The sequence below is a fragment of the Arvicanthis niloticus genome, chromosome 7 (genome assembly GCF_011762505.2).
Source record: "Arvicanthis niloticus isolate mArvNil1 chromosome 7, mArvNil1.pat.X, whole genome shotgun sequence".
NCBI classification, from domain to species: domain Eukaryota; kingdom Metazoa; phylum Chordata; class Mammalia; order Rodentia; family Muridae; genus Arvicanthis; species Arvicanthis niloticus.
In genome coordinates, this window is record NC_047664.1 from 2,142,940 (window position 1) to 2,287,118 (window position 144,179).

At 43.1% G+C, this 144,179-nt stretch overlaps 4 protein-coding genes, 2 long non-coding RNA genes and 1 pseudogene across 17 annotated transcripts in view; 4 read left to right on the forward strand and 3 right to left on the reverse strand.

Moving 5' to 3' along the window:
• Positions 1–9,958: 9,958 nt before the first annotated feature.
• Positions 9,959–20,836, reverse strand: LOC117712930 (uncharacterized). 9 transcript variants are annotated; one of them, XR_013111633.1, is made up of 5 exons: positions 20,677–20,836; positions 18,548–20,335; positions 17,991–18,103; positions 15,767–17,830; positions 9,960–11,486 (listed from the first exon to the last, which is right to left on the reverse strand). It is a non-coding gene; the product is annotated as an uncharacterized LOC117712930 (long non-coding RNA). The 9 variants fall into 9 exon arrangements; XR_013111628.1 differs by having other exon boundaries at positions 9,959–11,486; positions 15,767–18,750; positions 19,093–20,335; XR_013111629.1 differs by having other exon boundaries at positions 15,767–18,103.
• A 44-nt stretch (positions 20,837–20,880) lies between these two features.
• Tmem271 (transmembrane protein 271) lies at positions 20,881–22,544 on the forward strand. Its single transcript, XM_034509164.2, has one exon. The coding sequence runs from the start codon at positions 20,910–20,912 to the stop codon at positions 22,032–22,034; it is 1,125 nt and encodes a 374-aa protein (XP_034365055.1). The 5' UTR covers positions 20,881–20,909; the 3' UTR covers positions 22,035–22,544.
• Positions 22,545–39,169: 16,625 nt separating this feature from the next.
• On the reverse strand, positions 39,170–70,939 carry Pigg (phosphatidylinositol glycan anchor biosynthesis class G (EMM blood group)). Of its 4 annotated transcripts, none has more exons than XM_034508715.2 (13): positions 70,658–70,939; positions 69,575–69,780; positions 66,553–66,762; positions 65,064–65,252; positions 64,026–64,167; positions 57,517–57,729; positions 56,216–56,433; positions 55,443–55,724; positions 53,119–53,576; positions 50,920–51,111; positions 47,760–48,069; positions 45,651–45,814; positions 39,170–41,640 (listed from the first exon to the last, which is right to left on the reverse strand). In XM_034508715.2, exons 1-13 carry the CDS (start codon positions 70,809–70,811, stop codon positions 41,400–41,402), a joined length of 2,979 nt encoding a protein of 992 aa, XP_034364606.1. In that variant the 5' UTR covers positions 70,812–70,939; the 3' UTR covers positions 39,170–41,399. The 4 variants fall into 4 exon arrangements, 3 of the variants coding, with proteins under 3 accessions (XP_034364606.1, XP_076793886.1, XP_034364607.1); XM_034508716.2 differs by having other exon boundaries at positions 41,503–41,640; positions 45,646–45,814; XM_076937771.1 differs by lacking the exons at positions 66,553–66,762; positions 69,575–69,780; positions 70,658–70,939 and adding an exon at positions 66,371–66,539.
• Positions 70,940–70,971: 32 nt separating this feature from the next.
• On the forward strand, positions 70,972–78,503 carry LOC143442994 (uncharacterized). The gene is made up of 3 exons (XR_013111635.1): positions 70,972–71,667; positions 73,075–73,152; positions 73,825–78,503. It is a non-coding gene; the product is annotated as an uncharacterized LOC143442994 (long non-coding RNA).
• A 2,329-nt stretch (positions 78,504–80,832) lies between these two features.
• Positions 80,833–81,503, forward strand: LOC117712713 (large ribosomal subunit protein uL5 pseudogene; annotated as a pseudogene).
• Positions 81,504–97,392: 15,889 nt separating this feature from the next.
• Positions 97,393–108,193, reverse strand: Dr1 (down-regulator of transcription 1). Its single transcript, XM_034508939.2, has 3 exons — positions 107,280–108,193; positions 102,171–102,334; positions 97,393–99,416 (listed from the first exon to the last, which is right to left on the reverse strand). The coding sequence occupies exons 1-3, from the start codon at positions 107,497–107,499 to the stop codon at positions 99,270–99,272; spliced, it is 531 nt and encodes a 176-aa protein (XP_034364830.1). The 5' UTR covers positions 107,500–108,193; the 3' UTR covers positions 97,393–99,269.
• Positions 108,194–113,570: 5,377 nt separating this feature from the next.
• The window catches only part of LOC117712714 (coiled-coil domain-containing protein 18-like), a 186,493-nt gene continuing 155,884 nt past the window's right edge, over positions 113,571–144,179 (forward strand). Inside the window, 1 exon segment of the mRNA XM_034508817.2 lies at positions 113,571–113,663. Within this exon segment, the coding sequence (XP_034364708.1) occupies positions 113,571–113,663 (93 nt within the window).

Here is a 144,179-nt window from a genome sequence, read left to right on the forward strand (position 1 = left end):
AAGGAAACCCAGGGATAAAGAAATCTGTCCATTGTGTGAGCTGACGCAGAGTGCCCAGCTTGATCTCGGAGAGGAGAGCCGATGCATTAATTGGAAGGATTTCTGGGCCTTACTCCAGGTGAGACCAGAAATCAAACCCTGAACCTCCAGGGACAACCTGGGAGTTTCCTCATTTGCCTTTTCTGTGTGTACTTTCCATCAGGGTCTAGTATTTAGATGTAATTTTGGCTTTTTTGCATCAGCTGGCAAGGTGTATGTCTGGTGTACACATGTTTAGTGACTTCTCAGCATAAAAGTAGGGAAATTTCTCTCTGTCTTTGTGCTGGCACCTGCAAGTTTCCAAGCAGGGGAGGCTGAGTAACCGCACAGCTGTGTGTATGCATTGGGCCTAGCTGCGTGTAACAGAGCCCTGTACCCACAAATTCTTGTCTCTGCTGAGTCACATACAGCTTCCTTTCAGGAATCTGCTTGCAGGTCTCTCTCTTTCCCTAAAAATAGCAAATCCTGACTGGGGAATCAGGGGAGGGACTTTGGGACAGGGGCAGGTGTGTGGGCAGACACTGCAGTGTGGGGGTTTGGGCTCAGAGCAGCAGGCCACCTGCTTGACATTCAGTCCTGGAATGGCTTGGAACAGGCCTGGTGTGTTATCTCTGTTGGATGAAGGGGCTCATCCGATGCCCACAAGTTCACCTTGTTCCACTTTGAGACCCACCATTCTGCTCCAGTGGCACAGGATAGCTGTGCAGTCGTGGGAACCATGGAGGAAACCACATGCACAGGGAATAAATGGTCACAGGATAAATTTAGCTTGGAGTTCACTTACTTTAACCATAACCCATCCAACATCCACCTGTGGTACTGCCGTGGAGCCCATAGATATGCTGGTTTAGGGGCATTAGGAACTCTAAAATCCCCAGAGGTACCCTAGGCCCATGTGGTTGGGAGCTCTGCATAAATGTCACAAGGTAATGGCACTGACTGTCCGTCCCTACTTCAAGTTTCTTAAACATCTACCATTGATGCCTTGGGGTCTCTGATTGGAATGAACTCAGCAAAGCCATAAACACATACCTGTGGGGCACACCTGTGATGCATACCTGTCAGGTGCATCCTGTGGGGCACACCTGTGATGCATACCTGTCAGGTGCATCCTGTGGGGCACACCTGTGATGCATACCTGTCAGGTGCATCCTGTGAGGTACACCTGTGAGCTGCACCTGTAAGATGCAGGCATGCTCAAGGGACCACTGGACTTACCAGATGACTTCTCTACAGATGCAGCTGGGGGGGTGTTTAAGGAGAAGGGGGACTGCTCCATTTACCAGCCTCCTATTAATTTTGCCTCATCATAATGTGGAATTTTAAAATGAGTCACACATCCTGGGAGTCATTTAGAACAGGAATGTGTCATCACCAGCTGTTACGGGAAGAGAATCTGGCTTCTTGTACCAAATTGTGGAAAGGATACAATTAGACAAGGAGCAGTATGTTCTGGAATTAAAATTAACCAGGCAGAAAAAAAATGGCAAGAGATAGAAGTGGGGAGAATTTAGAGCTCACAACCAGAACCCAATCATGTCTGCAAGCAGAGGAACAGATATGTGCATCTCAGGATGAGATCCTGAGAGCAAGGTAAGAAAGACGGTAGGCACCAACCAGCACCCAAGGAACACAGGTCACTATCAGAGATATGTGATGGATCTGTAGAAGGTGTTTCCCTAACAAACAGGTTTGGGCAGAAGATAATGTTAGATCAAATAGAGAAAGCAGGCCCTGTGCTTGCTGTTTGGGGAACAGTGTCCTGAAGCTGAAAAAGACACTTTAGCTGCCGAAATGTAGTGCCCACCCATAGGCCTGCCTCTTATGAAGAGGGAGCCCAGGATCAACGTCATACTTCTGGTGACACAGAAGGCCAGCCATGTCTGCATAGCAACATCCAGGGCTGGCTTTCTCTGTCACTAGTAGAAGTAGGAAGGGTTGTGGAACTAGGAAGGTCCCTCTGATGAAATCTCCCTCCTGAGCCTGGCCAGGATGTGCTTCCTAGTGAGGAGACATCACCCAAGGCAAGAAGCATAATGCATGTTTACTGCTAGTCTTGGGCCCTTTGTCCACCCAAGTACCAAGGGAAGCTTAGGAGCCATGCTGGGGTCCTTGGCATCTGGCAGTGTGAGTCCATGTCAGCATATGGAGGTGCTCTGTTCACATACACTTATACACCCCCCTTTAGAGAGCTTCTCAAGGTTTCCCCAGGAGGAACCCTTCATCCATTGTTTTGTTTTATCTGAAGCTCTGGGCCAAGGTGTTGGAGTTTCCTACTTAACATTCACAAACTGCCCCTGGTCTGATGTGACCCAGTATCTAATGGGTCAACATGTGTGGATTATAGGATTCCACAGACGTGTTCACAACTGCTCACTCGGCCAATGGCTAAGGTAGAGTGGAGATGCCTGGTGGGTGGCTCATGAGAATTCATCTTATTCTGAACGACAGAAGTCCTAGAGGTGTCAGGAGAGCAGAGAGCATCACCCCTAAGGATAGGTGGCCCTCCTATGGCTTCTTAATTGCCTAGGGAGGAGGTGTAGATGCTGGTAAGATGGCATTAAAAGTGAGCTGGTGGGGTGGATCCTCATATAAGTAATGGACATGTTGCTGGCCCTGTGTAGCCATGGGCCATCTGTGAGTTTATCTTGCTTTGTGGCTTCCTCAGTTTTGACCCAGTGCTTTGTAGAGCAACCTGTCTGGTCTCAGTCTTGGTGTCAAGTACCGCACTGACTAGTACTCACTGGAGTAGGGGCGGCATCTGATTCGCTAGGCTACGCCCTACCTCTTCACATAGTTCCTGAAGAAAGTTCCCAAATAATCATGTCTCTTACTTCCTGGATTGAGCTTTGGGGGGATCTCTGTAAATATCTTAGGGGCTTATGGATTCTCCTTATGGACTGGACAGCATGGCTGAGACCTGTGCAGCCACCAGGATTCCTCATGAATGCCACAGAGATCTCATCCTGGGATATGGAGCAGAACTTTTTGTAGTGACGACCTTGAAAGTACAGCAAGGACTCTGAGCTCAGTAGAGATACCCTGGGAACACAAGAGGACCTGGAAGGACACCTATAAGCTTCCCATAGCATGGATAGGCTATTTATGACTGTAGTAAGCGGGAGAGACAGGCAGGTCAAAATGAAGGTCTCAGTTTGGATGGGCACAGAACAAGACACAGATGCTCCAGGAACCAAGAGACCTCAGCGCTGTGATCTGTGCAGATGATGACATACACCACTAAGTATGGTTTGGAAGGACGGACCCAAGGCCTGGGGATAGATGGGAGGTTTCAAGCTTACACACAATTCATGGTCCCATGCGTGTTGGAGTGAGGCCTTGTAGCATCAGCATCCAGAAGGAACATGGAACTGAGCAACAGAAAGAGTTGTTTCAATTTTGCAATTATTAAGTGGTTTTGCAGTTACACCATTACTATACATTTAGAGGCTTTAAATACAGTGGGATTTTTATTGTTTGTTGTTGTTTGGCTTTTTGGTTTCTAAAGAAGATACATGGTCATTTAAACTTGAATCCAAAAATAAGTCCATTTCAAATGTCAAAGACTGTTAATGAGCTTGGCATTAGAGAGAACCCAGCTCCAGTAGCTATGATGCAGACAGCTGTCTAGAGCTCCCTTGTAGTGTGAACTCACAAATGAGCACAAAGTGCAGTTTGTCCATCTGTAGTGGAGTCTCCTTGTGGGGCATGGTTAAGAGTATTGGGGACTATCACTACCATCTATCTGCAGCAGAACCTCACCTTCCAGACCAAAACTCAGTTCCCATTAAACACTAATTCCCATCCTGTCCAAAATGACATTTTACTGTTATCTCTGTGACTTTGATAACTCTAGGTCCTTCAGTTCAGTATAGCATCACAAAATACTTGTCCTTTTGTGTCTAGCTTAGTTTCTGCTGCATTATATCCTCACATGCATGCTGTGTGTACCACACAGCAATCTGTGTCAGAATCTCATTCTGTTTCAAGACTAATATTCCAAGACATGGCTGGGCCACACTTTTCCCCTTCAACACAGATCTGGGCTACCTCCATACTGTAGCTGCTGTGAACACTTCTGTATGAACTTACGTTTACAGATATACCCTTGAAGAACTGTAGGAACTGTTTATCAACACAGAATTTTATTCCTTTTCTGTCGATTGTAAGACAGTATTTTCCCTCCTTTATTTTGACAAGATTTATGTTCCATTAAGTTAGGAGAACTGGCAGGTTTAAGATTAGTGCTGGAGTCTCAAACAAACTAACAAACAAAAACAAAAAAGTAGAGAGAGAAAACAGTGCTGGAATCCCAGTAGTTAACATCAACTTGGGGAGAATATTGACTTGGGAAGATTCAAGTTAATGAAACAAAAGAAAGAAAGTAGGAAATTGTTACTATAGGATGTGCTCAATGGCTTTGGTCTAGTAGGTCCACCAAGGAGACAACACAAAACAGAGCAGAGGAGTCCTCAGGCACAACATGGCCATGTGTGTGCACATGTGTGTGACAGTGATAACTGATAAGAGAGTAAGAGCTGTGATGTGTCCAGGAACTCGATGCTTCTCGAGACACTGACTTGGGAGAGCACATCTGAGCAGTCTGTTGTGTCAATGATTGTGGTGGTTTGAAGGAGAATGGGCCTCCTAAGCTCATGCTTGGTCACCAGTTGGTGGAACTGTTAGGGAAGGATAAGGAGGCGTGGCCTTCACCAGTTGGTGGAACTGTTAGGGAAGGATAAGGAGGCGTGGCCTTGTTGGAGGAGGTGTGCTGCTGTTGTGACAGTTCAAGAGCTCACCCCCCTTTACCAGTTAGCTCGCTCTGCCTGTGCTCGTGGATCAGGTGTGCAGTTCTCAGCTACCGCTCCAGCGCCATGCCTGTCTACTTACTGTCACGCTTCCCACCACGATGACCGTGACCTCTAATCCCCCGGAACCATAAGCCCTCAAATTAAATGCTCTCATTTATAAATTGCCTTTATAAATTTTATATGTTGGTCATGTTGTCTCTTCACAGCAATAGAAAAGTAACTTAAACAATGATCCACAAAGAAAGGGCTATCGACTCCATAAAGTCCTTGAGTGGCCGATAGGATGGCTAGGCATGAGCCACAGTGGACAGAGGTGGAGCGGGGAGAAATGCAGGGGAAGGTGCTGACGACTGACTGAGTCAGTCAGCTGAAACCAATGCTGACTTGACGGGGGTCAGAGCTGCTCTTGATGGAAGCTGCAGTGGGTTTGGTGGGTCCTTAGCTTTTCCAGTTGCACTGCTGTAACACAGAGAGGTCTTTGCAAATAGCTGTGATCAGCTTCTACCAAGTTCCTGAGTGGGAACAAGTGTCTTGCTGACTATCTTAGTTTTATTTCTGTTGTTGTGATGAATATATTGACAAAAAGAAACTTAGGAGAGAAATGACTTATTTTTAGCTTACAATTCCAAGTTACGGTCCATCATTTGGGAGAAATCAAGACAGGAACTGGAGAAGCTAGTCACATCACATCCACAGTTAAGATAGAGAGAATAAATATGCATACAGCCTGTTTGCTAGCTTTCTTAAGTCTTATATAGTTCAGGGCCCAGCCTAGAGGATGGTGCTGCCCACGGTGGACTGGGTCTTATGTATCATTTAAAGTCAAGACAACCCTCCACAGACTCGAAGTGCTCGAAGGCCCATCTAAACAATTCCTCAATTGAGATTCTTTTCTGAGATGAGTTCAGGATATGACAAGCTGAAAATTGAAAATTGCAATTAAGTGGTACACTGACCCTGTGAAGTATAAGTCTATACACTAACCTCCTCATCATGGCCAGGTGGATGACACTTTGCTTTGTTTAGAAATAGCCATTTCTTCCTGAGCTTGTGTTCCTGGGTGGTATCTAATCCCTCAAGATGAGCCACTCTGTGGTGGTTTCAATACGTTTGGCCTAGGGAGTGACACTATTAGGAGGTGTGGCCTTGTTGAAGGAAGTGTGTCACTATGGGCATGGCCTTTAAGAGACCCTCCTCCTAGTCATGTGGGAGCCAGTCTTCTCCTAGCAGCCTTCAGATGAAGATGTAGAACTCTCAGCTTCTCCTGCACCATGCCTGCCTGGACACTGCCATGCTGCCGCTTTGATAATAATGCACTGAACCTCTGAACCTGTAAGTCAACCCCAATTAAATGTTGTCCTTATAAGTGATGCTTGCTCATGATGTCTGTTCACAGCAGTAAAACCCTAGCTAAGACACACTCAGTGGGCTCAGCCTCAGGTAGTTGGCTTGTGGACTGCAGATGCAGGAGATACAGGTTGGTTTTGGTTTTTTTGTTTGTTTGTTTGTTTTTTGTTTTGTTTTTGTAGTCCTGCTGCCACCACCTTACCACCAGCAGGAAATCTGGTCAGTGCTAGGCAACTCTCTGATGCTCTGAGCAGGACCCATATGGGTTATGTGTGCCTTGGTGGCCAGACGTTGACTCTGAACCCACTCCAAGATGACCCCAAAGCTGTCAGCTCATTGCCTCTCTCAGGGTGAACATGAGTCTGGCGTCTGTCTCTTGTTGAGAAAACATTGCTCAGAGCCAGGTTGTTACTGTGAGCACCTGGAAGTGGATGGTTGTCTACAGCTTGTTCAGTAGGAAAGCAGAATATGGCTCCAGTTCAGTGTAGGTTCAGCTACACACAACCTGTATCCAAAGAGATGTGGCCAGTGTGCCTGGGGCCTCTGTTGACCTGGGGGACAGAGTCTTGTCTCTAAGGTTGAAGGCTGGGAGCCTTCCTGGCTTTGAGGGCAAAACTGGTGGGTTATGTTAGAACTCAACAGTATATGCTGATGCAGGGTCTGGGTGAAGCATTAAAGGGAGGTAACTAGAGTCTCCTCCTCAAAGTACAGCTGTCCCAGGCCATGATGAAGCCCAGAGGCCATGTGGATGTCCATGATCTATATTCTGTAGCCAGGGATTGTGTTGACATCCAAGGCCCATGCTGCTACAGAGGCCATTCAGTTGTCTGTGGTCTGTTTCACTGCCTGAGGCCACATTAGTATCTGAAGTCCATACTGCCTTCAAGGGCCGTGTCTGGGTTCATGGTGGTCCTGATGTGGCTGTTAATGCCCATGGTCTGTGTTGCCACCTAAGGCCATGCAGATGTTTATGGTCTATGCTGACACCTGAAGCCATTTTGTTGTCTGTGGGCTGTGCTGTCACATGGGGTCATGTTGATGTGGGTGACCTGTACAATCACCTGGGGCCATACTGATGTCCGCAGCCCATCTGTGCTGCTTCTTGAAGCCATATTGGTGTCTATTTTCCGGGCTAGCTTGGACACCATGTTGGTGTCCCTGGCCCATGGTGCCCTGGAGGCCATGTTGATGTCTGTGGTCCATGCTGCCACTAGAAGTCCCACAGAGGTCCTTGGTGTCTGCTGATGTTGGAGACCACGTGGATGTTTGTGGTCCATGCTGTTGCCAAAAGCCATGTAGAGGCCTAGGATTGATGCTCCCTGACTGGAAGCTACTTTTGCAGTAACTGCACATGTACACTTGAGATGGAGGGATAGAGAAGGCTTCTGTGACAACCCCTAACCTCCCCCAAGCCCTCCAAAGTAACAGCCTAAAAAGGAAGCCATCAGGGGCCTGGAGAGATGGCTCAGTGGTTAAGAGCACTGGCTGCTCTTACAGAGGTCCTGAGTTCAATTTCCAGTGACCACATGGTGGCTCACAACCATCTGTAATGGGATCTGATGCCCTCTTCTGATGTTTCTGAAAACAGTGACAGCCTACTTATACTAAATAGATAAATCTTAAAAAAAAAAAACAAAAAAAAACCTTACAGCTTCTGGCAGAAGTGTGGGTGGAGAAAGACTTAGTTTTCTTTAGGGGACTGGCCACTGGGAAGGTGATCAATGCTCTAGTGAGTATTTGGACAACACAAAATTGGACTTTTTTCCCTTTCCTTTCCTTCCCCCTCTCTTCCTTTCTTCTTTTCCTCCTCCTCCTCCTTCTCCCTCTCCTCTCTCTCTCTCTCTCTCTCTCTCTCTCTCTCTCTCTCTCTCTCTCTCTCTCTCTCTCTCTTCCGGGGGCGTGGAGGTCACAAGGGTGGGGTGGGGCAGACATGGAAAGACCAAGAAGTGAGTATGATCAGGTGCATGATGTAAAATCCCAAATAATCAATAAAAATATTATGTCACGGAGAAAAAGAAAAAAATTAGAGGACCCAGAGTAACACTGAGCACTGACACAGAAAAGTAGAGTAGTCACAGTAACCAAGAGCTTTCTGAGAACTGGGATGCTCTGATTCTATCTCCTGTGAGGAAAACCAAGGTTGGGGTTGAGGAGAACTCGGGCTCTGGGGTTGGATAAAATGCTTATCCCTAAGGTGTGTTAGAAGCAGTGCTGACATTTCAGTGAGGACTCAGTTCTACCCTGCAATTGTCCTTAAGCTACTGACCTGTGGCATTGTTACAAGAATTTAGGGGGAAGCCAAAAGCATCTTTTAAATTGTCATGACATGGGGCCACCTTGTCCTTAATCCTTGTCCACAGAGATATCACACCTGCAAAAGAATTTTTCTACACATGTAGTTCCAGAATGAAGAATCTGGACATATCACAACCATTCTATAATTACAAAACATAAAGAAAACCAAAGGGAGACAGAATAATGGTTGTTATAAGCCAAACTCATTTGAGGTTACAACCTCTGCACAAGGCAAACTATTAACTTCCAATTTCTATTCTACTTCTTGTGATATCATGTTTGGCCTAGGGCCCCTTTCATATGTAATTATGTAATCTTATCTATCTGTCTGTCTATCTATCTATCTTCCTATCTATCTATCTATCTATCTATCTATCTATCTATCTATCTATCTATCTATCTATTATCTATCAGCATCCATTTATCAGCTATCTATCGATCTACCAATCTATCAGCTATCTATCAATCAGCTATCAATCAATCGATCCCTCGGTTATCTAGGCAATCATTTACTCACTCCTTCATCTGTTTCGGCCCGAGCTGCCTCACACTTGGGGGCCAAAATGTCTTGGACTGCTCTGTCAATGTTGGGACCTGAACTGCCAAAAGCCTTGGGGGCTAAACTGTTAGAGCCTGCACTGCCCCAAGCTGCTCCAGTCAGTGGGTCGGGGTTCAGCAAGACAGAGAGTGAGGATGGACTCGAAGAATGGAGACCAGATACAGTGTGATTCAATCCCATTTATTCTTCAGTCTCTCTTCTTCTCTTCAAGTCCCAAGTCTTGAGTTCCTAGTCCCTAGTTTCTAGTCCCTAGTGCCTCCAAGTTCCAAGTTACTTCTTCCAAGTGCTAAGTGCCTAATGTCTAATTCCAAGTTCTTCCTCCAAGTGCCAAGTGCCAAGTGCCGAATACCTAATAATGATTGTTCCAAGTTCTCTAGCCCAAGTGTATTCTTTCTCAATGCCTAATTCCTACTCCAAGTTGTACTCTAAGTTGTACTCTCTAACCTAATTCCTAGTTCCAAGTTGTACTTCCCAAGTGCCTAATAATCTGTTGCCTTCTTCTGTCTGCCTCTCGCCTTTTACATGTCTTACTTCTAAGCCACGCCCTTAAGTCACGCCCTTAAGTCACGCCCTTAAGTCATGCCCTTAGGCCTTGTCTCTAAATCCGATCTCTAAGTCATGCCCTTAAGTCTGGGCTCTAAATCACAGCTTTAAGTCTCACACACCCAAGGGAAGATCCTGGGTATCTAAAGCAAGATGTTATCAGAGTGTGCTCAGCTGTTGTAGGCTATCGTAATCAAATCTCTTATCAGGGTATATGGCTCAAGATGGCTGCAAGGATGATAGCCGCCTTCTGTCAATCTATCAATCTATCAGCTATCTATCAATCAGCTATCAATCAATCACTCTACCAGTTATCTATGCAATCATTTACTCACTCCTTCATCCATCTATCTATCCATCATTATCAATTCATTCACCTGTATATGAGTAAACACATATATATAGTTGAATAATATTGCTTCTTTATTCACTTAGAGATATATATTAGATACAGCTTTGTTACTTCTGATTGGTAATTAATATTTTTCACTGTTCCTTTACCACAGTTTTTACAGTTATTGAAGCATAATTGACAAAATCAAGCCTGTATTCATTCAGTTTGGTCCCCTGAGTGCAACTATGTCTCTTAAACCCTGGAAAGTCTTTCGATTCTGCCTGGGCTCCTCAGCTGGCACCATTGTTGGCAACTCTGGAGCTGTTACATGAAGCATTGGAGGCTTTATTTGATTCTCAGTCAATGTCTTGCCTTGTTTCATGACTAGCATTTGAAAACCATGCTTGCTGTCCTCTGTCCAGCATTTGAGTCATTTCAAGGGAGGGGAGACCCTGCTGCTACCTTTGCTCTTATATGGTTTTCCATATAAGAGCAGGAGTTCTTCTTTCCATTGCAACAATAATTGTTCTCTGCTTGCTTGTGACTTCCTGCCTCAGATGAAACTTCAGTGAGTACCCCTGAGCATCTTTGTGAGGGTGTGTTTGAAAATTTGCTCTGATTGTCCAGCCACTGCACTCTTGTTCACCCTACAGGGTGGTTGTGTCTACTTATGTCTGCTAAGGAAGAAAGCCTCCACCAGGACTGTCCAACCCTGGTTTTGGAAGTCTAGGAATACAAGAAGACAGTGTGGCAGGCAGCAGCAGCAGCAGGATTTCAGATGAGGAAATGAACACAGGAAACACAAGAACTCTGCTTAATGTGTTCCACAGGTAGAAGGAAAGCCCACCCCAGCTGGATAACTGGGAGGCTGGACGATGTGGGAGGTAGAGCCAGGACCAAAGCAGAGAAGGATCTTTGTTCTTTGTAGTATAGCATCAGTGCAAGCTCCTGCAGAGGTGGTCCAGCAGTGTCCTCATGACGGAGATGCAGGGTAGCAATTCTCTCTTGGGAGCTATGCCCCAATCATTCTGGATCTCACTAAGACATGGACAGCTGACAACACTGTGTACCCCTCACATGGCTTACCTGGGCCCTTTACTATCATAAACAGAGGTCAGAGGAGACTTAAAGGATTCCCATCAAGTGCTAGGCTCCGAAGGAGACCCTGAAAGACATGTGAACAGTCTTTGAGGTCCATTCAAGAGGGGGTTTTCATGCTTCTCAGGACAATTTCTCCTTCCATGTTGGCATGTGACTCATTCTACTGACTTATTGCCTGGGTCTGGGGCCTAGGATAGCATCCGAAGCTGTACAGGTCTCTGTGTCCCTGGGCTGGCAACAGCACTGGCTAGACATAATATTTTGTTTTCCAAATTCCACCTGTGCTTGGTGAAGCAGTGACATCAAAGGTTTCTGTCCTGGTCTCTCTCATATATAGGATTTTGTTGTGGGTTGAGGGTCGGTGCTTGGATAAAGCCTTGCATCCCATGGCTCCACCTTGGGGAATGAGGGTTTAGTTAAGCAGGTGTGGTAAACATGGCTGCCTTCCAGGAGAAGCCTGGATCAGGAGACAGAAAGATAGTGGTCCATATTAGTTTAAGGACAACAGAGGATCCTGATCTGTCATCCCGTTGACCCAGGACAGCCAACAGATGGCTATGCCTGCATCTGCATGACTCTGGGAGACCATTCTGGTGCATTTGGGCAGAACAACTGACTGGTCTAAGAGGAAACCTTTAAAAGGCAACCATGAACTTGTTTGGTAGGCAGGACCTACAGTCAGCTGAGCATCCCCTTCAGCATCCATCACAGTTGGATTCCTTCGTTGGACCCCTGCCAAGGTACCTATCCACGTAACTCTTGGCAACGTGTAGCTATTAGAGCTCAAGGATGGGAAGTAATAAGCCGAGGGGGTTTTAGAGGGTTCCTGGGCGTGTGGCCCCCCGAGGACAGTCCTTGGTGGGAAAGGTCTCGGAGTGTACTCAGCTAGGGCAGGAGTTATGTGACTAGACTGTAGGAGTTCATTTTCTGAGACATTGCAGGAATGCTTTCTCGGGAGAGAAAGAATACCAACAGCACTGATATGTTCCTCTTAAATTCCAGCATTCAACTCCTAGCTAAAAGGACTAAGCCCCAAAAGACGGAGGATTTGTGGGAGAACAGCAGGGATTCACTAGCTGGTCTGAGATCAGACCAAGAATACCCTAGGGATCTAGGCAGGGGCTATGTAGTGATTTGAGTAAGAACGGCCCCCCATGGCCTCATATTTTTGAATGCTTAGTTATCAGGGAATGGCACTGTTTGAGAAGGATTAGGAGGTGTGGCCTTGTTAGGCGTGGCATTGTTAGAGGAAATATGTCACTGGGTGTGGGCTTTAAAGTTTCAAAAGCCCAACCCAAGCCCCTGAATGTTCTCTCACACTTGAGAAGGAAATCTAGCATGCTAGGCCCAGACTCGAGTGCAGCAAGTCTCCTGAGAACATGCCAAGCTATAACACAATGGTTCTCAACCTTTTTAATGCTGTGACCCTTTAATACAGTTCCTCATGATGCAGCAACCCCCAGCCATAAAATTATCTTATTACTACCTTATTACTGTAATTTTTCTACTGTAATGAATTATAATATAAATATCTCATATGCAGGATATGATAGGTGACCCCCAAAGGGGTCGTAACACACAGGTTGAGAATCACAACTATAGACCATTATGGCAATTAATTCATAGTTTACATTCTTTAAACTTTAATTGAGTAAAATTTTAAAACTAGCTATACAAATAATCACAGACCATCTACCATGTGACAGATGCTATTCTTGGTACTGAGATCAATAAATGAATAAACAGGTCTCTGTCTTTGGATCCCTGAGACTCAATAGTCAAATAGCTAAGTTTACTTGGTGAGTTCCAGGCTATTGATGGACACTGTCTCATTTTCTTAAATCAACTTTTTATGCAAAAACAGACTTGAGAAAAGACAGGAAGCTCAGGTTCTTGCAGGTACCCTGAACATAGGCAGTGAGACAGAGCAAGCCAGGGAGTAAGTGAGATAAGTGAGTAACCACACAAAATTGCTTTTGTTCACTCAGAATGGGACCAAAACCATTCCGAGTAGCAGCTGCTGTAAGTGACTCTCACGTCAAAGGTTGTCTGTTCCCTGAGGGCTGGAAGGAGGACAATAGGCATAGAGAGAAAACGTAGGTGCCAGGAGCAGTTGCTTCCCATCAGCCACTGGGTAGGGCCTGGAGTGGACAGTGGGGACAGCTCTACAATTTTATCAAAGCAGCTGCAAGAATGAGTTTCTGTCAACTGAGTGCAAGGGTCGGGACGAGTTCTGTCTTCATCTGAAGTTGAGATACAAAGAAAATCTCAACCTGCTAAAAGGAGGCCTTGATATCATTGAACACAGGAGGCTAGAATCTAACCTGGGGTTCTGGGGAAAGACTTGAACCATAAGCTTGGGAGCTGTCAGTAAGTAGCTTGTTTCTTACAACTATGAGGCTGGGTGGTAAATCCCAGAGGAGAGGATGGTGAAGACGAGGGTCAAGGCTGAGCCCTGTCCACATCTGCTTGACCCCATTTAATGCCACATCCCTTCCCACAAAGCAGTGCTTGCTGTGTTAGACCTTAGCCTGTAGTGAGGCATGTCCTTAGCTACCTGAAGGATGCTCTTTTTCTCTCCTGCAAAGCTGTTTTAAGAAGCAGGAGCTGTGCCTTCCCTGCTAACTCTCCCCCAGACATTCGGAGTGTCTCGGCGGTCTGCTGAACCGATAGAAAAAGAGAAGCCTCAGGACCGAAGGCCACACAGTTCTTTCCTGTATCTGTTTTCACTTGTCTCGAATGTAAAATAATGTGAGACAGTATTGTTTTGGTGCATCAAAATATAAAAAGCAGTTCTATAATCTTATTAAATCCGTGCTGTTACTTGGGCTAACTTAAATTTTTATTAGCAGTTTAATGAGTCAGTGAAATGGCTCGTCAGGGAAAGGCACTTGCTACCAGGACTGAGGACCTTAATCTGGTCCTTTGGACCCACGAGGTGGAAGGAGAGAATCAAGTGTTCCAAGCTGTCTTCTGACCTCTACGACTCCCTCATTGTATTTACATCCCCACATGCAAATGCACCGCACAGCGAGCAAATAAATGCAATTTTAAAAGTTGAAACTATTTCATTAGCATTTTCTTATACAAGTTTGGAAATAACATTTTAAACGAGAGCACTTATCTGCTTTTTATTTTATAACTTCAACGTGACTTGCTATTTCTTGCAAAATCCACTGTTTTTGTAACTCTATCACTGACAACAGTATTGCAAAATTAGGACATGAATAAACCCTGATTACATCTGACTCAGCAGAATGCTTGCTCCCGTCGCTGACAAGAGGGTGCTGCTCTGATTTGGATGGTGTGTGCTGTTTTCACATAAGTTGATGAGTTCCAGAGAGGACAAGAGGGAATCATGTTGCAATGCCTTTCATTAGAGATGTACAATGTGCATACTATTACTGCACAGGTGATGGCTCCCAAAACACCAGAATGAATGCGTTTGGAATTTAAAATGATGGCTAGAAGCATAGTCTGGTGACCATCCAGTCTGCATCTCTCGCGTCGCCCTTCACTTTATAAGTAAGCTAAGTAAGCAGCCTTAGCTAGATTTTCATCATTTGCTCATTTGTGTGGTATAAGTTCTCCTGCTATGCAAGTCACAAGCCATCACGCCCAGAGCCACTGAGACAGAATATACATTTTTGCTTAACTTGATGTAATTTCAGAAAGCAGGTAAGAGAAAAATATGGTAAAGATAGAAAACGGTTGCTTTAAGTATTTATTATCCATATTTTAATATATTTAATTGTATCATTTATTTTTACCTGGGCATGGCCAGCTTCACCAAGATTACAACCTCTGAAGACCCCTTTCAGATGATGCTTCTGAGTCAGATTCCCTATCCGTTTCAAACTAGCTAGAACCTGAGTTCCAAATCCCACAATAGGATGCCCAGAACCACTACAATGCAGATCTTTATTAGAGGCTGTCCAGTGTACACTTTTTTTTTTAAAGTCCCCTAAGATCTTTCCCAAGGCAGCTGCTTATTTGGCAGAACTCTCTGGAGCTACCAACATTATGAGGCTGTGAGGCCCTTCTGCGGCACAAATCTAGACCCACACCAGAGAAGTTATGGTTGTCTAGCTGAACTTACAGGTTCAGCAGTGATGAGTTTTTAAGGGATCAGGCTGAATGAAGTATATGTGCTTGGGATATTACAAGAGAACCCACTGGGCAAATGTAAGTCACATTTCCAGTCAAGCTTCTATTCACTGTCCATAAAATGACAATTAGATAGAGACCACATAGTTCTTAAAAAGCTAACCAAGGTGTGTGTGTGTGTGCTTTACTGAAGATAAGTGAAATTGTTGATAGCATTAATAACCGAGCAGTGTAAACTGAGACGCCACCTATGGATGCCGGGCTGGCCAACACTACGGAAGCTGACAGCACCCTGTGTTGCTGAGAACACAACCTAGGATTGTACACATATGGCATGAGGGAATAAAAAATTATTCTAGTTAACAATCTTCTGTTTTCTTGAAAGATAACTGTAACTGTATGGTGAGCCCCACGATCTCACTCCTACTGCACTCCCAAGGAGTTGGAAACACACTCCTAATGACTCAAACCTGCATGATACCATGTCTGAGTAGTAGCTCAGTCACCCCGCAGAAAAAGCCAGAATGCCCACTGTGCCCTCCCCCATCCCCACCCCCTGCCTTGAGCAGGCTTGAAAGACCTTGTTTACCACAATAGACCAAATAATAGGACCTAGGTGGAGTTACCCACCTTGGCTGCAGGTACAGGAACTTAGAAGAATAACTGCCCACTGAGCTTGCCTTGAGACATCTCTGGCTGTGACAAACAATGGGTTCCCTTACCCATCTCAGGCTGGAGCAAGAAGGGGTTCGGTGGTGGGGTTTTCCCTTTAAATTGAGAGCTGAGCATTAAACTTCGAGCCTTGATCAGAGAACTTTGTCTTGGCTTCATTTCCTCTCGCCCTCCCTCCCTTTCTTCATTTCCAGCCCCCGTTTCAGGTGAACCCATGATCCGTGGCCGCAGGCAACTACAGCCCAACATGTCATGAATGGAAAACACTTTTTACTAGAATTCTATTCATCAATAAGTACAATCAATTGATCCATGGAAGAGTTTGGACAAATCTGAAAGGCACTGAAACCAGGAAGAAGAGACCATCCATGCATAGGAAATATTGTGATAAAAACTATAGCACACAGACCTGGTGTGGGGGAAACCTGAGCTTAGCATTCGCAGAAGCTGGAACAGCAGAGTCATGAGGTGGTCACTTGTATAAATGTATGCAACTGTCCAAACTTACAGAACTGTACAGTTACAATCAATGGATCTTATAGTACATAAATTGCACCTCAATGCGAAAAGGGCAAAAAATAAAATAAAATAAAGATAGTGTTAATCAGACAGGGCAATTTCATCCCCAGGTTACTCAACTGTGTGTCTCCATGATTCAGGACATACTATTCCCAAACAAGAAGCAATAAGTTGTTTATTGCAGTGAAATGGGTAAGCTGCAGGGCTTCATTACCAGCAATGAGTGGACACACTTCACAAACATATGGAACAAAAGAAGCCAGGTATGGAGAATCATGCTCTCTGATTCTCTGCAAAAAAATTTTTTTAAAAAATGAACAAACAAAACAGACTAAGCCAACCAAAACAGCTAGGAATGGATTCCTTCTAACAAATATCTAAGCAAGTGTAGGAAGACAGCTCTGGTGAGCTGACAGGTTCTGAGCTGCATCCTCAGGCACTTCTGTCTTCCATGACTATGATAGATAAATGCTTATTTCTATATCATGAAGATATCACACCTATATTTAATATTTTCTGTGATTACATTCTATAAGGCGAAAGCTTTTAACACAATAAGAAACCCTGTTGTGTCTCCGAGAACTCATAGCCATGGTTTCATGAATCCTTTGAAAGACTCACAGTTGGGTGTTTGCACAGAGATGCCTGCACTGCCTGTGTGAAGCGACAGATTAACATGGCTATTCCTGGAAAAACGGGGGTGAGGATTAACAATGAAAATTTTAACTATTTGGCCAGTTATAATGTGTGAGTGCTGGTCCCCAGAATTCATGGGCTAGAAATGTTATCCCCAAAGTCATATGCTTATGGTGTTTGGTGGGACCTTAGGATATAATTATTTGAGTAGTTGTGTCATGGAAGGAGCTCTTTGCTTGCTCTGTCTTGCCAGGTGATACCCTACACCATACCGTACACAGCACAAGGACTTCACAGTGGCAAGAACTTCTGAACTGTGAGCTAAATAAACCATTGTTCTTTGTAAATGTTATGGTTATAGTAAAAGAAGGTAGACTAAGACATACGTTATAAAATAAAAAACAAAAATACTTTAAAATGTGTGGAGTAGAAAAAAATTAAAAGCTCAGTTGATTGAATCACTATTCTAGGCGATGCAGTTTTGAATGTAAATATTAAAATAAGACTTGAAAGTGAGAATATTTCCCAATCCATAACTGCTGTTGCATTCCCACGTGTCTTTTCTGGGTTTACAGCCTCTTCCTTGTTTTCAGTGTGAAGACTGATTCCTACCCCAGAAGACTGCCAGACCTGCCCAGGCTCTGTAGGAACTTGGTCAGTAGCTGATGATGTGATTTTCCTGGAGAAGTAGCAAAGTTATTCCTTGCTGGTGTGGTTCTTTCTGGAGTTGCTCTCCTTCCTGCCTCTGACCCCTCCAGGTCACCTGACCAGACCGCAGCTACCCTTGGTCCCCTCCTTGGCTCTGCAAGTGGATGTTGAGGAAGGCTCACAACAGAACATGGGGAGCCCTTCCTTGGTGACAGGATCCTGAAATAAAGCAATACAGTCTGCTCTAAAATCCTACATGTGTTAGCTTCAATGTCATCCCTGGTTTCCTTGTTATGGGACCACAGATTGCCCCTCCCACTTTCTGCTGACTCCTCCTCCTTTTAGAAAGACCAGGAAACAGCAGGGTGAGTCCCAGTACCTGTGATTTTACACTGCAAGTAGGGAGGGAGCTCCAGCTCCCCTAGATTCCAAGCAGCTGAGCCCCTTCTCATTACACACCAGGATGCTCTCCTGAAATCTCTGTGTTCCTGCCTTCGGGATAAAACTGAATTGGTTCAGCTTAAAGATCCTTCTCAGTGAGTTCCCCTCTCCCTGTTACTGCCTAAGTAAATCCTCTCTGAGCTCCTTCCCTATCCCCAACACCAAAGAGACCGCTCCCCTGTTTGTGGGCTACTGCCACTATGCTCCCCAAAGAACTAGGTAGACGTTTGTTGCATCACAGACACATGTACAAACTCAGCTATCCCCAGAAATAGTTGGACTGCCCTTACCTAGCCATTTCCAGTCCCACCTGATAGGAAAGTCATATTTGTATTACAGGGAAAGCCTGCACCGTGGGGATCCTCTGCAGGGGCAGGAATTAGGAAGGCAGCTGGGGAAGCATAGCCTGTGCACAGAGCCTGGGTTTCTGTTCCAGTTCCAGTCACTCACTAATTTACTAATGGAAAGTCCTACCGGGGATAACAGGGGACCTACCTCACTGGTTGTCCTGAGAAGTGAGTAAAAGAATGTTCCTGAAAGCTTTCAGTTACTGAGAGCATCGGATCAGACAAGCTTCAAACAAAACTGAGGCAATGAAGAAATATGACAAAATTTGAGAAACGAGGAGGCAATGCCAGGTGAGGATCATTATGGAGTGCAAATATACTCTAAAAGGGGAAACGTCATGTTCGTGCGCCCTGTGGTGAGTATAGAAATGGAAAGATTGTTAGAGGTTGGCAGTGCCCTTCTAGAGAAGCAACCCAGAACAGCACTTCTAGAGTGCTCTGAGGGTAGAAGATATCCCCAGAGCCCTGCTCAATTCTTCAGTCTTAAGATCGGACCTCATCCTTCATGGATGAGATGGCTTCAATTCCTTCCTCCCCAAGACTAGCCAGCCACAAAGGTCCCATGTGGGGAGCAGAGAAGCAGCTCTGCAAGGCGCAGCAGCTCCAAATCTCGTTTCCCTGGAAACTGGAAGAACTGTTGGAAGTTTGCACTGAGCTCTGCTCTCAAGCGTGGGCGCCGCGATCCTTACGTACAAGGGCTCGCGGAGCCTCCTGGGCCACACGCCAAGCTCGCGGAGGTAGGGCTGCGCCTTTGCTTTCTGGCGAGTCATCCTTCACCAGGCGCAGGACCGGGATGCTGCTGTTTCAAATTCTGCTCCTCCTGCTAAAAATACAGAGAGGCAGCCTCGCTCTTTCTGAAGCTATGGCCCGAAGTGAAACCCACGCAAACGTCCGGGAGTCTTTGGAAGGCCTCCATACACCCACTCCATACACCACCCATCAAGTGGCTTCCCGGAAGGGTGGGCAAGAGCCCCCCGAGCTGCCTCGGCCACATGGGCGCGGCTTCCCCAGGCAATACAGCGCTTGGTTTTGGGAGGATCCCTGACCTTAAGGAGCAAAATATAGGAAAGTCCCTAGGCCTTTTCCTGACTTGAACCTGCTGTTGGAAATGCCGGCGCGCAGGCGCGTTCTCTCCACCGCTCCCTCTTCCCGGCGCTCGGACCCGGCTTCTCCCTGCTCCAGCTTAAGGCGCAGCCAAGGCAACCGGCGGTTCGGAGGCTGCTGCGCAGGCGGCCTGAATCACCCACACCGGGACTGCGGGCTAGGGAGGGGTTGCCGGAGGGAGGCCTCCAGTGGTCCGAGTGCGGATTTGGGCTACTACAGCATTCTCCCTTCTCGCACACTCTAGCGCAGGCCGAATTTATTCACTTGAGTGTGAGGAATTTTTCTGCCAGATCTGAAAACAGAACTGGATTCAAAGCAGAACTCACCTGAGGTTCTCCCCAAGACTTCATCCTGGTCTTGCTCCATGACTGCTCCTCTGAGAAATCTCTAGCCAGTTCTCCCGCATATCCTATTCACGACCTCCGAGCACCTACAATACTCTACCCACAGCTCAAGTCAACACCTTTTCCTGCACATCCACCACATAACACACACACACACACACACACACACAGCACCCCTGGACAGTGCACATGCACTGTGTTAACCCTACGCATATCTCGGAATGCACACCGCTCGCCGCCACACAATACAGTCTACGCATTCCCTTCATACATGTACACAACACACGCCCCTACATGCCAGCACTTCCCAAAGAAACACACTTGGTCCTCCATCCCCGAATACCCTGCTCACTCTCCTCCATTCTTTCGGAACATTTCCCCCTTCCCCATTTCTTCATCCAGGCTCTCCCTCATACCTGTTCGTATTGCTGAACCCCCACTTAACTTCTTCGGGTTTCCGGGTCCAGTCAGGTGGGCGTGGAGACGAACTGCCCAGTGAATTGGGAAAAGCAAACTCAGGGCATGCAGAGGTGGGAGGTACTGGGGGTGGGGCCCAGGGGGTCCCAGGAGAAGGAGGCCCCTAGGGTGTAGTGGCGTTCCTGAGGCTGTGAGCTCTGGACATCCGGCATTGACAGGGGGAGGGTAGGAAGGCGGAGACTTGGCGAGGGCCCCCTCTCCTAGGGGAGGGCCGGAGGGGCGTCCTGGGGGCCAGAGGGTCGGGAGGGGGCCGCGGAGGGTGGTGTCAGGGAGAGAGGCGCGCGGGGCCGCGGGTGGGGGGGGCCGCGCGTCCGGGGATCGGCGCCGCGGTCTGGGGAGGGGGCGCGCGCACCTTGCGGTTTTCCGCGCCGGCTTGGTTCCCGGTGCGGGGTCGCGGCGGCGGCGGCGGCGGCGGGAGGCGGAGGATGCGGGCTCCAGTGGCAGCGGCGCGAGCCCGGGAGGACGCGGGAGGATGAAGAGGAGGCCGGCGGTCCGGCCGCGCGGCGCCGGGAGGAGGCGCAGGCGGCGGGGGCGGCGGCGGGCGGCGGCGGGCGCGCCGGGTGCGGGCCGGCTCCGGCGCGGAGGATGAAGTGGAGCGTCCGCGGGGCCTGCGCCGCGCTTTCCTCCTGCCTGCTGCTCGCCTGCGCGCTCAGCGCCGCCGCCGTCGGCCTCAAGTGCTTCTCACTGGGCTCTGAGCTGCGCGGGGAGCCGTTCCGGCTAGGGGCGGCCGCCGGAGCCTTTTACTCGGGGTTGCTGTTGGCCGCCGGCCTCTCTCTGCTCGGCGCCGCCCTGCTGTGCTGCGGGCCCCGGGAGGCGCCCCTCGCCGGGTCAGGGGCCGGGCAGGGCCCGGGACTCGGGGTCCCCGCATCTCCAGCGGGCGCTCCGGAGCCCTCTCCTGGAGAAACGCGGGCGGCTGCCGGGCCCTCGGGACCGGTGAACAGCCAAAACCTGCTGCTCCTAGGCGTCCTGGTCTTCATGCTCGGGGTTCTCAGCGCTTTTGCGGGAGCAGTGATCGACGGCGACACCGTGTCCCTGGTGGAACGCAAGTACTCCCACTATTGCGTGCCCCCGCGCACGCCGGCCGCTGGCCCTGGCCCGGCCACTGGCTCTGTAGCCCCAGGCACTAGCACGCAGCGCTCCCGCGGCAACCTGGACAGCACCACGACCGCCAAATGCCGCAAGTTGAAGGACTACCAGCGCGGCCTGGTGCTCTCCACTGTATTCAACTCGCTCGAGTGCCTGCTGGGCCTGCTCAGCCTCCTGCTGGTCAAAAACTACAAGTCGTCGCAGGCCCGGCGCGGACGCCGGGGCCGGCGGAGGGCAAGCCGATCTTTGGCGCGACCGCGGGGCGGACCCGGGCTCCGCTCTCAGCCGCTAGCCTCCCGGACCCGGCGCGGCCGCCGGGGCAAAAGGGGGCGGCGGCTGCAGCCTCGGCCCAGCGAGGCCTCTATCCTATCCCCGGAGGAGTCCGACTTCATCACCCCAGGAGATTGCGCGAGCTTCGCGGCGCACCACGCTGTGTCCTACATCAACGTGGGCGTCTTCCACGCGTTCGACGAGGCGGGTGTGGAGGTGTGCTGTGGCGGGCACCCGTCGGTGGAACTGCCAGGGTATGCGCCCTCGGACCCCGACCTCAACGCCTCCTACCCTTATTGCTGCCGGCCGCCTTGTGAGGTGGCGCGCCCTTGGGAGCCTAGCCGAGCCTGCTGAGTTCGGGCCCAATTCCCCCACGAGACGCCCAAAAGGGCAGCAGTCAGGCTTTGCTTGGTGTTGTGCCTGCGTGAGGCTTGGCACCTATTCCGGCCCGGCCTTGTGTTATCTGCGAGACTCTAGGACACTATATGGTATTCTCCTTTCTGTGTGAGGAGGTGTCTCCCTTCTGTGTCACTCATATCCGGACTCCATTTAAAGTTTACAATAAATGTTTGGGGTGGGCTCGCCGATCACTCTTCTCTTAGGCAAGTCCATACCCCAGGACTGTGCTCAGAGGAGAAGGAGGAGGTCCTGGGTCGAATGGGCAAGAACAGAACGCCTAGCAAAGGTGATTTCCTGTAGAGGACCTCGGCTGAGAGCGCAAAGCAGTTGGAACTGTAGGAACAGAAGTAAAGAGCAACCAACAGCAACACTTTGTACCCGGATGTGCCTGCTTCTGTCGCCACTTTCTTACTGTAAAGCTCTCCATAAACAGTGAAAATGTTTGGTAAATTTATTGCAATTTGACATTGGTGAGTTCCTTTATTAAATTGATTGCTATGTTACTGGAGAATGTCCGTCAACTTGGAATTGGAGGATGTCTACATGCAAATCAGCATGGGGGGAGAGTGGCTGAATTGGGACAGACAAATGCTGAGTTCGAACATCTGTGCTCCGCTAGCTGGTTGACTAGGTCCAACCTATCTCTGAGCTACCAGCTGTGTGGAGAGACACTGATGCCAGACCCCTGCATTTCAGTTTTTGGAAACTGGTTGTGTGGTTTCTACTGCAAAGCAGTAGGTTTTATTTTTGGTTAATACATATGAACAGTTTGATTCTATTTTAAAAAATCGAAGTCTTAGTTTTTCTGCAAAATAATTTTCCTTTTAACTCAATAATCTGATGAGTTTAACTATATAGCATTTCATTTAAATACACCACTCTAATAGCCTTAATGAATGTGAAGGACATACCTTTAAGTGAGTAGAATATTCGTGTAACCATTTACACACAATATGAAATGAGTTCGACATGACTGGAGTGTTTCCATCCTTCTGGTGGGCTGGCTGGGAACCAAGCAGGCTTTGGGGAAAGGTGATCTGACCTTCATGTGCCTGGACTAGTGAGACCAGGCAGGTAGTGACTCAGTCTACCTGGGAGCAGAGCTCTGACCCAAAAGGTGCTCCTTTTATGTGGAGGAGGGGAACAGTCCTCTGGATGTGCAAATACCCATGTATCAAGCTCCACAGGCTAAAAGAGTGATGGAGATCCTGGGTAGGGTCTTCAGTGTGCAAAAGGCTACTTCTATGAAGAAACCTGCTGTTTAAGGAGGCACAGTTCCCAGTCACAGGCTGTGATAAGGCCTTTCCTCAATTCCCAAATGCCCTGCCCAGAGCTCCCCCCTCCCCCCTCCCCTGTATCCCCGGTGACTGTAAGCATCCTACCTTAGTTAAAACCAGGCTAGTTGCCCTGTACACTAGGACACTAGAGGAGGAGGGTGTCCAAATCCATTTCCATGAAGAACAGTGAGGTCTGACAGCAGCCATGGGCCAAGCTCTGGCGGTGAGGACTGGTCTTACCTCTGCTAAGACATTTCCTCTGACACTTGAGGATGTGATCAAAGCATCGACAAGTTCAGTCCTGGCAGCTGTATGTAAAGCTGCCCAAAAGGAAGCCATCACTCATGGCTATCTCACCTATCTCAGACCTTTGATCTCCTGGGGCAAGCAGAGAGAAGAGGCTAAACCTCCTGCTGTTGTCTGTTCAGTCCTGCTTAAGCAGAAATGTCACAAACGGAGGCAGCATAAACTGACTTAAGATACTTCTCTTATCTACGCCAATCCAAACATGTGATGTTGATGGATGCTTACAACTGAGAGCAGAGAACTCACAGGTGGCTGCTGGCCATTCTACTGGGTCCATTCAAAGCCCTGTGGATGAGAGCAAGCAGCCTAGGTGGAGTGGGTCTATAGGCTGCGTACTTGCAGCAAGATCCACATTGGACCTTTGGTGGTTTTTCCCCGAGACATTTAGTCATGTACATTTCATGTAGCTCTAAATCTTAGATGCCTCATGAGTCTTTTAAATTGTCTATCAAGGTGAGTAGCCTCTCTACATTTCAGATTTTATTTATTTATTTATTTATTTATTTATTTATGGAACAGAAGTTTTGTAGAGAGGACTTAGGTGGGCAAACCCAGATACCAGGGAAGGCAGATCATTGTGATATTTGTGTATATTGTCTGATTCAGGGCAACAGGGGGAGCCTGGGGTGTGGGAGGTGAGGGCTTTCTCCTAGACTTGGGCAAGTAAGTCTCTTAAGACAAATGAATTAGATGAATGTTTCAAGATTTGATGTTCTAACTCCCAAATACATACATATTGCCAGCTCCACTTCTCCTTCCAAGGTGTCTGTGAGATAGGTGGGGTAGCAAAGTTTCACTTTCAAAGTTTACTGGAGAAAAAGAATCCCACTATTGTTTAAAAGTCAGTTTCCTATAAAGAGCAGTCCTCGGGACCTGGTGTGCAGATAGGATCTTGAGGCTTTACCACCTCACTTTGCATTCCAACGCACAGCAGTTTTACTCATGTCCACTCTGCTTTAATGAAGTTATAGGTAGCTGTCCAAAGCTAATTCTTTGTGTTACTTGGAAAATAAGTCACTTCTTGGCCTTTCTTCCAAAATTAGACACAAACATATCTTAGTGTTTTTACATGCTAAGTAAGCAAGCTAGGTGTAAGGTATTGTTTGTTCAGCAAGAGAGCCTCACAGTCCTTAGGGATGGGGGTTTAGTTTTAAGAGGCTAAGACACAGCATGGACTTGCACAGATGTCAAAAAAGCCATGCTTTATTACAGAATCAGTGGACCCTAATAACTGGGTTTTTATGCATTGCCTCAGAAGGATGTTCTGTTCTGGGTGACATGACAGCTGAGCCTTTGGATGAAAATTCAGTCAAATAATCATTTAACAACTATTTAACCAGCCAAATGATTGGTTGTGAGTTTCAACGTGCTGATGCCTGGCGAGGGGATGCCGTAAAGGAAGAAGCCTTGAACCCATATGCAGACATGCATATGTGTATGCATGTACACACCAGGATGCACATACCACACAACAGAACACAAGCAAGTTTACATACAGTAACATGTACATATGTGCTTATGCTCACTAATGAATGCACATACACATATGCATATCTGCATGGACATACACATATAGCTTCTTGTATGTATGAGGGCCAGGCCAAATAAGTGAAGTCTGGGGCATCAGAAACAGAGTGGAATCCATTTGTGGCTTTGTGGGCTGGCTGTGGGTCCCTGAGCTTGTATTTCTCTCTCTGCTGCAGTATTATGTCATAGGATGAACATGCAGGAACCTCTGAGGCCACAGCTAAGTGGGAACAGACAAACAGAGAAGACCATCTCGTGTCAAGGCATCTCAATGGGTTCATGGTGGGAAGTTCTGAGACCTGGGCAAGGGTTAGGCTGTCAGGCTGAATTCCCAGGCTCGGAGCCTGCTACATGCAACTCCAGTGATGGTCACTTGGCACGTCCTTGTGAAGATAGGCTCATCCTACAGTATCCCCCAAACTCATCATCACCCAAAGTATTTCTTCTCACTATGATCTCAGAGAAGAGTCATAAATGCCAGAGTTATGAACAATAAGTATATGTAGTTAAGAACTAGGAGCGTATATACCTGTTCCACCTGAGAATCTGTTGCAGTCTCATGTCAACAGGTATAATTTCCAAGGGCCCAGTGTCCCTGCTTGGTTTACTGCCTAATCAAAGGGGGAAATCCCCAAAGGAAGAAAGAAATGAATTTAGGATCACAGCAAGGAACTAGCCTTATATTTTCAAAATTGAATTCTGAGCAACTCCTGGGATAAGAGGAGAAGCCTGGTGATTTCTGCTGCTAAACTTCCTTCCCAGAAGGAGACATAAACCAATGCATCCTCCTCCCCCTAAGGTCCCAACAACAAATTGAGGTATGATTTGCTAGAGCTCACTCTGAGGAACCAATGAGTTTATTGAGCTGATAACGCATAGGTAAAAGGTATGGATGTCCCCCACCAAAAGGCCCTGTTGGAAAGTGTTGACTCAGCAGGGAGAAAAGTGCTGGCTCAGCAGGGATGCCGGCTGTCTCACAATCACATCAATGGACCTCCCCCTGCCAGTCTTCCCTGGCCTGTGTAGTCTAGCCCCTCCCTGAGGCCATGTGCAGTTAGGGTAGAATTACATACAGCAGGCAGTATGGAGTAACTAGACAGGGTGAACAAACTTCCAAAGATGCAAGCCATTTGGCTAGGAGGACAGTCAAGGACAGTCGTCCTGTGGCAGATATGTTCAACACATATTCTTAGTCGCTGTGCTTTATATCTTATACTTGTGGTTTTTCTCTCAGAAAATTTCTGATCTTGTAATTTCACTTTATCAGCCATTGATCTTCAATGGAATGCCACTGTTGGATCAATAAAATCTCTTTTAAAACACAGGATACTTCACAAAATTTATGCTTTTTTTGGCCACTTTCTTGTTCATGGCCAACTATGGTGAGGGAACAAGCCGGATAAGAAGGCAGAAGGCCACAGGCTCTTCTGAGCCTTCACTGGATCTTCTTACAGCAATGAGCAGGGCACATAGGCCTCCTGCTTTTCAGTCCTCTTCCTTCTCCAGTCCTCCAGGTTCCAGGAAACCTCTCTGATAATCCTACTGTTCTTGCTGGGGCCCCATCCAGGTTGAAATCTTCCTTTGAAGTAGTATCTGAGTTACCTATGGAGCTCTTCCTGTATCTCTTCCTTCCTTTCTTCCTTCCTTCCTTTCTCTCTTTCTTTTCTGGTGTTTTGAGACATGGTTTCTCTGTGTAGCTTTGGCTGTCCTGGAACTTGGTCTGTAGAACAGGTTGATCTTAAACTCACAGAGATCTGCCTGGCTCTGCCTTCCAAGTGTTGAGATGAAAGGTGTGTGCCACCAACTGCCCAGCCTTCATCTTTGCCCTTGATGCAACGTTTTCCTGTTATGTTGCTTTACTCAGAAAAAGTCCAGAAGGAAAGAAACATCTTGACTATGGTTTGCCCAGGGGTGGGGAAGAGCTGATGCAGGTTTTCACTGGGGAATCCAGTGACTCAATAGCTGTGAGGACCTACAATGATATTCCTGGCAAATAAAGGCCTGTAGTGTATATGAGGGAAGGCCATGTCTGTTATCAGATGTGGGCATCTGGGACAAAGGAAGAGTCACAGTATCTGGGCGCTGAGGAATACATAGAGAGAGTGGGTTGCTGCTAAGGCCGAGGCTGAGCCCTGATGGCATTTCAAGAGGTCCATTTTTATTTTTCTCTATGAGGGGCATGTGTTAGGGAGGAGGGAGGCTACATGTGAGAGCAGAAATGTGGAAAGGAGGAAGGAAGGGCCTCGTGAATCATGCAGGAGTAACAGCAGTGTGCAGACCGCACTGCTTCTGGTGCTTCAGGCCATTTATACCGCATCCTCTCAAGGCCCTGATGCTGTTAACATCTGGTTTGTAGAAAGAAGACACGCCTGGCCCTGAAGGAAGCAAAGATGAGAGCCCTGTTCCAGCAGGACTACCATGACCCCACCTTCCTTGGCTCCCTTACCTAAGTCACACTTCTATAGCTGGATCTAAGCCATCCATGTCCAGCTCCTCCTCCACTGCGCCTTGGTCAACGCAGAGTACTCTTTCATGCTCTTCAGCTAGGAGACATGAGCATCTGCTCAGTCAGCCTAAGCCTCCTGGAGAGCCGGCTGTGCTCATGTTCACCTGCACCCCAGCCTAGAGTGGTCACAGAAGTTAGCACCTCATAGGTAGAAATGGAGGAGCAATATTTGCCTCATATTTGATCAGCTCTGCCAGAGGTGGGCCTGGCCTCTGCTCTGTATGAGCTGAACTGGCCATGTATCTAGAAGATTGCCAATAACTGGCATACGGTAGAATCCACACAATAGCATGCCTATAATAACATCTAGGAGGTATACCATGCAATAGGATGTTGGGGTTGGTTGATGGAATGGGCGGGGCTAATGGGTAGAGCCAGTGGACACACTGACAAGGAATGGACCTCCTGATGCTCTCAAGTGCTTAATGGACTTGGGAACTCTTACTGCTGTCAGCATCCACTTTTATTAATTCATGGAGGGCACCTGTGGGGTACTTACTGTGTGCAGATTCAGTGTTGTTGTGGGAGTATAGAGATGACCAAGGTCAATACAGGAAACAGACATCTACTTTCATCTCTGTGGAACTGGGCCTCCATAGGAAGCATCCTTTCCCTCTGGTAGCAGAACCAGCCAGCTTCTGAGATCTCAGGTACAGACAGGAAGGAAATTATCCCAGCCTTGAACAACAAGGCCAAGTGCACAGCAGCCTGCGTGTGCTCACAGGTCTGAAAAGTCACGCCATGTGAGTAGCCTGAAGAAGAAAAATGATTTTATGGTTATAAAATAACTGCAGAAGAGGACGTTTTCTGAACACTTCTTATATTTGTCTTATTTGCAACTTTGTTTGAGAGAACCACACATAACTGAGTACTTTTACAGCGTGGGCTGTCATGTATCAGTCCTCTTTCTAGAGGGGCTGTCCTACACAGCCTTCAAAGGGCCCTGTCTGGATAAGAAACTTGTTTCCAGTAGCCACAGGCCTGGGCTCCTAGAGCATCTACAGAAGAGGTGATACATAAATACCTTAGCTCTCTTGGCTTGCTCTATCAGGACCTTCAGAACACGGCCTCCCAAACTGTTCTTCTTAGGACCTTGAAAGGTCTTCCCTCCTGCTTACCCCAAGTCTCTGCCCAGCAGAGGTCGTCTCTGAATTCCAACATCCTCAGTTTCCCTTTTGCTGAAGCACTCCCACAATGCACACCCCCCCCCCCAGCCCATCCTTCCATAGGAACAGGAACTACCCCGGAGGAGGGTCTGCGGGGGCCTGCCCATGACAGCCCCTCCTGCTTTTTAAAGTGTAATTCAGGTTATTTTTTCCTTAAATGCGTGACTTTGCCTCTCCCACACTGAAGCTCAGCTGCCACTGTGCAGCCACCTACTCACGCTGCTGCAGGATGGCGGCAAGCTCAGAGCTCTTGTGTTCCACCTTGAACCACCTCAAGGCTCCCTGGAGACAAAAGCAAGTCTGGGCTGAAATGGTCACACCTGTAATACTCATCTCGGTGTAGATCTATCTGGGGGCCTGGCAGTAGGTCAAGGCTGACTGGCCTTACACACATATATAGGTGGTGGTGGTGTGTGAACAGGTCTTCATCCTAAAAACAGCCACTTCCAGGTGGGAAGAAGACTTCTGAACTCAGATTAGAGCTGTCTGCTCCCTCCAGAAACACAGTGGGGAGTCAGTAGACTTCCTGGGGCCTGGGTCAAGGTCGGACTCAAGCTTGTCTTTGTATGGCACGCGTGGGAGTTTTACAGCCCCACTGCAGGACAGCCTCCGCTATTCGTGGAGACAGACGTTCAGCTGTCTTCGTAGCACCTGTTCAAGGTCCTGCAAGCCTCTATATATACCAAACCACATACCTACCCTCTTCCAATGAAGGGCTCGCCTATCCTCAAATCCCCCTCCAGGAAGCTTGACACCCCTGTGGCACACTTCTGATTGAGCTCATCCATGTCCGCAGCAGCTGTCAGCCAGCCCTAGCACAGCTCAGTGTAGATGGCCCCTCGAGGCCTGGGTAGTAGTGTTGATAGTCGGCCTCTGAGATTAGAACAACCCCTTCCTACACGCTTCTTGTACTGACAATTAGGACAAATTTGGAGCATATTACACCACAGATATACCTATTGAGTCCTATTTACACGGATATCAAAATTACAACACAAAGCTTTAAACTAAAAATATTGGAGAATAAAAATGTTAAATTTTGGTTTTAAATTACTCCCTCCAACTCAGCCCACCTTTCCTTTTGTAGAGTGAAAAATTATAAAGGCCATTTTATGAAATATGTAGACTTTTTCTTTGCCCTTAGACCTGGGCAGAAAAATGCAAGTTTCAGAAAGCAGAACTGAATGTAAGATTTTCACTACCCCAGGACACATTCCAGGTGACGGACACTGCCCCTGAATCAAGCCTCAAGCAGTAGGCCCACCTATGGGTGGGAGAGGCCCAAGGCAGGAAGACACATTCCTGACTACAGATAAAGATGCTGCCACCTAGGTGGGGCTATAGCCGGAAGATAGTTAATCTGAAATAGTTGGTAATGGCAGGATAGGACACAATGACATGATAAAAACCACATTTTTGAGAAGAATGCAGGGTGATTTCCACATGACACTAACCATTCAGGGTGGGTTTCTCTGGAATGTTTCGCTATTCTTATGTTATGTATCCTTGGCAACCCCTCACCCCCTCCCCACTCCCCTGGTTTGTGGTTTTTCCTTTTAAAGCCCTCCACGGACTAGATGTTGGGATCGAACCCCACTCCTGTGCGAGTGCGTGGTGAGACCGCTGGCTGCCAGGTTTCTTCCCTAATAAACCTCTGCTGATTGCATCCAGGTATGGTTTCTTGTGATCTTTGGGTGGTCGTGATCTCCTGAGACTTGAGGAAGGGTCTCCCGAGTATGGGGGTCTTCACTTTTTTATTTCTTTCATTGCTGCATAAACTTACAGGGACACCCAGAGCTCTTCTGTAAGTCTTCCTTCTGATCCTTTGAGATACCAATTACCTGAACCTGGTGGGTCATCGCTGTCTTAGTTACCCTTTCATTGCTATGAAGATACAGCATGACCAAGGCAACTTAAAGAAGAAAGAGTTACTGGGGCTTTACAGTTTCAGAGGGTGAGTCCATAACTCATGGTGGGGAGCATGGCAGTAGGTGGCAGGCAGCCAAGGCACTCACATCACATCTTCAAGTGTGAGGCAGAGAGAGCGAACGGGGAATGGTGAAGGCTTTTGTAACCTCAAAGCCCACCCCAATGATACACCTTTTCCAATGAGGCCACAGCTCCTAATCCTTCCCAAACAGTTCCACCAACTGGTGACAAAGTACTCAAACTTATGAGCCTACCATTGTGGTGGTTTGGATAAGAATGGCCCTCATTGGCTCATATATTTGAATGCTTAGTTACCAGGGAGTGGAACTCTTTGATGGGTTTCAAAAGCCCATACCAGGCCCAGGTTCTTGCTTTGCCTGCAGATCAGGATGTGGCATGCCTGTCATGCCTGCTGGCATGCTTCCTGCCATAATACTGGGTTAATCCTCTAAAACTTTTAAGCCAGTCCCCAATCAAATGCTTCCTTTTATAAGAGTCGCTTCATAGTGTCTCTTCACAGCAATGGAACAGTGATTAAGCATGTTTTTGGGTAGTAAAAGCTTGTACATGTTCCCATATGCAGTACATTGTATTCTTTTGCACACTTAAAAGTTTTATATAAACATACTGTATTTAGGTGTTTGTGAATATGCTTTTTTGTCATCATATTTCTGAGATTCATGTGTGACAATATTAAACCTGGCTTTTCCTGACATTCTATCCCATTGTATAGGTAAGCACTAGCCCACTGACGAGTCTTCCACTGAAGTGTTTCTATCTCTCTTCACTATAGTCAGTCGTGTAGGAAAAGTTCTTTCACCTGCTGCTGTGGGTTGGATATAGCTTGAGTGTGTCCTCTGAAGGTTCATATGTCAGAAGCTTTTTTCCCAAAATAGTGGCATTAAAATGGTGCTGAGACTTTTTAAGACGCAGGTCTGTTGCAGGATAAAGAAGTCAATGGGATTTGCCCTTGGAAAGGATTAATGCTGGTCTCCCAGAATAAATTAGTTTCCAAGAGTGAAGTATCTATCATTAAAGAGCAGAAGTGGTTCCTCTCTGCTATCTGCTTCCTGTCTCACTGTATGTCCATCCTTGCACCCCACTATCTGAAGGCCATCTGCAAGGAGCCTCACAGAGATGAGAAGCTGGCACCGTGCCCTTGAACTTCTATAGCAAGGCTAAATAACCGCCTTTTCTTTTGTAAACTGCTTAGCCTCAGGTTTTAAATTGTACATGTATATGCATGTGCCTGCATAAACCACATGCATACAAGTGCCCGTGGAGGCCAGAAGAGGGTGCCAGATGTCCTGGAATTGAGTTATAGGCAGTTATGAGCCGACTAATGTGGGTGTTGGGAATGGAACATCGCTCCTTACCAGAGCTGTAAATGCTCTCATTGAGTCCTCGCTTGAGGCCTGCTATTTTGTCATAGCAGCTGAAAATAGACTAGTACGCTTGCCCTACAGTTGGTCTGTCAGAAACCCTGGTAAAATAGACTAGGGCTTGACATTTGTACAAGTGGGACAATGTTTGGGACTGAGCTGTCAACCTGTGGAATCTGATGGCCTCTAAGCAGAGAGTGTCAGAGTTAAGCTGAATCAGGGGACACTCTGCTGATGTCTGCGGCACAAGTGATTGCTCGCTTGGCAGTGTGGGTAAAATCTTCCATACAGCTGGGGCTCACAGTAGCATAGTGTATTATGAGAGAAACCAAGTTTGATTTTCTTCTGCATCTCAGAATGGGGAACACTACCCAGAATGAGGCTAGCACTACCTGCATAGCAAAGCATGAAAAATACATCACGAGAAAGAAAAACTTTGCACCTGTACAACTCAACACAAAACTTCTTTTCTAAAAAGATGTGTATAAAAATATGTGTATTTGTATGATGTCTGTGTGCAAATGCGTGTATGTGAACACATACATGTGGAAATCTGAAGTTGATGCTGGGAATCCTCAATCTTCTTTTTTTGAGGTAGGGTCTTGCAAGACAGTTTGCTTTAGAGATGTCTTGTCTCCTTACGAGAATGGAGTAGAAGGAGGGCTGCCATGCCCACCTGGCATTTACATGGGTCCTGGGATCTGAACTCAGGTTTTCTTGCTTTTTTTTTTTTTTTTTTTTGGCAAGAGCGTTTACCGATGAGCCATCTTCCTAGCTCCAATTCAAAAATTCTTAAAGAGAATATGGGCTGACCCTTGAAAGAAATGCATTAATTCTTGGGTAATTGATGCCAAATAAATGGAAATTAAATTGCTTCAAAGGGCATTCAAGATAATCTTTTTTTTTTAATCTTTTTTTAAAATTTCGAGACAGGGTTTCTCTGTGAAGCCCTGGCTGTCCAGGAACTCACTCTGTAGACCAGGCTGGCCTCGAACTCAGAAATCCACCTGCCTCTGCCTCCCAAGCGCTGGGATTAAAGGCATGTGCCACCACTGCCAGGCAAGATAATCTTAAATAACTAAGAAAGAAGGTATAAAAGCTGTAGATAATCACTGCAATTTGGATGTGGTTTGTGTCTCTCTCAGTTTTATGTGTTAGAAGTGTGGTCTTGATGGTGTGACTTTTAAGAGGTGAGGCTAGTGTACAGTCAATAGGAGCTGTCCTATGCTTGGGAGGGATTAATGTTAGTCTTGTGTAGTGGTCTATCAAGACTGGCTTTTTGCTTTGCCATGGGACCTCTTCCTTTTGTATCCCCACTCACTGAGAAGCCATCTGCCACATTGTGTTGAGCCACGGAGTCCTTATCAGATGCTGTACCATGCTCCTGGGTCTGCAAATAAACCATTTTTCTGCATATCTAGTCTTAGGTATTTTGTCATAGCAACAGGAAACACTAAGATACCTGTTCATGGTCTTGCTTACAGTCAAGCTTTCCTCCGAGTCACAACTGAGTTGAGGGTTAGGGTGTGTATGGTTTGGCTCCTGGATTGCTGTGCACAGTGAAACTTTCTACATAGAGGCACAGGAAAAGTTATTCCCTACCTCTCTCAGAAGTTGGTGTTCCTGGTCTCAGCAACTTTGTCATTTTGCTGGGTTCTGTGAAGTGGTGTCTTCTTCTCCTCCTTTCATTGTAAGTGTTTTGAAACGCCTTTTCTGAGCATTTGATGTCTTTTATGCTCTTTTCCTGGCTTTCTAAAAGCTGATTCTCTTTCCACTTAATAAATAAGACTTCTGAATTAGTTATAAAACTTGCTGTATTCATTACACCTTTTTTTTTTGCTATGATTTAAAAAAGTATCATGAACCAAAACAAAACAAAACAAAAACAAAAACAAAACCCAAAACAACCCCCAAAACAACCCCCAAACCAACCAACCAACCAAACAAACAAAAACAGCTTAAGGAAGAGGTCATTTAGGCTTACAATACTAAAGGGCTAGAGTCCATGACAGGGAGGCATGGTGTGGTAGACAGCTGGCTGATCACATTGTATTGTGCATACAGGAAGAAGACAGGGGAAAAGGCAAGGGGGAGAGGGAGAGAAGGGAAGGGGGAGGGGGAAAGGTAGGGAGGGAGAGAAAGAGAAAGAGACCCTCAAAGCCTGTCTTCATTGACATGCTTCTTCTAGAAAGGCTCCACCTTCTCAGGGTTCCACAGCCTTCCATGTATTAAATACATGAGCCCATGAGAGCGTTTTATCACCCAAACCACCACTGGTTGACTTATACACCTTAGAACGCCAGAAGTATGTTCTGTATACCACTTGTCTTAGTCTATTTTCTATGACTTTGATAGAATACTTGGGGTGGATGCTTTCTAAAGAATAGATTAGGGCTGGAGAAACGGCTCAGTGGTTAAGAGCACTGACTGCTCTTCCAAAGGTCCTGAGTTCAATTCCTAGAAACCACATGGTGGCTCACAACCATCTGTAATGGGATCCAATGCCCTCTTCTGGTATGTCTAAAGCCAGCTACAGTGTACTTGTCATATACATAAAATAATAAGAGCTTTAAAAAAAAAAAGAATAGATCAACCGGTTCTGCAGACTAGAAAACCCCAGATCAAGGTACCAGCTACTGAAGAGGACCTTCAACCCATGTTCAACCCATGATAAAGAAGAAAGGCAGGCTAGCAAATGGCCAAGTTGCTGTTATCAGGAACTCAGTCCTGTAATGAGTAACCCACCAACTAACATACACTGTAATAATCCATGCTCTGTGATAATTAACTCACATCCTATAAGCAAAACCCATACCTTATGACAATTAACTTGCCTATGTGAAATAACCCATGCTGTGATAATCCATCTCAACAATCACTCACTCCAATAACTCACTCCTGTAATGAAGTCTTACAGTTAGGATTAGCCCCCATGACCGTATCTCCTGTTAACATTCTCCACCATGTCCGCACTGGGACACCCAGCACTGGCCTGGGGTTGGCAGATGCCTTCTCTCAATCCACCATGTCCACACTGGGACACCCAGCACTGGCCTGAGGTTGGCACATACCTTCTCTCAATCCACCATGTCCACTGAGCCACTTCTCCAGCCATGAGTTTGAGTTCTATCATTTTTTTTTTTTCATTTTGTTTCGTTTGTCCTTGTTTTGTTGTTTGAGACAGGGTTTCAATGTGTATCCCTGGCTGTCCTGAAACTCACTCTGTAGACCAGGCTGGCCCTCACAGACATCTGCCTGCTTGCAGCACCATTGTCCAGCTCAGTGGTGTTTGTGTATGTATGTTCCTGTGGCCCATGTGCATATGGACATGTTACACGCATGTGGAGACAAAGATCAATCCTGAATGCCATCCTCAGGTAGGCTGTCCACTTCCTTTGAGACAGAGTCTCACATTGGCCTAAGCTCACCAAGCAGGATAGACTGATTAGCTAGCGAGCCACAGAGAGCCTGTTTGCCTCTCACCAGTGGGATTTACAAACGTGCACTACCATGCCTGGTCACACGCATTATGAGGCTCAAACTTAGGCCTCATGCTTGTAGAGCAAGCACTTTACTGACTTAGCCATCCCTCCACTCATTTATTTAATGAATTTGGATATTAGTTTTGTATTTACAATAGAGTAATGAAAAAGTACAATTTAGTCTCCAGTGGTGACATTCATGATAAAATTGTCTAAGGCCTGATTTTTTTAAAGTAATATTTTATGCGACGCACTGCCTTGCCGATAAGGAGAACGCCACACTCAGGATTCTTCTGACAGCATTTATTGAACAGCTCTTCAAGATGGAGAAAAGGGGAAGGACGCCGAGCTCAGAAAGCCCGCTGCTTAAATAGAGCTTTGGGAGACGTGCAGATCCCTCATTGGCTCAAATCTTTCATCCAATTGTCATACTCGGTTTTCGCGCCATGCGCAGGCGCATTCTCAAGTAAAGCTTCCATGAAGAACCAGGAAGCAGAAGCCGGCGCCATCTTATAATGGCGAATGCGGCTCCTCACAATTTTAAGTATTTGCAAATTTATTTTATTTATTTTTATTTTATGTGTATGAAAGTTTTGCCTGCAAATATGTCTGTGTACCATATGTGTGCTGTGCTCACAAAGGCCAGAAGAAAGTGTTAGTTCTACTAAAACTGGAATAACAAACAGTTATAAACTTCCATGTAGGTGAACCTGGGTCTTCTGGAAGAGCAGCCAATGCTATTAACCACTGAGCCGTCTCTCCAGCCCCAAATTCCATTCCAGTATTTTGATTACAGTCACCCCTGCTCCTCCCAGATCCATACTTACCCCCTTCCCACCCAACTTCATGTTTTTGTTTGTTTCCCCTACTTTCTTTTAAAAAAAAAAACCCATTGAGTCTAATAATTTATATTGCCTAATTTATATTGCCTAATATATTCTTGGGAGTGTGTCCTGCTTTGGGGTCCGATTGACCCAAGGTGATACCATTAAAGTAAGTTGGCTCTCCCACTCCTAGCAGTTATCAAATACCAATAGCCCCTCAACACTCAGCCCACCTTGAGTCCTTCACGTCTGTATTTCATCTGACTTGAGCTAACAAGGGTCGCCCAACCCCTATTTCAGGAAGATCCCGGCCCTTTGGGGAGAGGGGTGCGATGCTGATGTTCCGTTTAAGGCTGAGCACTCTGGAGTCTTATTCTCTGCATGCTGACCAGTTGTGGGTTTCTGTGTTCATTGTTATCTACCACAAGCACTTTCTCCACTGAGTGTTGAGAGATGTACTGATCTACGGGTGTAGCATAAGTTATCGGGGATTGTTTGAACACTAAGTCCATTTAACAAAATAATCATAGTAAATTCTTCCTTAAAGACCAAAACCTGCCTAGCCACAGTTCTTGGCTTCATCAATTGTGCCAGGGATGGGTTTCATCTTGAGGAGCTGGCCTCAGATGCAGTCAGAACTTGGTTGGTTACTCCTGTAATGTTCATACACTATTCCACCAGGGGGCCAAACTAGTCATTTTTGTAGCTAGGTGAGAGTGATAATTACTTTCCTCCTTTGGTAGCGTCCAGCACTATGGAAGCTAGCTAGTAAGGACGAAGCTCTCCGGTCACTACACACTTGATTTTCCCATGCTTATGACTCAAATATGTATCATCAGTAATGGGATCTTACTATCAAGTTCTGAGGGATAAACAAAAGCGATGCAATAGCCTGCTGTGTCGGGGGAGGTCTGTGGAACCCCATTGTTAATGCCTTTATTTTAAAGTTATTTTAGTGGGAATGAAAGAAGGAGATTACTTTGGGGTAAGGATATGGGCCAGCAGGAGAGGAGAGCAGAGGAAAGTGATGGGGATGGATATGGAAGAAGCACATTTTGACATTTATAGAAATGTCAAAATGGAAACCATTTTATATGCTAAGAAAGTAATTAAAAATAAACTGTATTATGGAAGCAAAGTTTAAAGATTAAATATTGAATTTTCTATAAATTTTGTATTTTATCTGTTTGGATTCACCTTTAGCTCAGTTTTAGCTAATTTTACGTTAGCAAATTTAAACTTTAGCAAATTTTGTGACAAATGGACTTAACAATTCTGGATTCCTTCTCCACCCCAACCCAGCCTCACCACCTCTCCGCACCACAAACTGTTAACAACAGCTGATTTCCAGGATTGTGAAGTAACGAAGAGTTTCTGATTAGGATCTGTACAATTTTGAGGCTAGCCTGGTCTACACATGAACCAAGGCTACATAGTGAGACCTTGTCTCAAAAAAGAAAAGAGCTTTTGATCAGGGTAACAAGATGACTCAGAAGACCCAAGTTCAATTCTCAGCAGCCACATGAGGTGGTTCACACTCTTCTTTAGTCCAGCTCCAAGGGATCCAACACTGTCTGGTCTAGGGCCTGAGGCCTGTTCCTTGTGACTGTTGGCCGTAGATCTCTGTGTGGAATGCTTGTGGAGGGCTGAAGCTAAATGAAAGAACCAGGGCTTGGGAGCAGAGGGAACTCCTGCCGTCCAATAATGGTCCCGGGTTCCAAGCTCATGCTCTAGCAAGCACCCAGCTGCTTCTCACAGCGCTGCCCTACACTCTGGTCTCCACAGGCACCTGCACTCACATGCACAAACTCACAAACAGATATTTTTTTGTTGTTTTTGTTTTTTGAGACAGGGTTTCTCTGTGTAGTCCTGGCTGTCCTGGAACTCACTCTGTAGACCAGGCTGGCCTCAAACTCAGAAATCCGCCTGCCTCTGCCTCCCAAGTGCTGGGATTAAAAGCGTGCGCCACCACCGCCTGGCTGATAATTTTTAAAGTAATAAAAATAAAATGTCTTTAGAAGCAAACCAACTCTGATTACTGTACTCCAGTCTTTCAAGTGCTGGTATTACAGGCGTGCAGCATACACCCGGCTTTACTATTATTCTATGCACCACTGCTCACAAGAATAAAAATTCAGAGTTGTATCTGTGATGAATGTGAAAGGACAATAGAGATATGTGCTTATGTTTCATTTCACCACACCGAAAGAATCAGGAACAAAACAAAGCTATTGGTACTTTAGTGAACTTCCTTCCCTGCCATTATCCCCAAAGGCCTTGAGTTAGGTAAAGTGATGATGTAAGAGGCAGAAATAAGAGGGAAATGCAACACTGCAAAGTATCAAAGGAGGAGGGGGAAGCCAACCAGGAGGAGATGCCCATGCTCTATCCTTGCTAAAACACCAGCATAGAGAAACACTTGAAGTTAGCTGAACACATGGATCCTTTAGGAAGGCTAATCCTAAAGTTCCTGACAAATAAGAGGAAGTGGGTTTAGACACCAAGCATGTCAGAATAGCTATGCTTGATGAGGCACCCAAGCCTTCTCCAACTTCCTAGTTACCCCACTGTCCCTGGAGGCCCTGGTGATGAGGGCCTGGCTTTAGGTCTGGCTGTTCACTTAGCATGGCCAAGGTCTTAAGTTTGACCCCCTAGCATTTGCCAAAAAAAAACAGACAAAAGTTAATGTCATGAGGTTATACAATTCGTTTTTATTAAATTTAAATGTCTAAACAACAAAGAAATCATATTATTTATTTCCTTTAGAAAATAAGATAGATAATAAAACTATAATTTTTTATGAAACCAAATACACTGTGGATTTTTCTTTCCCTTTTTAAACTCAGGAGCTATAGTATATATACACATAGACTTAACATAACTTACCCTTTTAAAATATAGTATTTAATCTTCGATAATTTTATACATCTATATAATACACTTTGATCATTTTTACCCCATCCTCCTCTCTTAAACCCCTTTCATTCCCTCTGGAACTCTTCTTCCTAACACATCTTCCTCCTTTTATGCCTTTCTCCCCTAGTCAACAGAGTTTAATTAGGGTTACTTATATGTGTATGTGGTTATTTACTAGATCATAGGCAACTTATTAGTGGCTATATGTCTGAAAAAAAAATGACTCCTTCTCCAGGAGCCATTAACTAACGATAGCTCTTCAGCTAGGGGTGGTGCCCCAGGTGCCCCTTCCCTATTCATGTTAAAATGGAACTAAATGGTCTTAGATAACCACAGAGTTTCACAGCACCTTTCCTCATTCGCTAGCCCTTGCATTCTGTTTCTTCTACAATGTTACTTGATTCTTGGTGTGTGTGTGTGTGTGTGTGTGTGTGTGTGTGTGAGAGAGAGAGAGAGAGAGACAGAGAGACAGAGAGACAGAGAGACAGGGAGAGACAGACAGAGACACAGAAAGAAATAGAAACAGAGAGACAAATGGTCCATTTAGGACAGAAGATTCAATAGTCAATTATTCTCCACACACTGACAAGTTATAAGTCTTTGTATTACACTGTCAGCTTTCCTGACCAAGGTTAAGAGCAGCCCTAATCTTCGGATGGTAAACATAAACATGTCGAAGACAGTGTGACAAAATCCATTTTGAAAAACACTAGTAGGCTTTCTTTTAGAGCCTATGACGTCTCTGGCCATGAGCTTTTGACCAGGTTCACAGCAGGATGCGGAGAAGGCTTCAAATCCAAGCATAAAATGGCTAGTTACTCCCGTAATCTTCATGTCTCTATCATATGAGGGCAGATCAGTCCTGTGTCAGCAGAGTCATGATGATCGACACAGTTCCACTGGCTCCAGGGCAGGCCTCGTTAATATGACATGACTGAGATACATTAAAACTGCACATAAGATCCTAACCAGATCACTAGCTTAACCTGCACGCATTGACTGCCTCCCTCATTTCATTCCTACTAACTTGGAAGAGCTAGCATCTGAAACCAGGCACACTGATGTATACCTGTAATCCTAACACTTGGGAGAGTGAGGCAGGATCAAAAATTTGAGAGATCTTGTCTCAACAACAATAAGACCCTATATACTACTGCCAATTTTTGTTCTGGTATCAAAGCACAATGTTTAAGCTGACAGAGAAGAGGTGGCATTAAAATATTTCACACTTTTCTAACCACAGATTTGAGTGAGGCTGGATTGCTTATTTTTCAACCATAAACTACAGTAGATCAAATGTGGATTCCAACTGTCTTCAATTGAGTGAGTCGTTTAAGACATTTGTAAAAACATAACAAATATTATTTTTCTCATTAAATATTTGTTTTGAAAAATATAATTATTTTGTTATATTAATATAGAGTAGTTTTTATTGATGTGGGGAGGAGTTGAGACATGGTTATCTTATGCAACCTAAGCAGTCTGGAAATCATAATATTCTCGGTTCTGCCTTCTTGAGTACTGGGATTATGCAAGTGTATTCTAATTTGTCCACCAATACATTATTTTTTAAATGAATAATTTTCTGAAATGATTTAGTTTTCATTTCAAATGCTACTTACTCTGCTTTGAAGAGTTCTTAGGATTGTGGGGTCTTTGATGTAGCTCTTGTAGCCCACACACCTCCTCTTACAGGACTCCTGGGCTCTCTGAGGTAAATATAATGACTAAGTCCAGAACTTTTTCTTCCATCAATTTAAGCATATATAGTTACAACATACTCAGAGGAAATTAAAATTTCTGAAATTTCAGAAGAGTGATTATCAATAGGAAAATTTTAATATATAAGTATTTAAGGTGGTCTTCTATTAATCTGCTATTTAATTTAAATCTAAGTAAGATTATGTTATCCATTCATTTCACAGGCATCACATCCTTTTTCTCCACCTCAGAATAATCTTGCGTGTAAGCAGTTCAATACTCAAACCCATGGTGCCGAACTACATCAGCTCCAAGTATCTGTCTTCACCTCAGCCCTCATGTGGTGAGTCTGGTTTGTGGCAGTGAACACTGCACAAATGGCGGCCGTGATGAGCAGGCGCATTCCTTCATAGAGAAGCTTTGGAGAAAATACACTCCATATGAATAAGTGATAGCGCAGAGATGTCACCAGGACAATGTATGTGGCAACTGGAACAGAGCAAATCAGTGCATAGCAGAAGCAAGCTCGGCTCAGTGCTGAACCACTATTAACAAAATAGAAAACACATGTCAGAGCATGTCACAAGAACACTTCATCCATACCTCTACTTTAAAAATAACAATAAACACTTGCTTCTGGACTAGAGGGCATTCCAATCACTCTTCTGTACACTTGTTGGGTCATTGGACATGATGATACTGTCCTAATGGTGTACATGGAAAGACAAAACTAGGCTGATAAGATGGCTCAGTGGGGAGAAAGGCACTTGCTGTTAAGCCTGACAAAGTTCAATTCCTAGGACCCATATGGTAGAAGAACACTGACTTTTACAAGTTGTCTTCTAACCTATATGTGTGTCACATACCACACATACACACCAAATATATAAATGTGGGGAGCCGACAGAAGGCGGCTATCATCCTTGCAGCCATCTTGAGCCATATACCCTGACAAGAGACTTGTTTACAATAGTCTACAACAGCTGAGCACACTCTGATAACATCTTGTTTTAGATACCCAGGATTTTCCCTTGGGTGTGTGAGACTTAAAGGTGTGTGACTTAAGGGCATGACTTAGAGATCAGATTTAGAGACAAGACCTAAGGGCATGACTTAAAGGTATGACTTAAAAGTGAGACATATAAAAGTCGAGAGGCAGACAGAAGAAATGATTATTATTAGGCCCAGGGAGTAGGCACTTGAGACTCAAGACAGGCAATTATTATTAGGTATTAGGCACTTGGAGGAAAAACTTGAGATTAGACAGTAGACACTTGTAGTACTCGAGATAGGTACTTGGAAGGGAGCTTGGAAAGAAGCTTGGAACTTGGAGGAACTAGGGACTAGGAACTCAAGAGTTGGAACTTGGACTAGGAAGAGAGTCTGAAGAATAAACAGGATTGAATCACTCTGTCTGGTCTCCATTCTTCGCATCCGTCCTCACTCTCTTGCTGAACCCCGACCCACAGACCTGAGCAGCTGGGGGCAGTGTGGGCTCTAACAGTTCAGCCCCCAAGGCTTTTGGCAGTGCGGGTTCCAACGTTGATAGAGCGGTCTTTGACATTTTTGGCCCCCAGACGTGGGGTAGCTCGGGCCGCAACATACAAATGTAATAAAAATTTAACACTAGAAATTATTTCTTTAGAAAGGAGAGGTAAAACCTAATAAATTCATAAAATACAGAAAGCAACAAGAACAAAATGTAGCAAATGTAACGAGAAGGGCAACACCTGCCCTCGAGCTCCTACAAACAGCTCCAAACACTTGTGGACCACAGAAGCTCCATTTCCTGTGGAGGAATGTTAGTCTAAAAGGCCACTGCCTTACGTCAGAAGCTCTCATCTCCATCTCTGATCAGAGGCTATGGATAGAATGTATGAGCTATGGCTATGGAACTTACAAATCTAGGATTACTGCAGACTTGTAAGAATAAAATGTATTTTATATAATGCTTGTATTATGCCTTAAAAGCACAAGGAAAGGTTCGAATGGCAGAAATTATGTGTCAGAATGTAGCACACATGAGTGGCAAGACATGCCTCGCTAGGGTGTGCGTTCAGAGACTGAGCAACAAGTGTGTGCAACATGGCTGTTTGTGCACTGTGTGCACCTGGGTGAGCACGTTCTGTAAAGCGTGTTCAGTCCTCTTGATCAGGTAACTCCACTATTTTAGGACATCCCCCAAACATCTCCTATCTCTATGCTCATTATACAATGTTGAGCACCAACAACTACTCATGGCCAAAAGACAGTTCTGAGCACCAAGCCCCCTATTTTTTCAACGGGTGTCACTGGTGGGCTGTTTTAGCTAACCTCTCTTCCATAACACTACCTCAGTCTTCACTGGCTTCCCATCTTGCTCTTGACACATTTCCTCCTGTTTAGTTCTCCAACTGTGAGATCACACTTGACCCCTTCCATAGATGGCTCCAGTACTTCTGGTGTTTTACTCCTCATGCGTAAACTGCTAGTCCCTACTTGGTACCTGGCCCAAGGGGGAAGCATCATCTTGTCAGAGCCCAGTGTTCCAAAAAGTAAGTACTTAGTTCAAGCCTTGTGAATAAAGAGCTTTGGCTCCCCTCTCTAGTGATTATAAACTGAACATCTGTGCTGAGCCAGTGACCTACCAAATGAAGCTTCTTCCTTACCTGACAGCACATGGTTCTGGGTTTCCACATGGCACTGACTTGTGTGACAGTTTTTAGCATTATCCATGTGAAATATTGTGCATATTGCTCATATAATATCAGCACAGTATTTCTGCATTGTTGCGAGCAGGCAGTTTACATCAAGCACAACTTCCAGATTCTGTCCCCAACAGCCTCATAGAATGTACATTATATTGTAAACCACATTTAGGTTGTATAATTTAAGAGGGACTGTCTGTAGACTGCCTCAAAGTACAGGCATGAACAGTTACAAGTAGGTAAAGTTCAAGCATTCCTGTTCTCAAGTCTACAGCCTCCCCTTTATAGCAAAGTAGCACGTGTGGGAAGTTATCTGTTTCTCTACAATCCAAATGTGGTTTACCAAGGAGGATGCTTTTCTTCCTGGCTGAGGCCACTACAGTTTCTTGTCTAGCTTGAGAGATTTCTGTGGTTAATGCTTGAATATCTTTACCTGAGGGAAATGCAGAACCAGTGAATTAGTATGTCATTCTAGTCTTGGGCTTCCTGAGTTCAATGCTATCTGGTCCCTTCATGGAGATACCAACAGGAGATTAGATATTAAGTCTGGAGCTAAGAAGAGACCCCAGGCCAAAGACATGAACGACTGAGAACAAATCCATCAAAGAAACTAAAAAATAAGTCAAGAGGAGAAGTAGAACCACAGTGACACTGGCAGGAACAAGGGTATGCAGCTGCAGGTCTCTGCAGTCAGCAGCAGAAGCCTGGAGACATCCCAGGAGGGGTTATGACAGTCACCACAGCAAGAGTCACTCTTCTAATCACAAGTAGGCAGAGGGGAGGAAACTGGGGAGCCCCAACTTCACTTGTGCACCTGGGACATGGTACATGAAAGGTCTGGAACCTCTAGTCAGAGTAAGGCTCTGGGCTGAGAGCTGTGCCCACCCAATGCATGAGAGGCAGGTCCAGTGTCACAGGAGGGCAGGTCCAGTGTCACAGGAGGGCACCTTCCCATGACTCAGGCATATTAACAAGTAAATGGGCACAGCTGGGTCAGGACTATAGGCTACTGCACGAGTAGTGAAGGTCTAGATAGCTCTGAACCTCTCGTGCAGCCTTCCTTCAGAGAAGAACAACACATAAATCAACAACTAGAAGCAAAAATGAGATAGATAAAACAGGCAGGGACAGATCAGAACATGCTGACCAAGCCCAGAGAGCTATCTGCACCCCAACAGTGGGAACCTTCAGCACGCTAGACCCTGGGAAGTACCTCCGTGCTAGTTGAGGGCACAAGAGCCTAGACTGGCTTAGGCAAAGAATGCCATTCAGCTGTACCTGAATTTGTGTCCCACCTTGTACTTCTCTTCAGCTGTCATTTCTGTCACGTAGCAGCACTCTTAGCTGCTCACTGACTCAGAATCTGTTCAGTCAGCAGCTCCTCCTAACACATTCTTTCTGCACCATCAAAAGGGTTTCTGGAGGGCCAGAGCCCATGTCTTTTGTCTCCTTGCCCTCAGAATAGAAGAATGAGCAGAAGAACATGAAGTGGCTCAGAGCTGAGCTTGGAGTTTCCCAATCCCCATTCCCACTTCGTGACTGAGATCAGAAGAGTGTCTCTTGCTAGGGAATATCTCCAGGTTTCCTCTGCTGACCCCAGTGACATCAAGACTGCACATTCTTGCTTTATTGTTTTTTTTTTTTTTTTTTTTTTTTTTTCTTGTTGTGTTGTTTGAACTGAAAAACCTAAACTTTGTCAACAGAGTCCCTCAGACCTGACTCGGGCCTTTGATCTATAAAAGAAAATCAGTAAAAAGATTCTCTAACTTTTGGAATCCAGATGCCTTATATATAAAATAATGCTATTACTCTTAAAAACAGACAAACTGCAATCACATTTGTTCTGAAAGACAAAGTAAGCACCTTACTTGTTTCCTTCTGAGCTCAGGAAGTACACAAGGTGGCTGGCCCAGACCACAGGCCCTACATATGTTCCAAGTACTGTGAGGACTGTGGCTGGAACTTCCATGTAGGTATCTAAGCCCACAAAGCCTGCTGAAATGTCGATGGTAGCAATGTTGTTGGAATTACCCTGGAACACAGAAGAAAAATAAGGATGCTCTTTCTGCATGGATAGATAATCAGAGGTGGGGGAGGCATTGAGCACTCAGTCATCTGGCTGCTCCTTAGTCACTGAGCTGGCTCTGGATCAGTCATATTTCTCTGTGCCATCTTACTACAGACCAGGAAGTGGTAGAAAAATACTTATACATAACGAGTCTTTTGAAGAATTCTGCATCCTTCAATCTTCTCACTGAACACAGCAATTTCACACCTTCCCCCAGACATATTGGCTGCTCAAGACAAGCGCACAGACCTTTCCTTGAAGACCTCCACTTGAGGGTGGTGCATGTGGTCCTAGGAGGCCCACATCATAGAGCATATCTCCTGGATGCTGTTAGATTGCATTCCAGCCTCTCTACTGCAGCCAAGGGTCAGCCAGCACTGCTGAAATGCACACGGTACATGAGGGTCCATGACACACAGCACACAAACCGGTGGCTCCCTGCATTCTATTATTTATACCCATGTGCCCAAGCTATTCACAAGTCTTGAACCTACTATGGGAGAGCTTTGCTGGTCTATGGGGAGACCAGGAAAGACAGATTAAGGAAAGTCAGATCACCACAGCAAACTGAGCCCAAGGCTGGTCTTAGTCTGGTCACAGTACTTAACTATAGATTCTTATAATTTAATCCAATTATTCTTGGCCTTTGGAGTCAAAAGGACAAACATACAGCCTTGAGTTGCTTCATGGGTGAGGCTGGGAGACATATGAAACCAAAGAAAGAAGAGCACAGGTAGAGACTGACAGATAAAGAGGAAAGGGTAGCACACAGAGAAGAGGTGCAGTGGAACTGTAAAGGAATCTATGTATTATACACCCTCACTGGGATTGCTGGGAAGAACTAGGTCCTTCTAAGGTCTACTGCCTGTCCAGGCATCCTTCTACACACCAAAACTAAGGGAGGTCTGGGTCTTTAAATACTAGGGAAAAGTCCTATGATCCTCCAGTCTTCAGGGACTAATAATTTTAGAGACACCCAATAGTTCCCAGCATGGACAGCCTCAATACCAGAGGCAAAGGTACACAGAGGTATAATTACTACATTCCAAAAAACAAAACACATTAAAAAAACCCTTAATGTGTTTTCTCTGCAGTTCGTAATAAATCAGTTCCTACCTGATCCTTCCTGTAAAGCAACAACCAATTGTCTTATGGATATCTAGATGAATCCACAGTGAGAATGTCTGTTTTTGACACAGGGTCTCACTATGTACCTATGGCTGGCCTGGAACTCATTGTGTAGACCAGTTTGGCCTCCAACTTACAGAGATCCACCTGCCCAGTGCTAGGAGTAAAGGCATGCACCACTAAACCTGGTCAAGCATGCCTTTTAAAAATGACAAACTGTAATTTATCTAGTAAAATCCACATAAGAGTTAAGTATATTTTTCAGTGCATTATAAGTTCTTTCACCGAACATAATAACCTTCCATCTTACAACATTTTTGCAAAAAAAAAAAAAAAAAGAAAGAAAAAAAAATGAAAAAAAAACCCAAAAGTTAGGTGACATAAAAAGTTACTAGCTATCTTAGGGTTTTACTGCTGTGAACAGACACCATGACCAAGGCATCTCTTATAAGGACAACATTTAATTGGGGCTGGCTTACAGGTTCAGAGGTTTAGTCCATTATCATGAAGGTGGGAGCATGGCAGCATCTAGGCAGGCATGGTGCAGGAGAAGCTGAGAGTTCTACATCTCCATCTGAAAGCTACTAGGAGAAATCTGACTTCCAGGCAGCTAGGATGAGGGTCTTAAAGCTCAAACCCACAGTGACACACCTACTCCAACAAGGCCACACCTACTCCAACAAGGCTACACCTACTCCAACAGGGCCACACCTCCAAATAGTGCCAAGCATATACAAACCATCACACTAGCCTTCTATCCATAATAACAATAAAAACCTACCTGGAAATAGAAAAATGCTTGACCGAACCAATAATGCATTACAGTGACCTCAGCTGCATCATGTCTCAGGGGCTTCCAGATGAACTTGGTCATTACAGTCTGAATTAAGAGGCTAAATGCTAACACTGGAAGATTGTGTGGTCTCAAGAGCAGAGCTGCCAGAAGAACTAATCCACTATGTATTTCCCACAAGCCTACAGTCTTGGTTTTGAAGTCTGTTCCAATGACTTGTGCTTTGAGTAAATCTTTGGTACCAGTGAACAGAATACCAAGGACAAAGACATAAACAAAACGAGCTTCAGTAATTCCCCTAAAAGAAAAAAAGCAAAACATGTTACATTCATTTGTACCATCTAGAAAAGTTCAAGTAAATATTTTTTTCCATTTAAAACATGTATCTAATTAGAGAATACCTAAATGTGACAGTATAGCTGAACAAGTTGTGACTAATTAAAAAAAAAAAAAAGCATGTCTACTTTGACACACATGCCCTTGAGGAGCAGCCAGCAAGGACACCAGGCATTTGCTGGAATGTTCCGTCCTAATGGACCTGACTTTGTGGAAAACTTGCTTATGTGATCCAAGGATCATTTGATAGCATGAGCTATCAATAATAACCAGTGCTATGTTCTTGCAACACTTTGCACAGTTAAGGGAAAAAATGTTTGTGCTAGTTGATGACCTGAGTATCTGAAATTTCTTAAGTTCAGGAATGCTAACTGCAATTGAGCATATTCATAGTTAAGTGGATTTAATACAAACTTGAATGTTGACATGTCTAAAATGTACAATGTCAGTGTGCAGAGGTCCACACTGTTCAAGTCTGGGCTCTGCTGCTCACTAGCTCTGGTGTTAGAACAATTTAATGAACACTCTGACAATCAACTTCATTAAGTTAAGAACAGAAAGTGGTTTCTACACATCACATGGTTATCCTAGGAATTATGTATGTATAAAAAATAGACATGAAGTATTTTTACACAGTACATGCTTCATAAATATTAAGTACTGTTATGGACTAAGTATCTGCACTCAATTTAAGTATATAAAGGATGTAAGTTATGAGACTATGCCTAATAACTTCTTCTTTTTAAATATATTTTTCTAAAATATAGTATTTTAAGTAATTTTATAAATAAGGTATTTATATACTTTAAGATTGTCACTTAATGGTGGAGTGTAGTGGTGTACACTTTTAAGCCCAGCACTCATAGGTAGAGGCAGAGGCCCTACCCATTTAGTATGACTGCTTTAATGCAGTGTTGATACTGTGGGTTACATGTGGAAGAGTGTGGCCCTGGTTGGGGAGCTGGAGTCAAATACCTAGAACACCTCTGATTGTACAAGTCCTAACAGAAAAGCTAAAGACAGGTCCATGTGGATTCCAATAAAGAAGAATCCAGCAAATGTGAAAGCTATCGGAATGTTTTAAGGAAGAAGCTAGTCTGAGTAGATGATACCAGGGCCACTAGATAGGAAAGGGCAGTAGGAAGAACATCTAGACAGGTCCCCTGTATTGATCAGTCACTACTTCTCATTCTGTATGACTTTCAATCCTAGACATGCTTGGATTTCTGAGTAGTGAATACAGAACCAGATAGGTCAGGGTGACTTCGGAATTTGGGTACCTTTGAAGCCAGGTGGATCTAGAAGCAGTGTATTTTTAAAAATCAAGACAGACAAGGTGAGGGATGGCTGGATTGTATAGGAAGAAGAATGCTTAGAGAAAAAGCATGCTGGCTATCTGAACATCTACAGAGAACAAGCTGTTACCAGCAGAGAAGGCAAAGCAAGGGGATCATAGTCTTGAGATTATAATGCAGAAATCAAGTGCATAGATCTGGGTGGAAATGAAAAATGCATCCACACACTGCACTTGGGGATTAAACAAAAACCTCGCCGGGAGGTGGTGGCGTACGCCTTTAATCCCAGCACTTGGGAGGCAGAGGCAGGCGGATTTCTGAGTTCGAGGCCAGCCTGGTCTACAGAGTGAGTTCCAGAACGGCCAGGGCTACACAGAGAAACTCTGTCTCAAAAAAACCAAAACCAAAACAAAACAAAAACAAAAACCTCACTTGTAACATCTAACCTTGCTATCTGCCCAAAGTTCCAGGCTCCAAAGCCAAAAAGAGCCTTTGCCTCTGCAAAACGTCCCCAGTCTCAATCACCATCTTCATGTTTCCTCTGGCTTCTTGCCTCAGGTGAAGGCAACTGCCCTGCTGTTACCAGCTACAGAAACCTAGGACCACCTCACACCTATCCACAGCTGTTTTCTAGTAAGCCTTTAAGCTTCTGGATATAGCCCTTGGCTTTCAATATTTGTTCAGTCTAGATATCTGTATAAGGTACCCAAATGAGTAAAAAGTAAGGCCTCAAGCTATATATGATTGTGGGTCCTAAATATGACAATTACTATTTATCAAGTTAAGTCATATAAAACAATGTGTTTGGTAAGCTGGCACCATGTAAGAGTTTTATAGCATATTGCTTCGTAGTGCCCTTCTGTATTCTATGAAAACAGAGATATATCTGTGAGGGTTGTCCCACTACTGATGAACAACTACAAGTTATCTATTTATTTTAAACTGTAAATGATGTTCCAAAGGACAGGAAGGTGCTTTATTTTCAGCTGCCTGTCTGTATTCTTGAGGTACTTTTGAGAAGGCTAGCCACCCTTTGCAGCTCTGACTAGGCATTCCAGCAGTTCTATCACAAACACCAGACTTAGGGTTGAGCCCTCTTGATTTGCATGACAGGAATTCTTGGGCCTTACAAGCATAATATAGGGAGCTCACTTCCTTTCCTAACTGCTGGGAGTATCCACTTACTATTGTATCCTTGGGAGTATCCTTGTTTTTAAAGTCACATCGTAACTTAGCAAAACCAAGTCCTGGTAAATGCAGGTCTCTCTTAACTCATTTTAAAATTATTTATTAATTAAAAAAATAAATACAATAATCTTACTTCTACATTATTTATCTCCCAAAAGAGTGCTAACAAGTGGCTCATTAAGGTTTTCTTGACCAGGATATAATAGCTACAAATGAAATTATCATGCATAAAACCTAAACTCAAGTATTGTAAGGACTGACATGGTATTTTTAGTACAGAAAACACTGAAACACATAAAAGTAAGCCATCATATCTCTAGTTCACTTACTTTGAAATGACTTTGTTGTCTGGTTGCCATGGGAACAGAACAATCCCAATGGCTGCCCTGTAGCAGAAGACACCCAGCAGCCCTAGTGCTAGGGCCACCTTGGATACAAGAGAGCACCCCCTTTGAACTAACATGAAGATTACAACCAGGGAGAGGGCAGCCAGGCCTGAGAGCTGTACTTTGTGGTCAGAGCTGAAATAAGATAGAAAATGTCCAAATTACTACCAAATGGAATTGGCGATTTACAATTATATTGAAGACTTTTAAAAGAATCGTATAAAATCAAATGATTGTTCCTAGAAAGGCAGAAAACAAAATAAAACAAAAAAACAGGAATCTTAAAATGTCACAAATACTACTATGCTGAGATCTCATTCAGACCTTACTCTTAAAATAGTCTGAGATGCTGGTATTAGGTACAGTCTGCCCCCAGCATCCTGGTTTACTTCATTCTCACCCTGGCTCTGTTGCTGTCTCACACAGCTCAACTCTCTTGCCAGGTGGCTAAGGCACTGTTACATATACTAGAACTTTGGCAAGGCCATCTCCCTTTTATTATTTACATAGTCTGTGTGCATAAAGCCTAGATAGTAATTTTAAATATATATTCTGGAAAGATACACAGTAAAATGGAAAAAGACCTCAGAAAATGTGAATAAAACTGGTCGTGGTGATATATATCTGCAATCTTGACAAACAGGAGGCTTAGGTATAAGATCTTAAGTTTGAGGTCAGCCTAGAATACAGAGCAAGACCTTGTCTCAAAACACACACACACAGAGAGAGAGAGAGAGAGAGAGAGAGAGAGAGAGAGAGAGAGAGAAAGAGAGAGAAAGACAGAGAGAAAAAAAAAAACCCACGAAGAAAGATTTGGCTATATTAGGATGGAAAGAGATAATTTATGCTATGCTTGTATATCCTAGGCATCCCTCTGGAATGCTGTACACCACCGTAGCAAAGTGATATTTGACTAAGACAGCTTTGGAATGGGTGACTAATGGAAGTTACAAAACGCCCTTTTACAGCTGATAGGAATGGCCCAGCAATTCAAGAAGAAAATATCGCAGTATACACATGTACCAAATGCTTCAAATTTTCAAAGAAATAACAAGTGCCCGCTATGTTTCTCTAGAGCCTGGAACTCCTTAACATATCAAACATTTCATATGCCTGGGCTGAGGACATATGGTCCATCAGCGAGCCCTGTTCCCTCTTTGTTTCCTGAACTCCAAAATGAGGAGCACATAGAGATGTTTTTCCAGAGCTGTTGTACAAGCACATGGCAGAAACTTTAAAGATGCCAGTTGTAATTGTGGGATTATGAAAGTTTGATAAGCTAGTTAAAACTTGGTGGGATTCTTCACGAAACCCTCTTAGTTAGAGAAACCAGAATCTTTCTTTGATGCCCACTTCTGGGTTATGCACACTTGTAAGGTCTGAGCAATATCATTTGCTTTTGTTTCTCCACTCTACAGGTATAAATTCACAACACTCTATCAACTTGAAGTTTCCCAAGCACTAGCAGGTGGTCTCCTCCCCCTCTGCACTGCAACTGTATACAGCTCAGCAACTGTCTGCTTCTCTGAACAGTCTTACTTCGTTTACTTTAGCTTGAGTCTTTGTTGTCAGACAGTTCAAACAGCATGGTCTTGACTTTGTCAGACGTAGTTTCTTCCTTCCATTTACTTCAAGCCCCTCTTAAAACCCTTCCCATCTACCCAATTCTACATCCCTTCTGGCTCTGTAACGTCAGTAGAAGGCTCAGGAGATGTTGAGAGATCTACGATGCATCTTGCCCTCTAAGGATGGAGAGAGACATGCTTCAAAAGAAAGAAGAGTCAGACGGCAAAGGTGCCCCAGAGACTAAAACCTTTTGCCTACTGATCCTGTCCTCTTGTCTACAGGCAGCAGTGTGCAAAGGACCACCATGGACTCTATCCCAGAGTTCCAACTTCACAATGATCGTTTTAAAACTCATAGGTTCTCAATCATTAAAAACTAGTCTAATGCATTAATAAATAAAACATATTAAGTTAATTTCTATTTACCTTTATTGGGTATATTTTCTATTTTTTTTTAGATCTCAAGTATTATCTTAGTCTTAATATATATTTTTTAAAGGAAAAAAAAAATGTAGAAAAAGAGGACTAAGTAAGGCTATTCAGTTGCAAAGGGTTCCAGCCCATGGGTCATGCTCACCTGGTAAGCCAGTGGCTAAGGTCAGGACGATGGGCTCCCTGTACTCCTGTCTGGTTCAAGGACCGCAGTAGCCGACAGCAGACCAGCACCAGCCATGGACTTGCCAGCACTGTCCACCATTTGCAGTTCCCTCGTGTTTCCAGCGGGGAGACCCGTTTACCTGCTGTGTCAGACTCTGAGCTGCTGTAGCTTGTGCTGTCCTGCAGAGTACAGGCAAGGGGATTCACACATTTGTGTTCCACATGGAAGTGATGCTGGGGTTCACATTCATCTCCCAGAAAGTAACTCCTACAGGTTTCCTGGCTCAGAGCCAGGCACAGAGTATTAATAAGGAAATACCACGTCTGGTGCTCTTCCTCCACGAAGCTGCTGGCTCCCAGGCTCAGAACATGGCCTAGTGTGCCCAGAAGAAGTAGGAGGTTCACCTCTGACCACCCTGAGCTGGCATCAGCTGCACTCTGTTAGAAGGAAATGCAGTATGTTAGTAATAGCCTGAAAGTCATGTATATCACCCTACATGAATGATGCCCTCATTCTGTTAGAAGGAAATGCAGTATGTTAGTAATTGCCTGAAAGTCATGTATATCACCCTACATGAATGATGCCCTTGCTCACAGTGAAGAGGCCTCCTGACAGACACCTGCTGTCTTCCCATCCAACTCAAACTGCCCACTGTGGAGGGAACCCCTTGCATCTCAGAAGCATGGCACCTCTTCCTGCAGCACAGCCTAGAGGAGGTCAAGATGCTAACCAGGAGGACCCAGACATAGCATGTCAGTCAGCTGTCCTCACCCAGAAATCTAAGTCCCAAGCTCAGTGTCAGAGACTGAAAGCAGGTCCTTAATGAAGTGATTGAGCCCAAAGAATTAATCAGAAGATCCTAGCCCACCTGTCACATTCCCAGCATGACATCAATTTCCCCAGGACTACACAGTTGCCACTACAAAGTGATGGCAACAGAATACTGTCTCTTAAATCATGTTATGATTTAGATACAAAATACTTCTCTCACAAGGGGGGAAAAATCTGTATATTATGAGCTTGGCCCCTACTGCTGAAAGACGATTAGAATTGGAAGGTGCAATTCTCCCATTCTCTCTTCTTTCCTCTCACTAATTTTTAGCTGGCTGAGTCAGCAGCTTTTTTCAGCTAAGTCTTTTTTTCCACCGTGATGCTGCCTTAACACAGGCCCATAGTAGTGGAGCAAACCAGACTTGGACTGACACTTTTGAAGCTGTCAGTTAAAGTAAATCTTTCCTCCCTTAAATTATTGATATCGTATATTTTGTCACAGGGATGAAGAAATGAGTAACACAAATTAGTAACTTAAAAGCAGCTCGAGGGCTGATGAGACGGCATGGCAGGTATGGGCACTGGCTGCTGAGCTTAATGACCTGAGTCCTGTTCTCAGGACACATAAGGTAGAAGAAGAGAACTGAGTCTCATAAGTTATCCTTTGACCTCCACATGTGTACTACGAGTTACACACACACACACACACACACACACACACACACACACCAGTTCAATGAGAAAAAGTTCTTGTTACTTATTATTCTGATAACTGTTAACTATGTATAGCAATGTACACTGACAAACACTATGAACCCAGAAAGTTCCTAAAGAGACAAACAGACAGAGACTATACCTGGACCCAGACATACAACAGGGGATCTTGAAAGGCCCTGTGACAGAAAAGGGGACAGAAGGAATTCTGGGTGGGAGCTAGAGCCACTGCTCAGGCTTTCTCAGTCCCAGGGTCTAGATACTGTGGCCTCTAATACAACCATACACCTTTTTCACACTGCTCCATCATTATCACCTACCTAGTAAACAAAGGTTAACAGAGACCAAGAATTACACAGAAAAATGTAAACCTTGAAAAGAAAGCTCTGTGAAGCAAAACAGACCAATAGGGGAATCAAGCTTCCTAGGAACCTCCTGAGTGGACACCTGTTCCCTGCCCATCATTTGCAGCCCAGAGATTCTTTCTGAGACTGAGGCACACACGCTCCCTGCCTTCCACATTCAGAAGCCCTGCTATCACCTCTGTTCCAGTCCAGCTCTTTCCAGCTGAGGATAAGAGCATACAACCTACTACACAGAAGAATATCACAAACAACGATGCCCAGAAGCCTGGGAGGATATGCTTAGGTCTTTCCCCTGCAGTCTAACTGACGTGTGGTCTTTCAAGGCACCTCCAACACTGCAATGCTGGTATATACAAGACTTTCAACCAATTTATACTTATGAAAGATCGGCTAGCAAAACAAAACAGAAGCCTACCCACAGGACCACATTATATATGCAGGGACTAGCCATACCTTCCTCAGCAGAGTGCCGTCAGTGACCATCCTGATAAGAGCAGACAAAATAGCACAGAACAGCGAAGAAACAAGTACCATAACAGCCCCTGCTGCCAGCCACGGGAGGCTACAGAGGTAGCACGAGCTCTCAGATGAGGTGCACACCAGGACATGAATGGCCGAAAGAACCAAAAATATCAGGTAAAAGAGCAGAGAAAACACAGGAGACAACAGAGGAACATCCAGCTCAGCCTTTCTGCACAGCACATGTGGAGTGCTAAGGAGGAACAAGGTGAGAACCTGAAAAAGAAGATCAAGGGTGAATATGGAGCCAAGGTATAGGAAAGTCCAATCAAACGAGCCCAGCCCATCCTAATCTGTTGCTCATATAAGAACAGTAACAAAACAGAAAGACCCAAGGGAAAATTAATTTTAATTGCTTGCCAAAACTGCATAGCTTGATTTATATTTTTATCTTTTATATCAATGCTGAATGAAGACATTTGCCACATGCAAATACTTCATGTAATCTCTTAAATCTGAACGCACAATGGAAAAATAAAGAACATTTCCTATTTTCTGTGTTACACCAATATTCTTTTCAGATACAGAGTCTTATTGTAACCCAGGCTGGCATGATGTAGCCATCCTCCTATCTTAGCAAACTGAATTTGGGAATTACAGACATATACCATCATGCCCAGCAGTAATGATATATAAATTTAAATCAATCATGTTTTGGCTGCATAATCAATTTAACACCTGAACCATGATAATTCAAGCATATGTACCTCCAAAACTATGAGTGTCCCCACTGCCATTGAGTAGATGTCATAGTGAGCCACTTGTGTGCTCAGGGACAGACTCAGGGTCTTCAGGGCACCCAGGTACTGCCTCAGTACTTTGGTCCCCAGACCAAGCAGAATATCTGAATGGTTTTCTTCCAAGTGCAGTTTGACCCAGTTTCCATGCAACCTTTCTGCCATTTTAAACTGCTCAAATCCAGGATCTATCAGACAAAAAGAAATTATAAATGCATATTTATAATGTTAGCACATTCACTTACTCCTGGGACATCCTTTAGAACCAATACCTAATGAAAGCAATCTGTTCCTAGGCAGGAAGGGTCAGCAACACCAAAGTAATACTGTAGCAGCTGATGATGTAATATCCATCTACTGCCAACACAGCCAGAGCCTGAGTGTGGAGCAGGGGTGGGACGCTGGTCTGGAGCCAGGCATGTCCAAACCCCAGAAATCTCATCTTGAGATTGTCAGGAGTAGGATCACTCCCCTGCTGCTCCGGGCCTGCATGTTCTGGCACAAGTATCTACCCCCTACCAGGAGGTTGCAAAGCCCAGTAGCCAGGTTAAACTTCCTCTCCCCTTATAAGGTCGTGTCCAGCAGCACTTGGAATTCCTCCTTATGCTAATGAGGCATTTCCAGTGCCCTGGCCAATGACGTACATTCACCACGAAAGCCCTACCCACTGTGCAAAGGGTTAAGTAACTTTTGTCCCTGCTCCTACCCCCACCCGAGACTACACTAGCCACTGATAATATTGGCATTTAACCAGCAGGGTAATGAGAGGTGGGGGAGGTGGGGCAGGAAGCTATGAAAAGAGAAGTTCAATAGGAGAAAGTAAGCCACTATGTTGATGCTGTAATCGAGAGCTAACTTGGTAAATAATTGTTGAATTGAGAAATATATGGAAGATTTCAAATAGCTTAATTATATTCATGGGTGTTGCTAATAATGACAGTTAAGGAGATTAGAAAACTGGAACATAATATTAATCATTAGAGTAACAACTACAAAGTATCCCATTACAAATTGCACACCAAGCTGGGCAGTGGTAGCACACGCCTTTAATCCCAGCGCTTGGGAGGCAGAGGCAGGCGGATTTCTGAGTTCGAGGCCAGCCTGGTCTACAGAGTGAGTTCTAGGACAGCCAGGGCTACACAGAGAAATCCTGTCTCAAAAAACAAAAACAAAACAAAACAAAAAAACACCAACAAAATTGCACACCAGAAAACATAAAGCCCATGGAATCATGAAGACCTTATAGAAGTTGGAACTATTAATTATCTTACCTTTTTCATAGGATGGTACATTTTCTTGCAATAGTTTGCTAAGCTGTAATGTGTTTAAATGTAAAAATCTCAGTTGTTCTCTCATTGGTTTTCCCTCGATAACTGGGAATAAGAGGCTTCCTACACTGTCTTTAGGAATTGGCAAACCAAGTCCTATTGCTAGTGTTGCAGCCAAGTCAGTCTGCTGGACATGCTTTGGGTGTCGAATATCCCCTAGAAAAAAGCAAAACATTCTAAGCAATAGATTTCTACAAAGTAGAAAATGGTAGTTATTCTTGAACTTGAACAATAACTGCTAATGTTAAGTCAAATTACCATGATTTCAAGCCACTCAAACATAGTCACACAGAAACCACCTCCTTGATTTTTATGTCAGTAAACATATTAAGTGCCACTTTCCCCTAAGTGGCTTATAATACACTGGACAGAGAGTCTGATTTTTAAACATACAGTTATTGTGATTGCAGCATTGGGCATGGAAGTGACAAGTAGCCAGACAGAGGCCAAGAGATGGTCACTTAGGTGATGTCAAGTCAACGTGAGTTAGTGTTAACAGTGGTTCCTAAACGATAGCAGGATCTTTTCTTTAAAAAGCAGGATGAGGCTGGGTTTAGCTGGGCAGGTATGACCAGGATAAGGCCCTTGTCACCCACATCTCTTCAAGCCTTCCATAGCAGTCTGCCCTACCAGCTCCTAGAAGAATGGCTGTGTTGTTCAAGATCCAGGGCCCTAGTATACAAAACAACCTTTGATAAAAAGTAACCTAGGAGAACTTTTTCATCCATAAAGAATATGACGCTCCAACCCCAGAAGCATCACACCGGGTTTACAGAGCTGCCTGGGTCTCCAGGGAAGTCTTCTCGGATTGCTCTGCTCAAACTTCTTAAATACACAAGTGTGAGTCTGTGGAGATTTTTACTATAATTGCAGTAAGTTTTGGTTGTACAGACATTTCATTTGGTCAAATTTATTTTCTAGACAAATTTTCTAGTTCAGTATTATTGCTATCATCTCCCAGTACTCTCTGCTGCTATTCTCTACTTCAGTATTATTGCTATCATCTCCCAGTACTCTCTGCTGCTATTTTCTTACATTGTTTTGAGCTGGAAAAAAAAAAAAAAAACAAACATAAAACAAAAGCAAACACAACACACATCTAGTTTCATTTCATCAGATCCTCTTCTAAGACTGATTGTGTCTACTGTGAGACAACATAAGTATAGTCCACGCGATGTTCTACCACATGCTGATTTTAACCAGGATTCTGATTAAAGCTCGGGCAGAAGAGAGCAGAGGCCAGCTCTAAGGAGGTGGGTTCACAGTTCTTCATGAGAGCTGGAAGTATCAGTGCAAATTCAAGATTAACTTACTTTAAAAGATTTCTTTGTTTTGTCCAGAACCCTAATGAAATCCAGCATAGGTTTACACTTCTGGCTGTGAAACAGTATATTCTACCAATTCTACTTGAAGGATCAGGGTACCCTAAGGAGCCAAGTGGGCCCTGAGAAGGACACAAGCATGGCAGCTAGGAATAATGTTCAGAGGGCAAGAGACGGATCAGAGACCACTGAGGTCTTGCCTCAAGGAGCTGGGAATAAAGATGTTCCCATTAGCCAAAGATATGTTAAAAAAAAAAATAGTAGCTATAAATGAACAGAAACTAGTCCATATGCTTAAAACCGTGATCTCACACTTTTACTAAAAAATGAACAAGTTGGCCATTTATTGAAAGATAATAATAAATTCATTAGTTGATTTGAAACTGGTGGTACATGGGAAGAACAATTTTTTCCTCTCTTATATAAATACTATCACTGGGAAATCCAGGTTATACAGGGGCATTTTCTTTATAAAATTATTCTTGTTGATCTAGTTTTAATAGTCTCCCAAAATTTATGAGAGAAACTTAATCTCCAATGTATTGGTGTTGGGAGTTGGTGCCTTTTGTCAGGTCTCAGCTCATGAACCTTAGTACCCACTATAAAATGGCCTCCATTTTATAATTTAATAAAATCTCAAACATTTTCTCTTCTATCTTCTGTCACATGGAGATGCACTATTCCCTCCCTTCAGGGTGCAATAATAAGGCATCATCTTGGAAGAAAGGAATAAACCTTACTAGATTCTGATACCTTGATCTTATACCTCCCAGCCTGCAGAACAGCAAGAAATCAATTCCTTTTCTTTAAAAATTATCAAATCTCTGGAAGTCTGTTATAATAGCATAAATGGACTGAAATAATAGCTGAGTAGTATTAAAAACTTAGAAAATTAAAACACTACTCTTTGCAAACTCCTAGCTGAACAAACTCCTAGTGTTACAGTTTGGATAAAACTCTCCCACTTAAAGGCTTGTGCATTTACACCCTTGGTACCCAGCAGGCAGGGTATATATACTTTGTACCATCTGCTTTGATGTGAGGAGCTATATTCAACCGTACAGCCCTGCCACCACAATGTCTTCCAAAGCCAACTATGGGCTGAGTGCTCTGAAACTGAAGGTGTTTGAGCAGAGCAATGCAAAAACAACTAACACAGCTAAACAGTACATCTTTTCTGCTACAAACAGCTATGCACAGATCAAACCAAACCAGATCAGACCAAACCAACCCAGATTAAACTTTGTGCTCAGACTGCTTGAATGTTTGGGTTAGAGGAGCTTCAGGTGGTGACAGAAAAACTGCAACATTAGGAAGCTGAGGCAGACTCAGAGTTAGCATAGAGGCCAGGTATGTTACAAGCTGGGAGACTTGAGATCACTGGGGACTCAACAGACAATTTATTTCAGCAAATAAATGGGTAAATTAAAAGAATTGGGAGCCTACAAGTTAACAGAGACCTAAGAACACACACACTGGCATATCACAATGTACAGATTTTATTTGCACCTAACAAACAAAAGACAACTAAAAAAGCTGGACACTGGAAATCTGAACATTATTGGGTGATACTAAGGAATTAATGGCAGTTTTGAAATGTAGTAGCAGATCCAGGATCATGCGTAAAAAATGCCTGTGGTTCTAAAGTCTGATCCTAGATAATGAGGAAAATGAGTGTGTGCACAGATGGGATAAGACAAGCTATAGTAACTACTATAAGACAAGCTGGATAGTAACTACTGCAGTCTAGTGCTACACCTAGGGACTTAAACCGTTTGGTTACATTTAATAGATCTGAAAGTTTCCCGTTTAATAGATCTGAAAGTTTCCACAATAAAGAATCCTTTGAAGAGGTTAGGGCGCTTGGGTCTGAGATATGTATTAGTGAGAAAGTAAGATCGGTAGGCAGCACCACTGCTTACCAGGTTACCTGGGCACACTAACTATACTAACATCATAAACTGAGTGTCCTGTCTTTTTCTCATTAACGTGAGAACCACTATTATCAACAAATCTTGTGTGCTGGGATCTATTTTTAACCTCTTTATTTTCCTCCATCGATGAGCCTGACCAGTCCTGCCAGCACAAACTGTTTTAGTAACTATAGCTTTGTAGTGTGAACACAGGATACAAAGGGCTTTAATCTACAGACATTTCAGAGAACTACTCTCAGTTCTTCTTCCACTGCTCATACATTTCCATTAGGCCCACAATACCTCTACTTCAGCAACCTTTTAAACCTTTAATAAACAAATATTAATAAAAAAATAAGCTGTCAGGTACCATTTTAGGTTTGGAAGGCAGAACAACAAGTTTATGAAACAGGCCAAGTCCTATTTAGTGATGAGTCAGCCAAGCAACGCACCTGCTCTCCTTAATGGAGGTCCAGGAGGAGCATTATTCTTCCCTTGCCTTTGGAGTGACCCATACCTACGGTTCCCACTGGGGCCTAAGGACTCAGGACAGGTAGCAGCTGGTTGAACGCCAGTCCATGAAATCACAAGGCAAATAATCCAAACTTCACAAAAAACAACAGCCACCATTTACTGTCTGGAATTATCTAAGTTTATTTATCAAATGAAGAAACACTCATTGACAAAAACCTACTGAACTTTTGTAAGAACTTTAAGAGTCTATATCACATGAATTTCTTCACCCCACTCCCAAGTTACTCCAGGAGATAGTAACTCTAAGGGGTGTCAACCCAGAATGTAGCCCCATCACTCACCCCATCTACAGTGGAGTGTCTACCCACTCCAAGGTGGAAACAGGCCATTTCTCATCTGTTTTTGTCTCAGAAACAAAAGAATATTCAGGTGTCAAGACTGGAGCTTCCCGGTTTGGTGAGAGCAAAGAGGCAGTTATATACAAGGACATCAAAAGGAAGCAACCAATAGTCCTGCCCAGCTGTGCTGCCTATGAGCTACTATGACAACCTATGAGAACCACTGTGGCCTCATATCCCAGTGGTTACCAACAGCTTTCTAACTGGACTTATGGCTATTCCACTAAATAAGATGAAAATCATACCTGGTACTGGAAAACTAACCAATTCCCCAGGTCAGTGGGGCCATGGATTTTAGAGAATGTAACACCTCCATTTTACTAAACCAGCATAATTCCTAATTGCATTCTAAATACTTATCCTTAAACCCACAAATAAGTATAGCTTTTACCACTCATCAAAGAAACTTCTCTTTGTAACAGATGGAGACCATTTCAGAAAACCGTGTGGTCAAAATATAGAGAGCAAGCAATCACAAGTGTCCACCCTCAACTGATACAGCCACAGCTTCACAGTGTCCACAGGCAAAGCACTACTGGAAGTTAAGGAGTGCTCAGAAGGAGAACCAGTCCTCTCCAGGGAGGAGCCCTCTAGTTGGCTACCTAATACCAAGTGGTCAGTCTTCAAATTATATAGAAATATATAACACTAAACAAACTGAGCAGGTTGTAGTTACACATTTAAGGACACATAAAATTTGTGTGTGTGTGTAGTGTAAAACGATAACAAAGAAAAAGAGACCATGATTTCAAGGGGGAACATGAAAGGGACTGGGGGCAGAAAACAGATTGGGGGGGGGGAAGAAGGATTGTGTAATTTTAAGTTTAAACATCTTATTAAAAAAAAAAAAAAAAACCTGGCCAGGCAGTGGTGGCGCACGCCTTTAATCCCAGCACTTGGGAGGCAGAGGCAGGCGGATTTCTGAGTTCGAGGCCAGCCTGGTCTACAGAGTGAGTTCCAGGACAGCCAGAACTACACAGAGAAACCCTGTCTCGAAAAACCAAAAAAAACAACCAACCAAACAAAAACAAACAGATAAAAAAAACCTTATGAAGCTGGGTGTGCTGGCACACACCTTTAGTCCCAACACTTGGGAGGCAGGTGGATCTCTGTGAGTTTGAGACAGCCTGATCTACAAATCAAGTCCAGGATAGCAAGGGTTATTACACAGAGAAACCCTGTCTCAAAAGAAAACACCCCCTTCCCTAAAAAAAAAAAAATGAAAACAAAACCTTCTGGTGCAAGCTGTGCATGGCCAGTGACCTTTCTGCCCATCACCTTAATCTTTTACAAACTGTTACATGACTTGCATAGTCTAAAATGTGTCTATCGTCTTTTCTTTTTAAATTGTGGCATTAAACTAAACATGGTCAGGAATGTGCTCTTTAACTGAGGATGATTAGAAAGAAGCCATCCTCTCTTTATGACTATGTAGAGGTTCCCTAACTAAACCCCTGCTTCTGTCCAAGAGAGCACGGCTTGGGACATGACTCTCTCCACACTTTCATGTCCAGGCTGTACTTAGTTTGGCTTTGCACTCACCAAGATGCTAACCCAATGCATTAGGTTACAGGATCAGAACCACAGAGTATCCATAGGCTTCAGCTGTACTGCAGAAATAACTATGGTACCCACTGTGTGCATGATTTGGTCTTGTGGAGGCAGAGGGGCTTGTAGCTTCGAGGGGGATAAACCAGGCCAGGTGAATCAGGTACAGATGAAAGACAGGATTATGTTTGACTGAGAAACATGGCCTTAGCCAGTCCATGGCGCTCTCTCTGAATCCCTGACTCTGGCTATCAACCTAGGGTTTTAAATAATGAGTACTTTAAAAAATATTTAAATATTAGCTGCTGCCAATTTTTCATTTAAAAATATTTAAAGCTGGACAGAGGTGGTACATTCTTTAATCCCAGCACTCGGGAGGCAGAGGCCAGCCTGGTCTATGGAGGGTGTTCCAGGACAGCCAGAGCTTTGTATGTATGTGTACATGTATGGGCACATGCATTCCTTCCAGGTCAGAGGACAACTTGTGAGAGTGACTTCTCTCCTTCCACCTGAAGGTCCCAGAGATGGAATTCAAGTAGTCATACTTGGCCATAGGTGCCCCTACCCACTGGGCCATCTCACCAGCCCAAGGCCAATTTTTAGTAGTTCCATGACTATCTAGTAATATATCTGCAACAGAATTTTTACAAAAAAGTATTTATAATTTTGAGAATCAGAGCAAAGAAAATAAATTATAAGTCCTGACTGCCCATCACCCCTTCAATTTTTATTTTACATTGTTTACAATCACTTATAATAGATTGTAGTTTAGAATGTTAATCATTCCTAATTCTCACCAGGTTTCCTTTCAAATGCAGAGCTGACTAGAAGCAGAGGTGTGCTCACTTCCTCTGTGGACGAGGCCCCATGGCTCCCTGTCTCAGACATTCCATGGTCACCACAAAGAACCAGCAAACTAGGTAAGAGAGTCTCTCTGTCCTGTAAGGTAAAGAGGAATCTGTCAGCTGTATTTGTCTACAAGAACATATGTGGTCCTGCAAAGGAAACAACTGCAGAGCTTCACTTTAGCTCATAAATAGGACCTTCGCCTTAAAGCCTTAAATCTCTTCCAGTGAAGTTACAGTCCTATCAATGGGTCAACGTGAATCACGTTACAGTTGCATGTGACAGGTGAATCGAGAGCAGTGCATAGCTCACAGAGTACATAAGGGTTGTGTTTATGACCACTAACAGCAGGGTATCTGTCAGTTCCAAACTGTGGGCACGTGACTCCTCCTGCCTCAATTTCCTGTCAAGAGAGAAACTAAAGGCATTTATTTTACAGGACTGTTTAAAGGTAACAGACGGCAGCCAGCGAGGGCACTAGGCAGGTCATGGGGCTTCTCTGCCCAGAGTTGCAGCCATTTGATCTTATCTGTTCTAGTGGTTCTGGGCAGGCTCTTGACCCTCAGTGCTTCTGTGCAAGACACGCATTCACACAGACAGTGTGTATCTATCTCTCCCTCCCTTCAAGTCTCTATTCACATGGAATACTTTTTCAGGAAGATGGTCCCGAATATACCATTTAAAATCATAGCTCCCTTCCCCCCAAAAAACCAGGGGTGCTGGTTCCTCCTGCCCATGTTTTCCCTCGACAGCAACTACTTTTTGGCACATTTATATTGTTTACTATGTTTCTCATGTTTCTTTCCTGGCCAGAATGTAACTCTACTCACAGTAGCATCCTGGGAACAGTGATCTGGAAGGTACCTATGGCAAAAGCACAACTAGCCCGCTGATAATCGGCGGAGCCGTCTGCATCATTTCTATTCATTCTAGGAAGCACTGGTCACATGGGATTCCATCACCATGCAATGCACCATAGTAAGCCTTACCTTGGACAAGAGTGAAGTGTAAATCTTCATCAGCACATTGTCCATTTCGCTGAGCTTATGACCAATCAGGGGGCTGTTGGGCCCAGAAATGTGGCCAATGTGATCCAGCCCTAGATAGTGAAGGATTAACACATCCCAATCTCCTCTTTTTAATACTTTGTCCAAATGTCTTGTGACATTATTATCCACCTTCAAAGGGAGGAGGAAGTACATATAAACAGTGCATCCGATTTTTCCTGGGTCATCAGGAATTAATCTCAAGCAACTCATGGAAATTGAAAAAACAAAAACAAAATTAAAGCAAAAGCCCTGAAGTTATTTAAAAAATTAAATGAATATTAGCATTAGATTCAGTTCTTATGCTTATTCTTTTTAATGTTTCTAGCTTGTGAACAAACATATTATACAGATAATTTAAATTAGCCAAGACCATTGCTGGTCTTAACTAAAGTTGAATAAAAAAAACTAAACAAGCACCAAGAAGCCACAGGATAATAAAGGGTGAAAGGCAGCCAACTAAGACAGTACAGCGTAGTTAGGAATAAGTAGCAGTCTTACATAAAGGCTATTCTTGGAAAGAACAGACAACATTTATAACATCTCCAGTTTCTGAAGCAAACACCATGGCACTGTGAGCAGGTAAATAGCTCCTAACAGAGCTAGGATCCTGCATAGCCCTGAGTCTTCAGTAAGCCCACTTTCTCCCCACTAAATCATGTACCACAAAGAAAAGTATTTCCACCTGATATCATAGTGTGAAAACTTGTCACTACTGAAAAGTCTCACTGTGCCTGCCCTGGTGAATTGTAGAAAGGGTTTATCACTCTAGAAAAGGTATCAGTGAGACTACATATACTCAAAGACTGGCTCCAACCCCCAAACTAAACTGAGACTCTTATGTAGTGCTACATAGACAATACCTGTATCACTTCCTCTGCTGCAGGTACAGCCTTCTCATACCTGTCTCACATATCACCAGTATGCACTGGACTCCTCTTTGTTGCCTCCCTTTCTGCCCATGAGTCCTCACTCATTCACTGACGTAGCTCCTCTGCTGTGGCACCCTTCCTGATCTTATGTCCTCAATGTCTGTCCAACTATTTTGCATTTTGGGGCTTACATACCTTGGTTCACTCCAGCACCGGGTTTATGCTACTACTTACAACTGACTACAGGAATGAATGATTTTATAATCTTGTCATACCATCCCATAAATTAAAAAAATACCCACAGGAAACAGCATCACCTCTAAGTGGTAGTATCAGACTCTACCTATGGTATAATGCTTCTGTTTTTAAGAAACTGACCTCTGAAATGAGGCATGGCGGTGCATGGCTGTAATCCCAGCACTCTGGAGAAGGAGCCATGGGTATAAAGAGTTCAAGAATGGCCTCTGCTACATATCAAGTTCCACTCTTACCTAGGCAGCATGAGAGTTTGGAGAGAGAGGGAGAGAAGGAGGGAGAGACAGAGACAGAGACAGACAGACCTCGATATAATCTGACACAAAGAACGACGTTGTCCCATCATATTCCACAAAGTGCTTTGGGAATAATTTAACCCATGTTTCATCTCCATAAAAGATTATTCTTTTCCCAGCAGCTTTTGCCTGTCTTATCACATTGTCTTCTAGGAGCACAGGAGAATTGAGATTCCTGATGACATCAACAAAGCCAGGGAGACTTCCTGTCATCAATGCCTGTAGAAAGAAACACGTCAAGACTTAGACTACAGATCCAAAAGGCAGCACAAGAGACAGGAAGATCAGTTAGGGGTCAAACAGGTGGGCACAAACCTACAGCAGGCCCTATTCTAGAGACCAAAGTCAGAGCTGGACAGCAAGCAGGCAGGTGAGGGGAGGAAGACAGGACATGGACTTTTGACCAATATATCAAACTCAATATTGAAGACTTGATTATTTAATGAACATGGTTCAGGGAATCCTTACATCATTAAGATGGTGAAGAAGATGACAATAATAGACACAATGCCAGTCACAGAAGCTATGTCTTATTGACAAAGTTAATACTAACATATGTGTATAAACATTGATAACATGAACCTGTATATTTAGACCCTTTGTCAGGGTTTCACATAAGATTTTTACCTGCCTTTTATACAAGCAAGCTAATTAACAAATAAACCCTAACAATCTAGCAAATCTAATATCTTTCTCTATTTTTTTTTAAAAGAAGAAACCCTGCTTGTACACAGTTCTCAAAGTAAATTGAGCCAAGAATGTTAGTGGCACATCAGGTCACACCTACAATATTGTACCATACAATAGATGGTGGGTGTGAGATATCCTCCTATCTTTCTGATATAGAGTGGAGTCAATATTCTCCCCCACTTTTACCACAGATGCTACAAGCCACAGTGATAGTAATGAATCTTCATGATTTGGAGTTATATCACCACCTAAAATATCGACATCCACAGGATTGCGGGAAAAAGAACAGGAATCTTTGTAATGCCTACAGAATTCTGATAAGAATTTTTCAGTGACAAATAAATGTAAACCTCATTTTTAAGGTTCTAGGACTTAAACTCAGTGCTATATATATGCTAGACAAGCGCCCTAATGTTGAGTTTTATCACTAGCCAAAAATGTAAATTTAAATCAACCAGACTTCCAGAATGGCAGAATTGAGGAGCTTGGCACCCCCTGAGCAATGGAAAACCAACAAAAACTATCAAGAGCAATTACTTTGAATTTTGTTTTTGTTTTTTGTTTGTTTGTTTGTTTTTGGTTTTTTTGTTTGTTTGTTTGTTTTTCGAGACAGGGTTTCTCTGTATAGCCTTGGCTGTCCTGGAACTCACTCTGTAGACAAGGCTGGCCTCGAACTTAGAAATCCGCCTGCCTCTAGCCTCCCAAGTGCTGGGATTAAAGACGTGCGCCACCACCGCCCGGCTACTTTGGAAATTTAACTGTCACCAAAATCATGTAATAAGTTGTATCGTAGTGCTCATGGAAGCACTGTACCTGTGTTTTTTCCTATCTCCTTCCTGCTCTAATTGATCTGATAATGGCTCCATTTCAGTTGGCTGTGACAGGCAAAAAAGCAACTTGAAATCTGAAAAAGGACTCTGGGAAGGAAGACAACTATGGACAAGTTTTAAAGCATGCATGTATTTCTGGGAATCTAGGGAGATGCAGAAATAACCAAAACTACTAGTTCTTCTGGCTGAGGTGGATAGAGTTCGTGATTAAACAGTGAAAGGCAGGTCAGGCTTGAAAACTACCCAGACAGTCAAGTGTCCCAGCACACATGGACCTTGGATAGATTCCTTAATGGGTGACAGACTCAATCGAACTTCTGCCAATCACTGTCTGACCCTGGACTACACTGGACCTGAAGAGCCCATTGGAAGACTGGTTTAAAAATAAAAGTAAGAATTTGAAGGAAAAAAAAAAGCAAAAAAAAAAAACAAAAAACAAAAAACAAATCTCTAGAGCCTTGAAAGACTGCTCAGCAGTTATGAGCACTTGACACTCTTGTAGACAACCCAGGTTCAGTTCACGACAGCTCACAATCACTTGTAACTCCAGTCCCAATGGATACAATACTTTTTTTCTGCCTTCTGTGGTGCACCTACATGATGCACCACATTTGCATGCAGGCAAAACGCTCATACACATAAAATGAAATAAATGTTTTATTTAATGCAGCGACAGATTTTCCAACACCTCTGGTCCTTTCTGCCAACACTCCCCTACTCCTCCTGATAGTGTCTTTGTAAGTGTAATTTCCTCAAACATGCCTTTCAGGCTCCACGGTCTCAGCTGCACTCTATTTCTCCAGCAGAACTGTTTGCTGTCAGGCACTCAGCACAATAGAGCGACATGTTTCTCTGAATGCTTGTCTGTCCATGCCTTTGTACATCCATAGAGACTACAAGCCCCATGAAAGCAGTTTTCCCCAAACGAATATCCATTACAGTATGAAGACCTCGTAGTTGCTCAGTAAGTAGTCTTCAATCTACAGACAGGGATCTTTTTTTTGCCATGATTCTTAGGTAAAGCACCAAGCACTTCAGAACCACCCTTACCAAACTGAACAACTAATTATGTACCAGAACAGTTCAGACCAGTTCATACTTGTTTGATCATTTTGTATAATATAATTTCGACAAATAATTTAACTTGACCAAGTTTGTTTATATACAAATAATGGACTACACTGAATATTCCCCAAGGGCTCCCTCATGCCTGATGACTAAGGAACACAGTAGCTAGCCAAAGAGGATATATATCTCTTGGACTACGGTAGCCTGGGAAATCTGGTTCTAAATCCTCCCTCCTTTCCATGAGGTATGAGCTACCTAACAAGGGGTACAAAGATTATCATATTACGGGGTTCCTTCAGCATCCTTCTGCCTGGCAACACTGATAACACTGAATTATTTTCTATGTTATTAAAATAGGGTCTTCAAGTAGGTTAAATAATCGCTCTAAACTTTCAAAAAAGAGCCAAATCATGATTCATAAAATATAACCAAGTTAAATTTACCTTGATTCGAGGCATAGTAACTGTGGGCGGCTTTGCCTCAGCCACAAAACTATGAGATGCTCCTTTTTCTACCAGATACGTTGTGTAGGGCATATACTTCACACCTTTCGACCCAAACACAAAATCATCTCTTAAAGCATCTATCAGCATAATAACCACTTTACTGAAGAGAGGTGGTGGCAGCTTGGTCCAGTTTGAACTGACTCCTAAAAGTGTTTAGAAAAGGAGAAATTAAATTTTAAACTCTACTTAGTATTCCATTGCCTTCAATGTTATTCTAGCACATTATCAAATGTATTCCAACCTGAAAAAAAGGCCCATTTTTGGTAGCCAGTGTTGTGTTAATTTTCTAAGGAACCAAACAAGACAACTGTGAAGGTTCTTCAAGGGTTGTAACCAGCCTGCAGAAGACAGACTAGCAAGAAGGTCATCTACTGGCTAGGCTGAACACTATGTTAACAATGAGTGGGTATCCCAGGAATGTGTAATGAACTGCTCTTAGCATGGTGTCAAGAGTCCAGGACAGAGACGCCTCTACCTAAGAGGCATACAGCTGTGACCTGTGCCTCCCTGAGCTTGGCCTAAAACCTAGCCTTGCAGGCAGTGAACCTATGGGCTTACATGTCCAGTGGCTGTGATTATGTGGACCTGTTCACAGCAACAGAGTTGTTATCAGGTGTTTATTTCTGTGTTGGTGAGGATAGTAAGGTCCTAATGCAGAGGCGTTAACTACTGAGGGTCGGGAGGTGTTCTGGGGGAGAGTTGTAGAAAACTAGGGGGGAGGGGGGCCTGAGGAAATATCACCTGTTATGTCCTATGGGTCCAAAACTAGAAACCTAAATTGGGAGTGGTTGAAAGGATTATTAGGAAAAGGGGTACGAATCCCTGAACAGCTGCACACAAGATGCAAAGCTGGAATTAGTCGGGGTTTATTCTGATTATCACGTAAGCCCACATAGGGCCGGAGGCTGCGGATGCCTCAAAGGTGTATGATACATAAGCAACGCTAAAACAACACAATTTGTTTCGTTGGTGGGGCAGAATGAAAGCGGGAAACACCGAGAAGGGGGCGGGGGGCTATACCTGCCACGGGTTCGGGCGCTGGGGTCTCTGCACCGTGCTCTGGTCTGGCAGAGGAACGAACGGGAGCCGGGAAGAATCCCCGAATAAAGATCGCGACCCCGATCACCTCAATCGCTACGCAGCTGGCAGCGAAGGCCCCGGAGCCCAGCCGCATTCTGCACAGCCGCTGGGGCGGGCGGCCCAAAACTTAGTGTAACAGCGGGCGCAGCAAACCCGCACCCAGAGCCCACACCCGGACTGTCAAGACGTGCCTCCCACAGTGCCTTACGCACCGGAAATACGTCAGAGATGGCGAGCGCCCGCCGTCGCTCGCTGATGACGTTCCCCGCGGACCGGCCCTGGAGTGATCCTCCCGGGAGTCCCTGCCCACTCCGGAGCCCAAAGACCTACGGAGTCCCCGGCTGGCCACTCAGGAGCCTCGCTTCCGGTGTCACCGATAGTCCCTCACCTGCCCCGCCCTCTCAGGGTTCCAAATTTCGGCGCCTTCACCCCTTGACCCAAGTACCTGAGCCAGGCGCATCTGGCGCTGTCCATTGTCCGTGCAGTTTTTAGCTCTGGTTTCTTGTGAGGCTGGTTTTCATGTGAATCAGTCCTACCCACGTCCTCCTGGTATTATGCCCCCAGTTTTCTGACAGATCGAGAGGCGTTTCTGGGTCTGGGACGAGCCTGCAGATTAAGCGATCCTGATGTGATTGGCAATCTGTGAGTGGGCTCCCGGTCTTCGGAAAGCTGCCCTTCTCTGGAGGGAACCACTAAACCTGAGGAGGTCGCATGTATAAAGGGCTAGGTCTTTCCACTCTTGATGCAGGAATATTCCTGGACTCATGTAAGGAGACAGAAGCCAGTCTTTGAACAGAGTCCACACCTGCCTTGTCTTCCTTTACATACACTCATTCTCCTTGAGGACCTTGTTTCTGTCAGTCAAAAGACCCAAACCCCTTCTCACGCTGCTGTTTTTCCAGGAAGTCAGAAACAAGGTGGACTTTAAGGTGTGTCTTCCAGACTTAAATGTAAGAATCCTTTTGTTTGTTTGTTTGTTTTTTGAGACAGGGTTTCTCTGTATAGCCCTGGCTGTCCTGGAACTCACTCTGTAGACCAGGCTGGCCTCGAACTCAGAAATCCGCCTGCCTCTGCCTCCCAAGTGCTGGGATTAAAGGCGTGCGCCACCACCGCCCGGCCCTTGTAAGAATCCTGTTCATTGGTTTTGCTGCTATTAAGTTCTGTGAATTTCTTAATATCTTGGATAGCAACATTAATATTTGATTTGTAAGCTAAGTTTTCATCTAGTTCATGGGGTTTTTTCCAATACGTTTTTTAGTTTGCCATAATCACACATACAATTTTTAAAAATTCTCTGTGGATTTGGGGTCATGTTGTTTTTTTAAAAAAAGCATGAATTTGGGGGAAGTTTCTTCTCACCTTTTTCTTATAAAAGTTTTATAGCTTCAGTTATTAAATGTTGGTGGTTTATCCATTTTGACTTGATATTTCTGTATGTATAAAGGAAATACATATTCTTCTGCATATTTACCCAACACACGTGGTGTTAAAAATATTATGTCCTGGATCCTTGTGAGTTCCAGGCAAGTTCCAGGACAGCATCTACATAAAAAAACTCTGTCTCAGAAAAAAAATTAAATAAATAAATAAATAGCTTTATATGTGTGTGTATAGCCTTCTTGAATTTATCAGTGGTTATTTGATGACATAGTTTATATATGTGGTTTTATGATAATACCACACTGTTTTATTAAATCAAATTATCAGTATGAAAGTACCAAAAGACTATAAATGCATATGTACATGATAAAATACCAGCAAAATATATGTAGCAAGTACTGACAAATAAAGATAGAAATAGGAAATATAAGAACAATGTTTAGACACTTTAATATCCTAGACAACATTTAATTGGGGCTGGCTTACAGTTTCAGAGGTTCAGTCCATTATCATCATGGCAGGAAGCATGGCTGTATGCAGGCAGGCATGATGAGATGTATAGATCCAAGAGTTCTACAACTTTCTCTGAAAACAATCAAAAGGAGACTGACTTCTCTGGACTAGGCTGAGCTTGAGCACTGGGAGCCCCCCCCCCCCCCAAAGCCCGCCTACACAGTGACACATTTCCTCCAACAAGGCCACACCTACTTCTGCAAGGCCATTTCTCCCAATAGTGCCACTCCCTGGACCAAGCAGATTTAAACCACTACAAACACTATGATCAAAATTAACTCGGGGAAGATAGGATTTATTTCTTCTTCCACTTTTAGGTAATAGTTCATCTCTGAGGGAATTCAAGGCAAGAACCCAAGCAGGGCGAGAATCTAGAGACTAGAACTGAAGTAAAAGCCATAGAGGAATGCTGTTTACTGGCTCGTTCTCTCTGGCTCACTAATTTTGATTTCTTATACCCCCAGGGATGGCAGTACTCACAGTGAGCTGAATCATCCCATATCAATCATTAATTAAGAAAATGGATGACAGACTGTTTACAGGTAATCTTGATGGAACCGTTTTCTCAGTTAAGGTCCCTTTTCCCAGATAATTCTAGCTTGTGTCCAGTTGGCTGACCAGAGTACAAGTCCATGGCCATGTTACTCTGTGCCATGTTTAGTTCCCGTAGTAGCCAGTTATTGCCCTCCTTTGTATGTGAACTGACATCTTTGTGATAGTTGAATGAATACTTTAGAATGTGTGGACATCTAACGTTCACCACCCAAAGCCTAAGAATATTCATCAGATGGCATCTGAGGCCTATATATACCTGAGACATCCTGTTTTCTGTGGCCTGTGTGCTGGTTAGGCTTTTGTAAGCAACATTCCTCAGTGGTCTGTGCCTTTAGGTTCCTTTAGGTTCCTGTGTCTGTTCTCCTGCACTGACATTCCTCAGTGAGGGACTGTGTCTGGGATGGGTAAGCCACATAAACCCTTTGCTTCACAAGTTGCTTTCAGTCATGGTGTTTATCACAGTGATAAAAAATAAAGTGGGGCATGTACATGCCTGATGTTCCGATACACCAGTGTTTTGAGAAGTGTGCTGATTCATGATATTCTTTGTTCTTTTCTACAAAAAGTTTAAAAATTGCTACCTCACAGGTGTAGTGAGAATTTTGGCTTCTTTTAAACCCCAGTTATGTTATGTGACTAGGTTTTTGTTTTAATTCCAGGTGTGGGATAAACTGCCTCGCAGCAAGTGGTTATGATTTGCCTCATGCACTAACAGCAGTGCGAGTTTTGCCACACGCAGATAGGTTAATTCAGGGGACTCTGGAGAAGGTTTAAGCGAGAAAGCCCCAAGAGTCTGTGGTGGTGGCTATTCCTCCTGCTGCTGCCACCCGCCCCCATACCCCGCCCTGTTGCTTCTGGTCCCTCCTGTTTCCCTCTGCTGCGTTTGCTGTTGTGTTTGCTGGATTACTGCTTAATATTCTGACAATGAAGATTGGACTTGCCCCTTATTACCCAGCACACATGGTTGGTTTGCTTGTTTGTTTGTTTATATTGTTGTTGTTGTTTTAAAAAATCTTAATCATTTGATTTTACCAAAGAAGACTTGGGAGCGAGATGCTGGGGTGAAGGCCTGCTGGCTCAGAGACAGAGAAAGCACCCAGCTGACCTTCCTCCTTGGCTGACACCCCACCATCAATGCCCCCTCTTAAACCATATCAAAAACCCTTCTTCACACTGAATGACCCTCCCTTCTATTTCCTGTTGAAGACCCCCCAAACTCGGGAGACCCTTACTCAAGTCTCAGGAAGTCACGACCACCCACAGACTCCAAGACACCATACCTGGATGCGATCAGCAGAGGTTTATTAGGGAAGAAAGCTGGCAGCCAGCAGCCAAACTGCACACTCGCGCATCAGTAGAGTTTGACAAAGCCAGTCAGTCTGAGGAGGGTTTTTAAAGGAGTAAACCACAAACCAGGGAAGTGGAAGGGGGTTGAGGGGTTGTCAAGGATACATAACATAAAAATAGTGGAACATTTCAGAGGAAACCACCCTAAATGATTTAGAGTCATGTGAAAATCACTCTGTACACTCATTCTTCTCAAGAATGTAGTTTTACCATGTCACTGTGCCCTACCCTGTCATTACCAACTATTTCAGGTTAACTATTTCTCACTTTCTCTAGTCACAGCCCCACCTAGATGACTTGCATCTTTTTTGTGGTCAGGAATGTGTCTTCCTGCTTTTGGGCTTTTCCCACCCACAGGTGGGTCTACTCCCTGAGGCTTGAGGAATGTAATCCAGCAAGTGTCCTCTGATTCAGGGATAATGTCCTCTACCCGGAATGTGTCTCGGGGCAATGAAGGCCTGAAATCTTATTTTCAGTTCCGAGTTCTGGAACTTGCGCTCTTTCTGCTCAGGTCTAAGGGCAAAGAAAAAAGCCCGCATATTTTTCACAAAATGGTCTTTATAATTTTTCACTCTACACTATGTATCTCTCTAGTTATCCTCCTGATTCTTCTTATTCTCTATGGTTTTTTTTTCCTTAATAATCCTATGTTTACTTTCTATCAACTGGTTGCTTGCTCTGCCTCAACCTATGATTGACCGAAAAAAAAAAAAAAAACGAAAACCTATGATTGACTTTATTGAATCCTGTTTACAATATTCAAGCAAGTCAGGCAGTGGTGGGGCATGCCTTTAATGGATGGTCTTAGATATTAGAACCCAATAAAATAGGTTACACACACACACCACCACCACTGACACCACCACCACCACTGACACCACCACCACCACATAGGTATGTGGAATTTGGAGTAACTCAATTATGTGTTCCCAGGCAATTAGTCATTCAAATTTATCTTTAAAATACTCTTTGAGGCAAGATTTGCCTTTTTATGTCATTTTTTGCTAACACCTTTATGCTGCACCATTAAACAAACCAGAATATATATACAAGAGAAAAATAACGTATACTATGTGCTCCAATCACAAGAAGCCAATCTTAGGAAATAATAGCACAAATATATTCAGGAAAGAGTTCCTGCCAGGAAAGTGAGACCCTATTTCAAAACAAAGTAATTGAAATGAATGAAAATGAAAACATACAAAATTAGCAGATAGTCTAGAGATCTGGGAAAGGTGTGTGCTCAAAGCCTGCTCCACCCTTTGGATCAACTTTCTTTTTTTTTCTTCCTTTTTTTTTCTACCAAGATTAAGAAATATATAAGTTAAACAGATCCAGAACTCTGAGATAGAAGCAGTAATTTAAAATACACACACACACACACATACACACACACACACACACACACACACACACACACACACACACACACGGATTTAGCACAGAATTCTCCTAGACCTTCAAAGAAGACAAGGAACTCTTCCAATGTCTTTTTACAAAGCCAGTAGTAACCTGATATCAATACCAAACAAAGACCAACCAAAAAAGTAGAATTATAGGTCAGCTTTCCTGATGAACACAGACACAAAACCTTGCAATTAAAATATTTGCAAATGTAATTCAATAATGTAAAACTCAACCAACCCCATTTTAAAAGAAACTCTATTTTGTGTCAGACCAGGGGCTAAACTCCAATTCCAGGAAGAAAAACATCCTATGATACCCACCCCCACCCTCACCCCTGTAGCAACAGCCAGGCTACAATAGCAGGACCAAGGTGCATAGAGATAGCCTAAGACATCCTGCAGAGAACTGATAACCTGACCATCCTGTTTGTCAGGTGTTTCTGCCCTCCTGTTCAATTCCTGCAGATTACACCAGAAATGCTGTTTTTAAAATATTAACTTGCTGACCCATTTGGAAATTTTCCACGTTTGCTGTAACCACAACAAAAACCCTGAATCCCTTAGACTTGGAGCTCTCACTCTGCCCTGCTGTGATGGTAAGAGTTTGAGAGATCTTGCTCTCAAGAGCTTGAAATAAAGACCCTAATGTATCAAACTCAGCTCCTGGGTGGGTCTTTCAGTACCTGCAACTTGAGCATAACAAATAACACATTAAAAAGATTGTTCACCACGGTCAAATCAGTTTCATCCAGAGATCCATGGATCATTAAATATAGGTAAATCAACAAATGTAGTCATGTACTTTACCACATAAATAGACATAAATAGAGAGAAACTTCATGATCATTTCAATGGATAAAGAAAAATCTTTGACAAAAATCCCAAATCCTTTCAAGAGAAAAGTGTGGAGAATTTACGGATACAGGTAACCTACTTCAGCATAACAAAGGCAGTATATAACAAGCCCACAGCTGCCAAGGACCATGAAAGAGGACTGACAAATGACTTTAGAATTCATGGAATGTGACCCACTGGTTGGATGACTGAGTCTCAGACAGGAATGGCCCTGAGGATTAAGTGCCCTGAGGACTTCGTGCTGTTATGGAGTTCTGGTCTGCTTGCTGCCCTTACATCCCTTAATCTAAGAACTGTATAAAAACTCTAAGGGGCCTCCAGCCCCTCACTGGACAGTATCTCTGGCACTTACAGTAATAATGTTTGATCTCTTTCAGTCATTGCTTCTGGAGCAGATTAATGATCAAACCACCACCCTGGGAAATAATTTAGAAATGTAGGTGGTCAGCAATGACCACCACCTTTAGAAAGCATTCGGAATAATAAACTTGTTAGTGGAGCTAAGTTAAGACGCTTTTGCTACTGGCTTTGATGGAGAAAGGTCTAAGGGAACAAGCTGAAGTTCAGAAAGGCACAGTCTTAGTTAAGCTGGGACCTTTTAAGGTCTGGGAACAAGAACAATGGCAGCACTGGCTGACGTGAGTCCCACTGAGGCTGGACTGGTGATGACTGATTTCTTATACCCATTTTTGCCCTCAGCTTCCTGATAAGATTTAATAAGATTTGCTGATAAACAGATTAGCACTCTGAGGATTTAAAGTAGAAATGACTGATTTTTATACAAAAGTTTAGAATTGTAATTCTTTTAAGATTTTTATAAGATTACTTTTAAAGATAAATAATAAAACAATCCTTTCTTTGTAAACACAAATTGTTGCCTGCAAACAAGAGAAACTGGCTGAGAAAACTATCTTAATTTCTCACACTTTGTTAATCTACAACAAGTTGTTTAGTTTCAAATGTACATGGGTTCTTGGAAATGATTTATTTTCTTTACCTGTACTACATAATAATTTTCATGTGAAGGTATTGGGGAGCACACTGTTTTTTTCATAGTCATATGTATATATGAATGTGTATGTGTGTATCTGTTTATATGTATATGTGTGACGTGCTTGGAGCATGTTTGTTGGAGCTTTGCTCCATTCAGTCAATATATGAATGTTTATATGTTTGCCTATTTGTCTGTATGTATTTATGTATGTATTCGTGCATACATGCATGTATGTATTTGTATGAAGTTATTGAAGTCTACCTTTTTGCTTCATCCACTGTGTGTGTGTGTGTGTGTGTGTGTGTGTGAATTTTCTCTTTCCTTTTCTTTCTTTTCGACCCCTAAGAGTTAGACAAGTTCTGAGATTCTTGATGGATACATGGAGTACCAGCTCCAACAAATCAAGTTATGTTCCCTCAGAGAAGAGTCTACTGAGTGATTTCTCTCATCTCTGGCTGCCAGCAGCAGCAGCCTGCTTTGGTTGCTATCAGCACTAACCTTGATCGCCTATGCCACACCTCGCTGCCTGCTTCAGTTTACTCTGTGGTGTCAAAGCTGGTCTTTGACATCTTTGACACACAGCCAACATCACGGCACATGGAGAAAAACTTGACAAAGATGCTGACTCTCTCCACTCTGTTCAGCACAGTGCTTTAAGTCTTAGCTAGAGCAAGGAGATAATAAATGAGGATAAAGGGAATAAAAATACAGAAATGATGACACTGGTGCTATCTATCACCCCAGCACTGCCGGAAGATCTACACTCAGATTTAAAACCCCAAACTTTATTTTACATATAGCAATACAGTTTTCCTATTACATAGCACCATAATAGAATGCTTCATTATAGATTTAAGCAGAATAAGAAAGGGAAACTTCAAATTATAAAAATCCATCTTGTCAGGTGGTGGTGGTACACACACCTTTAATCCCAGCACCCAGGAAGCAGAGGCTGGTTGTTCTCTGCATTTGAGGACAGCCTGGTCTACAGAGCAAGTTCCAGGATAGCCAGGGCTAAACAAAGAAACCCTGCGGGGGGTGGGGGGGAAGCTTTCCCAAAAGCAAATAAAACAACCATATTTCTAAGTGGCTCAGTGTAACAAATGTATGAAGCAACTAGTCATGTATAATTCCTATTGCATTAATGGTCAATGGATTTTTTAAAAAGACAGCTGAACTATCACAAGCACTACATCATAGGACTAACATATTTGGATTCTATTAGAATGCAATAAACAAACAAACAAATGATTCTGTCTACTCCAGTGTCCAGGGTCAATGGAGCAGAAGAGAGAATCTGGAAATATACTAACATATCCGTGCTCACCTACTTCTTGACAAATGTAGTGAATGTGCAGTGGGAAAAGCCTGTTCAACAAGTGGTGCTTGCAAATTGGACTAGTGTAGAATTAGATGCACATCTTTCACCTTTTATAACAGTTATAAAGTCCTCAGCTTAAAACCCCAAACATAAAACAGGAGTAAAACAGGAAGTTCTTTTCAAGATATTGGCATAAGCAAGAACTTTATGAACAGAACCCCCGAGGACATAGGAGGCTGCTCCAAGGAACAATGGAGTTATATAGAATTTCAACGTGTCTGCACAGCAAAAGAAACTATCAGTAGAGCACATAGCTCACAGAAGGGGAGAGAGTCATCACCAGCTGTGCTTCAGACAGGGGACTACCTAAAACTTACCAAAAACAGTTTTTTTCAAAAATTAAATGCCAAAGAAACACAAGTGCCAGTCCATAAACAGGTGAATGAAATCAACTGTTTTCAAAATTCAATAAGGACTTTAAATGTGAGAAATGTGGGGCCTCCATTCTCAATAAGAGCACCAGGGAAGCTGGGTGGCACACACCTTTAATCCTAGCACTTGGGAGGCAGAGGCAGGAGGATTTCTGAGTTCGAGGCCAGCCTGGTCTACAGAGTGAATTCCAGGACAGCCAGGGCTACACAGAGAAACCCTGTCTTGAAAAAAAACAAAACAAACAAACAAAAAAAATCCAAGCAACGAATGTGAACAGTTTATTCCATGATGTTGCAAAACTGGGCATCAACCCACAATATGGGCACACTGAACACCGAGAACAGCTGTTATAACCCTAAAGAAGGTCCTATCCCCCATCTCCTCGCTGCCTGAGCAGCCACGTTCACACGGCATCTAGGTTATCTCCCTCTGCATGCTTACCTTTGCCAGTTTCCTAACAAAGAATGTGCGGATTCGTCTCTATATTTTATATCCTGTCTATTTAAATTCCATCAAGTAGATGACCTTACTTATGCCTGCAGGTTGCTAGGCAAACTCGTTAGTAATTTTAATATTCTAATCTTTTAGGTTTTGTTTTTGTTTCTGGTGGGGGAGGAGGGGCTGCACCCAGACTAACAGACTTTAGCAGGGGCCCAGTGTTTTCTGTCCCTTTGCAGCTGGTTTTCATGGCACTTTTGAAAAGAGACTGTTGTAAAGAACTTCTTACAAAAAAATTTCAATGTTACTCATCAGCAGGAAAATGTAAATTAAAACTACTTTGAGATACCACCTCACCCCTGTCAGAATGGCTATTCAAGAAATCCGACAACAAATGGACAAAATGTGAGGACAGAGGAACCCTTAATTCACTGCTGTTGGGAATGCAAAGTAATACAATAATTGTGGAAATAGGTTTGAAGGTTCCTAGAAAATTATAAATATAATCACCATATATTCACAATAATATGAACAGAAGTAAAACTTTAAAAGCAGAATCATCTAATTCTTTAACTATATTTACATTTTCTGGTTGATCCCAAAAGCCACAAACTTTCTTGGAGGGATGTCCTGATATCTGCTTCCAGAAACAGCAGGGAACTGCACAGAGGAAGTGTTTATATATGATTTCTTTGTGGGGGGGCAGTGATTTGGGGGCGAGCTTAGGGATTGGTGGGATTCTGTGTGTTGGCCCTGGGTGTAGGCTTGGGGTCAAGTCAGGGTTGGGGTGATCTTTCCCATGGCCCTCTTATCCTGCAGTGCCTAAGGGGACATTGGTGGTGCTCACTTCTCAAAGAGAGGAGCAGACAGATGTTTAAGAAAAAAAGAAAGCTGTTCTCCACCATGGCGCAAGATCAAGGTGAAAAGGAGAACCCCATGCGAGAACTTCGCATCCGCAAGCTCTGCCTCAGTATCTGTGTGGGTGAGAGCGGAGACAGACTGACCCGGGCAGCCAAGGTGTTGGAGCAACTCACAGGCCAGACCCCTGTGTTTTCCAAAGCTAGGTACACTGTCAGGTCCTTTGGCATCCGGAGAAATGAGAAGATTGCTGTTCACTGCACAGTCCGCGGAGCCAAGGCAGAGGAGATTCTGGAGAAAGGCCTGAAGGTGCAGGAGTACGAGTTACGGAAAAATAACTTCTCAGATACTGGAAACTTTGGTTTTGGAATTCAGGAACACATTGACCTGGGCATCAAATATGACCCAAGCATTGGTATCTACGGCCTGGACTTCTATGTGGTGCTGGGTAGGCCAGGTTTCAGCATCGCAGACAAGAAGCACAGAACAGGCTGCATTGGGGCCAAACACAGAATCAGCAAAGAGGAGGCCATGCGCTGGTTCCAGCAGAAGTATGATGGGATCATCCTTCCTGGAAAATACATTTTATCCCAAAAAACAATAAAATTTTCTCAGAAAAAAAAAAAAGAAAAAAAGGAAGGGTTTATAAAACAGGTCAAGGGGACTGGAGAAACGGCTCAGGGTTGAGATCACTGACTCATCTTCTAGAGGACCCTGGTTTGATTCCCAGTACCTACATGTCAGCTCCTGACTGTCAGTATCCCCTGTTTCAGGGGATCTTGACATAGACATGCAAGCAGGCAAAATGCCAATGCACATTAAAACAATAACAAACAAACAAAAACAAAAAAACAGGTGTGGTGGCACCTTCCTTTAATCCCAACACTCAGGAGGCAAAGTCAGGTGGTTCTCTGGGTTCATGGTTAGCCTGGTCTACAGAGTGAGTCCAGGGACAGCCAGGACTTCACAGAGAAACCCTAACTCAAAACAAGCAAAACAGGTCATTAGTTCTGTAAGCTATATTCCAATACTTCCGATTCTAATACTTCCAAATAAGGTGGTTAGTCATTTTTAACAAATACTGATGCTTGTAGTTTTCTTTTTCTCCATTAATAGTGAAATGTCCCCAGCTTTCCAGAGAAACGGTGATACGTGTGCTGACCATGCTTCATTGTTAGGTGGCATTTGTATTTGTACAGTTCTGTTTGCCCCTCTTGGACCACATAGCCTGCCTAACATTCCTGGTTTGAGTTTATAAAGGTTTGTCCAAGACCTTGTTGCCAGAGACTGGTACTGAAATTAAGTGGGTTTAGCAGTTTGAAGAAGAGATCTCTTTTCTCCAAAGAGAAAATCCCCTTTTCCTCTGAACTCTCACCGGCACTTCAGAGCCACGGGAATGGGCAGGTCTAGTTTTATATAATATTCAAGCAAGTGATTCTACTGCTAGGGTACACAATATTTGGGCTGTTCTGTTTCATTTTTAAAAAAGCTCTACTTCTAGTTGTTTCATATAGAATCACGTTGTATTTTATTTTGTTTTGTTTTGGTTTTTGTTTGAGACAGGTCTCAGTATGTAGACCAGGCTAGTCTCAAACTCAAGTCTCAAACTCTGCCTGCCTCTGCTTCCCAAGTACTGGAGTTAAAGTTATGTGCCACCATGCCTAGCCTCCTACACAATTTGTTTACATACTCTGATAAATTATTTAGTTTTTCCTTACTTTGCTTTATATGTGTGCATGTGTGAGTGAGTGTGTGTGTGTGTGTGTGTGTGTGTGTGTGTGTGTGTATGTTAATAAGGTATCAGTGTCCTGACTGGCTAAAAACTAGGTTGGCCTTTTTAATGTAACAGTTCCCTTCAACATTAAAATATCCCATCCTTCAGGAGAGCTCCTTAGACAGCAAGGCAAACAACTCAATATGGTTTCAGGAAGTCCCTGAAACTGACTACATTCATTAGGCCCCTTCCTGTCAGAATAAGCAATAAAAATTGAGAGTCCCTCCTAGACAAGACAAACTGCAAACACATGTGTAAACTTTTAAAATTTTTGTTGAGAGGTCACCCTACCCCTGAGCTATAAAAATCTTGTCTTCTTCATGTTCAATGCTAGCCTCTTGAACCCCACCAGAGGGAGAAGCAGCTGTGTAAAAAGGCTTGTTTTAAATTTTTACTTGATTTAATTAATTTGGCCGTGATGATTAGTATTGGTGGTCTTTCTCTTCTGATCTTTGGTTGACAGTTATATTTCATTTCCAGACTATTCTTTGTCTTTTCCGAGGTCACACACCTCAGTAGGCATCAGAAGTCAACACAAAATGGAAAGCATGTGAAGTCAAAGAGTGTGAGAAACCTTTCAGTTGTAAGTCAAACATCAGCAAGTAGAACCCCTTTGAATGTAGGGGAACTGTCTCAGGAAACGTAGACAAGCCCTGCATAAGAGACATGGGTTGCGTGTTCCTTCAAACCCACTCTCTTTCTCTCGACAGACACTGAGCCCATATACCTCAGTTTCCTACTGTGTAGGAGAGACCACGGCCCTGGACCTTGTCTATGGGGATATATACATAAGTAATGGGCATTGCCTCTGAGAGTGGCAACAGATTAACATGTGATACTTCTGAATTTTCATGTACTTAGGGCTGAAGTCAGATGATTCCCCAAATGTCCTTGTGAGCTATAAGTGAGAAGGGCTAGTCATTATTTGAGACAACGGATTGATTGAGAGAAGCATAGATTTTATCACCTCTACCCTAAAATACTCACTTATGCTTATGTTAGTGAGAAATTAGTTACCCCATTAAAGTGTTAAATGTGTGGGTTTTCTCTGAATTATTACAAACTGTTGCTAATTGGGTTTCTAAATGTGGAGTCCTTTCTAGTAGATGTTGTTGTGTTAGTTACTTTTGTCATTGTTGCAACAAGTCCTGACAAAAGCAATTTATGAAAGGAAGGGCTTGGTTTTGGCTCATAGCTTGAGGGTGCAGTTCATCATGAAGAGAGGATGTTATGACTGTAGGAGCTTGGGACGGCCGGTCATGTGCATCTGGACTCAAGATACAGAGGGCATTGGATGCTAGTGGTCGGCTAGCTCCAGTTGTTCTTTTACCACTATTGTAAGTGTACCTGTTGATTTGGGGAAAGAAGCCAGGGGCAGGAGGCTAGGTCTGACTATGCAGCTCTTGCTGGCCTACAACTTGTTATGTTGACCAGGCTGGCCTTAAGTTCACCTAATGCTATGATTTAAGGACTGCTCCTCCATATTCAGCACACTGATTTTTACCCCCACCTTGTCCCATGTGGTGGAAAAAATACTTGGAATGATATCTGTTCTTCAAACTAGCTTTGGACTTTGGTGGCAACCTACTCAATGGTCTTTTCTTCTGGAGGCGGTCCCATATACTCCTCAAAGAATATGTATCCTGTTATCTTTGAGTAAGAGATCCTTTCAGTTAGTTCTTACTGTCTGCTCTAGTCGTTGTACTCCATTATATTTCCTCCGCTGTCTTTTGTCTAGTCGTCCTTCCTTTCGTGAAGAGTATAACTCCAGTATCTCACTTCTCCCCATAAGCTTCCTGATCCTTGTGACTGACATCAGTGAATTCAGAGAAAACAAAAGAGCATTTGTAAAAGATGGGTAGAGTTTATCACAGGTTAAATGAAGCATTCAAGGGTGACAGTGAGCAATGGTCACAGGTACCCTTGTTAAAGAAGACACTCCCGGGGAGTGAAAGTCGATGATGGGCAAATGTACCATTGTTGAGAAGACTCTTTAAGTGATGAGATTAGCCAATGACCAGAAAGTACTGCTAACCTACCTGTTGAGGTAGATTTTTATGTTTTCTAAATTCCCCAAAACAACTTTCTTAAGGAACATTTTCATGTTCAAGGAATTAATATGCCCATTGGGATTAACTCTTAAGAACCGATGGCATGCCTTTGTTCTTTAGTGGAAGGCCTTTTGTTAGATTGAAATCCTACAATCTTCCTGGCAGTTCAGTCATTTGGGGCTAACATCCACGTTGGAAGGATTGTTTTTCTCTAAGAAGGTTTGGTTGTTGCTTAGATTGTACGTGAGTGTGAACATTCATTTAAGAAGAAATAAATGGGCACCTATAAATTATTTCCAAAAGATAGCTTATATATCCTTAATAAATCTCTAAGGTTATTTACTTTGTATAAAACTAATTAAAATATCCACCTACAACTGTGGACTGAGTTAAATTTCCTAAATAAATCCATTATCTGTTAGTTGACATATTTGACTAGTGTTATATTCTCTATAGCTTAAAAATGGAAAGGTAGATAAATGCTAGCAAGGTGTTTTTCAGAATTTCAGTTGTTTTTTTTACCCTTGAAATAATTTGAACATAGTGTTAGAAATTTATGATACCTTGTTTCTTACATTGTTTCAGTCTTGGTTATTCCTGGTTTTTTGCTTACTTGCTTGCTTGTTTTTGTTTGTTTGTTTTTCTGCTGTGAGGCACCAGATGTCTTATTAAAACAGAAGATTGGGTTTCATGATACCTTGTTTCTTACATTGTTTCAGTCTTGGTTATTCCTGGTTTTGTTTGTTTGCTTGCTTGTTTTTGTTTGTTTTTTTTTCCTGCTGTGAGGCACCAGATGTCTTATTAAAATAGAAGACTGGGTTTCAAGCGCTTTATCTTCTTCATCAAGCATTTGACTATTTTTATAAAACAAGATTGTTTTCTTTTGGTGCATTTATTAGCACCTATGTCATTTTAACTACAATGTTTCTCAGTATATCTGATGGAGAGTAGGGCTGCTTTTGTCAAACCTAACAAAAATTTTAAAAGTAGAGTTTGTAAATGTTACAGCTCTGAGGAGAAAGGCTTCCCCCATACAAGTATTACAGCTATAAAGGGGAAGGTCTCCTGTCAGTCGGGAGCCAAGGAATACCACAAAGTCATATCAACACACAACAAACCTCACAAAAACAAATTTATTATGAAGGAAAAATCTAGGAAGGTGGCTGTCTCGACCCAGGCAAGAAGCATCAAAAAACTGAGCAAAAGACACGATTTCTTGGAGGAGGAGCTTTCCAGAATAGAGATTTCCAAGGTGGGAATTGATGGGTTTTCAAGTCCTGAGCTTGGGCTTTTTATGCTGTAGAGTGGAGTTTGGCTGCCTGTGTCTAGAGGGGTTGGATCCAGCTGTCATGGCAAAGTATTCTATGGGCAGAGTCTAGCCATTGAAGGAGCAATATTAGGGCCTGGTGCACAATTACAGTATGTCTATGGTAGAGAGAAGAGACTAGGGAGATAGAAAAGAGAAAAAATGCCAGAGGTATTAATATTTCTCAAGATCAGCTACTATACGCAGAAGCCCAGATGCAAGTTGTATATGATGAAGCAGCCTTGGCATTATGTCACATGGCAGCTTCAAGCACTTGGGACAAGGTTGAAGAAACAGGAAAAGGACTTGAACTATTTACTTAGATTATGCAAGGACCAAAAGAAACATTCACTGAGTTTTTACAAAGATTGACTTCAGCTATACAAAGAAGTATATCAGACACACATGCTAAGAGAGCACTAACTGAAACTTTAGCTTTTGAAAATGCTAATTCTGAATGTAAAAGGCAAGATTAGCACCAATAGAAGAATGAATTAGAAATACAGTTGACATTGAATATCATTCATATAATACAATTTTATTAGGACAAGTGATCAAGAAAGGTTTTGGAAAATTACAAAATGTCAGATATTTTAATTGTGGTGAGCAAAGTCATTTAAAAAAGAATTGTAAACAGAGCCATAATGGTTCCAGCCTTCTGGAATAAGCAAGAGGAGTGGCAAAGGCCAACACTGGACTTATGAGTGTAGATCAACAAGGGAGAAACAATGTAACCTCTTGTCAGGAAACTCCTGGAAGGGGGTGGTTCTTGCAGGCCTCAGTATTAAAGTCAGATCATTTCAAGTCAGCATTGGAGATACTCATGCACAGAACAATTAAGCAGTGCTGCTCTGGATACAAACATTAATCCAGATCTCAAGGTCAGCAAAGATTCAATAGATAAAACACAAAGCTCAGGAGAGACCAAGAAACAAATATTTTGGCAAACTCCTCTAAAATATCAAGAGGCCAAAACTAAAGATGTTTATAAATAATATTGAAATTGAAGCGCCAGGCAGTGATGGCGCACGCCTTTAATCCCAGCACTTGGGAGGCGGAGGCAGGCAGACTTCTGAGTTTGAGGCCAGCCTGGTCTACAGAGCGAGTTCCAGGACAGCCAGGACTACACAGAGAAACCCTGTCTCAAAAAAAAAAAAAAAAAAAAAAAAAAATTGAAGATTTGGTAGCACTGGAGCAGATGTAACAATAATCTAACTGGAGCAGATGTAACAATAATCTAACAATAATAACAATAATAACAAATCTTAACAAATAATAACAAATCTAACAATAATAACAAAATCTTAGCCTCAAAATTAGCCTCTTCAGAAGGTAGATATACAATTTCTAGGGTTTGGAAGTTTTTCTTAGATAAAGAAAAATGTAAAATGACTTAAATGTATAAGGCCTGAAGAAAATTAATGCCATATTTGGCTGATGTAGCCATAAATTCATGGGGAAGAGATCTGTTGCAACAAGAGGTGCAGATTATCATTCCTCCAACTTAAGGGATAAGCTATAAAATAAGGGTTGTTCCTGATAAAGGTATTTTAAAATATTATCAAGAACAGTCACAGGCTGTCCATGTTGTCCATAAACAGGACACAGCAGAGCCTGGCTCTTCAACCTTATATGGGGGAAACACTGCTAACAAAGCATGAACAACCCTTTCTCTTAAGTGGTTGACTGATCAACCTGTTTGGATAGAACAATGGCCTATGACAAAGAACAGTTGCCAGCACTAGAACAGCTAGTACAAGAACTGCTGGAGATCCCTTGGAATTCTCATATATTTGTCATTAAAAAGAAATCTGGCAAATGGATGATGTTGCCAGATCTGAGAGCAATCAGTAGAATTAGTCAGCCAATGGGTTCTTTACAGCATGGAATCCCATTGTCTTCATTGTTACCTAAGGCATGGCCTATTATACTGATTGATTTAAAAGATTACGTTTTCACTGTTCTTTTACAAGAACAAGATAGAGAAAAGTTTGCTTCCTCAATACCTACATATAATATAATAATGGTTGTTAAATAAAGAGATATTATTGGAAAGTATTACCACAAGGGATATTGAATAAGCTCTACCTTATGCCAAATTTTGTACAACAGCCTTTACAACTAATTTGTAAACAATGTTCTCAATCCATAATTTACCATTATATGAATGATATTTTGCTGGCTGGTTCAAACAGAGATACCTTTAGAAAAAAAATGTTTAGTGAAGGAAAGAGAATTTTGCCTTGTTGGGGATTACAAATCACTCCTGAAAACATATGAAGAAGAGAATCTATTTATTATCTAGGATATAAGATAAGGGAAGATACAGGAATAATAGGATAAATGGGTCAATTACTGAATCTACTTTTAGACATAAGAACATCAACAAGACAAATAATTTTACATTGGTGTAGACCAACTGCTACACTTTGGCTGCTCTCTGCTCTTCTCAGGATACTTGTCTTTGCCTCTCCCAGAGGCTTAGTCTGAGCCTTTTCTAAGCAGTTCAACTGTTCTGAAATGAATCTCAGCAGTATTTATTGCTTATATATGCTTGGTGAGGGAGGGGCCTAGTGAATCTGGTCAGTTTCAGGAACTGCCAGAAGCAATTTTGAGTTGTTTACTTCCTATCTTCATTGACATGTTAAAATTATAGAAAACTGCTACACAACACCCATATCCCAGATCTAAAGCATAGTGAAGGGAAGGGTAGATTACAAAACACTTTAATTAACATGCAGCAGAGTAAAAGAGTATCCAACTTTACAAAGTGCACTGCAGATCCTATGCAGCAGCAGGAAAAGGCAGCTGGTAACTGGGAAAGGGGAAAGGGCGTGAGGAACTCAGAAAGAAGCACAAATAACATCCCTCAAGTGGAAAATGAGCATCTGTCCGAGATCCAGCTTTTCAGAATTGTTAGTAGGGAATCCAAAAGAAGAGGTTTAAATATATAAACCTAGGTTCTGCCACTTCTTCACTACCACCACCCACTCCACCCGACTAGCCAGGTCCATAGCGCACCAGGTTGGACTGGAAGGAGGGACGTTCACCTAGAGAGCAAGCAGGATCTTGGTTAATGGTGAGTGTTCAGTTAAAGAACACACACCTGGGAACAGCTTTGAAAAATAGGTTCTTTACTGGGGTGGGGAAGGGGATAAGGTATTTATGCCCTGGGAGAGGTGGCCAGGGTCTCTGGGGCAAAGTTTGTATAGCTGTGCAACATTGGCCAGGACAGGGGTGTTGGAAGATGCTTCCTGCAAACTCAGGGGCTGTAGGGTTAGGGAGCGGTGTGGGAGAGGAGAGACCTTATAAGGTCAAACAAAAAGTGAAGTTTAGTAACTGTCAGGATAGTAAATTCTTACTAGGGTTTTCGGTGGGACAGCTGGCTTCATGGCACCAGATTGTGAGCAAGGAGTTAGCCAACTCTTGCTATTCTCATGTTTGAGGTATCTGGGTTTGAACCTCCTCTATAACCTGGGCGATTATAGTCCTACAGGTCCTTCCTTTTGTTTTACAACAAAACAAAACATAGATGTTGTAGTCAACATCTATGTTGAGAATGGTTTAGTATTGAACCAGAACATGGTTGGCAGTGGTTTTTGCAATGTTACTTATCTGTCGTTTTAGAAATGGGATGAGGCAGGGTACAGGGGAGGAGCAACAGAAGGGCCCCAGTGGTCAGCACAGGGCCAAGGAGGGGAAGGAGCCAAGCCACCAGAGAGTTTGAGTACCAAGGTGTGGAGGTACCTGGGGCATAGCAAGTTCAGTGATCTCACCCAAGATCTTTGAGCATTTGTATATTTTGTTACAACAGCCCAGATTCATTGATCTAGAGACAGCGTCCCTCCTCCAGTCCCTCCCTGTTCAAAAGTCATTGAGTGTCCAGAGCTCTTGGATTTTGTAAAATAACCCCTGCTAAGGAGGTGATCTGTCACTGGGGAGACTGGAGACTCTGTGGTAGAAAGCCATTGACTGGTCAAGCTTATCCTGGAAGTTACCAGCTAGATAATGTTTGGACAAGGGCTGCTCCAGTGGTTACTGTGGCACCCAGCAAGGTGGTGAGACCCAGTCTAATGAGCAGAGGGATGAAGACCTCCGTCTTCTTTCAGTCCCCTCCCAGCTGCAAGGTCTGGGTCCAGAAAGATAAAACTGGGCAACAATCACTATAGGGGTGCTGAAACCTTGAGAAGGGGGTTTAATGCAGGAACTGGTTTATTGCACCAGAGAAGGTGGGGAGAGGGGATGTTAACACATATTGACTTGGTGACAGTGACGTTCCAGGAACGTGTAGGATGGGACCTTGAAGAGGATCCTATGGAGCAAAAGGGGAAGGATAGATTAAAAAGAGGAATGTTTTGTACCTTTTGTGTGGGTGAGGGCCAAGGGGTCATGAAGCAAGATGCTAATGGGAACAGCTGCCACTAGCACTTCAAAGAGGGAAGTGCAGAAAAGGCACTGAGAGAAGTTAGGGTTGGTGGTTAGGTGAAGGAGGTCTGCTGTGCATGGGATGGACTGTAGCCAGGAAAAGGTGGCTTGGATCTTCTTTTTTGTCTGATCCTCCTGTTGAAGAATGATGATGAAGGTAAAGACTGTCTTGGGGGCAAGGACAAGGTGGCAGATGTGACTGTCAGCTAAGGACAAGCTGGCAGATGTGACTCTCAGCTAAGGACAAGGTGGCAGATGTGACTGTCAGCTAAGGACAAGCTGGCAGATGTGACTGTCAGCTAAGGACAAGCTGGCAGATGTGACTCTCAGCTAAGGACAAGGTGGCAGATGTGACTCTCAGCTAAGGACAAGCTGGCAGATGTGACTGTCAGCTAAGGACAAGGTGGCAGATGTGACTGTCAGCTAAGGACAAGGTGGCAGATGTGAGTGTCAGCTAAGGACAAGGTGGCAGATGTGACTGTCAGCTAAGGACAAGCTGGCAGATGTGACTGTTAGCTAAGGACAAGGTGGCAGATGTGAGTGTCAGCTAAGGACAAGCTGGCAGATGTGACTGTCAGCTAAGGACAAGCTGGCAGATGTGACTGTCAGCTAAGGACAAGGTGGCAGATGTGACTGTCAGCTAAGGACAAGCTGGCAGATGTGACTGTCAGCTAAGGACAAGCTGGCAGATGTGACTGTCAGCTAAGGACAAGGTGGCAGATGTGACTGTCAGCTAAGGACAAGCTGGCAGATGTGACTGTCAGCTAAGGACAAGGTGGCAGATGTGACTGTCAGCTAAGGACAAGGTGGCAGATGTGACTGTCAGCTAAGGACAAGCTGGCAGATGTGACTGTCAGCTAAGGACAAGGTGGCAGATGTGACTGTCAGCTAAGGACAAGCTGGCAGATGTGACTGTCAGCTAAGGACAAGCTGGCAGATGTGACTGTCAGCTAAGGACAAGCTGGCAGATGTGACTGTCAGCTAAGGACAAGGTGGCAGATGTGACTGTCAGCTAAGGACAAGCTGGCAGATGTGACTGTCAGCTAAGGACAAGCTGGCAGATGTGACTGTCAGCTAAGGACAAGGTGGCAGATGTGACTGTCAGCTAAGGACAAGGTGGCAGATGTGACTGTCAGCTAAGGACAAGCTGGCAGATGTGACTGTCAGCTGGGGGTTTGGGCATAGCAGTTAGGGTAGAGCATAAATCCCATTCACCATAGTTCATCCCACAGATCACTGATAGCTGAAAATAAGTGTCAATTTTGGTGAGCATGGCGCCACCATGACTGGTGGATTCAATTAGGCATCTCCAGTACCAGCAACCTCCATATATGGAGGCCTCCTAGAGGCGCTCACCTGTGTTGTGTAAGAACAGGAAAGGGCTAGGGGTAGTGGAGATGAAATCAGGGTGTAGAGGAATCTCAGTCCCTGACTGGCATCCTTCAAGTGGGCAATACTGGGTTCCTATGATTTTGTTGTGTCCATTATAGATCTCCTTAGCAAAGAATCTCCAGTGGTGGGTATTGGGAAGATTAGGAAGAGTCTGGGCGTTAGGAGAGTTAGAATAAAGAATAACATAAACAGCCATAAGAATAAGGAAAGGGAAGGTTGTGGAGGGCACATGGCCTAAGTGGCTACCACTAGATCATGAATGTCTCTACAGATCTCATTCTGTTGGTGGTGGCATCTCCTCCGCCTCCTCAGTCATTCATCTATCTGTCTGTGAGAGGCAGGCCATCTTCTTGGTCAGTAGAGTGATGTCTGTCATTTCTGGCTGGGACTCAAATAAGCCTGGGCTGGTCCTGTGGAAAGACACAAACTAAACCCCTGGTCCCTTCCAGTCCCCTCTAAGAGAATTACACCATTGCACTAGTATGGAAGGAGTTATTCCTGGTGGTGTGAATATGCTTGACCCAGGAGTGGTATAGGTGTGGCTTTGTCGGAGGGAGTGCGTAACTGTGGGTGTGGGTTTTACAGCCCTTGTCCTAGCTGCCTGGAAGTCAGATTTCCCAGTAGCCTCCATTTTGGCTTTTTATGAGACTGTTATCACTGTAGCCTGGGCTGACGTGCAACTATGTAGTTCAGGTTAGCCTTGAATGAATAGTGATCCTCTTGCTTCAGTTCTTAGTCTCAGGAAGTGGAATTACAAATTTGACCCACCAGGCCCAGCTGGCCTCCATTTAAAAAAAAAAAAAAAACGATTAGTCAAAAGTGGTGGCACACATCTGTAACCTCAGCGCTTACAAGGTAGAAGAGAGGAGTAAGCTTAATCCTCTTTCCAGAGGGGTATGTAGCAGTTCATAGGTATTTTGGTGTTGTCACAGTGAAGGTGATATTAGAAAGGATGCTAACCATTAGATCTAAGCTGAAGATGCTGAAAAATATAACACACAAGACAGCCTCCCACCAAAAGAAAGAAAGAAAGAAAGAAAGAAAGAAAGAAAGAAAGAAAGAAGTTGTCAGTTCTAAATGTTAATTCTGAACCTGAAAAACCCTGTTCTAGGGTTTTACTACTTTTTGATTTATAACAAAAACAATTATAAGACCTCACTGCTACAGAGTATTTGATCACACTGTGAACCCTGAGGCTGTGTTATTTATGGAAAAACCTGTTTCTAGCTCTGCTGTGGCTCAGCCCTTAGTACACACTTTTAATCTCTCTGGTTGTAATGCAGACATGCCCTTAGTACACACCTTTAATCCAAAACAATAAAAGTAAAGTTAGTTTGTAGAAGGAAGCAGTCCTGTTTGAAAACGATGTCTAATTGAGTGGCAGACAAAGTGATGAATCAGAGAAAGATTTGACAGAGTAGTATACACCCAACTCTACTGAGGGGGAAGGGAAGCTACTTAAGAGAGCAGTGCAGAGAGAGGGGAAAAGGGAGAGGAGGTAGTTTTACCCACAGAGTTTTAAAGACAGCAGAGACAGGTTGAAGAAAGAACAAACTAGACACAGGTAAAGACAGAATAAGCGGGAAAATGAGGAGCCAGAAGATGAGAACAGATCGCCAAACTTAGTAATTGCTAAGTAGAGCAGGAGACGGAGGGAACGAGGGAGGTGGAGGAGGAGGAGGAAGAGAAGGAAGTGGAGAGGGAGAAAGGGGACAGATTGATTCACAGTGGAGAGTTAGCATGGAGAGGCATTTTAAGCCAAAACTGCTGAAGTTGAACCAGTCAGCCAGAGCACAGAAAGAACTAGAAAAGTTGGGCTTTTTCAGCAATAAGTCTCTGAGACTGAAAACAGTCTAGGCCTGGATTAGATTGTATGGAGGCTAGATGCTTCCAGGACAAGGCCTAGGTTAGCAGACAGAGGCAGTAGACCTCCAAGAAAACAACTGCTACAAGAGAAGAATAATTTACACCTCATTTTATTGCTATGCCAATAAGAACAAATGCCTTAAATAATTTTAACATTTTTACTATGTGTATGTATGTTATATAATGTATGTTATATACCTGTGGAAGTCAGAGGACACCTGAGAGACGTTAGTTCTCTCCCTCCACCTTTGCACAGGTTCCAGGGACTGCCTATCACCAGGCATGCACGGTGCCCAAAGAGGTCAGGATATTAGATTCCCTGGAATAGGAGTTAAGGATGGTTGTGAGCCACCATTATGAACGCTGGGAATGAACTGAGGTTCTCTGCAAAAGCAGTCAGTGCTCTTAACTGCTGAGTCATCTCTCCAACTCACACTTTTTTTTTTCTCTTACAGAATGTTAAATAACAAAGACCTACTTTAGAAGTAGAATTCATTTACTATAATTTAAGTGTTTCAAAATCAGGCTGCTAAACCATTACAGGGTAATTCATTATTAAAGTCTTCATTAAAAGGTACCTAATTATAAGCAGTCTGGATACTATCTGACAATACATACTAATCTGAAATATATACAAGTTGTGACTCAGCATTTCCATTCATACACACACACACACACACACACACACACATTCAACAGAAGTGTATGCATAAGTCACGAAAAGACAAGAATGTTGTCCATAGCACTGCTTCTAAGTCCAGAACTAGAAATTCTCAAATGCCCATCAACAGTAAAATCAGTAACAAATTCTCAAAGTATTTAAAATACAGATGGAATACTATATAGCAGTAAGAATGAAACAACTACATAGGGCAACATGGGTGAATTTTAACTTTGAGAGGTTGAACAATGAGAGGTTCTAATCTGTAGACCCTGTGAATATCACTTTATTTGGGAAAAGACTTTGCATATGTAATTAAGGATCTTGTGACTAGAGAATCATCTTGGAATATAAAGAGGTAGAGAAAGACCTGACTATAAAAGAACGTGGCGTGGAGACAAAAACAGGCTTTGGATGTGGAGGAAGAGGCCATTAGTAAAGCATAAAGAAGTCAGAAGTTAAAAGACTCCCATTACCTACCTGTAGAAGGAACCAGCTCTGCTGATAACTTGATTTTGAACTAATGAAACTGATCGAGACTTCAGATCAAAACAACTGTAGGAGAATAAATCTCTTTTTTAATGTCATTAAGTACTTGCTATAGATAAAAGGCAACATTCGCGAACATGAAAAGTATAAAGGGCAGATGACCTATGTCTGCATTCACCTAAAATTTTTTTTTTCAAGGCAAGAATAATTTATTGTTGAGAGGCTGTTAAAACAGGGGTAGAACCGAGGCAGGGTGGTGCACGCCTTAATCACAGCAGTAGTAAGGCAGTCCTCCTGTACATTCAAGTCCACCCTGAGCTATATGTGAGACCATGTCTAAATAGAAAAAAAAAAAAAAGTTCTGAGGCCAGAGAGATGGCTCCTCAACTAAATGCACTGGCTGTTCTTTCAGGAGACCTAGGGTTGGTTCCCAGCATCCACATGGTGGCTCAGAACCTGCTGGAATTCAGTTCTAAGAATCCAACTCTCTTCCTGGACAACCAATACACATGCAGAGACATACCCATACAGACACATTAAAAAAGAAAAAAAGACAGGAGCAAGGACTTCTAATTTTCTGACAATGTCCTGTGTTTTTATCTGAGGGCTATGTTTAGTTTGTGAAACTTTAATTTGTGCCCCCCCCTTTTTTTTTTTTTTTCGGTTTTTTAAGACAGGGTTTCTCTGTATAGCCCTGGCTATCCTGGAACTCACTCTGTAGACCAGGCTGGCCTCTGAAGGACACCGCGGGAATTGGAAGCGGCCATCCTCACTCCTGCGCTGGAGAACCAGTCAACTGACGGAGCTGGCTGAATTTGGAAGTGAAACAAAGGTGATTGCATAGTAACGAAAATGGGGCAAGAAATATGAGTAAAAACAGATGAAAAAGGCTTTAACGACTCAAGGAATAAATAGAAGGCTGCTCTAGGCAGAGAGCTAAGCAGAATGATAATGTTAATTGATTTAACTTTTAAAATGGGTGTGATTCTGAGTTATATAGTTATATTTTTCTGGATAAAAACTCAATGTAAAGGTTTTTCTGGTTACTAGCTTAAGAAAAGGCTGATTTGGAAAAAAGGGTTTTTCTATGAGTTTTCTGAAGAGGTCATTAAGGTAGTAGTTATGTCTTCCAGAATTATATGGATCAGACATGACAGAGGTAGGCCTCCAGAACACTAGATCCCAGAGAATCAAAACAATTATCTTGACACCAAAATTTGTTTTGAGATTTGTGTATTACAGAATACACAGCCTTGGTGAATAAATCTTCTTATCACCTGCATGTTCACTGATGCCCTGGACTTTCAGCTGAATGCAGTTAAGAGCGACCTCAGAGGCTTATCAATTTACCCTTCCCCTCATCCCTCTTCTAATATCTCAATGCCCATGTTCAGCTTGAAGAAGTTAATGAAGAGTCGGCGCCCCAATTCCCTGGACTTGGGGACTGAGGTAGTTAATATTAGGCTGTCTTTATCTGTATAATTGTTACTAAGCTGATGCAAATTCAAAGATTTCATTGGTATAATTTCTTCTATTGAAAATTTGTGGGTACAAGGCTTAGACCTTTTACTTCTCCAACAGGGGAAGTTGTGTGTTGCCTTAAAGAGTGTTGCTTTTATATCAACAGTTTAGATATTAAGTCTCTTGTCTCTCGGGTTCATGCTGTTCAACAAACTGATGGCTTTTGTCTAGATCAACTTTGCAGCCATCTGGAACCATATACCCTGATGAAAGACTTGGTTTTCAAAAGCCTATAACAGCTGAGCACACTCTGATAAATATATTGTTTATCCCACATAGCTTGTTTTGCTGTTTAGTGACCCCAGCTGCATGGTGCACGTGGTAAAGTGTTTTCACCTGTGTTCTTCTACTTGTGTTTATAAATACCCCAGATTTCCTTTCAATAAGAGAGACGGGACGAGAATTAAGACCTGACCATACACTCTGTCTTGTCTCCATTCTTCGAGTCACTTGCCCCTCCAGCCCCACTCTCTCTCTTGACCAGAGCACGTAGCCCCAAAGCGTTGAGGCAGAGTGCGGGCCTCAACAGGCCTTGAACTCAGAAATCCGCCTGCCTCTGCCTCCCAAGTGCTGGGATTAAAGGCGTGCACCAGCACTGCCCGGCCCTGTGCCCTCTTTTATATATATGGTGTGCATAGTTTTAAAAATAGTTCCCCTTTTGGCAAGAGATTGCTACTATGAGGCTACTTGGGCTTGCTGAGGAAGCAAGATCCTGTCTTTAGAAAAGGGGAGGGGGTTTTAGTATGTCAATCTTCTAATCTGCTGGAAAAAAATATCTATTTGAGATGGGAAAATATTTACTAAATACTTTTATCTCTCAAAAACTAGGGGTTTTGTTTCTCGAAGACTAAAGCATTCTGATGACTACTGCAACAAATAACTGTGACTCTTAAATGCTACTAACAAGATTCTGCTTAGCGAGCTCTGTCGTTCCCGGCTCTGGACATTACAAAACTGTTCTCTGAAACAGCAGTGCACTAATGAGTTGGGGTACTGCATACTAAACAACCAATGCCTTTTGGGTTTACCATTCTCCAAAGTAGTGAAAATGGAAACAGAAATTGCCTGATAATCATTAAATATAAAAACAATTTATAAAACACATCAGAATTTTATTGCTTGAAGAATACAGCATATGAAATCACAAGAACATCAAAATTAAAAGTCACTAGGCTTCAAACATATAATACACCATCAGATGCAGTAAAATATTAATTAACCTGAAGTCTGCATCAGAAAGAAAAAGGTATGGAAAATTACCTAAATTGCTTACTTGAGAAACATATACTTAAAACAAAATAAAAGAATGTTACAGTACAAATTAGAAAAGCCACAAGTGACTAACTTATTTCTGTAGACTAAACTACCTACCTTTGGTACTTAACCTTTTTGAAAAAAACAATTCCTTCTATTTTTTCCAAACATGTCATGGGCATATCCATGAAATACCTTGAAATAATTTCAACATACAACATTCAGCAAAACTACTGCCCTTTTTGTAATATGGGGAGGGAAGAATATCTGATAAATGCATAACAATATGCATATAAATTTCCCTTCTAAAACTGAAAAATATGAATATTAAGAAATCTAATACTTATAAACATTTCTTAGCTCTTGAAATTGAAATCCTAGCAGCTAGACTCTCTTCTGGGGCTTGGTGAATACACAAGTTTAAATGGCTTGGCAACTGACATAGGAACTTAATGACTTAAGATAACATAATATAATCTTAGGTGGCATTTTTCTGTTTCCAAAATATAAGTAATATGCCATTTCACCAAATACACTGGATCCCTCTCACAAACACCACCACACTTTATGCACTGAACCCAAATTAAAGCTGCTCCCTTTTAACAAGCAAGTTAACACTTCATATAGGGCTGGTCAGTTATGACACTTTCTGAGCAAACACAAAACTTTTAAAGCTATCACTAAATTATGATGAGGGGACAATGATGTCATGTCAAAAGTGAGCATTAGATTCTTTAGGCCACCTAGTCAAGAAAACGTAAATGCTACACTAAAACCAAACACTAGGTAACTACATGGTAAATAAGAACTTAAAGCCCCTTTTCATAGCAAACATGTTCATTAGCTTTCGTTTACTTCCCCTGCAAAGGCTTGACGAAACAGGAACCGCAGTTAAACCAACAGAGCCCAAGTGACTGCCTCGCAAGTCCTACCTATGTACTCAAACAATGGACTAAGCAACCAAAACCATGAACAATTAGGGAACTGGAGTGAAACAGTAAGAACTGTGACAATCTTCAAGATTAGCCAGTCTCTGAAATGGCATAGTGTAGTTCAAGATAAATTATACTATAGTAAAACCAGTCTTCAATGCTACACAAAACAGTAACAAAATCAAAAACATAACTCACCAAATTTATACAACTACTACTGAATACATTTCCTTCCTAGAAATTGAATGTCTTATTGAAATTTCCTCAAAGCAAGTTTATTTATCTGAGCATATATAATTGTTGCCTGTATATATACTCACTTTAAAAGACAAAAAAATTTAGATACTATATAGAACTAAACTTTTTCAACAACCTAATTCAATGTATTCTGCATCACACCATGCCCCATCTCAATAAAAATTTTCAATTTTAGTTCAGTTAAAGGGGCAGAGAAAATACAAATACAGATTAAGAGATCTCTATAAATTTCACTGTATTTTTATAAACCTGAAGTTTTCTGTAACACTGTTTATTGACCAAATAAAGGGTTCACACTGGTCTAAGATACCAGAAACACCATTACAAATTCAAAGTTGATATTATACTTAAATTTTCAATAGTTCAAAGAGACAGTTTTACATGTATAGCACAGTAGTTGAAACCTGACAGCAGACGTCTCTAGAATACCAAATGGTAAGTCCACCAAGATGCATACTAGATTACAGATAAGCACTTCTTTCACTGTTTTCTTATAGCGGAAACAGAAGCCCAGATGGTGAATTTCAGATATCATCATCATCTTCTTCATCTTGTGAAGATCCTGCCTGATTGGATGCGCTGGCTGAGGCTGCAGCAAGCTGGGCTTGTTGAGCTGCTTGCTGCATTTGAAGCCATTCCTGTTGGGCCAATTCTGCTTGTTGCTGTCTAGCCTAAGAATTAAAAACATAAAAGCAAGTGTATACATTCTAGTTAAATATAAATTAAATCGACTAACAGACTTAAACATTAAATGTAGATCTTTTCCAAGTACTATGTAATTATGAAATATCTAGAAAACAATAACTTGAATATTTTTAGTTCAACTGAAGAAATTGAAAGGTTATTTGAGACAGGCAGTGGTGGCGCACGCCTTTAATCCCAGCACTTGGGAGGCAGAGGCAGGTGGATTTCTTGAGTTCGAGGCCAGCCTGGTCTACAGTGTGAGTTCCAGGACAGCCAGGGCTACACAGAGAAACCCTGTCTCGGAAAAAAAAAAAAAAAAAAAAAAAAAAAAAAAAAAAAAAAAAAAAAAAAAAAAAGAAGAGAAAAGAAAAAAGAAAAAAGAAAAGAAAGAAGAAAAGAAAGGAAGGTTATTTGAGAGGCTGGAGAGTTTGGCTCAGCAGTTAAGAGTACTGGGTTCTCTTACAGAAGTTGATTTCTAGCACCCACATGGGTGATCACAACTTTCTGTTATTTTCATTTCCAAGGGATCCAACACCCTCTTCTGGCATCTGCAAGTAATGTACACATGTGGTATATAAACTTGAATGCAAGCAATACCCACACACATGAAATAAAAATAAATATTTTATTTAAAAAAAGGTTGACAGAGTTGGGTGATGATGATACATGCCTTTAGTCCCAGTACCTGGGAGACAGAAGCAGACAGATCTGAGTTCAAGACCAGCCTAGTAAACAGATTAAGTTGGCAGCCACAGCCACAAGGAAACCTTTGTCCCAAACAAACAAACAAACAAACAAAGTCTGATTAGGAAAGAGAACAGCATTAGTCTCTCTTTGGCTCTTTTTCCTGTCTTACTTATCTCCTGTTCCTTCAATTATAATTTTCACATAAACATAATTTCGGTTGCTTAAAAGGTCTCGAGTAGAGTTAGGACAAAATACTGTAGAGAATATAACAGTTACTCTGATATTTTCTTCTGAGTTCTTATTATAATTTTCTATCCTTATGCTTCAAAAGAAACCTAGAACATAAAATGCTTCTGAAATGTATACCATACTTTTACATTTTCATTGTCTTTATTCTTTTTATCCAATATGCCTAAAATCTCCTAGATTTCACTTACTGTTTAAATTGTACACTTATTTCAAATAAAACTAAAATATTGTTTTCTCTTTCCTGCACACATAGGGTGTAACCAGGCAAGAGAGTTAACATCAGTTCTGGGAAACAACTGAAACAAGTAAAAAGACATTAACCAGGTAACAGGGAACTAAAAAAGCAAAAGAACACTAAGACACCAGGGAGATGCCATATATAAGCAGCAGTCACAAATCTAACCTGGAAACAGAACAAGAGGCCTGAGCATTTAAAACTTATGCTTGAAGGACTTGGTGGAACTGAACTCAGACTCACAAGAGCAGGTGTATTCACTGAAGTATGAAAGCATGGAAAACCCACCTGTGGGGACTAACACCCAAGAGGGTACAGGTTTAGGCTGGTTCTGGAACCAAAAAAAAAAAAAAAAAAAAAAAAAAATGCAGATTGGATTTTGTTGCTACTACAGGACAAACTGGTACAGCCAGCACAAAAATGTTTCTGGACACTGGGTGTGATGGCATACACTTATAATCCCAGCACTGGAAGACAGAGGCCGCCTAGGCTGCAAGTGAAATCCTGTCTCGAAAGACCTACTAAATCATTGTTCCTGTACTAGTGAAAGGAACTGGAAGAATAAAGAAAAGAAGCAAGGCCCATTTACTTAAACTAGCCTCTATTGGTAGTATAATCTAAAGAGGAGAGGATTTCAGATAGCAAAGCGGATGTACTTGGAACAGTGCAGTGGTCTCCCCATATGGAGTTTCACTTTTCATGATTTCTGTTACCTGGAATCAACCAAAATATTAAGTGGAAAATTCCAGAGATAGCAAGCAAGCACCTTTACCTGCTGAGCCATCCCTCCAACCCATCTTATAGATTCTTATGAGGATTACATGAGCTAATATATACAAACTGCTTGATAATGTGATTAACAAATGGTCAGAACTCAGTCAATACTGGAAAACGTTTTCCTCTTATTTATTATTTTAATTATGTACTGCATTTGTGTGTTTGTAGAATGTGTGTGCAGTGAGCACTGGCACCCTTAGGGGACAAAGGGTTGGATTTCCTTGAAGCTCCCAACCCGAGTGCTGGGGACCAAACCCAGGTCCTCTAGAAGAGTCACATGCATATTTAACCACAATTCTTTCTACCCCTTGTTAAATGCTACTTGAATCTTATGCCTGATCATGTTTAAGGCTCAAATGCAGTGAGGTTTGGTGGGATGGTCCTTTTATCTTAGTACTTGGAGGGCAAGAAGACTGTAAATTCAAAACCAGCTTGTAGCAACACCTTGCTACACAGAAAATGTTAACCACACTTTCCCCTGTATTCCACTCATAATAAAATCTGCAAGTGTACTTCCATGCTTTTAAATGATCATTCTATCTGGAAAAAAAAAAGAGATAAAATCCAAGAAGTATTTGGAATTACTTTCTTAAAAAAAAAAAAAAAAAAAAAAACCTGAGTCAAACTAGGCAAGTTCTAAATATCTGACTTTGTAATGAGCTGCAGAAAGAACCCTTTGGGTAGGTGTGTTGACTTATGAAATGATAAAAAAAAAAACAAAAACAAAAACAAAAAAAACCCCACTGATTTTGAAAATTTTTCTAATGAAAATAATTCAAAATATGTTACTTACTTTTGCAAATAATTCCTGTTGCTGTCTCAATAATTCTTCTTCAGGAATGCCAAGGTTTTCCAAACGAGAACTGGCCTTTCTTCTTTTTAATGCTACTGTCTTGCATTCTTGTAAGACTTCTTTTACTTCACTGATGTAAGAGCCAAAGCCCAAACTTTCTAGTGCTACCGAAATCAAAGAATGAAAAGGTAAAGAAAAAATAGCTTTCTCTCACATAAGGAACATTTATTTTTTGGGTTAGTATCCCTTTGGGAGATAGACTGTTGTTTTCTAATGTTACTTATTTCAGCTACTTTGCAATTGTCTGGGTGGCTAAGACAAAATATTTTTATCAACCATTATTCTTGGGGCTTGAGAGATGGCTCAGCGGTTAAGAGCACTGACTATTCTTCCAAAGGTCTTGAGTTCAATTCCCAGCAACCACAAGGTGGCTTACAACCATCTATAATGGGATCTGATGCCCTCTTCTGGTGTGTCTCAAGACAGCTACATACAGTGTAGTCATATAAATAAAATAAATAAATGCTTTAAAAAAAAAAAAAAACTCAAAACCATTATTCTTTAAGTTTTATTTTTATTTGTGTGTGTGCTTGAATTGGGGGCGGGGAGAGGGAGAGATGGGTACATGTGAGTGTAGTCCCCTCAGAGGCTAGATGGGGGCACAGGATCCCCAGGAGCTGGAGTTAAAAGCAGTTGTGTAGCATCTAATGGGTATGTGAGAACCCAAATACTTCTACAAGAGCTGCATCATGCTCTTAACATCTGAGCAAATTGGTTGTACTGCAAAAGCCTACTTCAAGGCACAGGCCTTCATTTTTCCCTAATTTTTAAAATTTATGTTTCTTACAAGAGTAACACGTGGTTTGAATAAGAAAAATGTCTTTCACTGGGCGGTGGTGGCGCACGCCTTTAATCCCAGCACTTGGGAGGCAGAGGCAGGTGGACTTCTGAGTTGGAAGCCAGCCTGGTCTACAGAGTGAGTTCCAGGACAGTCAAAGCTATACAGAGAAACCCTGTCTCCAAAAAAAAAAAAAAAAGTCTTTCATATACCACTCAAAGTAAGTCAAGCATCATTAAGTCTGTTACTTTCTTAAATACAAAAAAGGCAAATAACTGGAATTTACTTTTTAATGACATAGTTTGTTCCAATTCTTAAAAAGTAGGCCAGTTGTGGACACCAGTAGGATTTGCTGAAGGACACAGAGGCAGGAGGATCACAAGTTAGAGGCCAGCCTGGGCTATACACATTTTAGCCAGGCAGTAATGGCCCACACCTTTAATCCCAGCACTTGGGAGGCAGAGGCAGGCGGATTTCTGAGTTCGAGGCCAGCTTGGTCTACAGAGTGAGTTCCAGGACAGCCAGGGCTACACAGAGAAACCCTGTCTCGAAAAACAAAAACTGTAGGCAGGGAACATGTATTTGAAAGGCGTTATAGAAAGGCAGGATGAAAGACGAGTTAAGATTTTCCTTCCTCCATTACACCCAGAGTGTAGTAATCAGTATACACTTGTCCCAATCAAGGAGACGTTTGAGCATTTCAGACTTAAAAAGGAAAAAAATATTGTACAGCCCCATTTAAATCACACAAATCAACTTTTTCCAGGGAGTGATGACCTCCCTACAAAAACATGCTTTTGGCAAAAGATCTTCATCCTTCTCCAAAAGACAAGAGGAAATAAAAAGAAAAAGAAAAAAGAAAGAAAAAACAAAAAAAGCCTCCTGGTGCAAAGCCCCAATTCTTACTTCATGGATGTGAAGTGCCCAGGATGCTATAAAACCCATACAGTTTTTAGCCGTACATAAACTATTCTCTTGTAGGCTAGCTGCTCCACTGTTCTGTTAGCCTATAGACAGAAAAGTATGGCTGACAAAAGGAAACTACTTCAAGAAGCAGCAGCTCTAAAAGTACCTGAATTAATCTTCGTAAGGACTCATCCTAACAAACACAGTTTGGATTAAAAACAACACAAATTAGCAACCTCTAGTTTCTGTAGTTTCTCATTTGTGGGAGGGAAGAATATGATTATTTTTCACTTAAAATACAGCAAGACGATATAGGTCAGAGTAGATTCTTGCCTCATCGGCTTGGCATGAAGACCCCTGGCAATCATGTCATCCATGGTACAGTACTCCCATAAAACTAGGAAACAGTTAAGGACTGAGAATCATTCATTTCTATATTCTTACCACAATGCCAACTACATCAGAAAGTGTGGGGCTGAAGGAGAAAAACAAAAGCCTCAGACAGTAGTGAAGTGAAGAGATAGAAAGCACTTGCCTAACATGCATGGGGCTCTGGGTTAAATTTCTAATAGCATCTTCAAAAAAAGATCATTTTAAGAAAAACAATAAACAAGTATGGTGGCATATACCTTTAATTCCAGCCCTCAGGGGACAGGGGCAGGGCCAGGGGCAGAGGTAGATAGAGGCAGGCAGATCTCAGAGTTCCAGGACAGCCAGGGCTATACTGTGAAACTCTCTTTCAAGAAATCTTTTTTCTTTGTTTAACTGGGCAGTGGTGGTGGCATTTCCCTTTAATCCCAGCACTTGGGAGGCAGAGATAGGCTGATCTCTGAGTTCAAGGCCAGCTTGGTCTACAAAGTGAATTCCAGAACAGCCAGGACTACACAGAAAAATCCTATCTCAAAAACAAACAAACAAACAAACAAAAAAAAACAAAGACAGGGAAAAAGATTCTCAAAACTTACATAATATGAAATGGCAGTAAAACCTACACTAATTTGAGCAAAAGTATAGATATTCTTACATACTTAATGGCAACATTACAAGAAGAGGGTAAATTTGTGAATGACGACAGGCTAATTCAGTTCCTAACATTAGTGGATTGCCATCATCAAAGGAAAATAGCCTTTCAGTGTAACTTTCTAAGTCAGGCATTAAACTGAAGTTAGCATATTCCAAAGTAAACTGTTTTGTACATGGCTTACGACAGCTGCATTTCAATCATCATGTCAACTGGAACTCTAAATATATCCTAGAAAAGAATGAGCCTTCTCCCAACCAGACAGATTGTGTTATTAGATTTTTGGAACAATCACCACTTCTGTGGTACAAACAAATGTTAGGCAGATCTTACTGGAATCTTCAGTTTTCACTAAAAACTTGATGCCTGACAAAGGTGGTTCTTCTAGTCCTTCATAAAGAGTCAAAGGAAATGTTAGCTATTTGTTAATACCTTCTCAAAGACTTAAAAACTCAAAAAGAAAAACAACTTGGCCTCCATTTTTCTTACCACTCAGCAAACCAAACAAGTAGGGGAAAAAAAAATACTAGTTTTAAGAATCAGGTATGCAGGCTGGAAACACAACTCTGTGGCACCGTGTTTGCCCAGCACATATAAGGCCCTAAGTTCAGCACGTACATACAAAAGAATCAAATAAGCAACAGGGAATAGTGGTTATACGTCCATACTCCAAGTATTCAAGAGACTGCAGGAAGAGGCTCTAAGTGTGAGCCCAGGCTAGGTGACAGAGTAGGATCCCGTTAGCATCTTGCCTTTCCTAACCCTGAAAAAAAATTGCTTCTTTTTTAGCTGTCTACTATGTGCTGAAATGGCAGAGTATATGTGTATGTAAAATGATTATTAATACATACACACACACACACACACACACACACACACACACACACACACACACACACACACACAATCATGGCTCCACTACCTACTTACTGGGATTGACTTCAGCTATGCAGAAGTACTCAGCCTTGAGAGATGCCCATATCACAGCAGGGTGTATTTTAAATCTAAGATCAGCACAGGATAAAGGCTCAAAAATTAGTCAATTGATCTTCTTGTCAATACTGACAGTGGAAAATGGATGTTTCATATGAACATATGCGTTCTCTATTCTACATTAACAGGAAAGTAAAAACTTTATAGATACTTATAAATTTATAAAAAGGCAATGATAGAGAACTACCTGCCTAGTATGATTAAATTTGTTCCTTTTAACTTTAAAAAGTAATGAAGAAATTGTTCCCACAGAAATTTTCAATAGATTACTATAAACCAAAAGTTACTGTCTCAAACTGAATGTAACTTTCTCCTAAGAGTTCATGAAAAGCCATAGGAATTATCTCAAAAGCCCTTTCATCTCCTTTCCCTGCAACCATCAAAACAGTCCCCCAAATCCCTACTGCTAATCCTTTCCAGCATAAGGAACGGTGGAAACCTTTAGATGTCTTTTCTATAAAAGTTTAAATATATATACACATCCAAACGAGAACATCCGGAGGGAAGGACAAGCTGTAGCTCAGCAACAGAGCGGTGACTAGCATGTGTCAGGCCCTAGGTTCAAGCCTCAGGACTGCCATCCCCACCCTGCCTTAGTCACCTTTTACAAATAATTTTCAAAGATCAATCAATAGTTGGAGAGAGTCAAAAAGGAAAAAAAAAATGTGGCACTTGCTTTGGTTACCTGGTGATGAATGTTCCACCATCTTACCGTTTTCTAAAGCAAAAATATACTTCCTTTCTGGAAAGCAATTAACTTTACAACACTGAACACATTCGTGTCGATAAAACTTTTTTTTCTTTTAAACTCAATGCTGGGAATCAGACCTAGGGCCCTCGTCTAGATGGTAGATGATATGCCACTGCCCTCCAATCACAGCCCAAGAGTTTTTTCTAACCCTGTGTTCAAAAAATAAATCTTTTCCTCTACACAGGTGAGGAAGAGGTACTCTCTGTCTGACTGAACTCATGCATGGAAGTTCTAAAATTTAACTTTTCAAGAGAGAACTTTGAGGTTCCTTTCTCAGTTATTATCCAAGTTTAGCCATAGACTGTCAATTTTTGTTGCTTGAAGACCTGATTGGAAGCTGTACCAGTTAGGTGTTAAGGCTGTTTGTTTACCCTAATGTTTGCACTCCTTAATTGCATTAGCTGGATGGAAAACAATGTCCGAAGAATGCTACAGAGGTATTCCTTAAGGTCCAAGCTGTCTGTGTGCCGTTTTGACTTTTCATTAACTGCACTTACTAGTGAAGTGGAATGAAGGCTCTATGACACGAGGTGGTTACTCTACTAGCCGGACTCTTCTCCTGGACCTTCATTTAAACCAAATCCCACACAAACTGCTTACCTTGTATGACATGCTCTGGTGAAATGGTCTTCTTTTCTGACTTGTTACAAATCTCGTTGGCTTCAGAAGATATAAGGTGAATGAATTCAGTGCAGCAGTTCACTACCAGCTCTCGGGCATCGTTGGCTACCCGGACATTCGGGAGAGTCTCTTTGATCATCTTATTTATAGCAGCTCTGGGAATAGTGAGATCATCATCGTTGCCAGACGAGGAAGCCATCGCACCTTCCTGTCTTTCAAGCCCCAACTTTTAAACTCCTCGCCTCTGGTCCCCCCACTGCACGCAGATTTCTCAACAGGCTGTCCCTGGAGAGGGATGACGGGGTCCGGGAGGCTCAGAGTACGGCGCAGAAACCAGGAAGGAGCGGGCTCGAGGGCAGGCAACACCCACTGCGTGAGCGATTTTAGTGTGAATATGAAGGCAAGGCCAGGGGGCTGAGGGCTCCAGGGACACCACTCCCAGGGCTGAAGAACCACCCTGCGCGGCGCCTCAAACGGACTGGCGCTGTCGTCTAACCGAACCTAAACGGAACGGGAGCGCACGCCAGGCCGCGGTACCCGGCGAACACACAGCAGGGTCGGCTCTACAGAGCCGGAGCCCCCGCGGCCGCCGCCAGCAGCAGCGGTTGCAGCCGCCTCGGCCGAACCATCTTTCGGGCACCCGCGCCGCCGCCTCACAACATGTCTGCCGAAGCCGCAGCCGAACGCACGCCGGCTGCCCGGGAACCGAGTGGACGGGGCCGAAAGTTGCGGGAGACGCAGCGGCGGCCGCCGCGGCCGAGCGTCTGGCCGAGAGCAAGCGGTGGGAGCAGAAGCGGGGCTAACGGTGGTCTCACTACGGGCCGGGGAAGGAGGTTTGCCGCAAGCTGATCCCGACACGCTTTGCGCCACCGGAAGTCTCACTCCCCAGGTTCCACCCGCCCTCCTGGACGGATTTCCGTGTGCGCGCTCCGCCCTCGTTCCTTCCCGGGCGGGCGGGCGGCGCGGGGCTGGGCCGCTCGCAGCTTCCGCCTGTCGCTGCCAGCGCATCGCGACCCGGTGTTTCCTCAGTCAGGCCTGAGGGGAGCTCGCTTGCTCTGAGGAAGGTTTTGTGGGCAGAAGGGCCGGCGGAGGCCCACGTGGCAGAGGAGCCCTGGTCTTTACGGAAGAACTCCCCTTTCCTACCTCCATAGCTGTCGGAATTAGGGCGCTGGGTGAAAGGAGCAGAGTGTGGGAAAGCGTCTCCCTGTGTGTGGAAGAAAGGCCCTAATAACTACTTAACAGCGTTCAGATCAGAGCTCCCTGTTCTCATTTATGAGAAAGAAATGAAGCCTTCAAAGAAGTGGCTCTCCTCGGTAGCACAAATGCCTGAGTCAGAAAGTTTGATCCAAAGTAGTAGAAATGTTTGGCATACTTGCTTTTTGGAGGAAAGACAAAAAAAAAAAAAAAAAAAAAAAAAAATTTGATTTATCTCAAGTGAGTCCGATATTTGCTTCTTTCCGGGTGATTATTAATAACTAGTGCCACAGTCGTCACAAATCACATTATTAAAAAAAATAAATAAATAAAGTAAAGCTCAGCCAAGGCGATGGTGGCTCACGTCTTTAATCCCAGCACTCAAGACAAGACACTCAGACAAGTCAAGTTCCAGGACAGGCAGGGCAACACAGAAGAAACCGTCTGCAAACACACACACCCCAAAAACCTTACACACTGCCATGGTAATGAACTTTTGAAAGGGCTAAGCCACTTAAATCCACGTGCACAGTTTAGTTCACAGTTTAGTTCATCGTATTCTTTGTTGATAGATTGGCAGCTGGGCTGCTGGCAAAACTAAGATGTTTTGTTTCTAGGAGACTATCATTGTCAACCATCCCCTCCTACCCACCTTACTAGACATAGCTTCAGCACTGAGCTAGAATACCAGCCTTGAGTAATTTTTTCATTCAACATTTTCTCCCAGATACTTGCTGGGAACTAAATATTCTTCATTATCAGTGCTAGTAAGTTTAAATCTTTGATTATGAAGAGTAAATTTCTTCCTCAAAGTAAGTAAATTTTGGGTCAGATATGTAAAGACTTAGGTAAAGTATTAAAGTCTAGATGGAATGTTAAGGCCTAGGTAACTGTTACCTGGCTTGCCTGCCATTTTGTATACTATATTATAAGGAAACTTTCTCATATGGGAGTCGTGTCTACCGAGTGCTTGTGAGTACTCCCCGAGCCACTGTCTAAATTGTTTATACCCCCAGCCCCCAGCTTCTCTTTCTTTTATTTTATTTTTGTTTTTTGAGACATGGTTTCTTTGTGTAGCCCTGGCTGTCCTGGAATTCACTCTGTAGACCAGGCTGGCCTCAGACTCACAGAGACCTGCCTACCTCTGCCTCCTGAGTGCTGGGATTAAAGGTTTGTGCTACCACAGATGAGCTCAACTCCAGGTTTGAAATACAGTATGTTTAAGTTTATAAGACTTTAAGGATGGAAAAGAAGTATGAAGACATAAAAGGAAAATGTCAGTAAAGACTTTACACATTTAAAGGACTATTGTAAATGAAGTCACATGGGAAAATGGTACAGAGAAAGATGCTAGAAAATCAAACTGGTAGGTGTCAGAAATGGAGGCACCCAGCTGCAATGCCATCACTGGAGAAGGAAAAGAAAAGGGACTGACAGCTCTAAGATAGACTCTGGACAGCATAGTACAGTCACAAACTTTAAGGATATAAACAAAAGAAAAGATGTAATATCACTTTGTCAAAGGTCAAGAAGAAAGGATATATGTCAGCAAAGAACTAAAGGGAAGAATGAGGGGATAATCAGAGTTAGATGCTCCATGGTATCTAAAAGTTTGGTAGATCCCAGGTGCAATAGTGCATTTCTGTACTTCCAATAGTTGTGAGGCAGAGGCAAACAGGAAGACCATTGTCTTAAGGCAGTCTGAGGCACAGACCCTACTTTTTTTCGTTTGGTGGTGAAGACTAAAGAAGCAAATGGCAAAACATCTTGAGAGAGAGGCAAGGGCAGTGAAGAGCTGTAAAAGATTGAAGTGAGAAAGCAACAGCAGAGTAATCGAAAACTGCAAGCAAAATCAGGTCTTGAGTCAAGGAAGTACCATGAGTTTTCAAAACAAATGGTGCACATATGTGCAGCCAAAACACCCACACACACATAAAATACCAAAGAGAGTTAAAAAATATTTTTAAAGTTCAGGTCCAGCATGGTGCTACATGCCTTTAATCTTGGGAGGCAGAGGCAGGTAGATCTCTATGGGTTTATAAGTTCGAAGCCAGCCTGGTCTACAGTGTGAGTTCCACGGAAGACAAGACTACATAGAGAAACCCTGTCTCAAAGAAACAAAAACAAACAAAAATCCTGGAACTTACTATATGTGTTATTGTATACCTATAATCTCGTCACTCTGGAGCTGAGACAAGAAGACACACAACCTCACTCCCAACCTATCCCCCCATTTAAAACCATCTTGGGCTACAGTGTGAGTGGAGACCAGCCTGGGCCACAGCAAAATCTTGTCTTGAACAATACAAAACAGCAGCAGCAACAACAAAAAAAGGTCTGGAATTTGGAAGCTGTTTCTAATTAATTCAGTTGACACTGCTACATTTCCAGGTGTCAACTCTGTAACTCAGTTTTAAAAAAATAACAACTTTAGGTGATAATCCCTTCATAAATGATGATAAATTTAAAATGTGTTGTTACATATTTTAAATTATTTGAATATTGAGTCCAATTCAATTCTGCTGTTCAAAACATTTGCAAGGCCAGAAAGCCTGACACTGAGTTCAGTCTGCTGTAGAAGAGAACTGATTCCCAGAGTAGTCCTCTGACTTTAATTTGTATGTTATAGCAGACACCGGCACAGACACAAACACACACAAACATATACAAAGAGAGAGAGGGAGGGAAGGATGAATACTAATCAATTGGGGTGAAGGCTTAGTTGGGGAGGGAGGGAGGGAGGCCGGGAGGGAGGGTGGGAGAGAGATTTTAAACCTTTAAAGCATTTGTAGCTAGGCATGATGACACATGTCTATAATCTTAATAGTTTGAGGAAAGAATTGGGTGTCCAAATTCATTGTCAAGTGTAGAGGGAAAATTATAAAAATCATTTTATTAAATGTATATAGGCTTTTCTCTAAGCCTCACTTTAAAGGGCATGGAAAATTTTCTCTGAAGCAAGCTAAAAATGTAGACTGGCTGGTTTCAGGAACCAGAAGAGAGGAATGCAAGTCATCTAGGTGGTGCTGAAAAACTAGTAACCATGATGACAGGGCAGGGCCATGTCCAAGCAACTGAGAAATAGTTGAACAAGTGACAGGGCAGGGCCACAATGACAGGGCAAGGCCACAGTGACATGGCAAGACCACATTTTTGAGAAGAATGAGTATACAGAGTGTTTTCCACATGCCCCTGACTCACTTAGGTTAGGTTCCTCTGGAATTTTCCGCTATTTTTATGTTATGTTTCCTTGGTAACCCCCTCACCCCCTTGGTTTGTGATTCAGTCCTATATAAGCCCTCCACTCCCAGCCCACGAGGTCGACACTCCTCTGCCCCTGCGTGGGTCACTTGAGTCTTAGCCTCAGTCGACTGATCTCAAAATATACCTCTTGCTGTTGCATCAAGAATGGTGTCTTGTGAGTTTTTGGGTGGCTGTGAATTCCTGAGGCTTGAGGGAGATCCTCCCTTCGTGGGGGAGGGTCTTTACACAAGTACATAGTGAAGTGGAACACATTCTAGCACATTCTAGTCTACCTAAGATCCTGTCTTAGAGAAATGAACACACAAAAACCCAAACTTTTGCCAGCTGGGGCTGGTGGTGCCTACATTTAATTAGTTCCGACACTCAAAGTCAAGCTGGTTTAAGGCTATTGCCAAGACTTTCTACAAATTGAAGGCAAAGTCCTGTTGCTGAAGACAACATCTAAACAACTCATTGAACATGGAGAAGTCAATCTGGAGCCTACCTAGAGCCTTCACTCCAACTGGTTAGTGTTCATGATACTGGAAGGTCCTCTGCCTGCTACCAGAGGAGAGAGGTAAACACCAACCCAGCTACAAACCCTTTAGTCTACAAATGTGACCTGCTTTGCATTGTGATTGGAATTTCAGGGTCATTTTGATTTGCATTTCCCTGATGAGTAAGGACTTTGAACATTTCTATACGTGAAATTCCCCCCATGCGAATGAGTTGGGGGCTCTTCGGAGGCTCTTTCCCATTTTCTATTAGATTCAGCGTATCTGGTTTTATGTTGAGGTCCTTGATCCACTTGGACTTGAACTTTGTGCAAAGTGACACATATGGATCTATTTTCATTTTTATACATACAGACAGCCAGTTAGACCAGCACCATTTATTGAAGATGCTTTCTTTTTTCCTTTGTATATTTTTGGCCTCTTTGTCAAAGATCAAGTGTCCATAAGTGTGTGGTTTTATTTCTGGGTCTTCAATTCTATTCCATTGATCTTCCTGCCTGTCTCTGTACCAATACCATGCAGGTTTTTTTTTTTATCACTATTGTTGTGTAGTACAGCTTGAGGTCAGGGGTGGTGATTCCCCCAGAAGTCCTTTTATTGTTAAGAATTGATTTCACTCTCCTGGATATTTTGTATTTTTTCCATATGAAACTGAGAATTGCTTTTTCCATGTCTCTGAAGAATTGTGTTGGAATTTTGATGGGGATTGTGTTGAATCTGCAGATTGCTTTTGGTAGAATGGCTAGTTTTACTATATTAAGTCGACTGATCCATGAGTGTGGGAGATCTCTCCATTTTCTGAGGTCTTCTTCAATTTCTTTAAGATGGCCCACCATACCACAGAGGCACATCTTCCACTATGTTCATAGCAGCCTTATCTATGATAGCCAGAAGCTGGAAACAACCTAGAAGTCCCACAGCAGAAGAATGGATACAGAAAATGTGTTTCATTTACATTTTCTGTGGTTTCATTATTCAACTATTAAGAATGAGGATATCATGAAGAGTATCATCCTGAGATAACTCAGATCAAAAGGATATGTGTGGGAAGCGGCTCCACTCTCACCATTACAAGGTGGTGCTTGGCATAGGCATTGCCTGAGAGAAAAGACAACTCCATATATGGAGTTGTATGTGCTCGCATCATTGAGAATGGCCAATCACCAGTGATTTTGTGGCAGCTGCTGATAGGGTCAAGGCAATGCTTATAAGGGGATGCACGGGGAGGAGAAGGAGAGAGAAGCTTGCTGTACAGGGATAGCTGAATAAACCGCTTGAAGAAGAACACGGTTGCCGCGGGTCGGACGTGGATAGCGACATGTGGTGCCGAAACCTGGGATCCACCGAAACCTCTCGGGACGTGTTCAGAACTTCTTGCGGCTTCAGGATAGTCAACTGGGCAAGTTCCCAGGTAAGTGGGACAAGTTAGGTTCTTGAGTAGGAGACAAGATAAGTTCCCAGGTAAGTGGGACAAGTTAGGTTGTCAAGATAGGTTCCCGGTATTGGGACAAGTTGAAATCGAGAGTTGAAAGCAAGAGTTGAAAGTGAGAGTTGAAAGTGAGAGTTGAAAGTGAAAGTTGAAAGTGAAAGTAGGTTCCCGGTTAGCGGGACAAGTCAGGCTTTCGGAGGAGACGATAAAGTGCAAAAGTGAAACTAGTGGTTCCGGGTTTTCGGACAAGTTTCTTATAAGATGGGAACTTCACAGAGTCACCCAATTTTTGTCGCCCTAAGAGAGCTGTTAAAGGCAAAGGGGCTGGGGATAAAGTCCTCTACATTAGAAAAAATTTTACAAGATATTGATAAAGTGGCCCCATGGTTTGCTGTTTCAGGTCACTTGACACTTAGAAGCTGGGATAAGCTTGGGAGGGATCTTGATTTTGTATGGGAGCAAGGAGAGTTAAAAGGTGGTGTCCACCCTTTGTGGAAGTTGGTGCGTAGCTGCATCCAGGATAAAGAAGGAAGATGTCAGAAGGAACTTTAAAAAGGATCCGAAGCGTTAGAGCAATTAAAAGAAGAGAGATCAGCAAAGTCAGAGGAATCAGAAGAAACAGATGAGGAGGGAGAGGATACTGATACTGAGGAAGAGCTAGAAAAATTAGTAAGAAGTCTGGAGAAGGCAGAACTTAATGTGGAACCTTCTACCCCAGGGCTGCCAAATTTGCCGCGGCCACCACCCTAAAAGGCTGTTTCAGAGCTCTCCTATGAACAAGAGAAAATTCAGGAGACGTCTTGAGTTTCTCTCTTCCACAGGAGGAATCCTTAGTTCTGCTTTCTTTGTTTATTGTCTTGTCCTTGGTGCACCAATGTCCATGTGTGTCAATTGTTGTTTGAATGATTGGTGGTCTATGTTTTATGGTGTTCTATGTTTCATGTTCAAAAGAAAAGATCGTTAAAACTGCTTGATCCAGCCTTTGATCTAGTTTACCTTGGTTTGAAAGGCAGTCTTAATATGCACAGCAGAGGTTGATAAGTTGCCCTACACCTGTAGCTAAGAGTCGAGCTGAGCTGGAAAAACCTTTCCAGGAACTGATTGTCAGCATAAGCTGCTTTTAAAAGGCCCAGCAGCTTCTTGGCTTCTATGATAAAGAAGAGTTGTCTTTCTTAGAAATATCTCAGTGACAAGGTGCTTTTCTCTTAAAATTACAGCTAGAAAGACAAGAAAATTTTGTTTGGTCTAAAGATGAAAGTTTGTAGGGAAATAGGAGGACCTTTATCTAATGCAGGACTAGCCGCTGTTGTGATGCAAATGACTCGCGGTACAGGTGCAGCAAATAATAATGCGTGCTTTAAGTGCAGGCAACCAGGACACCTGAAGCATCAATGCCCACAGCTGCAGGGTAATCAGGATCAAAGAAACCGAACTCCAGGTTTATACCCGAAGTGCAAAAAGGTAAATCATTTGGAAGCACCATCAGCTAGGACCCTGTTTAGGACACAAAGGGATTTTGGTAACACTGCCGCCATTGTGACACCTATTGCAGTGTCAGCTACTGCTGCTACTGCAGCAGGCCAATGCGGCTACGGCCCTGGATACACAGAGGCAGATTAATTCTCAATTGAGAGCCGGCATTATGCTGGTGAATCAAAGAGTGGATCTAGTCCAGGAGCAAGTAGACATGCTCATGGAATTAGCTCAGTTGGGCTGTCAGTGGACGTATACAGGTCTTTGTGTGACATCTGTAAGATATGAAAATGCAAGTCAAGCAGCTCATTTGTCTAGAAATTTGTCTCAGTATTTTACAGGAAATTGGACGGAAGATTTTGATGGCTTGATTCAGAAGCTGCGGCTAGCCATGGTGCACATGAATTCCACCTGTGTTGACCTGTCTGTTGCTGAGGGCCTGGCCTTCTGGATCCGATCTGCAATGAACCACCTAAAAGAATGGGCGGGAATTGCAGCCCTTAGCTTTTGCCTTGTTCTTGTCAGTTGCCTAGCACTATGGTCCATTCTGAAGATGTGTATGCAACAGCGCAATGCCAATGCCATGATTGTTCAAGCATTTACTGCTCTTGAAGGAGGCCAGTCCCTGCAAATCTGGCTAAGCTATTTGAAGAGCTCTGAGTTGTAACATGCAGGAGAATGTAGGGCGTAGTACCGCAGAGGGTGCTGTATGCCCTCGGACATATGTCTGCATACAGGTTTTGCCCTAGTTCCTGTCCCCTGGAAAACAGCATCGGGTTGGGTCACCCATGGTAACCATACTGTAGATGGCAGGTGGTGAAAATGGGGTTGACAATCTCCCTTCAAATACAGGGGGTCAGACCTCTATGCTCTTCTGCTTGCATAAAACTTTTTTGTTTTTTATGTTTTGCATTGCTTGAGAGAAAAGACAACTCCATATATGGAGTTGTATGTGCTGAGAGGTGTGGTTACCCGATCACCCCACCTCGCATCATTGAGAATGGCCAATCACCAGTGACTGCGTGGCAGCTGCTGATAGGATCAAGGCAATGCTTATAAGGGGCTGCGTGGGGAGGAGAAGGAGAGAGAAGCTCTCTGTACAGGGATAGCTGAATAAACCGCTTGAAGAAGAATGCAGTTGCCGTTGCCTTATTCTGCAGGTCGGACGTGGGTAGCAACAGACATGCTTGGTATGTACTCACTAATAAGTGGATATTAGCCAAAAAGGTACAGAATACCCAGGATACAATCCACAGAAGTAAAGAAGATGAACAAGCAGAAGGGCTCAAGTGAGGATGCCTTAATCCCACATGAGAGGGAGAAGACAGTCATGGGAGGCAGAGGGAGGGAGGGACCTGGGTGGGAGAGGAGGGGGGAGAGAAGAGGGGAACATGATCAGGTGTTAGGGTTGGGTTCAAGAGACAGGAGAGAAGACCTAAGGGCCAGCACAATGAATGGAAATATGTAACCTCAGGGGGTGGGAGACTGAGGGAAAGGAGTTTCAGTGATCGGCCCAACTTGAGATCCATCTCAAGGGGAGAGGCTCCAAGGCCTGACACTATTATTGATGCTATAGTGTGCTTTCAGACAGGAGCCTAGTATGTCCTCAATAAGCAGCTGACAGAGACAGACACGGATACTTACATCCAACCAATGGACTGAAGTCAGGGTCCTCTGTGATTGAATTAGGAAAAGGCTGGAAGAAGCTGAGGAGGAGGGTGACCCCATAGGAAGACCAACAATCTCAACTAACCCAGACCCCTTAGATATCTCAGACATGAAGCCACCAACCAGGCAGCATACAGGAGCTGATCCCAGCTCCTCTCCCCCCTGCATATACACCCCCCCCAGAAGACTACTGGTCTGGCCTCAGTGGGAGAAGAGGGGCCTAAACCTCAAGAGACTTGAGGGCCCAGGGAGTGGGGAGGCCTGGCAGGTTGGGGGTGGGGACATCCTCTTGAAGACAGGGGGGAGATGAAATGGGATAAGGAACTGTGGGAGGTTGGACATACTGGGGGCGGGGAGCAATGACTGGACTGTAAAAAAATAAAAGTAATAAATAAAGAAAGATTGCTGGGCAGTGGTGGCACATGCCTTTAATCCCAGCACTTGGGAGGCAGAGGCAGGCAGATTTCTGCGTTCGAGGCCAGCCTGGTCTACAAAGTGAGTTCCAGGACAGCCAGGACTACACAGAGAAACCCTGTCTCGAAAAACAAAGAAACAAACAACAAAAAACCCAAAAAAGAGAAAGATCTATCTTGTGATCTTTCAAATATTTATTATGACTTCCTGTTTTATCTTTTTATAAATTCCTGAGTGGGCAAACATGTGTTCTGCATCTATATTCATTTCTTGTGCTTTTTCTTTGGCTATTTTTCTTGTCTGGTTGTTTTGTCATATTCCAATTTGTTTGTTTTTAATTTATCTTTTTATTATTCCTCAGATGTCTGTTTTCTAATGAGGGATAAAAAGTATGTGGATCCTGGTAGGAGGGAAAGTGGGGGGGGGACTTCAAGGAATATAAGGAAAGGAAACTTTAATCAGTTATATTGTGGGGTAAAAAAATAATCTGTTGAATAACAGGAGAAAGTTCAGAATGATGATTAAATAATAACAGTAGTAATAGCAGTGATAAAAACAATAATAAAATTCAGCCTGGTTTAGTGAATTCCCGGCAACCTGAGCTGTGAAACCATAATCTCAGAAAACTAAAACACCAAAAACATTCATAGCAGACAGAACTATAAATCTTCTGTAGGTCCTATTTATTCATTTATGCATTAATTTTGATCAATGATTATTGGGACTCTGCCATGTACTTAGCTATGTATTGGAGATATGGGGAGACATGACAATAATTAATATATCTTCCTGAAGAAAGCCAAAGGGGAAAATGCACATTGATAATAGAAAGACAAGTACTTTGATTTTCTGAGTCACCTGTGGACTGGGTGGATAGTTTCATTGATTCTGGCTGAAAGCTGACATATTTGGGAACTATCTGGCTGTCAACTACATATCTCACTTTCCTCCACTATAAAGCCTGAGCATTTTCTCAAGTTGAAGCAGAAAGCAACTTATTTAATGGATCTGCTATGTGCAAGGTACAGCAAGGAACAAATATCTCAGGGAACGTTGGCCCTGTTGTGGAACTTGTCAATCTAAAAGGCAAATAAGCCAAAGTGTCACAACGTAATACGGTTAAGTGCCATGATTGTGTGTCACAACGTAATACGGTTAAGTGCCATGATTGTCTGTCACAACGTAATACGGTTAAGTGCCATGATTGTGTGTCACAACGTAATACGGTTAAGTGCCATGATTGTCTGTCACAACGTAATACGGTTAAGTACCATGATTGTGTGTCACAACGTCATACGGTTAAGTGCCATGATTGTCATATGATAGGCCCTGTGGGCACAATGAAAGACCTTCCAAATCAAACAGGTATTTGATGTGTTCTGCTTTAAATGTGGTTTATGTGTCCCCAGATGTTTTCTGTATTGAAATTTAATATCCATTGTGAAGTTTCTAAGGGCACAAAATTAATCAGATTATGGTGTTTAAGAGGTCTTCCAAGTAGTATTTAAAATAATTGAGTCTTAGTAATTAGTTATTCATGTTCATTTTGAACTCACTCTGTAGCTTAGGCTGTTGTTGAATTTGCCATCCTCCTGCCTCAGCCTCTCAAATAGCTAGGATTAAATATTGAGCCATAAGCCGGGCGGTGGTGGCGCACGCCTTTAATCCCAGCACTTGTGAGGCAGAGGCAGGCGGATTTCTGAGTTTGAAGCCAGCCTGGTCTACAGAGTGAGTTCCAGGACAGCCAGGACTACACAGAGAAACCCTGTCTTGAAAAAACCAAAAAAAAAAAAAATATTGAGCCATGAAGCCCAACTTCCTTGGTGACTTTGTAAGAGAGAAAACAAAAACAAAAAACAAAAACCAGTCACACCAACACTTGTGTTGCTCACTATTTGATTCTCTGTACACCTTAGGACTCTGCCAACAAGAGCATATATGAGAAACATTCTATGAAGACATAACTATGGAGAAGGAAGATTAATACATTTGTTTAATTGTGACAGGGTCTTGCCACATAGCCTAGGCTGGCTTTGAAAGTACTATCATCTTTCCTCAGCCTCCCCAGTTACTGGGATTACAGACTTGTACACCACATCTAGCTTGGATATTAAATGTTCTTTTTGCCTGTATTTATTACTTAACCACATAACAAATGAATATTTTATTAAAATATTTAAAATTTAGTCATATGAATTAGTTAGTAGTTACTGTTTTAACATATATAAGACTGATACCTGGTTGGCCAGGTATGTTATAATTCCAACTTTTTGGTGAAGGTGACACTGTAAACAAAAACTACTGAAAAGAAGTTGTGCCAGGTGTTAGTGGTACACACCTCAAATTTCAGCACTCCAGAGGCAGAGTTACGTGGATCTCTGAGTTTAAGACCAGCCTGGTCTAGAGAGTAAGTTCTAGGACAGCCAGGGCTACACAGAGAAACCCTGTCTCAAATGAAACAAAACAAAGAAAAGAAAAAGAACAGCTGTATCTGCAGGAACTGACTGGAACTGAAGTCCTGTGAGGAGACAGGGCTGTTTCAGGTCGAGAGACAATACACCTTGAGCTAGTTCGAGCCTCTGGAACATCCATTCCTTGTCCACTTAGGAACTAAAGTCATGTGACTAATAGATAAAACAAAACAAAACACAAAGCCCAGACTTTGGTATATATTAACTTAATTAAACTAGCTCCACTAGCTTCCACTAACCCAAAAGCTCACATAGCATTTTGGATCTATAGAAAACCCTCCCCCGTCGCATTGTACCTTTCTCTCTGATGTCCTGCCAGTGTACTTTAAACTTGCCTTGATTTGTTCCGTAAAACTATGAATCTGTTTCCACACTGGAACATGGAATTTGCAGTAACCCAAATCTGTGTCTCTGCGTTGTGGTCTCTCAGAATGGTTCCAGAATAAACTATCTCTTATTCCATTTGAGCTGAGAGCTCTGTGGGGAACCATGGAGTACAGTGGGTGGTGGTGGAGGGAAAAGAACTGTAGGAGCCAAAGGGATCAAGACACAAGAAAACAGCGCACAGAATCAGGTGACTGGGGCTCACAGGGGCTCATGGAGACTGAACAATCAGGGAGCCTGCATGGGTCTGACCTAGGTCTTCTGCATATGTGTTATAGCTTGTTGTTCTCATGGACTCCTAACAGTGAGAGCAGGGGCTGTCTCTGACTCTTTTGCCTGCTTTGGGGACCATTTTCCTCCTCCTGGGTTGCCTCATCCAGCCTTGATATGAGGGTATGTGGCTAGCCTACTGTAACTTGTTATGCCGTGTTTGGTTGACATCCCTGGAAGGCCTGTGCTTTTCTGAAGGGAAACGGAGAAGTGAGTCTGGGGAAAGTGGGGGAAGAGAAGGGAGATGAAAGTGCAGTAGGGATGTAATATGTGACAGAAGAATATGTTTTAAAAATTAGTTAATAAAAATATATCTTAATAAAAAAGCTTTATACCCCTACCCCATAAAAAAATGAGAGCTGTGTTTTGTTGTTGACAACACAAACAAGGGAAATTTTTGAATCCTAAAATGCTATCAAATTGGCAGTTATTTCACTTTATAATGTTTTACAATTTCATTGTTGCTATGGCAATGTTTCATACACAAAAATAACAGATTGGGAATTTATGCCCTTAGAAATAGATCAGAATATCAAATATAAAGTAATTTATGATTTCCTGCTTTAGATATAAAGATGTTGAAGAAGTTCATTGTTGCCAGAGGGCAACTAATGATGCATGGTACAGACCAGTCTTATTCTGTTTTCAAGTTAATGACTTGCTATCTCACAGAAAATCAGTAAGTATTTAAGTACATACTTAATGTCTCTACAATATAATTCCTATTAGTGAAGAACCTCTATAAAATATTAGCAAATTAAGGAGAACTAACATAAGTTAGATATTTTTGGTTTTATACACACACATGCACACACACACACACACACACAATTTTATGAGTATGGGTATTTTGCATAAATGTATGTATACCACTTGTACCTTTGGAAGCCAGAAGAGGGTGTCTGGTTCCCTGGAACTGGGTGGTTGTGAGCCACCATTTGAGATTCTGGGAATTGAAGCAGGATTCTCTGGAAGAGTAGTCAGTGTTCTTAGTCACTGACCCATCTCCAGATCCATTGCTTTTGTTCTTGAGATAGGGTCTCATGTAGTCTAAAATGGCTTTAAGGTCAGTATGTATTCAAAAGATGACCTTGAACTCTTTTCTGATCCTCTTGCCTCTACTTTCCAAATGATGGGACTATACATACCAGCTTTGAAAATGTATTGCTTCTGGACTATTCAAGATAAGTGAGAAAACAAATTCTTATACTAAGTCACTCCAGAATCATTACATATATAGGGACCAAGAATTGATACAAAGAAACTGATCATAGCAGCACATGCCTGTAATCTCTGCACCTGAGAGGACATGGAAGAGGACACAAGCCTAAGGCTATCCTTGACTACATCTTGAGTTCCAAGATGTCCTGGGAGACCTTGTTTCAAAGCTCAAAACATAAAAGTCCTGGTTCTAATAAAAATCATTTTGGTAAAGTTACAAAGGAATTCTGTACTCCAGTTGTTAAAATAGTCATCTTCTCATCTTTCTCCTGTCCAGCCTTCTCTATTTCTTTTCAAGACAAAGTTTGCCCTGATGGTTCTAAAACTTTCTGTAGTTCAAGCTGTCCTCGGATCCACAGAGATCTGCTGCCTCTGCCTCCCCAGTGCTGGAGTTAAATGTGTGCACCACCACTGCCCAACTAGTTTTCTTTATTACCCTTTTGAAGATCTTCTTCTTCCTACCTCTTCTTTTAAAGAAGCTATTTATTATTATTTTATATGTGTATATTTTGGGTGTGAGTGTGCCACAATGCACAAGTGGGTGTCGGGGGACCATGTGGAGTTGGCCCTCTCCTGCCTCCTTGTGGGGGTTCTGGGATAACTCCGTCAACAAAGCAAGTACAGAGCAAGTGCTTTGCTTACTGATCCATTCCGATGGCCCTGCATTTTATTTTTTGAGACAGAGTCTTGCTCTTAACCCAGGCTGGCATCGAATTTATCATGATTTTCCTACTGCAGCTTTCCAAGCACCAGGATTACAGTTTGGTTAACTTTGGCCTAGTTCAAAACAGCGTTTCTTAAAACAATACCCAAAGAAGTTCTAAAATTTGTTGATTTCAAAGGTCTATGTTAAATTTCAGAGTCCAGGATGGATGCTGGTCCAGTTGGGGAATCAAGAGTCATCAATCAACTCATTTATCCATTCAGTAAAATTTAATGTACAATTTGCAGTGCTATCAAAAATCTGAAAGCTGATCCCTGTCTACAAAAGATTCATATTTATGAAGAGAAGTAGAGATATAAATAAATCATGGCTATAGGCCAAGCTCTGGGATTGCCACAGTCACTACTCCTTTCTAGCAAAACTTCTCTAGTCACAGCCTCTGACTCTGTTAAATAAGCAGCCGTTGGTGATTATGTTCTGTACACAGTGGTCAGCCAGCCTCTCTTCAACCTGATTTGTCTGTTATATCAGAGATGGAGAGAAGAAGGGAGGGAGAGAGAAAGGGAAGAGAAATGGGGGAAGAGAGACAGGGAGAGAAAGAGAAAGGACTTGTCTTTTAAAAAAATCCAAGAGAGAGAGAGAGAGAGAGAGAGAGAGAGAGAGAGAGAGAGAGAGAGAGAGAAGTAATTACCAGATTGCTCTTCAAGAGTTCTAATGTGGGCCAGGTGTGGTAGTGCACACCTTTAATCCCAATACTCAGCAGAGAGAGGCAGGTGGATCTCTGTGAGTCTGAGTCCAGGCTGGTCTACATTTTGAGTTCCAGGACAGCTGGGTCCATGTAAAAGTCTTGGTGTGGGATAGAGGGCAGGCAATAGCAGATAGTTGGATCCAAAGCTTTTCTGTTGAAAGAACTCACAGAAAGATACTACTGTAACTACAAAAGAGTAAAGCTATACAGAATGTGGAAGGTACATATAATACATAGAGAGAGAAGCCGAGGGGATGATGTCAGCAGGAGACACAGGAGAAGAAAGGGAGAGAACCATGATTACGATCATGCTTTAAGTTTTAAATTGACCCCCACAGGCTCATGTGTTGGACTCTTGGTTCCCAGATGGAGACACCATTTTGCAAAGTTACAGAAACTTTAGAGATGGAGGAAGGTTGCTGTGGGGAGGACAGTGCCAGTGGGCATTTCATCCCTAGTGTTTTTGCTTACCATGCAATAAATGGCTTTTCTGTTCCTCCAACTCCCACCACCACGATGCTGTGTCCAAACACATGGAACCAACCATACTCTGAACTATCTGAAACTGTAGGTCAAAATAAATTCTTCCCTTATGTTGTTTCTGTCAGGCATTTCACCCAAATGCAAAACAATACACCTTATTCTCAGCAGCTCAAAGAACTTTCTCCCAAACTGACCATATACTCAGACACAAAACAAGTCTCAACAAATACAAGAAAATTGAAATAACTTGGTGATATTAAAGCTGTATCAACAACAGAAACAAGAGAAGGTCCACAACTCATAAAATCTGAACAACTCACTACTAAATGAAAACTGAATCAAGAGAAAAATTACAAAGAAATTGAAGGCTTTCTACAATTGGATGCAAATCAAAACACAACAAACCCAAACTTATGAGACACAACGAGGCAGTTCTAAAAGGCAAGCTTATAGTACAAGTGCCTAAATAAAAAAAAAATTGGAGAGGTCTCATACTGGTAACTTAACAGCATACCTGAAGGATGTAGAACAAAAGGAAAAAAAATAACACCTGAAAAGAGTAGATGGCAAGAAATAATCAAACTCAGGGCTTAAATCAATAAAGTAAAAATAAAAGCACAAAAAGTCATTGAAACAAAGAGTTGGTTCTTTGAGGAAATCAGTAAGATTGATTATAACCGAAATGATTAAAGCAAAGAGAGAAGTTCCAAATTAACATTAGATATGAAAGCTAAGATGTAACAGACACAAAGGAAATGCAGAGAATCATAAGGACATAGTAAAAACTCGTAGTCTGGGGATGCCAGTGGGAACTCTGAGTTCAAGGTTAGTGTGTCTATACAGTGCATGGTGGCTGCCATGCAAGGACAATCAGTAAGAGATTTTTTGGCAAGTAAAGACAGAAAGGCATGTTTTAAATGTGGTAAGCCTGGACACTTTGCAAGAGATTGCAAAGTAGAAAATGAGTTAAGCCAGAGACAGCCCAGAAAACAGCCTGGGCTCTGCCCAATTTGCAAACGTGGAAGGCATTGGGCTAGTGATTGTAGGTCTAAACAAGACACACAAGGTAAAACCCTTTCCCAAAATCAGGGAAACGGGAACAGGGGCCAGCTCCAGGCCCCGAACCAATGTAAGCCAAAACAGGCTTATGGAGCAGTCAGTGTTCTACCAGCAAACGAACCAATGTAAGCCAAAACAGGCTTATGGAGCAGTCAGTGTCCTACCAGCAAACACCAATCCCTTTCTGAACTTAGTCGAGCAACACCAGGAAGCGCAGGACTGGACCTCTCAGTTCTGCCACCCACACAGTATTAACCCCTGAAATGGGACCTCAGGCCTTACCCACTGGAGTGTTTGGACCACTCTATCCAAATGTGTTTGGCCTGATAGTGGGAAGAAGCAGTGCTACTATGCAGGGGCTACAAATTTTTCCTGGAGTTATAGATAATGATTATCAGGGTGAGATTAAAGTAATGGCACAGGCAATTCAGAATATAGTCACCATTCCTGCAGGAAAGAGGATAGCTCAACTATTGTTACTTCCATTGTACCCTACTAATCACAAATATAAGAATCCTAAAAGAGGGGATCAAGGTTTTGGTTCCTCTGATGCATACTGGGTACAGACTATAGTTAAACAAAAACCTATGATGACAATTTGGCTAGATGGAAAGGCATTTCAAGGCTCGGTTGCCACAGGAGCTGATGTGACTATCTTAAAACAAAGTGATTGGCCTGCTACCTGGCCTCTGACCCCAACCTTAACCAATTTAAGGGGTATTGGCCAAAGTCAAAATCCACTACAAAGCTCTAAGGTGCTGACGTGGAAAGATAAAGAAGGAAATACAGGAAATATACAACCCTATGTCATCTCAGGCCTTCCCATTAATCTCTGGGGCAGAGATCTGTTATCCCAGTTGGGATTGATTATGTGCAGCCCTAATGAAGTAATCATGGCTCAAATAGTAAACTCTGAGCATTCCCCAGGCAAAGGATTAGGAAAAGGTGAAGATGGAATTATTCACCCTACTTGTAGGAAGCCGTGGTCAGTGGTGATACCTCCGCCATTCCAAGATGGAGTGGACATCGTGTCCTCCCCACTAGAAAACAATGGACTGTGCAGGTGCAAAAAGGCAGAAAGCCCGCCAAAGTCACTGGCCAATCCCGAGGCGTAATATTGGGTGATGAGTGAACAGCCAATCAGAAGTGAACACGTCACTCTAGGGTGTATTTAAGCTGTGCCTCTTCCTGTCTTTGGCCCTTCCGTGGCCTTCCCGCTTCTGCTGTTACAAGTAAAGCCTTGTTTGTAGTAATACCCGATCACTGCCTCCGTGTCCTTTTTCGCGGGTGAAGGGGACAAGAGAGGTTCGCGGAACAACTGGTGCTGAAACCTGGGAGTTTCAAGGCGACTCGGAAGCCCCCAAGTTTTGGGGCGGGTTAAAAGATTACAGAATTGAGGTACACCTCTGGAAGATATGCCTGGGGTGGAAGCGTTTGTGGCAAGCGGATTTAAACTCACCGCTGCTGCTCCACTAGCTAGCCTCTTGCTTGCATTGCATTTGTTTTTAACTTATTTGTGTTGTAAGAAAGAGGGCCATACCAGAACCAGGGTGTGTTAACTGGCATCAGGCCAAAGGGCCTGGGGATCAGGCCAAAGGGCCTGGGGGTCAGGCCAAAGAGCCTGGGGAGACAGAGTACTCAAAAGGAACAAGGGCTACTGCAGAGCTCATTAAGCTTATGGAACCTTCACCGGCGGGTGGAGAGAGAGCGGAGGACAAAAGGATCCTCCTTTATGACAGAATCTTTGGGGAAGCGTTTGCGCTCTGCTACCTGTGGCGGCTTGCAGCCCGGCAGAGCGAGAGCAAGGGAGCGTGGCACGAAAGACAGGCAGAGGAGGGAGACAGTCTGCCCTTGGAAGCAGCTTCCCGACAGGCACACGGGGAGTGCCCCTTGAGCTTAGAGCAAGCAATAACATTAATTGAACAGATGATCTTTGAAAATGCCACAGCTGAATGCGGTTTGGGAGACACCCTTACTAACGCAGGACTAGCGGCAGCTAATTTACAGAGGGCTTCGGTCCTTCTCCAAGGTCAGGAAGAGATAGACCTGAGCCATGGCCAGGAAGGGGGGCTGTTTGTGCTTATTCCACAGGTGAAAACAATTCATTTTGGGCCCCTATGAGGCTGGTACAGATTGTGAAGAAGGAAGCCAGATTGCAAGATGATGATCCTGATTCTTCTGATACTGACGTTCGATTTGGGGATAAGTATACCACTGTGGGACATAGTTAGATCTTGGCCTGTTCCCTTGCCAGTACATTCTAATGCTACAGTACTGCCTATTGTTTACAGCTATTGAGTGTTACTTGGTTGCCCTGGCCTCAGGGCACACTGGCCAGCAGCCTGAGTTATACAGTGCTACAAGTTTTCCATTAAATTTTACACTTTGTTTTGTGGCAGCAAAATTTTATAGCATGAAGGTCATCTACTTGGTGTTGATTTGAGAAACAATAGATTGCTTACATCGTTAAAGATTGGTTTTTTGATTTGCCTATGTTTATAGAGAAAAGATACAACATGTGTCTTTTAAGGTTTACAGTTTAAATTTAAGGTTTAAAGTTAAGGTCAAAATCACACAGTTTAGGACTAGCCAAGCCTCAGAGAACAGGCCAGAGGGAGGTTACATTTACATTTGAATTGAGACAATGCAGACTGAGCTGCAGAAGCTCAGGTGCTAAAAGCTCCTTTTGTCCTGGGTCTTTACAACCGGGTCCTAGAAATGTGCTTACCGGAATTTGTCTCTTGTCTTCATTGTTTCTTGTGAGAAGAGGGATAAATCTAAGACCCAACGACTTTACAACAGTCTGTGGGCTAAAGGTTATGATTATGCTGCAGAAATTATAATTATGCCTACTTCCCTCCATGAGTATAACTGTACCTGCTGATAAAATATTGTTCAAATTGTTTTAATTCCTTTATATTCAAAGTTGTTAAAAATGAGATGCTTTAGATTCCTCTAATATATGTAACAATTATTAGAGAATAAGGTTGGCTTTTATCCGATATATTCATTGGACTAAAAAAGATTGGTTATTAAATTAATCCAAAATAAAGTTCAAATTTAAGATTTATACAGCCTAACTTGCCTACTCCAGCTGCCATTTCAGTAAATACTTATATAAAAGATGTTTTATACCTTCCCTTTACATTTCTGGTAAAGGTGAAAGGTTTACAGGCAGTAAATTTATTCATAATTTTTAAGAGCCCATGAAGCGATATTTGTTAGAAATAATTGCTTCAGAAAATGGTTAATTGTTTTACATTTTATATATATAAATATTGTTGCTGCTTTAATACAAAAAATTAAGAGGTTAAATCTTTTAGTGTATATTAATCATTGTGTGATACTTTATTAGTGGATTTCTCTAAAGAAGTTTTTTCTGCAAGCCATTGCTCCAATATAACGAGCTTTAAAAATTTTTTAGAGTACTTGTTACTCCAAAAAAGGATTCAAAGACAGTGTCTTTCAATATTTGAGACCTCAGTTATATCCTAATCAGATGGGGCTAGAGAGATGGGTCAGCCGTTAAAGGCTAGACATAATTTAAAATATAAATGCTGAATTCCCAGCAAGAACATGGTGGCTCACAACCATTTGTGGTGGAGATCTAACGCCATCTTCTGACTTGTGAGTGTACATACAAAAAGAAAATGGTTTACTTTTAATCTTGATTTGCTCTTAGTGATTTTTAAAAGTTGTTAAGAGATATTATTTGGCTAAAACCTCATCTTAAGCTTACCATAGGAGGATTTAAACCTCTGTTTGATGTTTTCAAAGGGATACAAGTCCTAAATTAAATCATATGTGTATCTTCTTGAGTTTACCTTGCTTCAACACAATTAAATTATGTGTTGTAGCCACTGTTTAGAATGTTAAAAAAAAAAGGGTGTATCTGCCTTTGTCTTGTTGAATGGTATATTTCATGAAATACAAAATGTTTCAGCTACATGATCTCATATCTCTAGCCATTTGAATAACATTAAAATTAATAAGGTGTTTAGGAATAGATCTGCACAACCGGTGTTGGTGTGTGTGGACCCTCCATTTTTCTTTATGTTATCCAACTTTCAGAATAATTCTGATATCTTAGATTGTAAGAATGTTACATGCTTTTTAGCACAATGCTGGAATGGATCACCAGACTTAGCCTTGGTTAATCAAGTTACAGCAGCTACTGTTGTTAATCAAATTTCAGAAAAGACCTCTAAAGCTTTGACCATTCTACAGAAATGCATACCTGGCATCAGATATTTTGTTGGTCAATCAGAGAGTTGATTGGCTCCAAGCCCATGTGGAGCAGCTCACGGATGTGGTTCAAATGAGCTGCGTGTCAGCAACCCACATCCAGGTATTACACCTCTGAGATTTGTGAATGATACATTTATTCAAAGCCATAATCTTTCTGCTTATTTAAAAGGGAGTTGGACTGGGGAGTTGGACCAGGTGCAACAGCAATTGCAAATCCAGATCTTGAGCCTTGATGGAGCACAGATGGACCCTGTTTCCCTTGGTGATTTTATTTCTTAAATTTCTTCTGCCTTTTCCTTCTTTCTTAAATGGTGGGGATAGGCCTGTTTGGTACAGCCCTAAGTTGTGGATTGGTGTTCATGATGGTTGGTCTGTAAGCTCAGAGCCCAACAAAAACGTGACAAGGTCGCTAGCGCCCAAGCACTCACAGTTAGTTATAGATGGAGGTAGGCTGCTCCATCTATAAAGTTAGGCTGCTCCATCATCTGTGGAGTTAGGCTGCACCATCTATGGAGTTAGGCTGCTCAATCACCTATGGAGTTAGGCTGCTCCATCTTTGAAGTTAGGCTGCTCTATATTCTATGGAGTTAGGCTGCTCCATCATCTATAGAGTTAGGCTGCTCCATCTATGGAGTGAGGCTGCTCCATCTATAGAGTTAGGCTGCTCCATCTATGGAGTAAGGCTGCTCCATCTATAAAGTTAGGCTGCTCCATCATCTATAGAGTTAGGCTGCTCCATCATCTATAGAGTTAGGCTGCTCCATCTATGGAGTTAGGCAGCTCCATCATCTATGGAGTTAGGCTGCTCCATCATCTATGGAGTTAGGCTGCTCCATCATCTATGGAGTTAGGCTGCTCCATCATCTATGGAGTTAGGCTGCACCATCATCTATGGAGTTAGGCTGCTCCATCATCTATGGAGTTATGCTGCTCCATCATCTATGGAGTTATGCTGCTCCATCATCTATGCAGTTAGGCTGCTCCATCATCTATGGAGTTAGGCTGCTCCATCATCTATGGAGTTAGGCTGCTCCATTTATTGAGTAAGGCTGCTCCATCATCTATGGAGTTAGGCTGCTCCATCATCGATAGAGTTAGGCTGCTCCATCTATGGAGTTAGGCTGCTCCATCTATGAAGTTAGGCTGCTCCATCATCTATGGAGTTAGGCTGCTCCATCTATGAAGTTAGGTTGCTCTATATTCAATGGAGTTAGGCTGCTCCATCATCTATAGAGTTAGGCTGCTCCACGTATGGAGTTAGGCTGCTCCATCTATGGAGTTAGGCTGCTCCATCATCTATGGAGTTAGGGTGCTCCATCTATGAAGTTAGGCTGCTCCATCATATATGGAGTTAGGCTGCTCCATCTATGGAGTTAGGCTGCACCATCATCTATGGAGTTAGGCTGCTCCATCATCGATAGAGTTAGGCTGCTCTCTCTATGAAGTTAGGCTGCTCCATCTATGAAGTTAGGCTGCTCCATCATCTATGGAGTTAGACTGCTCCATCTATGGAGTTAGGCTGCTCCATCAATGGAGTTAGGCTGCACCATCATCTATGGAGTTAGGCTGCTCCTTCATCTATAGAGTTAGGCTGCTCCATCTATGAAGTTAGGTTGCTCTATATTCAATGGAGTTAGGCTGCTCCATCATCTATAGAGTTAGGCTGCTCCATCTATGGAGTTAGGCTGCACCATCAATGGAGTTAGGCTGCTCAATCACCTATAAAGTTAGGCTGCTCCATCTATGAAGTTAGGCTGCTCTATATTCTATGGAGTTAGGCTGCTACATCTATGGAGTTAGGCTGCTCCATCATCTATGGAGTTAGGGTGCTCCATCTATGAAGTTAGGCTGCTCTATATTCTATGGAGTAAGGCTGCTTTATCATCTATAGAGTTAGGCTGCTCCATCTATGGAGTTAGGCTGCTCCATCATCTATGGAGTTAGGGTGCTCCATCTATGAAGTTAGGCTGCTCTATATTCTATGGAGTTAGGCTGCTTTATCATCTATAGAGTTAGGCTGCTCCATCTATGGAGTTAGGCTGCACCATCAATGGAGTTAGGCTGCTCAATCACCTATAAAGTTAGGCTGCTCCATCTATGAAGTTAGGCTGCTCTATATTCTATGGAGTTAGGCTGCTCCATCTATGGAGTTAGGCTGCACCATCATCTATGGAGTTAGGCTGCTCCATCTATGAAGTTAGGCTGCTCCATCATCTATGGAGTTAGGCTGCTCCATCTATGGAGTTAGGCTGCTCCATCATTTATGGAGTTAGGCTGCTCCATCATCGAGAGAGTTAGGCTGCTCTCTCTATGAAGTTAGGTTGCTCTATATTCAATGGAGTTAGGCTGCTCCATCATCTATAGAGTTACGCTGCTCCATCTATGGAGATAGGCTGCACCATCAATGGAGTTAGGCTGCTCAATCACCTATAAAGTTAGGCTGCTCCATCTATGAAATTAGGCTGCTCTATATTCTATGGAGTTAGGCTGCTCCATCTATGGAGTTAGGCTGCACCATCATCTATAGAGTTAGGCTGCTCCATCATCTATAGAGTTAGGATGCTCCATCTATGAAGTTAGGCTGCTCCATCATCTATGGAGTTAGGCTGCTCCATCTATGGAGTTAGGCTGCACCATCATCTATGGAGTTAGGCTGCTCCATCATCGATAGAGTTAGGCTGCTCTCTCTATGAAGTTAGGCTGCTCCATCTATGAAGTTAGGCTGCTCCATCATCTATGGAAATAGGCTGCTTTATCTATGGAGTTAGGCTGCTCCATCAATGGCGCTAGGCTGCAGCATCATCTATGGATTTAGGCTGCTCCATCTATGGAGTTAGGCTGCTCCATCTATGAAGTTAGGCTACTCCATCATCGATGGAGTTAGGCTGTTCTATCATCGATGGAATTAGGCTGCTCCATATTCGATGCAGGTAGGGTGTTCCATCAATGAAGTTAGGCTGCTCAATCATCTATGGAGTTAGGCTGCTCCATCATCTATGGAGTTAGGCTGCTCCATCTATGAAGTTAGGCTGCTACATCTATGGAGTTAAGCTGCTCCATCATCTATGGAGTTAGGGTGCTCCATCTATGAAGTTAGGCTGCTCTATATTCTATGGAGTTAGGCTGCTTTATCATCTATAGAGTTAGGCTGCTCCATCTATGGAGTTAGGCTGCACCATCAATGGAGTTAGGCTGCTCAATCACCTATAAAGTTAGGCTGCTCCATCTATGGAGTTAGGCTGCACCATCAATGGAGTTAGGCTGCTCAATCACCTATAAAGTTAGGCTGCTCCATCTGTTAAATTAGGCTGCTCCATCATCTTTGGAGTTAGGTTGCTCCATCAATGGAGTTATGCTGCACCATCATCTATGGAGTTAGGCTGCTCCTTCATCTATAGAGTTAGGCTGCTCCATCTATGAAGTTAGGTTGCTCTATATTCAATGGAGTTAGGCTGCTCCATCATCTATAGAGTTAGGCTGCTCCATCTATGGAGTTAGGCTGCACCATCAATGAAGTTAGGCTGCTCAATCACCTATAAAGTTAGGCTGCTCCATCTATGAAGTTAGGCTGCTCTATATTCTATGGAGTTAGGCTGCTCCATCTATGGAGTTAGGCTGCACCATCATCTATGGAGTTAGGCTGCTCCATCATCTATAGAGTTAGGCTGCTCCATCTATGAAGTTACGCTGCTCCATCTATGAAGTTAGGCTGCTCCATCATCTATGGAGTTAGGCTGCTCCATCTAAGGAGTTAGGCTGCTCCATCTATGGAGTTAGGCTGCTCAATCTATGGAGTTATGGAGCTCCATCTAAAAGTTAGGCTGCTTCATCTATGAAGTTAGGCTGCTCCATCATCTATGGAGATAGGTGCTCCATCTATGGAGTTAGGCTGCACCATCATCTATGGAGTTAGGCTGCTCCATCATCCATTGAGTTAGGCTGCTCCATTTATTGTGTTAGGCTGCTCCATCATCTATGGAGTTAGGCTGCTCTATAATCTATGGAGTTAGGCTGCTCCATCTATGGAGTTAGGCTGCTCAATCATCTATGGAGTTAGGCTGCTGCATCATCTATGGAGTTAGGCTGCTCCATCGATGAAGTTAGGCTGCTCTATATTCTATGAAGTTAGGCTGCTCCATCACCTATAGAGTTAGGCTACTCCATCATCTATGGAGTTAGGCTGCTCCATCAATGAAGTTAGGCTGCTCAATCATCTATGGAGTTAGGCTGCTCCATCTATGGAGTTAGGCTGCTCCATCATCTATGGAGTTAGCCTGCTCCATCTATGGATTTAGGCTGCTCCATCATCTATGGAGTTAGGCTGCTCCACCATCTATGGAGTTAGGTTGTTCCTTCATCTATGGAGTTAGGCTGCTCCATCATCTATGGAGTTACACTGCTCCATCATCTATGGAGTTAGGTTGCTCCATCTATGAAGTTAGGCTGCTCCATCATCTATGGAGTTAGGCTGCTCCATCTATGTAGTTAGGCTTCTCCATCATCTATGGAGTTAGGCTGCTGCATCTATGAAGTTAGGCTGCTCCATCATCTATGGAGTTATGCTGCTCCATCATCTATGGAGTTATGCTGCTCCATCATCTATGCAGTTAGGCTGCTCCATCATCTATGGAGTTAGGCTGCTCCATTTATTGAGTAAGGCTCCTACATCATCTATGGAGTTAGGCTGCTCCATTATCGATAGAGTTAGGCTGCTCTATCTATGAAGTTAGGCTGCTCCGTCTATGAAGTTAGGCTGCTCCATCATCTATGGAGTTAGGCTGCTCCATCTATGGAGTTAGGCTGCTCCATCAATGGAGGTGGGCTGCACCATCATCTATGGTGTTATGCTGCTCCATCATCGATAGAGTTAGGGTGCTCTCTCTATGAAGTTAGGCTGCTCCATCTATGAAGTTAGGCTGCTCCATCATCTATAGAGTTAGGCTGCTCCATCATCTATGGAGTTAGGCTCCTCCATCAATGGAGTTAGGCTGCAACATCATCTATGGAGTTAGGCTGTTCCTTCATCTATAGAGTTAGGCTGCTCCATCTATGAAGTTAGGTTGCTCTATATTCAATGGAGTTAGGCTGCTCCATCATCTATAGAGTTAGGCTGCTCCATCTATGGAGTTAGGCTGCTCCATCTATGGAGTTAAGCTGCTCCATCATCTATGGAGTTAGGGTGCTCCATCATCTATAGAGTTAGGCTGCTCCATCTATGAAGTTAGGCTGCTCTATATTCTATGGAGTTAGGCTGCTTTATCATCTATAGAGTTAGGCTGCTCCATCATCTATGGAGTTAGGCTGCACCATCAATGGACTTAGGCTGCTCAATCACCTATAAAGTTAGGCTGCTCCATCTATGAAGTTAGGCTGCTCTGTATTCTATGGAATTAGGCTGCTCCATCTATGGAGTTAAGCTGCACCATCATCTATGTAGTTAGGCTGCTCAATCATCTACAGAGTTAGGCTGCTCCATCTATGAAGTTAGGCTGCTCCATCATCTATGGAGTTAGGCTGCTCCATCTATGGAGTTAGGCTGCTCCATCTATGAAGTTAGGCTGCTCTATATTCTATGGAGTTAGGCTGCTCCATCATCTATGAAGTTAGGCTGCTCCATCTATGAAGTTAGGCTGCTCCATCATCTATGGATTTAGGCTGCTCCATCTATGGAGTTAGGCTGCACCATCATCTATGGAGGTAGGCTGCTCCATCATCGATAGAGTTAGGCTGCTCTCTCTATGAAGTTAGGCTGCTCCATCTATGAAGTTAGGCTGCTCCATCATCTATGGAGTTAGGCTGCTCCATCTATGGAGTTAGGCTGCTCCATCTATGGAGTTAACCTGCTCCAACATCTATGGAGTTAGGGTGCTCCATCTATGAAGTTAGGCTGCTCTATATTCTATGGAGTTAGGCTGCTTTATCATCTATAGAGTTAGGCTGCTCCATCTATGGAGTTAGGCTGCTCTGTATCCTATGGAATTAGGCTGCTCCATCTATGGGTTAAGCTGCACCATCATCTATGTAGTTAGGCTGCTCAATCATCTACAGAGTTAGGCTGCTCCATCTATGAAGTTAGGCTGCTCCATCATCTATGGAGTTAGGCTGCTCCATCTATGGAGTTAGGCTGCTCCATCTATGAAGTTAGGCTGCTCTATATTCTATGGAGTTAGGCTGCTCCATCATCTATGAAGTTAGGCTGCTCCATCTATGAAGTTAGGCTGCTCCATCATCTATGGATTTAGGCTGCTCCATCTATGGAGTTAGGCTGCACCATCATCTATGGAGGTAGGCTGCTCCATCATCGATAGAGTTAGGCTGCTCTCTCTATGAAGTTAGGCTGCTCCATCTATGAAGTTAGGCTGCTCCATCATCTATGGAGTTAGGCTGCTCCATCTATGGAGTTAGGCTGCTCCATCAATGGAGTTAGGCTGCACCATCATCTATGGAGTTAGGCTGCTCCTTCATCTATAGAGATAGGCTGCTCCATCTATGAAGTTAGGTTGCTCTATATTCAATGGAGTTAGGCTGCTCCATGATCTATAGAGTTAGGCTGCTCCATCTATGGAGTTAGGCTGCTCCATCTATGGAGTTAACCTGCTCCAACATCTATGGAGTTAGGGTGCTCCATCTATGAAGTTAGGCTGCTCTATATTCTATGGAGTTAGGCTGCTTTATCATCTATAGAGTTAGGCTGCTCCATCTATGGAGTTAGGCTGCACCATCAATGGAGTTAGGCTGCTCAATCACCTATAAAGTTAGGCTGCTCCATCTATGAGTTAGGCTGCTCTATATTCTATGGAGTTAGGCTGCTCCATCTATGGAGTTAGGCTGCACCATCATCTATGGAGTTAGGCAGCTCCATCATCTATAGAGTTAGGCTGCTCCACCTATGAAGTTAGGCTGCGCCATCTATGAAGTTAGGCTGCTCCATAATCTATGGAGTTAGACTGCTCCATCTATGGAGATAAGCTGCTTCATCTAAGGAGTTAGGCTGCTCAATCACATATGGAGTTAGGCTGCTCCATCTATGAAGTTAGGTTGCTCTATATTCTATGGAGTTAGGCTGATCCATCATCTATGAAGTTAGGCTGCTCCATCTATGAAGTTAGGCTGCTCTATATTCTATGGAGTTAGGCTGCACCATCATCTATGGAGTTAGGCTGCTCCATAATCGATAGAGTTAGGCTGCTCTCTCTATGAAGTTAGGCTGCTCCATCTATGAAGTTAGGCTGCTCCATCATCTATGGAGTTAGGCTGCTCCATCTATGGTGTTAGGCTGCTCCATCAGTGGAGTTAGGCTGCACCATCATCTATGGAGTTAGACTGCTCCTTCATCGATAGAGTTAGGCTGCTCCATCTATGAAGTTAGGTTGCTCTATATTCAATGGAGTTAGACTTCTCCATCATCTATAGAGTTAGGCTGCTCCATCTATGGAGTTAAGCTGCTTCATCATCTATGGAGTTAGGGTGCTCCATCTATGAAGTTAGGCTGCTCCATCATCTATGTAGTTAGGCTGCTCCATCATCTATAGAGTTAGGCTGCTCCATCTATGGAGTTAGGCTGCACCATCAATGAAGTTAGGCTGCTCAATCACCTATAAAGTTAGGCTGCTCCATCTATGAAGTTAGGCTGCTCTATATTCTATGGAGTTAGGCTGCTCCATCTATGGAGTTAGGCTGCTCCATCATCTATGGAGTTAGGCTGCTCCATCATCTATAGAGTTAAGCTGCTCCATCTATGAAGTTAGGCTGCTCCATCATCTATGGAGTTAGGCTGCTCCATCTATGGAGTTAGGCTGCTCTATATTCTATGGAGTTAGGCTGCTCCATCATCTATGAAGTTAGGCTGCTCCATCTATGAAGTTAGGCTGCTCCATCTATAAAGTTAGGCTGCACCATCATCTATGGAGTTAGGCTGCTCCATCATCGATAGAGTTAGGCTGCTCTCTCCATGAAGTTAGGCTGCTCCATCTATGAAGTTAGGCTGCTCCATCATCTATGGAGTTAGGCTGCTCCATCTATGGAGTTAGGCTGCTCCATCAATGGAGTTAGGCTGCATCATCATCTATGGATTTAGGCTGCTTCTTCATCTATAGAGTTAGGCTGCTCCATCTATGAAGTTAGGTTGCTCTATATTCAATGGAGTTAGGCTGCTCCATCATCTATAGAGTTAGGCTGCTCCATCTATGGAGTTAGGCTGCTCCATCTATGGAGTTAAGCTGCTTCATCATCTATGGAGTTAGGTTGCTCCATCTATGGAGTTAGGCTGCTCTATATTCTATGGAGTTAGGCAGCTTTATCATCTATAGAGTTAGGCTGCTCCATCTATGGAGTTAGGCTGCACCATCAATGAAGTAAGGCTGCTCAATCGCCTATAAAGTTAGGCTGCTCCATCTATGAAGTTAGGCTGCTCTATATTCTATGGAGTTAGGCTGCTCCATCAACTATGGAGTTAGGCTGCTCAATCATCTATGGAGTTAGGCTGCTCCATCAATGAAGTTAGGCTGCTCAATCACCTATAAAGTTAGGCTGCTCCATCTATGAAGTTAGGCTGCTCTATATTCTATGGAGTTAGGCTGCTCCATCTATGAAGTTAGGCTGCACCATCATCTATGGAGTTAGGCTGCTCCATCATCTATAGAGTTAGGCTGCTCCATCTATGAAGTTAGGCTGCTCCATCTAGGAATTTAGGCTGCTCGATCATCTATGGAGTTAGGCTGCTCCATCTATGGAGTTAGGCTGCTCAATCACCTATGGAGTTAGGCTGCTCCATCTATGGAGTTAGGCTGCTCCATCATCTATAGAGTTGGGCTGCTCCATCTATGGGGTTATACTGCTCCATCTATAAAGTTAGGCTGCACCATCATCTATGGAGTTAGGCTGCACCATCTATGGAGTTAGGCTGCTCCATCTATGGAGTTAGGCTGCTCCATCATCTATGGAGTTAGGGTGCTCCATAGATGAAGTTAGGCTGCTCTATATTCTATGGAGTTAGGCTGCTCCATCATCAATGGAGTTAGGCTGTTCCATCTATGAAGTTAGACTGCTCTATATTCTATGGAGTTAGGCTGCTCCATCTATGGAGTTAGGCTGCTCCATCTATGGAGTTAAGCTGCTCCATCATCTATGGAGTTAGGGTGCTCCATCTATGAAGTTAGGCTGCTCTATATTCTACGGAGTTAGGTTGCTTTATCATCTATAGAGTTAGGCTGCTCCATCTATGTAGTTAGGTTGCTCTATATTCAATGGAGTTAGGCTGCTCCATCATCTATAGAGTTAGGCTGCTCCATCTATGGAGGTAGGCTGCTCCATCTATGGAGTTAAGCTTCTCCATCATCTATGGAGTTAGGGTGCTCCATCTATGATGTTAGGCTGCTCTATATTCTACGGAGTTAGGTTGCTTTATCATCTATAGAGTTAGGCTGCTCCATCTATGAAGTTAGGCTGCTCCATTTATGAAGTTAGGCTGCTCCATCATCTATTGAGTTAGGCTGCTCCATCTATGGAGTTAGGCTGCTCCATCTATGAAGTTAGGCTGCCCCACCATCTATGGAGTTAGGCTGCTCCATCATCTATAGAGTTAGGCTGCTCCATCTATGAAGTTAGGCTGCTCCATCATCTATGGAGTTAGGCTGCTCCATATATGGAGTTAGGCTGCTCCATCAATGGAGTTAGGCTGCACCATCATCTATGGAGTTAGGCTGCTCCTTCATCTATAGAGTTAGGCTGCTCCATCTATGAAGTTAGGTTGCTGTATATTCAATGGAGTTAGGCTGCTCCATCATCTATAGAGTTAGGCTGCTCCATCTGATGCATACTGGGTATAGCCTATAGTTAATCAAAAACCTATGATGACAATCTGGCTAGATGGAAAGGCATTCCAAGGCTTGGTTGACACAGGAGCTGATGTGACTATCTTAAAACAAAGTGATTGGCCTGCTACCTGGCCTCTGACCCCAACCTTAACCAATTTAAGGGGTATTGGCCAAAGTCAAAACCCACTACAAAGCTCTAAGGTGCTGACGTGGAAAGATAAAGAAGGAAATACAGGAAATATACAACCCTATGTCATCTCAGGCCTTACCATTAATCTCTGGGGCAGAGATCTGTTATCCCAGTTGGGATTGATTATGTGCAGCCCTAATGAAGTAATCACAGCTCAAATGATAAACTCTGGATTTTCCCTAGGGAAAGGATTAGGAAAAAGTGAAGATGGGATCACTCATCCTATTGAGGTTTATGGTAACACTAGAAGAAAAGGCTTGGGGTATTTTTGATGGGGGCTACTGATTCAGCTGCACCCCTAGGACGTTGTGCGGATCCCATCACCTGGAAAGGGGACTTGCCCGTCTGGGTGGATCAGTGGTCCCTAACCACCGAAAAATTACAAGCTGCCCAGTTGCTAGTGCAGGAGCAATTACAGGCAGGGCATTTAGAAGAGAGTAACTCTCCATGGAACACCCCAATATTTGTCATTAGGAAAAAGTCAGGAAAGTGGAGATTGTTGCAAGACTTGAGGGCTGTTAATGCAACCATGATTAAAATGGGAGACTTACAACCTGGGCTGCCCACACCGGTGGCCATACCTTTAGGTTATTATAAAATAGTTATAGATTTAAAAGACTGTTTTGTTTTTTTTTTTGACTATCCCCTTACATCCTAATGATAGAAAACGTTTTGCTTTCAGTATTCCCTCTATAAACTTTAGAGAACCTATGAAAAGATATCAATGGAAGGTATTGCCTCAGGGTATGGCTAACAGTCCTACCTTCTGCCAAAAGTTTGTGGCTTCTGCCATAGAGGGTGTTAGAACTATGTGGAAGCAAATTTACATGATTCATTTCATGGGTGATATTTTGATAGCTGGAAAAGATGGAAAACAGGTACTCCAGTGCTTTGATGATCTTAGAACAGCTTTACAGACTGCAGGGTTACAAATAGCACCAGAAAAGGTGCAATTACAAGATCCATATACTTATTTAGGATTTCAGATTAATGGTCCAAGTATTATTAATAGTAAAGCCACACTGAGGACTGATTCCCTTAAGACACTTAATGATTTTCCAAAACTACTGGGAGACATTAATTGGCTAAGACCATATTTGAAACTTACAACAGGAGAATTGAAGCCTCTGTTTGATATTCTCAAGGGAGATCCTGACCCTAAATCTGGCAGGGCTCTAACAGAGGAGGGTAGAAAAGCCTTACAGAAGGTAGAGAATGCTATTTCATCCCAATTTGTAACTCATATTAATTATTCTAAGCCTTTATATTTTCTTATTTTTAACACTAAACTGACTCCTACTGCAGTTTTTTTGGCAAACTGCACCCATATTATGGGTTCATCTTCCCTCATCCCCCAAGAAGGTTCTTAATCCATACTATGCAGCTGTAGCAGATATGATTATGTTAGGCAGAGATAACAGTCAAAAATATTTTGGAAAAGATCCTGGTGTCACAGTACAACCTTATACAAGGCATCAGGTTGATTGGCTTATGCAGAATTCTGAAGTCTGGCCTATTGCATGTGCCTCATTTGCTGGTCAGATAGGTAATCATTATCCACCAGATAAATTGGTTCAGTTTTGTAATCATCATGAATTTGTTTTTTCCATCTCGTACTGCACATGAACCTATCAAGGAAGCATTGCTAGTTTTCACTGATGGTTCCTCATCAGGAACAGCTGCTTATGCCTTTAAGGATCAAGTAATCTCTTTTGCTACATCATCTGTGTCAGCTCAATTGGTTGAATTACATGCTGTTATCGCGGTGTTTCAAGCATTTCCAAATCAAACTATTAATATTTATACAGATAGCTCATATATAGCTCAGTCTATCCCTCTGCTAGAAACTGCTGCACAAATAAAGCATTCCTCAGAAGCAGCTGATTTGTTTTTTACAGTGCCAACAATTAATTTTGAAGAGAAAGTGTAAATTCTTTATAGGACACCTGAGAGCCCACACTGGGCTACCAGGTCCTCTCTCTGAAGGAAATATCAAGGCAGACCTAGCTACTCGGATAGCTGCAGTGACTTTATCAGATCAAAAATCTAATTTGGATCAGGCCATAAAGGCTCATGAGTTACATCACCTTAATTCTAAAACCTTAAGAGTTATGTTTAAAATTACCAGAGAACAAGCTAGACAAATTGTCAAACAATGTCAATCATGTGTTAAACTTTTACCAGTTCCTCATTTGGGTGTAAATCCAAAGGGACTGATACCAAACAGTATCTGGCAAATGGATGTTACTCATTATACTGAATTTGGAAAACAGAAATATATACATGTATGTGTAGACACATACAGTGGTTTCATTTATGCAACATTACAAACTGGAGAAGCAAGCAAGCATGTGATCGCTCATATGCTTGCTACAATCGCTGTATTGGGTGTGCCTAAACAGATAAAAACTGACAATGGCCCAGGTTATACAAGCTCCAGTTTCCACCAATTTTGTGAGAAATTGGGAATACTACATAAAACAGGTATTCCATATAATCCACAGGGCCAAGGTATGGTAGAAAGGGCACATCAAACCATTAAATGTCAATTTGAAAAAAATTAAAAAAGGGGAATGGTATCCTACCAAGGGATCCCCAGAAATATCCTTCATCATGCACTTTTTATTTTAAATTTTTTAACTTTGGATTCTGAAGGAAAATCTGCTGCAGATAGATTCTGGCATCCTGATACCAAAAAGAATTTTGCAACAGTCCTCTGGAAAGACCCATTAACTGGAACCTGGAATGGGCCAGATCCAGTGCTTATCTGGGGAAGAGGTTCTGTTTGCATATATTCCCAAACTGCAGATGCTGCACGTTGGCTGCCAGAGAGACTGATTAAACAAATAGACAACAATAACAAATCCAGGGAGGAGAAACCCCCCGAGAAGCGTATTTTTTCTTTACAGGAAATATGAAGGAAACATGAAGATGCTTCACAATTGCCTTCAAACTGGAACAGTTACTCAACGAGTAAACCTGACTTGGGAAGTTCTCAGTGCTGAAGGAGACATCACCACCCGCATCTTCAGGGTGGCTCTATTGGACTCTTGATTCCCTGACTTATGATTTAGTGGGGTATATTGTTTAAACCCACTACCACAGTTATTATAGTTGTTTTTGGGGTTTGAGATTGATTGAGCGGGGACAGGGATTTCCTTACTTGTTTTGTTAAGATCAAAGCTATGATCAATTCTGTATTTTTGTGAGATACCCTTAAAAAGAGTGTTGCTTGCACTGGTAGACAGATAGAAACCCTTAAAGAGGAAGCACAAAAATCCCTTAAGGAATTGCAAGAAAATGCAACCAAACGGGAAAAGGAATGAAACAGAACCATGCAGGATCTAAAAATGGAAGTAGAAACAATAAAGAAATCACAAAGGGACAATACCCTGGAGATAGAAAACCTAAAAAGATCAGGAGTCATACACACAAGTATCACCAACAGAATACAAGAGATGGAAGAGAGAATCTCATGTGCACAAGATACCATGGAAAACATTGACACAACTGTCAAAGAAAATGCAAAATACAAAAATCTACTAACCCAAAATATACAAGAAATCCAAGACACAATGAGAAGGCCAAACCTAAGGATAATAGGTATTGATGAGGGGGAAGATTCCCAACTAAAAGGACCAGTCAATATCCTCAACAAAATTATAGAGGAAAACTTCCCTAACCTAAAGATGGAGTTAGGCTGCTCCATCATCTATAGAGTTAGGCTGCTCCATCATCTATGGAGTTAGGCTGCTTCATCATCTATGGAGTTAGGCTGCTCCATCATCTATGGAGTTAGGCTGCTCCATCATCTATGGAGTTAGGCTGCTCCATCATCTATGGAGTTAGGCTGCTCCAAAATCTATAGAGTAAGGCTGCTCTCTCATCTATGGAGTTAGGCTGCTCCATCATCTATGGAGTTAGGCTGCTTCATCATCTATGGAGTTAGGCTGCTCCATCATCTATGGAGTTAGGGTGCTCCATCATCTATGGAGTTAGGCTGCTCCTTCATCTATGGAATTAGGCTGCTCCAAAATCTATAGAGTAAGGCTGCTCTCTCATCTATGAAGTTAGGCTGCTCCATCATCTATGGAGTTAGGCTGCTCCATCTATGGAGTTAGGCTGCTCCATCAATGGAGTTAGGCTGCACCATCATCTATGGAGTTAAGCTGCTCCTTCATCTATAGAGTTAGGCTGCTCCATCTATGAAGTTAGGTTGCTCTATATTCAATGGAGTTAGGCTGCTCCATCATCTATAGAGTTAGGCTGCTCCATCATCTATGGAGTTAGGCTGCTCCATCTATGAAGTTAGGCTGCTCCATCATCTATGGAGTTAGGCTGCTCCATCTATGGAGTTAGGCTGCTCCATCTATGGAGTTAGGCTGCACCAGCATCTATAGAGTTAGGCTGCTCCATCATCGATAGAGTTAGGCTGCTCCATCATCTATGGAGTTAGGCTGCTCCATCTATGAAGTTAGGCTGCTCCATCATCTATGGAGTTAGGCTGCTCCATCTATGGATTTAGGCTGCTCCATCAATGGAGTTAGGCTGCTCCATCATCTATGGAGTTAGGCTGCTCCATCATCTATGGAGTTAGGCTGCTCCATCATCTATGGAGTTAGGCTGCTCCATCATCTATGGAGTTAGGCTGCTCAATCACCTATAAAGTTAGGCTGCTCCATCTATGAAGTTAGGCTGCTCTATATTCTATAAAGTTAGGCTGCTCCATCTATGGAGTTAGGCTGCAACATCATCTATGGAATTAGGCTGCTCCATCATCTATAAAGTTAGGCTGCTCCATCTATGAAGTTAGGCTGCTCCATCATCTATGGAGTTAGGCTGCACCATCTATGAAGTTAGGCTGCTCCATCATCTATGGAGTTAGGCTGCTCCATCTATGAAGTTAGGCTGCTCCATCATCTATGGAGTTAGGCTGCTCCATTTTTGAAGTTAGGCTGCTCCATCATCTATGGAGTTAGGCTGCTCCACCATCGATAGAGTTAGGCTGCTCTCTCTATGAAGTTAGGCTGCTCCATCTATGAAGTTAGGCTGCTCCATCATCTATGGAGTTAGGCTGCTCCATCTATGGAGTTAGGCTGCTCAATCAATGGAGTTAGGCTGCACCATCATCTATGGAGTTAGGCTGCTCCATCTATGAAGTTAGGTTGCTCTATATTCAATGGAGTTAGGCTGCTCCATCATCTATAGAGTTAGGCTGCTCCATCTATGGAGTTAGGCTGCTCCATCTATGAAGTTAAGCTGCTCCATCATCTATGGAGTTAGGGTGCTCCATCTATGAAGTTAGGCTGCTCTATATTCTATGGAGTTAGGCTGGTTTAACATCTATAGAGTTAGGTTGCTCCATCTATGGAGTTAGGCTGCACCATCAA

Coding starts and splice junctions, on each gene's coding strand:
- Tmem271 (XM_034509164.2), top strand. CDS start 20,910: ATGAAGTGGAGCGTCCGCGGGGCCTGCGCCGCGCTTTCCTCCTGCCTG.
- Pigg (XM_034508715.2), bottom strand. CDS start 70,811: ATGCGGCTGGGCTCCGGGGCCTTCGCTGCCAGCTGCGTAGCGATTGAG. Junction 57,730..64,025: donor TGCATTTGAAAGGAAACCTG/GTGAGAATTAGG, acceptor GCTTTTTTCTAG/GGGATATTCGACACCCAAAG. Junction 55,725..56,215: donor GGACACTCATAGTTTTGGAG/GTACATATGCTT, acceptor CTTCTTTTTCAG/GTTCTCACCTTGTTCCTCCT.
- Dr1 (XM_034508939.2), bottom strand. CDS start 107,499: ATGGCTTCCTCGTCTGGCAACGATGATGATCTCACTATTCCCAGAGCT. Junction 102,335..107,279: donor ACCAGAGCATGTCATACAAG/GTAAGCAGTTTG, acceptor TGATTTCGGTAG/CACTAGAAAGTTTGGGCTTT. Junction 99,417..102,170: donor AACAGGAATTATTTGCAAAA/GTAAGTAACATA, acceptor TTTAATTCTTAG/GCTAGACAGCAACAAGCAGA.